Consider the following 144,179-nt stretch of genomic DNA (forward strand, 5'->3'; position numbering starts at 1 on the left):
TTTCTCTCATTGTAATACCATTTGCATTTGTCAAGAGGTTTTGGTTTACTTCTGTCAGCTCAGGATCAGGGCTCCTAGCTAATAAAGAGACTTCCAGCCTTGCATCATTATTGTTAGCTAGCTCACCCTCAAAATCCTCATCAAATACAACTGAAAGAGAGAGTGTCATATTCATATGATATTTTTATAGTAATAAAACAAAAGTTAGCCAAGAATTGGAAAATGATACATCAAATAAACATGTTTGGTACCTGAACTGTAGGGAGAGAACAATGTCATATTCATATGATAATTTTATATTAATAAAACAACAGTCATTGATTAAATGAAAAAGTCACTATCTTTTTAATTGCCGCAGAAAGTTAGTGATGCAGAATCTCTTTCATGTAGATAAAAGAGACATGTTAATAACTGCAAAAAGTCATTATTTGTCCCTAATTATCCTATACTAGTTATTATTTATCATTAGAACATGAGTTTCTATACTGACATGTTTATAACTTTGATTGTGTAGAAAGTTACTAATTATCCTATACTAGTTTATTCATTTGCAATTATGTTACTTTCAATTCTTTTACATTGAAATTTTTTCAATTCTGTTCATAATGTTCTTAATGTCAGTTCTGTTACATGATACATCTGCTACTGCTAGCTCCAGGTTTTACTTTCTCATGTTGCACATGGTTGTTGCTGGAGTGATGTACTAAATGTTTCTTTATCTTTCTTTTGTTGCTCAACAAATGACCGATTTCGAGCTTAAAATAAAATCTGACATGTAATTTTTTGTGACCTTGTTTGATCAGATTTATTTGAAGTTGTTGATCGAAGAGCGAAGCTGGCTGCCAGGGACATAGCGGAAGAACAATCTGATTCCAAGTCTCCAGGTTTAGATTTTAGTTCTTTTGACTTTTTCATTTGAGTTTATGGTAGAAGCCTCAAATATAGGTCCAAAAGCATTGTTCTAATAGACAAATACTCTAGAACTAGCATGACTACCTGTTGTGCCTTTCAAAGCATTATCATCTCTAATATCAGTTAGTTCTTTTTAGAAAATTCCCGTGGGACTACCCTGTGTGTGTTGAGAAGGTCCAGTAATGGAGGAATACTATACATTGACAATCCACGAGATAACATGAATGACTATCCCAATTTTTTTGTAGTATACAGATTCATGAATTTGTACAACCTTTATAAGCTAGAGGTATATGGAAATTCAAGGAATGGTTTTTGAAATTGTATGAATCATTAAATAATCTATTTAGTTCATGGAGAGTGATCATTTAAATTTGGATTATTTAGTTCTAGCATAGATTATCTGGAGAGATTGGATTGTTTTGTTTTAACTTCACTCCAAATTCATACATATACAAATATAATTTAATGAGTTATGACACGTTATTATAATCATTAATCATCCCCTAACCTTAACTAAACTAACCATTTGATCATATTAATCATCCAGTGACTTTCTTTAAAAATTTATTTTCTTCTTTTCTCAACAACTAAAACTACTATAAATTTAAAAATAAATACACTTTGTTTATCTATTAAAAAAAAGTAGAATGGATAAATTGTTAGAAATGAAGCTAAAGAATACATGTTGATATGAAGTGCAAAAATGTAAGCCAAAACTTAGGTGTTCCATTTCATCCATTCACAGCCTCAAGGTTCTATTTTTCTCCCCTTATCTACTACTTGAACATCACTTGGCCCCACCTAAGATTTATGATATTCTTTTTTTTATATATTTATAGTTTTATATAATAAAGTTCCACTAAGAGCAGAGGGCAGTGGCAGCTCTTAGTTTTATATATAGATTGAATTAATTTGTTTTATCCCTGGATGAGGAACTCTCTCTTTTGATGTTCTAAACTTTTTTTTACTTCGGTAAGAAGTTTGTTCTCGTGTTGTGTTGTATCTTCTTTTTGATATTGTTAGAATAAACTGTACTTGTATGTATAATTGCGCTGCTACAAATGCAATGCTTCCTGATTTTGTCATTTAGGAAAGTGTGCAAGTACTTTAAAGTCAAATATTGTTGTGTGTGTAATTTCAAGTTCAATGGTTAGATTGACCATGAGTTTGGCAAAAGTGTGGAAGTACCTTTAAAGTCAAATATTGTTGAACGTGTAATTGCTAAGTAATTGGTTAGATTGACCATGAGTTTGGAAAAATTACTAAGTGGTTAGATTGACTTATGCTAGCTAGCTTGTATCCTAAATATTTGTAAATTAATATTAATATGTGTGAAATTAGAAAGGAGAATGTAAATGTTCGGAAGTCTAGGAAGTGTCGGAAGTGTCATTGAGTCCTTCCAAATTACTAGAGTTTGTCAAGTTATTATAGTCAGACCCAAAAAGAATAAGGGATGACAGATTCCTTACAGAAGGTGAGATTTTTTCAGACAAATTGTTTTTATCAATAAGAATATTTTGAAGCTTTTGAAGAGAACCAATTTGACTAGGTATTTTTCCAATCAGATTATTTCCCCTTAAGACTAAGCTTTTGAACTCATAGCACATTTGTTTTCATAAAACAACCTGACAGGAACCCATAGCCAAGAAGAAAATATGTTAGAAGAATATAAATTATATGTATGGCTTTGTTTGATTAGTTTTTTACTCGCAGGTTTCTTTTTGTTACGTTAAATAATTCGAAGAAGACTTGTTAGATCCACATTAAATGTTTGATTATTTTATATATCTTGAGTTGGTTTTTATTGTACAATACATAATCAATATTTCTTCTATGATACAGGAAAATAAGAAGCGGTTATTTTTCCTAGTTAAATGATTGTACCCGTGGGTTCAACGCTTTTGGTTCTTGAAGTGTGGTTACTACTTGGTGCTGTTTTTGTTGTCGTTTCTTTTTTTAGGTGTTTTATTTTGATAATATGACTTTGTGTTTTAGGATTTAGATTAAATTACTCTTAGATGGAATGCATGCATTTACAAATTTGGCTATGCAAATGCCCTCTTTTTTTTAAGCACAGTAAATACTCTCTATATGTTATGATATTTGTAAACAAGAGGATTTGGTTTAATATGTTATTTGGTATTGATGGATCATAATATGTATGCAATGAGTAACTTAAAGTGTTATTTGGTATTGAATTAAATGTATATTTTTGATATTTGCACACCAATAGAATGATTTTATGTAAAAAAAAAAAAAAAAAAAAAGTGTACCATATATTAGCGCTTTCTTTGAAAGTGCTATCAAACATGGGTCATATATTAGCGCTTTGTTTTAAAGTGCTATCAAACAAGAGTCATATATTAGCGCTTTCTTTAAAAGTGCTATCAAACATGAATTATATATATTAGCGCTTTGTTTGAAAACGCTATTAAACATGTGCCCTTTAATAGCACTTAGTTTGAAAGTGCTATTAAAATCATATCAAAACACACACAAAATGCATACTTCAATAGCGCTTTAGAAAAAAACGCTATTAAAAACTGGTACTTTAATAGCGTTTTTAAAGTGCTATTAAACAAAAAACGTTAACAATAGCGGCGCGGTTAATAGCACTTTTAAGCGCTATCAAAAACAAAAAAAAATGCTATTAAATAGCTTATTTGGCGTAGTGAATTAATCATCACACTTCTTGTTATGTTTTCCATATAGCTATACAAAATATTTTACCATTTCTTTTAAGTAATTTCAATGCAAAGAATGTTTTTTGATTTAGTGCTCTTAGGATACTTGGGGGCCTTTTCAATAAACTCAACTCATTGATATAACTATTTTCTTTATATCCTAGAGGATCCTAATTTTATGTGGAAAAAGAAATCCTTTATTAGAGGATGTTCAACATATTCTAAATATTAGTTGTGTCCTAATGTTTCAATCTAGTTTCCTAATGTCTAGTGTTCATATGTTTATTATTAAATTACTATAGACTTACTTAAACATGAGACTAAGGAAAGTGAATAGTTGTTGAGAGAAGTTAGAGACAGATGAGTAATGTTTCACCCTTGCTGGTTCCTTGTGAGACAACACAACAGTGTCTCATTAATTTGGACAACAGGACATAAACAACATCACCTCCTTTCTGGTTGGGAAAACATTCAATTCAATAATTTAATGAGTTCATTCGTTTAGGCCATAAGTTGAGGATATTGTCCCTAGATTATTGGACGGTTGCAACTGCATGACTGTCTAGTTAATATATGCCACCTCTCTTTCATCCTTTCTGGTGGTTGGTTGTTAGTTGATGTGGAAAAATCACATAGGCATGGCTGGCTCTCTTCATAGTACTAGAAACTACCATGAAATAGATTAAGTGTTTCATTACGGAAAATAACTTTGATTTTTTTTGTCAATTAAAAACTTACATAGTTTCAGAATTTAAACTCTGATGATGATATTTTATTTAAATATTGATTTTTTATTAATTAAATTAGGATTTACGAACAAATAATTGTAATTTTAATAGTGAAAATAATAAAATGAGAAGTAACGTGAAAGATAAATTATTAAATAATTGTTTGATTATATAAAAATAAAATATCATTCAATGTATATTAAAAAGAATTAAATAAACAATAATGTGAGAGATAAATTGTTGAATAATTATCTGATCATATATAAATGGATGATAAAAAATTCATACAATAATTTTAAAATAAATATTAAAAAAAATAAAGGAATATAATTTGTAAATATTCAAATGTTTTTTAATTTATATATAAAAATTGTTTCTAAGTACATAGTTTTTTTCAATAATAATTAATATTATATCATTATTTGACCACTTATACTTTATACTTTTTATATATATATATATATATATATATATATATATATATATATATATATATATATATATATATATATATATATATATATATATATATATATATATATATATATAACGTTTTATTTGTTCTAAGAGAAATTTTATATTTGTTTTTGAGAAAGAAGGTAATACACTGATAGCGTAAAATGTTTTACACTGTCAACCAATCACTGTCATGTATTTAATTAAAACACAATTTTATTTTTAAAATTCTAAAATGACATGGTAGATATTATAATTTTGATTGGTTGTATGTATAATATTGATTTACACGGACAGTGCATTACTATTACACTCTTTGTTTTTTTTTTAGTAAGACTTAGAAAGATATACAAAATAAAAAGACTTACAATCTTAGAATGAAGTTTTATGTTGCGTCTAATTGGAAGGAAGGGAGTAAGCTCCAATGAGGGAGAGGTGTAAATCAAAAGGAAACGATTAAATAAAGTTTCAATCAACATATTAGTGTTACACTATTACAGTAAGGACCATATATCAATCAAATTAAATCAACACTACTATATGATAATCGAATAAAGCAAATAATAATCACCTAACAGAATTGAAAGGAATAAAAATTGGATTGAAATTATTATAACTTCAAAACGATGGAATTCTTAAACAGCAGAATTTGCCTTAGAGATTAGTTCTCCATGTGAAAATCGTACAAGCTATTCTAATTTCGTAAATTTCTAAATGACATGAAAAGTAGCGGCTAACTTAGGTTAAGCAAAACATGGAATTTGGATTCTAATCCAAATCGGGTCGGAAAACATAAAAACCAGCTCAAAACTAATTATTTTACTAAGTCTGGAAATACAATGAATTGTTCGACCCTCTTGCGGTTTCAAACAACTTTTGACTTCAACACGAAACTTGTAGTTCTTTCTCTTAACTTTCCAATGCATATCAGAACACGTCAATCTGATTCTCGTAGCTCAAATTATAATTTGCACAATAAAAATGTATTAATTAACTATTTAAGTTGAAAATAAAGTGCAAAGTTAAAGGAAAGGAAGAAATAAACTTAAATATAAAAATATATTAAAATAGTAAAAATTATAAAATAAATTATAAAATTGTCTAAATACAATTGTAGAAGAGTGGGCATCAAAATGCACTAATCACAACACAATATATTTATGGACCAAAAAGTGTTTGAATGCAGCAGTGTTTAATCACAACACAATATATTTATGGACCAAAAAGTGTTTGAATGCATCAGTGTTAAATCTCTTGAGAATTTTATTTTTCATTGTAATTCTCTCTACCTCGATTAGAGCTGTCAAATGGGTCGGCCCGGCCCAGCCCGCTTCGGCCCAGTGGGCCAACGTGTTTTAATGGGCTGGCCCGGCCCAGCCCAATTGCTAAATGGGCCACATAAAATGAGCCCGGCCCATTTTTCAAAGGCCCGTGCGGCCCGATGGGCCAGCCCGGCCCGTATTTTAATATTATAATTTTAATTTTATAAAAAGGATGTAATGAATAAATGCAATACAACATAAGTAGAAAGTCATCATAAACGTATATAAGTGATGTTTAAAATATTTATCCATAAATATATATGAATACCATAAAATCATCCATGTAAAAGTATAAAGTAACTTAATATTATCACCAATACTTATCAAATTTTCTCTACATCTCACAACCATTTCCTTGATCACATCATTTTGAAAATATATCTTGATCCTCTTTAACTTTTCTTTATGACTTGAAAACACATTTATAAAATCATATCTTATCTCAATCTTTTTTCTCCAAAATTTACCAAAATATTTTTTAATGGGCCGGCCCGAAGCCCGCTTGGCCCGGCCCGACCCAGCCCATAAAAAACATAGGCCCGGTGGGCTGGCCCAAAAAGATAGGGTCGTGTTTTTTTAAGGTATTTTGCGGCCCGGCCCGCGCTAAATTGTAGGGCTTATGGGCCGGCCCAATGGGCCGAGCCCATTTTGACAGCTCTAACCTCGATGGTTTAGTCGATACACAAGCATGCCGAAAATACCCTATTCATACCAACATAAATAAAACAGTTATGAAACTTGTTATAGAAGGAATCATTGTAGAAAATTGAGTCATTGAAACCCATATCTTTTGCAAGGTAATGTTCGTAATGGATTGCATAAAGCTCTTTCTGAATAATATCTGAAGAGCTCGATATGAAGTTCAAAAGAACATCATACCAACCATGTGAAGAGTTGCAATTGACCGCGTCATAACCTGCTCAAATAGGTGTTTTAAAAGTGGTTGCAATTACAACGACGTAACCTCCAAACTACAACGAGTGCACAAAAAGGAGGAGCTGAAATTACGATAATAGTACAATATAAGTAGTATAGGGTAGGGACCAAGTTATTGCAAGTGAGCCAACATCTAAAATCTAAATGCAAAATCATACCAATTAAGATTTATTTTATTTATTTTTTGTTTATAATTGAGTATATATGCATTTAATATATGTACTCTTTGATGTTGTTTACTACATGTATTAATATAATTTGTATAGTGTGTAATTTTTCAATAAACATTCATGGACATTTCAGCAATCATTTCCATGACAAAGTCACCCCTTAAAACGAAGCTTCACTTTGAGTTGTAAATTACTACTATTTAAATTAAATTAATATTGTCTCAATATCATCGAATTGATTGACTTAATTATCAAGTCAAAAGTAAATATTACTGATTGTATTAATTTAATAAATAATTTTATATCATAAAATATCCTGAAAACTTGTATATATATTAGGTTCATTTCTCAATATAACCATGAATAAACATGTACATATTTTTTAAGCACTACAATTATTTAATTTTACCTGTTACATAAAATGTAAGTATATGAAGGTTTTTTTCTTTTTAGTTCAATAGGCTAATTTTGTAGTGGAACAAAAATAAACGAGAGATTGAAGATGATCATCATAGCAAAAAAATTTAGTATGGTAGTTATGATATTTGGGGATGGAAGAAGTGAGAGTATCTAGAAGGTTTACATTTCAATTGTTAAGTCATTATTTGAGAGGTAGAATTATTGCAACTGTGGGTGAAAATAAGATATGGGTGTGAGAAATAGTTACACGAGACGGCTATAATTATTCTCTTCGTAGATTGTGAATGATTGATGGGATCAACATTAGAGATAAGGGAGGATGTTGTGCTATTATACGGTGTCTAGAAGTAAAGGTTTATGTAATTTCTCTAAGGTTGACATGCATTTTGGTAAAACATACTGAGCAAGAACATGTTGAAAGAAATGCAAGATGACTTAGCGATCAGACTTCAACATGTCAAACAAAATGTCACAACATGTCTGGTATGACATCCTGACTGTAGAAGCTGATATGTCAAGTGAATCAGGAGTTTTTATTGCTACAGAAATCTAATGTTTTAGCTACATAATATCGTGAATAATCAATTAGCTGATGTGTTATCCAAGATTGATCCAATCAAGAGATTTCCACACTTTCTATTATTGGAGACAATATAGGAAAGTTTGGATTGAAGAACTATTTTTTTGGAGAACAAGTAGCAGATATTTGGCAGCCTCTTTGCTGCGTTTTGAAACTCAGTCCAGTCGATGTTAAACTTATAAATAGAAGGGTTGTAACCTAGTTTTAGGTGGAACTGATATTTTGTTTTTAGGATTATAGGAATCCTTATTTGTGCTGTAAGTTTCATATGTGTGCATTCACAAACCTGTAGGTATTAAATGTTGTGTGATCTCTGAAGCTGTTAAGCAAGGAGAGTAGTTTCGTTCTCATAAGCTTTTAAGCATTGAGGATTGTGTATCTTGGAAGAGTGTCTTCTGTTTTTATTGTTTGTGTTATTTTGTCACAGGGTGTTGTGATTGAAGGGATTTGAGGAGGGCCTCATACCTAGGTGAGTTTTAGGTAGAAGTCAAAGGAAGGGTAGTGATTAAGTGAGGAGTTGTAAACGGAGGAGTTTAACTCTGAATTGATACTATCGAATATTAGTTTCGTCCCTGGCTTGGTAGCCCCTAGAGTAGGAAGGTTGTTTCTAAAATGGATAAACATATCGCTGTGTTCTTTACTTTCTGCACTATTATTGTCGTTGTTATCAACTTGTTCATAACTGTTAAGTGTTCAGATATTGTGTCGTGGCATCTCATTCGACATCAAATATCTAATACCAGAATTTCAATTGGTATTAGAGCAGGCATCCTGCTCTGCATCTGGGTGAGATCTAGGGAGGTTACTTTCTGGTACGATGGACAAGGAAGTAGGATTTTTGAACAAACCATCTGTTCTGGATGGAAGCAGTTATAACTACTGGAAACCTCGTATGGTGGCTTTCTTGAAATCCATAGATAGTCGGGCTTGAAAGGCAGTTTTGAAAGGATGGAAGCATCCTTTTGTTATAAGAGCAGACAAACAACCCACGATTGTGCTAAAGCCTGAGGAAGATTGGGACAAAGAAGAGGATAAACTGGCTCTTGGCAGTTCTAAAGCCCTGAATGTCATATTTAATTCAATTGACAATAACATCTTCAGGTTGGTGAACACATGTGAAGTAGCCAAGGATGCATGGGAAATTCTTAAAACTGCTCATGAAGGCACATCCAAAGTGAAGATGTCCAGACTTTAGCTGCTAACCACTCAATTTGAGAATCTAAGGATGAAAGATGATGAAAGTATTCATGACTTTCACATGAATGTTATTGAGATAGCTAATGCGTCTAGTGCATTAGGAGAAAAGATACCTGAAGAAAAACTAGTAAGAAAGATGCTCAGGTCTCTGCCCAAGAAATTTTACATGAAGGTGACTGTCATCGAAGAAGCTCAAGACATTAATCGGATGAGACTGGACGATCTTGTCGGATCTCTTCTGACTTTTGAGTTAAGCATCAATGATAGAGCTAAAAAGAAGAACAAAAACATAGCTTTTGTTGCCAACTCCGAAGATGGAATGAAGGAATTTGATCTTGGTTCAGATGAAGGAATATCCAATGTCATAGTACTTCTTGGAAGACAATTCAACCAGGTGATGAAGCAGATAGGGAGAAATCCAAGATCAAATGTCCAGAACAACTCATCTGACATTCAAAATTCAAATGATGCTGGAAGAAGGAAGCCTGAAGAAAAGTCATTGCAAGAAAAGGGTATACAGTGCTATGAATGTGGAGGTTTTGGACACATCAAATCTGAGTGTCCTGCATACCTTAAGAGACAGAAGAAGGGTCTATCTGTAACATGGTCTGAAGAGGACTCTGATAGTGACTTTGAAGACGAATCTACCAAACATGTAAATGCTTTAACAAGCATATGGACATCTGATGACTGTGATTCAGCATATGATGATCTAGTTGCATCATACAGAGAGTTATGTCTCACAAGTGCTGAATTATGTGACGAAAGGGAGAAACAGAAAGATCTGGTGCGCTAACTGAATGAAGAAAAGAAAGAACAGTTGAGAACTATCTCTGAACTGGAAGAAGAGATTAGCTCTCTACAATTTGAACTTTAAAAAGCTCAAAAGTTAGTCAAAGTGCATAATACTGGGTCTGCCTCTCGTGATGAAATCCCTCAAGTGGGAAGAATGACAAGGGACATGAGTACCCTAGGGCTGAATGAGAAAAAGAAGTCATCTTTAGACTCTAGTCATCCCCAGACTAGATCAAAGATGTTACATCAAATGTCTCAACATCCTGACAAGAAGAGTATGAATTTTGCCTCGACCTCCGGAACCAAGGAAGAGATGACCCCTGAAAGCTCATCCGACGACCTGACTGTGTTGAGAGAACAGTTCAACAACATAGGAAAGTCCAGGCTGAATCATGAAGGGTATGAACAAAGAAATAAAATCATATACCTCAAGAAACATGAGAAAGGCTCAGCTGTATCATGGTCAGGGGAAAAGTTCAGACAAGAGAAGATCATAACTAAAACGTGAAGATCTGGTAAAGAACCTGATGAGTATGATACAGAGTCATATGTAAGAGAACTTTAATGAAAAAAATCATGCACACAATGTATTTACAAATTCTTTTAATAAGCCAACTAACTTTAAAATGACCACTTAATCACAAAATAAGAGTTCCAATAAAAAAAATAGATAAAAGAATATCAAAACTCTCACAACTACTTCAACAGTAAGTCAGTAACCCATTTGTTTCAAACAACTTTTTTTCTCTTATGTATGAAAAGGTAGAGTAAAATTTCCAATCTATCATATGTGCACGAATTTGAGATAAATGCGATTGAAGAAGATTGAGGTCATGCAGCATGGAAGTAGGAACTTTTTTTGTTGACGAAAAATCTCACCAACTTATTTATGGTTTTTCACGTCGAGCCATCCTCAGCTTTACACGTACGTAGAAACTTTTTATTTACTTTTATTATAAATAATAAATGAAGAAATAAAAGTGAGACTGTGTAAAGGAACGCAAAAGAATTATAAAGGGACATATTCATAAGTATTAGACAAATTATTCGGTTCATTTATTATACAAACATTTTAGTTATAATTATAGGACCCATAAGCCTAATATAAACTATGGGACCATAAGCCAAAAATAAACTATAAGATACTAATAAGAAATACCATAAATATCTCATAAATTCAGTTAAGATAGTAACTTGGTGTTTTTAAGGAATAGTATCTGTTACTAAATTCTTGTGGTATTTGTTTCATTTTATAAAATTACGGTAGTTTGTCATGTTTAGACGGAATCTATCTTTTGAAGCTTCTAGAAAATAACAATAGAGTGGCATTTGAATGTGAGTATAATTGATTAAAAGTTAAGTCAAACATGCTAATTAGTATCCAATGTGTATGAATTTTACGACTATAATTCTTTTGTTTTGTAAAGATAAGTTTTCTCTGTGCGCAATTGCAAAGTTTTTCCTCAAAATAATTTAACACTACTGCATTTTCAGCGCTGAGATCAAACTCAAAACATTTGGTTAAACTATAAGAGATTTCTTACCATTTCATTAAAGTGTTTTTTAGTTGCAATTTTTTAAATGAAATAATTGTATCAATAATTTTGAGTAATTAATTATTATTTTATTAGTCTTTAAGGTTATGTTTGGATACGCTAAAACGAACCAAGCGGATTAGAGCAGAATAGAGTAGAATGGAGCGGAGCTGAGCGTAATAGAATAAATATATAATACATTGTTATTTCGCAATGGAATATAACACTTTTTCATTCCGCCTAGATCGTAGGGTATAAAAAGTGATGAAATATGATGAAATGCATTTCATCAGCTCCACTTCATCCATTTTTAATTAATCCAAACAATAGAATATAAATTTATACCATCAATTCAAACATAACGTAAATATAGAATCCTACTTGTTAACTAAATTAAAAAACAATTTAGACCTATCAAAATCAACCAACTCAAGTTAATGCAGTATAATTATATTAGATTTTGTTTTTTTATTATTTAAATTTGTTAACTTTTGAGTAATTTATATTTATTAACCTAAGTTATAAATTTTTAAAAAGAAAAACTAAAATTGAAATATGATATTGAAAGTGCTCTAAATTACTCAAGAGCATTTAATTGAGATGGTAAATATCCCTTTTAACTTAACCAGAGATTCTAGATTTGAATCCAATATTGAACATGGAACACTGTTAAATCTCTTAAATTAAAAGATAAGTCTATGTACCTACAAGCAAAAGATACTTGGTTTATTAAAAAAAAAAAATCTGCAGAAAAACTTACATTCCCACCGCAAAACAGGTTTGTCTATGCAATTTATGATCCAACAACTTATTCACCCAATTTTCAAAAGCTCAAACTTCCATAAATATACATACTCCTAACCAATATTTATTTCATCACAAGTCACACCTCTTCAACCCCCCACACACACTCCATACTCACGTACTCAAAAAAATCAACCAACACAACATGGAACTGCAATCAAACCTACTAGCATTATTATTTTCACTTCACATTTTCTGTCTCATTTTGATCAAGGCCAATGCAAAGGTTCCGGCAATTATCGTGTTCGGCGACTCCTCCGTTGACGCCGGGAACAACAACTTTATTCCGACAGTTGCACGGAGCAATTTTCAACCGTATGGACGTGACTTCCTGGGCGGTAAAGCCACCGGAAGATTCTCGAATGGGAGAATACCGACTGATTTCATATCAGAAGCTTTTGGTATAAAGGAATATGTGCCTGCATACTTGGATCCTAAGAATAATATTTCAGATTTTGCAACTGGTGTCAGTTTTGCTTCTGCTGCTACTGGTTATGATAATGCAACTTCTGCTGTACTTGTAAGTTCATATAGTCTTTCAATTTTGTTTCCTACTATAGCAAAAATCTTAGATCCCACTATAAGTTCTTGATTTCCATTTTACTAGCTAGTTCATTTCCTTTTCTGTCACTTCTCTGCTTCTCTCTCTCTCATAAGAAAATTGAAATGATTTTCTTGTTTCATAAATTTTGAAAAAAACAAATTTAAATCTAACTTATGATCTATACTAGCACATAGGACTCAAAAATTATCACAGATAAACTAAGACTAAGTAGGGTCTTATAAAATATTATCACAGCTAAATTTTGGTAAAATAGAGCCTTGATTGGTTTTGCTTAAGTAAAATTGCGACTAATCTACACAGTGCTTCAAAAAAACATGAGATGACTCTGATAATAATGCAAACTATATGATATTTAATACAGGGTGTGATACCACTATGGAAGCAATTAGAGTATTACAAACAATACCAAAAGAATCTAACTGCATATCTTGGTGAAGCCAAAGCAAAAGAGAGCATTTCTGAATCGTTACACCTTATGAGTATGGGAACAAATGATTTTCTAGAGAATTACTATACCATGCCTGGTAGGGCATCACAATACACAATTCAACAGTACCAGACTTTTCTAGCTGGAATCGCCGAGAATTTCATAAGGAGTCTCTATGGTCTTGGTGCTAGGAAGATTTCCCTAGGAGGGTTACCTCCCATGGGATGCTTGCCATTGGAGAGAACTACTAATTTTATGGGTCAGAATGGTTGTGTTGCAAACTACAATAACATAGCACTTGAATTCAATGGTAAACTCCAGAATATAACTACTAAGCTCAACCAGGAACTCCCTGGACTGAAGTTGTTGTTTTCAAATCCATATCACATTATGTTGCACATCATAAAAAAACCTGAACTCTACGGTATGCTACTGAAGCAGATAATCTACTTAACGTTTCTCTATACATATATATTACAATTATGAAACATATTATTATTAATTTAATTTGTTTTTGTTTTGATCACAGGGTTTGAATCGGCCTCAGTGGCATGTTGTGCTACTGGAATGTTCGAGATGGGTTATGCATGCAGCAGGGGAAGCATGTTCAGTTGTTCTGATGCTTCCAAATTTGTGTTTTGGGATTCTTTTCATCCCACGGAAAAAACGAATAGTATTGTTGCAAAGTATGTGGTGGAGCATGTGTTAGCTCAACTTTTAGAATAAATAGTATTGCTTGTGGAAATTTATGAATTGTAAGGTTACCACTTTTAGATGTTCACCAGTATGGTTTTCTGCATGTCGATGTGTGTGTATAAATATATATATATGTGTGGACTAATATATAGGTCTCCTTTGTGTATTCATCTTCATATATGTGTTCTATATAAATAGGTAGCATGTTCTGTTCAAGTTTATAAATCTAAAGCTATGTTTTGAGGGTGAAAATTGTATTTGCATAGACTAAAAATTGGTGGAAATGTTAAAACATAAATACTTAAATATATAAAAATACACAAAAAGAAAGAAACAGACATATTTTATAATTAAATAACTAAAGTACATGCAATAAATTTAAAGAGAAAAAAAAGACATAACAGGATTGAACTAAAAATAAGAATAACATAACAATTGTTTGTGAGTATGAATATAATAGAATGAAGAACATAATTGTACCCTTAAATGGGGTGTGAATTGACATTTATTCCAAAAAAAATACAAGGGTTCTGAAAAAATGGATTTGAGAAATTTTGCTCCAAAACCATAATAACAAATAGATAGCAGTTTGAGTCTCATTAAACACTGTTGGTGACAGCGGCTCACAACCCCATTGCTTCGCGCTTAACCCTACTACCACTACATTACTATGCTATAATGCGCTATTGACAACATAGACTAAGATTATTTCTTTTGAGTAAGAAAACTAAGTGACAATAAGTGCTTGATTGATTCTCATTAAGCAGATGAGAAATAATCCTAAAACAAAACCAAAATTTAACCAAAGTGCAAGATTTAGCCAAGCATGTATTTAGATCTCACCTAAACTTGTAAGGAGCGGTTAATTCTTAAATTCTTTAGATAAACTGTTTATAGTTTGCCAAGCTGTTGGACCTTCAGGATGCGTATTCACAAAGAGTTCTAGAAACTGTTTCTCAGAAGGTGTAATTATGGTACTCAAGTATAACTCGCGATTTATAACATTCCTCTTCTTCAACCACTTGTACATTGCAAATCTTGCAAATATTTTGTCCAAATTATGGAAAAAATACCTTGAATATCTCGCGAGAAACTCTATCGGGTAACCTAAAGTGTTTTTTAAGAAATCAATCTTCTTTTGCATTACAGTTTTCCTAATGCTCAGAATCCCAGGAACTCGCTTTACCATTCCAACTACAGTGTCATATTCCAAACCAGCTTCAACCAGACAATCAAATCTCTCTTGTAACTTATCACCTTTCCCTTCAAACATCTTCATAGCTATTTCCATCTCCTCAGAGTTATCATTATACCCCAGTTTCCGCAAGAAACTTGTTTTCCCCAAATGCAGGTCATAGTAGAACTCATTTTTATCCTTCTTCTGCTTCAGTTTTACAGCCAAACTAAAAAATTCTAACGGATCATCCTGTATCATTTCACGTAAATCACCTTTTCCAACTCCTAACTCTTTAGACATAGTTGTATGACCTTTTATTGAATGTTTGCTAAGGATGTGCATGTAGTTATACAAAACACGAGTAGTCTCTTCTTGTTCCATTCGAATATTATACATAAAAGCAATCACCGACATCAAATTTTTCATACGCCGACTTGACAATATATCAGGATGCTCTCGAAAACAAAAACAAATCTCATTCACGTCAAGACCCAACTTAACCAACCGGCCTATAACCAAATACATCCTCTTTCCTAAACCCTCCAATAACAATTTCGGATCCGCCTTAAACAAATCATACATTGGCTTCTCCGAACATCCCCCTTGACGAAAAAACTCTATACTATCAATAATCGCTTTCCATCTATATGTTCTCGAGGGCCACATACAATTCACAAACCATCCGATATCAATCCCAATTCTCTTCAACCAATCAAGAACAACAACAAATTGAGGATCAACCTCGTCGCCAACTAAAAGCAATGGACAACAAACAAACAGCTTCGCAACAGAAGATTTACTCAACCCCAAATTCTCATAACTCTCAAATTTCTTCGACAAAACGCCACTCCCATACCCAAAAACCTCTCTTGCTTCTCTATAAATCTTCCACATCCTATTCCTCGGAACCCCGTGAATAAACAAAACATGAAAATTATCAACCAAAAGACTATCATCACGAAGAAAAAACAAATCTTTAGGCAAAAGTAAGTTCAATTCCCTGGGATGAATCCCTATACTCTCTAAAAAGGGTTCAAATTCATTAATAGGGTGATACATAAGATACCTTCTGAGAGCCCGAGGAAAATCAAAAGCATAGTGTCTGTTGTATACTCTGACTCTGGAGATGAGTTGATGAATGAAATGCGGAGAATTTTTGGCGATAAATTCAGCGTCTATGAAAGTGTAACATTGAGTGTTGTAAAGGTATTCTTGTAGGGCATGCTGTGCTTCGATTTTTGTGTAGGGTTTGATGCGAATTGGAGGTGGCGAAGAAGGAGCGCGAACAATGGCGGAATTTGAACAGCGGGGTTGTGAAGGTTTGAGAGAGATTGAAGAGATAGGGTTTTGGGGTGTGGAAGGGTTGAAGAGAAGAGGGAGGTTTAGATTATGCAGAAGCGAAGGGGTTACCATTGGGAACACAAGCGTAGAAGAAAGACAAAAGATAAGGATGTTTGTTTATGTTAAAAGGAGATTCAAATGTGTGGGAAATTAAATTTTAAAGTTTAACGAACCCAAGTGTAAAATTGTTTTATATTTAGTTATTATTCAATAAAAAATTATTAAAATGTAAATTACGGATGGCAATCGGCAGACTTTGAATAAGATACTCCTGTATAGATATGGCAACAAAATTCATACATGCGGGTATCCACCCGAATTCGTTCCGAAGTTGACAGAGAAAATCTGCTTTGGTTGGGTTTGAATTCGGGTTTAGATTTTTTCCGATTACAAAATATGGTAAGGGAACACTAGTACCCATCCCAAACTCGTTTTCGAATCCGCCCCGTTTATTTCATTATATACATTATTATTTATTTTTAATAAATTATAATATTAAATATGTGGTCAATGTTTTAATAATTTGATTTATATTTATTATTTAAAATATTTGAAATGTATCTATAGAATATTTTGAGATTATTTTATTTTATCATTTATAATGTAATTTAATTTTTGAAAAAATAAATATTTCAATTAAAAAATTGATTTTATTAAATGGATGGTGGAGGGGCGAGGTACCCAAACCAACCCGAATCCGTTTGGAACGGGTTTGGGTTTTAATTTTTCATTCCTGTTTGGGTTTGGGGCGGGAAACGGCGATTGTTTAGGAACTCGGGTTTGGGGAGGTAAAAATCGTCCTCGACCCGTCCCGTTGTCAACTTTAGCACTTATACCCGTGCCCGGTGGATACGTAAATACATGTATCCTTAACTATTACCTACATTTTTAATTAGAAAGATAAATAGATCAATTATAAAATATTATAATATTATTTTAAAATTTTAAGAACACTAAAAATATTTAAAAAAATATTTTGTGGAATTATAAAATAAATAAATGCATATCTTAAATATGTAATAGTTTAGTATTGAAATTGTTTTAAAATTCATAGACATACATTTTTATAAAATAAGATATATTAAAATATATAAATATATAAAGTGTGCGAGTATGGGGATGATTAGGTACTAAGGTGCCCATACTCGTACTTATACCTTCATATTTTAGTGAATAATTACCTGAGCTCATGTCGGTTGGGGAGACAAAACAGGTCATGCACCTAGTCCCGCGTCTGCCCCACCTTATACCCGTCAAAAAAAGCGGTGCGAGCAAGTCCGCCAAGTCTAAATGGGCCTAAAAATCAAGCCCGTCCCACCTAAATGGGCCTAAAACTATAGCATTTTCATAGCACAATAATAAAAGAGTGTGCATCAAAATGCGTTGATCAGTTAACGACGATCTCCTTTGTTTCTATATAAACATCGACTTTCGAGTTGACAACGATTTTTTCCCGTTCATAGGTCCAGGCACCAACCCTTGAGTCGGTGACGACCGATCTTTTAAGTCTAAGCATCAACCCTTGAGTTGGCGAAAACCTATCTTTTAAGTCTAAGCACCGACCTTCGGGTTGGCGACAAGCTTTCTTTACCTCTAAGCATCGACCTTCGGGTTGATGACAACCTATATTTACGTCAAGCACTGACCTTCAGGTTGGCGATGACATGTATTTACGTCTAAGCACGACCTTCAGGTTGGCGGCGACCTGTCTTTACGTCTAAGCACCGACACTTGAGTTGGCGACGACCTACCTTTTAAGTCTAAGCACCGACCTTCGAGTTGATAACAACATGTCTTTACGTCTAAGCACCAACCTTTGGGTTGGAAACGACTTTTCTTTTAGATCTAAGCATCAACTTACAAGTTGACGACGATCCTTTCTTGTTTTTTAGATCTAAGCATCAACTCACGAGTTGACAACAATCTTTCCTTGTTTGATCTAAGCATCAACTCACGAGTTGACGACGATCTTACGCCCTATCCCGATCTAGAAGTTTTCTTAATTCTTCTATATTTCTTTGCATACCTTGATGGACAAAATTTTGGGTCTTTTCATATTTAATCATCTTCCACCACAATTACATGAAGACTGACGTCACTTATGCTCTTGGGTTAAAGGTGATTAAATAGGGGTTGTTGTCGTACTTAAAATTTTGCCCGCGTGTTTTTTACGATCTTATCTTTAAGAGCATTTCAAAAGAAAAAATCAAAAAAAATGTATGAGTAAGTCAACTCAACTGGTAGCTGTAGGGACATCAGGTGCAGTGTCGTAGGTTTGAACTCTATTGTATTCTTTTTTATTTATTATTTTTTTATTAAAAGGTCAAAAAAGTCAAATGTTACTTTTTGAAGTATTTAAATATTATTTTCTTTTTTTAATAGACTTTTTTTATCCATTTTTAATCATAAAATAATATAAAAATCACAAAAAAATATAAAAAAATCATAATCTTTCTTGATTTTTCATCCATATTTCTATTTGATCACACTTAAATTTTCACAGTTAAATTGTGGCTAAATAAGATATCATAAAATTTTTGTCGCTGTTAAACTTTAGTGAAATAGGGACTTGATTGGTTTTGCCATAAGAAACCCGCGACTAACTACGCAGAGTTCCCAAAATCATGAAAAAAAAACAGATAATAATGCAAAATACTCCCTTCGTCCTAAATTATAAGACATTAATGATTAATTGGGATTGTAAATAATAGAAGGTATATTAGGCAAAAAAAATCATTAATGATTATTTGGGATTGTAAAGTGACTTATAAGATATTTTTGACAAAGTGACTTGTAATTTTGGGAAGAAAAAAAGAGAGTATATGATACCAAAAGAATTAGATTACTACAAACAATACCAAAAGAATCTAACTGCAGGTGAAACCAAAGCAAAAGAGAGCATTCCTAAATCATTATACCTTATGAGCATTGGAACAAATAATTTCCTAGAGAATTACTATACCATGCCTGGAATTGCGGAGAATTTCATAAGGAGTCTCTATGGTCTTGGTGCTAGGAAGATTTCCCTAGGAGGGTTACCTCCCATGGGATGCTTGCCATTGGAGAGAACTACAAATTTTATGGGTCAGAATGGTTGTGTTGCAAACTACAATAACATAGCACTTGAATTCAATGGTAAACTCCAGAATATAACTACTAAGCTCAATCAGGAACTCCCTGGACTAAAGTTGTTGTTTTCAAATCCATATCACATTATGTTGCACATCATAAAAAAAAAACTGAACTCTACAGTATGCTACTGCATCAGATTATCTAGTTTACCACTTTTTCATACACATATATTACAGTTATGAAACATGTTATTATAAATTTGATTTGTCTTTCTTTTGATCACAGGTTTGAATCAGACTCAGTGGCATGTTGTGCCTACTGGAATGTTCGAGATGGGTTATGCATGCAGTAGGGGCGGCATGTTCAGTTGTTCTGATGCTTCCAAATTCGTGTTTTGGGACTCTTTTCATCCCACAGAGAAAACAAATATTATTGTTGCAAAGTATGTGGTGGAGCATGTGCTAGCACAGCTTTTAGAATAAATAGTATTACTTGTGGAAATTTATGTATTATAATTGTAATCTCACCAGTTTTAGATGTTCACCAATATGGTTTTCTGTGATGATATATGTGTGTAAGAATGTTAATACAGCACATCCATTATAAAATGTGTTGATGTTTAGAATAATTAGTCATTTTGTATGGACTAATATATAGGTCTCCTTTGTGTATTCATCTTCATATATATGTTCTATATAAATAGGTAGCATGTTATGTTCAAGTTTATAAATCTAAAGCTATGTTTTGGAGGGTGAAAATTGTATTTGCATAGACTAAAAATTGGTGTAAATGTTAAAACATAAACACTTTAAAATATAAAATACACAAAAAGAAAGAAACAGACATATTTAATAATTAAATTACCAAAGTACATGTAATAAAACTTAAATAGAGAGAAAAAATACATAACAGGATTGAGAAATTTTGCTCCAAAACCATAATAACAAAGAGACAGCAGGTTGGGCCTCAACAAACACTGTTGGTGACAGCGGCTCACAACCCAATTGATTTGTGCTTAACACTACTACCGCTACATTATTCGGCTATAATGCGCTATTGACAACATAGACTAAGATTATTTCTTGAGTCAGAAAACAGCGACGATAAGTGCTCGATTGATTCTCTTTTAGCTGATGAGAAAATAATCCTTAAACAAAACCAAAATGGAACCAAAGTGCAAGGTTTAGCCAAGCCTGTATTTACATCTCAACTAAACTTATAAGGTGCGGTTAATTCTTAAATTTGTCAGATAAACTGTTTATAGCTTGCCAAGTCGTTGGACCTTCAGGATGCTTATTCACAAACATTTCTAGAAACCGTTTCTCAGAAGTTGCAAATATGGTAGTGAGGGATAGCTCGGGATTTATATCAGTCCTCTTCTTCAACCACTCATACATTGCAAATCTTGCATACATTTGGTCCAAGTTATTGGTAAAATACGTTGGATATCCCACGAGAGCTTCTATTGGGAAACCTAAAGTGTTTTTTAAGAAATCAATCTTCTTTAGCATTAGAGTTTTCCTAACGTTCAGAACCCCAGGAACTCGCTTTACCATTTCGACTACAGTGTCATAATCCAAACCAGCTTCAATCAGACAATCAAATCTCTCTTGTAACTTATCACCTTTCCCTATAAACATCTTCATAGCTATTTCCATCTCCTCAGAGTTATCATTATATCCCAGTTTCTGCAAGAAACTTGTTTTCTCAAAATAACTATGCGGGTCATAGTAGAATTTATCTATATCCCTCTTTTGCTTCTGTTTTAAAGCCGAACTAAAAAATTTTAACGGATCATCCTGGATCATTTCACATAAATCACCTTCTCGAACTCCCAACTCTTTAGACATAGTTGTATAACCTTTTATCGAAAGTTTGCTAAGTTCATGCATGTAGTTATACAAAACATGAGCAATAGCATCTTGGTCCATTCGAATATTATACATAAAAGCAATCACAAACATCAAATTTTTCATACGCGGACTTGACAACACATCAGGATGCTCTCTGAAACAAGAACAAATCTCATCCACGTCAAGACCCGACTTAATCAACCGACCTACAACCAAATATGTCCTCTTTCCTAAACCATTCAACAACAATTTAGGATCCGCCGTAAACAAATCATACATTTCTTTCTCAGAATATCCCCCTTGACGAAAAAACTCTATACTATCAATAATCTCTTTCCATATATATGTTCTCGGGGGCCACATACAATTGACAAACCATCCGATATCAATCCCAATTCTCTTCAACCGATCAAGAACAACAACAAATTGACGATCAACCTCGTCGCCAACTAAAAGCAATGGACGACAAACAAACAGCTTCACAACAGAAGATTTACTCAACCCCAAATTCTCATAACTCTCAAATTTCTTCGACAAAACGCCACTCCCATACCCAAAAACCTCTCTTGCTTCTCTATAAATCTTCCCCATCCTATTCCTCGGAACCCCTTGATTAAACAAAACATGAAAATTATCAACCAAAACACTATCGTCACTAAGAAAAAACAAATCTTTAGGCAGATGTAACTTCAATTCCCTTTGCTCAATCCCTATACTCTCTAAAAACGGTTCAAATTCATTAATAGGGTGAAGCATAAGATACCTTCTTACAGCCCGAGTAAAATCATGGTCTCTGATGTTGATTCCGACTCTGAAGATAAGCGAATTGATAAAATGCGGAGAGTTTTTGGAGATAAAATCTGCATCTATGAAACTGTAACCTCGAGTGTTGACAAGGTAATCACGTAGGGCACGCCGTGCTTGGATTTTTGGGCCGCGTGAGATGCGAATCGGAGGTGGCGGAGAAGGAGCGGGAACAGTGGCGGAATGTGAACAGCGAGGTTGTGAGGGTTTGAGAGAGATTGAAGAGATAGGGTTTTGGGGTGTGGAAGGGTTGAAGAGAAGAGGGAGGTTTAGATTATGCAGAAGCGAAAGGGTTACCATTGGGAACAAAAACGTAAAATTATTACAGGTAACTTTTTTTCTATTCTAAAATGCATATTTAAAATTGGAAGGGAGTTACTTAAGTTCTAAAGTAGATGTTTGCTCAATGGATATATAGTAAAATTTTGGCAGCAAGAACTACATTTAAATTTGCAACATCAGCTTTGTCCGTAGAAATCTCATAAAAAATATTAGAAAAAATATCAACATGTATAGTAGCTTCAATTTCAACACAAACTAAAAATCGAATAAAATAAAATAACGATTCTAAAAAAAAAATTCAAAATACGAAAAATTAGAAAGAAACAAATCAAATCAAATAGAAAAAAAATTGTGATTTGGAGAGTCAAATTCTCTTAAAAGTCCTTTCAAAGGAAGTACTGTTAGTTTATTTTTTTTCAATTTTTTTTGGAAAAAAATCGGAGCAATTCGAGAAAGTCGTTTATAAAGTCACCTTAAAGGTTGAGATACTTACCACTATACCACAACCGTGAAAATCAACAAGCGCAATTAATACTATCAGAAATATGCTTCTAATTTCCGAATTAAGCAAACGAATAAAGCATACGCGAATTAAGCAAACACGACTTAATCTAACGGAAATTAACAAAAAAGCTACGCTAAAGTAACAAATTAAGCAATTGAATCATCAACTCTCCTCTATGAAATAAAAAAATTAAGCAATTGAAACTCAAAGAGAAGAATTTAAAAGAAATTAAATTGAATTGGAAAATATGAAAACCTCAAAGTTTGATGGAGACACGATTACAGCAAATTAACCTTAGGTGGTTAATTCAATCCTAATTATGAAGTTTGTCTAAATAGAATAAGGAAAATCGGACCCTAATAGCAACCGACCCATAAAACATAAAAACAAGCCTAAAACTAATTATTTTCTTTAGCCTGAAACAAAAATACATAATTCAACTCTGCTACACTCCGAATTGGTTTTTGGCTTCAACACAAAACTTGTAGCTTATCCTCTCATCTTTCTAACTCATATTATAACGCGTCAAATAGCATCTCCTAGCTCAAGTTATGACTTGCACAGCGAGAAGGTATCAAATTACTGCTTATTCATAAAATAAGTAACGAAATTAAAATAAAAGTAGAAATAAAGTAAACTTAAGAAACACAATAGTAAAAATAACATAGGAAATTATAGAATTGTCGTGGAATAATAGTAAAAGAGTGTGCATCAAAATGTGTTGATCCGTTGACGACAATCTCCTTTGTCTCTATCTAAGCATCGACTTTCGAGTTGACGACGATCTTTTTTCGTTCGTAGGTCCAGGCACTGACCCTTGAGTTGGTGATGGCCTATCTTTTAAGTCTAAGCACCGACCTTCGAGTTGGCGAAGATCTTTCTTTACGTTTAAGCACCGATCTTTGGGTTGGCAACAACCTATATTTATGTCTAAGCACCGACCTTCGGGTTAGCGATAACCTATATTTACGTCTAAGCACCAACCTTCAGGCTGGCGACGACTTGTCTTTACGTCTAAGCATCAACCCTTGAATTGGCGACGACTTATCTTTTAAGTCTAAGCACTGACCTTTGGGTTGACGACGACCTGTCTTTACCTCTAAGCACCAACATTTGAATTGGCGACGACCTGTATTTACCTCTAAGCACCAACATTTGAATTGGTGACGACCTGTCTTTTAGATCTAAGCATCAACTTACGAGTTGACGATGATCCTTTCCTGTCTTTTAGATCTAAGCATCAACTCACGAGTTGACAGCGATCCTTTCCTATTTGATATAAGCATCAATTCACGAGTTGATGACAATCTTGTGTCCTATCACGATCTAGATGTTTTCTTAATTCTTCTATATTTCTTTTCATACCTCGATGGACAAAATGTTGGGTCTTTTCAAATTTAATCATCTTCCACCACGTTTACATGAAGATTGATATCACTCATGCTCTCGGGTAAAAGGTGATTAAATAGGGGGCAATATCGTACCTTAAATTTCGCCCGCGTGTTTTTTACTATCTTATTTTTAGGAGCATTTCAAAAGAAAAAAATGTATTTGAGTAAGTCAGCTCAGCTGATAATTATGTAGGGACATCAGACACAGTGCCGTAGGTTTGAACCTTATTGTATTCCTTTATATTTGTTATTTTTTTATTAAAATGTCAAAAAAACTCAATTGTTACTTTTTGAAGTATTTTACTATTATTTTTCTTTTATTTAATAGACTTTTTTTAATTATTATTTTTTATTTTTTATCCATTTTTAATGAAAATAATAATAAAAAATCACAAAAAATCAGAATCTTTCCCGATTTGTCATCATTATTTCTAATTGGTCGCACTTTATCATACTTGCTTTTTAATTGATCGCAAAGTGTCATACTTGTTTAATTGGTCGCATTGTGTCATATTTGTTTATAATTGGTCGCAATGTGTCATATTTGTTTCTAATTGGCTGTGATTTGTCAATATAGGTTTTTACCTTTTTTTATTTGACCTAAAAATTAGTATAAATAAAGTACAATTTTTCACAATAAAAAAATCAAAATAATTTTCTTGGTTCATAAATTTTGAAAAAACAAATTTAAATCTAGCTTATAATCTATAATATGTTGCTAACATACTAACATATATAATAATGAGGACCATCTTTTAAGGCGGATAAGGTGGGCTACCAAACAATGCCTCAAAATTATCATAGTTACATTGTGGTTAAATAAAGTCTCATAAAATATTTGTTGTTGTTAAACTTTGATGAAATAGGGCCTTGATTGGTTTTGCCATAACAAACCCGCGACTAACTACGTAGGGTTTCCAAAAACGTTTCCAAAAACATGAAACGACTTTGATAATAAGACAAAGTGTTAAATAAGTTTTTGGTCCTTATAAATATCTTAAATTTTATTTTTAATCCCTATTAAAAAAATGACATATTTTAGTCCCTACAAAAATTGTATGCATGCAATTTTAGTCCCGGTTATTTTCTAAAATTTTAAAAACTTTTTAATTACCCTTTAATTTTTAAATTTTTGAATAATTTTTTTCATACATGTTTATAATATTGTAAAATATTTATTTACTAAACTTTAGAATTTTATAGAATGAGAAGAATTAAATATGAATTTTTTAAATTTCAAAAGATAATGATAAAAGTAATGAAAATTTCGACTTAGAGTTAGAAATAAAATTTTAAGTTCTTTTTTCAATGAACTTTTTAAAACGTTTTAAACATATTTGCAAAATAATCATTCAAAAATACACATTGATTTAACAGTATTGACTAAAACTACATGCATAATAATTTTGTAGAGACCAAAACCTAGCATTTTTTTTAGACAATATCTCAATCCACCGCATAATAATCTTAGGCACCTGACGAAATTTCATCTTTGTCCATGCTTTCGGAGGTGTGTCTCCGGAAGCATTTTTTTTATTTAACGTTGGATTGTTCCGTAGGTGCATCTACGGAACCGTTTAAACAATGTTAAAAAAAGTTTCGTAAATACACCTACGGAACAAATCAACGTTAAATAAAAAAAAAAGTGTGTTCGAAGATATACCTCCGAAAGCAGAGTTATTTTTGGAAACGCACATGATACGTGAGAACTACCATAGAGTTGGATGAAAGATTGTCTTTTTTTATAGGGAGAAAAACAAAATTTGATATATTATAAGGATAAAAGCATATTTAACCCTGGGGCAAACTATATGATATTTGATGGAGGGTGTGATACCAAGAGAATAGGAGACTACAAACAATACCTAGAGAATTTAACTGCATATCTTGGTGAAACCAAAGCAAAAGAGAGTATTTCTGAATCATTACACCATATGAGCATTGGAAAAATGATTTCCTAGAAAATTACTCTACCATGTAGGGCATCACAATACACAATTCAATAGTACCAAACTTTTCCCTAGGCTATGTTTGGGAGTTTGGAGAGGAGGGGAGGGGAAGGTTTCCAAAAATTAAAAATTAAAAAAATATAGAAAAATATTTGACATTTTTTGAAAAATGATTTTGTTTAGAATGATAAAAGAGTCATTATAATTACTAAATTTTTAATTTTCAGAATACTATAACAACCTAAAAGATATTTGGAAAATTTATGTAAGCCCTTCAAAACCCTCCAAAACCCTCCTTCAATACAATTTTTGAGTTCCCCCATTTTATGGGGTTTTTGGTGTTATGAATAAACTCAAACCCTCCAAAACCCCCTACCCAAAATCTTTTTATCCTTTTCACCTAATTCTTCTTATTTTTTAAAACCCTCCCCTCCCTTCCCCTCCAAACTCCCAAACATAGCCTAGGAGTCTCTATGGTCTTGGTACTAGGAAGATTTCCCTAGGAGGGTTACCTCCCATGGGATGCTTGCCATTAGAAAGAACTACAAATTTTATGGGTTAGAATGGTTGTATTGCAAGCTACAATAACATAGCACTTGAATTCAATGGTAAACTCCAGAATATAACTAATAAGCTCAATCAGGAATTCCCTGGACTGAAATTGTTGTTTTCAAATCCATATCACATTATGTTGCACATCATTAAAAAACACCCGAACTCTACTGTATGCTACTGCATCAGATAATCTAATTTACCACTTTTTTATACACATATAACAATTATGAAACATATCATTATAAATTTAAATTGTATTTCTTTTTATCACAAGGTTTGAATCAGCCTGAGTGGCATGTTGTGCTACTGGAATGTTCGAGATGGGTTATGCATGCAGCAGGTGCAGTGTTCTGATGCTTCCAAATTCGTGTTTTGGGATTCTTTTCATCCCACAGAGAAAACGAATAGTTGCAAAGTGTAAGAATATGGTTTTCTGCGTGTCAATGTGTGCGTATAAAAATATATAAGTGTAAGAATGTTAATACAGCACATCCATTATAAAATGTGCTGATATTTAGAATAATTAGTCATTTTGTATGGACTAATATATAGGTCTCCTTTGTGTATTATTCTTCATATATATGTGCTATATAAATAGGTAGCATGTTGTTTTCAAGTTTATAAATCTAAAGCTATGTTTTGGAGGGTGAAATTTGTATTTGCATAGACTAAAAATTGGTGTAATTGTTAAAACATAAATACTTTAAAATATAAAATACACAAAAAGAAGAAAGAAACAGGCATATTTAATAATTAAATTACCAAAGTACATGTAATAAAACTTAAATAGAGAGAAAAAAGACATAACAGGATTGAATTAAAAATAAGAATAACAAAACAATTGTTTGAGTATGAATATAATAGAATGAAGAACATAATTTTACCCTTAAATGGGGTGTGAATTGACATTTATCCCAAAAAAAATACAAGGGTTCTGAAAAAAGGGATTTGAGAAAATTTGCTCCAAAACCATAATAACAAAGAGACAGCAGGTTGGGCCTCAACAAACACAGTTGGTGACAGCGGCTCACAACCCCATTGCTTCGCACTTAACCCTACTACCGCTACATTATTCGGCTATAATGCGCTATTGACAACATAGACTAAGATTATTTCTTCATTCAGAAAACTAAGTGACGATAAGTGCTTGATTGAATCTCATTTAGCTGAATTGAAAATAATCCTTAAACAAAACCAAAATGAAACCAAAGTAAGTGCAAGGTTTAGCCAAGCCTGTATTTACATCTCAACTAAACTTATAAGGTGCGGTTAATTCTTAAATTTGTCAGATAAACTGTTTATAGCTTGCCAAGTCGTTGGACCTTCAGGATGCTTATTCACAAAGATTTTTAGAAACCGTTTCTCAGGAGATGCAAATATGGTAGCGAGGGATAGCTCGGGATTTATATCAGTCCTCCTCTTCAACCACTCATACATTGCAAATCTTGCATACATTTGGTCCAAGTTATTGGTAAAATACGATGGATATCGATATCCCACGAGAGATTCTATCGGGTAACCTAAAGTGTTTTTTAAGAAATCAATCTTCTTTTGCAATAGAGTTTTCTCAATGCTTAGAATACCAGGAATTCGCTTTACCATTCCAACTACAGTGTTATATTCCAAACCAGCTTCAACCAGACAATCAAATCTCTCTTGTAACTTATCACCTTTCCCTTCAAACCTCTTCATAGCTATTTCCATCTCCTCAGAGTTATCATTATATCCTAGCTTCTGCAAGAAACTTGTTTTCTCCAAATAATTATGCGGGTCATATCTGAATTTATTTATATCTTTCTTTTGCTTCGGTTTTAAAGCCAAACTAAAAAATTCTAACGGATCATCCTGGATCATTTCACATAAATCACCTTCTCGAACTCCCAACTCTTTAGACATAGTTGTATAACCTTTTATCGAAAGTTTGCTAAGTTCATGCATGTAGTTATACAAAACATGAGCAATAGCATCTTGGTCCATTCGAACATTATACATAAAAGAAATCACAAACATCAAATTTGTCATACGCGGACTTGACAACACATCAGGATGCTCTCTGAAACAAGAACAAATCTCATCCACGTCAAGACCGGACTTAATCAACTGACCTACAACCAAATATGTCCTCTTTCCTAAACCATCCAACAACAATTTAGGATCCGCCGTAAACAAATCATACATTTCTTTCTCAGAATATCCCCCTTGACGAAAAAACTCTATATTATCAATAATCGCTTTCCATCTATATGTTCTCGAGGGCAACATACAATTGACAAACCATCCGATATCAATCCCAATTCTCTTCAACCGATCAAGAACAACAACAAATTGAGGATCAACCTCGTCGCCAACTAAAAGCAATGGACGACAAACAAACAGCTTCACAACAGAAGATTTACTCAACCCCAAATTCTCATAACTCTCAAATTTCTTCGACAAAACGCCACTCCCATACCCAAAAACCTCTCTTGCATCTCTATAAATCTTCCACATCCTATTCCTCGGAACCCCGTGATTAAACAAAACATGAAAATTATCAACCAAAACACTATCATCATTAAGAAAAATCAAATCTTTAGGCAGATGTAACTTCAATTCCCTTTGCTCAATCCCTATACTCTCTAAAAACGGTTCAAATTCATTAATAGGGTAATACATAAGATACCTTCTGAGAGCCCGAGGAAAATCAAAAGCATCGTGTCTGTTGTTGACTCTGACTCTGGAGATGAGTTCATCAATGAAATGTGGAGAGTTTTTGGAGATAAAATCTGCATCTATGAAACTGTAACCTCGAGTGTTGACAAGGTAATCACGTAGGGCATGCTTTGCTTCGATTTTTGGGCCGCGTGAGATGCGAATCGGAGGTGGCGGAGAAGGAGCGGGAACAGTGGCGGAATGTGAACAGCGGGGTTGTGAAGGCTTGAGAGAGATTGAGGAGATAGGGTTTTGGAGTGTGGGAGGGTTGAAGAGAAGAGGGAGGTTTAGATTATGCAGAAGCGAAAGGGTTACCATTGGGAACTAAAAGTTAGCAGAGAAACAAGATGAGGTTGTTTGTTTTTGGGAACAGGGTTTAGTGAAGTAGAGATTCAAATGTGTGGGAAATTAAGGTTGGAGAAAAGATTTTATTATAAAAATCCCTTTATAATAAAATAAAAAATATCTTTTTTTTGGTTTACAAGTTGGAAGATAAAGAAAAACTAAAAAACATAATCTTGACACAAAACAAAAATAATACTAGATGAAGGTAATTGACAAATTTGACTATGGAAAGCATCTTGCAACGCTGACGAGTCATGAGATCCGCGACTATGTTGTTGTTTTTAGTAGTGTGTTCAACGAGGACAATCCACTCCTTAGCCAAATTTGTCTAATATGAATAATGAGATCTTGATTTCGGAAGTTAGAAATATCCACCTCTGGGGTGAGAACCTCAGTAGCCATCAAACAATCTGTTTTACACACCAAATATTTAAACCCAAGAGACCACGCATGTTCCAACCCCATGTCCAAAGTCAAAAGTTCTCAGTGAAAGCAGTTTTGGCACCAAAACTAGAAGACACTCCAGAGATCCATCGACCACTTGTATAAAGGATAATCGCACCACCCCCATCTGATTTACATTCGGGTTCCAACTACCGTCCACCATGAGAGTGACCATAGTGTGGCCTACATGTTGTGGCAAACGTCCAGACCGAATTACACCTTGCTGACGTGCTACATGACCGAATTAAATATTGTTAGAGTTTAATGAATATAAGTGTAAAATAGTTTTATATTTAGTTCAACAAAAAATATTATTTTATAATATTATTATAGTAATTATAAAATATAGAGGATATATCAAAAGAATTGTAGTCTATGTTGAAGATAATTATCTCGATTTTGAGCGTAGATATGGATTTGGATATAGGATTCGTCGTTCTTTTCTTTTGTAAGATATAAATTGCAGAAAATAAAGAGTTGAGGATAAAAGACAACACCAATAATTATAGAGGTTCGATCGAATAAGAATAAGACATACTCCTTTTCTTAAAGAATTGATATTGAGAGTATCCAATAACTTGATAGCTTTTATTAGGTTACACGCATGAACCCTCCTTGTACATCGGAAAATTGAAGTTTAAGATTGACTTCCAACCAAACAATAGACAACATAGTGAAGCGGTAAGTCTTCCTTTCAAATAGTGGATCGAAGTTGTTAGTCTCCTTTTCAGGAGAATCTTAGAGTTGCTATTCTTTAAGCTTCTAAATAAACTTTTTAAATTTTTAATACAAGCTGAGCTCACGAACTTTAAACATTGATTTTACCGCGGACTAACCAAAAACATAAAAGATTTTAATACCGAATTAATCTCGAACCATACCAAATTTTTAATATCAAACTAAATTTTAACCTAACCTTGATTTATATTCATAAAACCTGAGAATTTTATGTTTATCAACGGGAAGTAAAATATTTTTCATGTCTACCAATTATATTAAGCCACATTAGTAGGGTATTGTTACCCCACATTTTACAAGGGCACCAAAGAATTCACCATGACAAAATGTAACAAATCAGTTGCTATAGTTTTGTGGGAGTCTATATAGGTTCTCTTATTTTTCTGGTTTCGCTGCGGCAATGCAGTTCTGGAAAGCCTTTATTTTGCATAAACTAAATCTCAGTATTTGGTTGCAGGAATCTGGTTTCTTTTTTCAAGCTCGATTTTCCTTCCTATCAGCATGTGGAGTATTGCCGCTCTATTCAGGCCACATTTTGGTCGGGTGTCTACTGCTTTATCTTAGTAGTCGAGAATTTGCCTCTGCGTTTTCTGTTTTTTTACTTGACTCAGGCTCTGGTGTAACTGTTTGTCCTGTTGCCTTGCTAGGAATGGAGTTTCGAAACTTGGGATAGGTAGAGGTTTTTATGTTGTCAACTGCTAGAGAGTTGAGGTGTGTGTTAATTGTTCTGTTTTCTGTTAGAAAGTGAGTCCTCTAAGAGTTACAGAGTTTCAGTGTTGGGGAGAGATTTTCTTCCTGACGGGTGAGTCTACTGTAGTGCCGGTGTAATAAGAGGATAGGTTTGGTTATGTTTTGTTTGTCAATTGGGGATATATTGCAGCAAATGGATGTGGTGGAGTACCATAAGGAGGCTTACCATCAATTTCAATGCTGGTGGAAATGTTTCCCTACATGTAAACTTGTGTGTTACTTTTTCTGTACCTGTATAAGAACAAGACATTCACAAAAAAGGAAAAGAAAGAACAGACAAAGAAGGAGAAATAAAGAACTCAAAAATACAGAAGGCAGAAAACTCGCTGAAGCCTTAGCAATACCTTGGCATCGTATCACATATGGACTGTATGGATAAGACCTCTGTGTAAATTTTCAACAGTTATCAAAGAGTGGTTGGTGAATTAATGATTTGATAAAAATATGATAACTTCCGGGAAACTTGATTTGTAATGATTACAGGAGGCATGGATGGATGAGCATATATGCCACCATGGGGATACATTGCAACATAGGGATGTGGTGGAGTACCATAAGGAGGCATAATGTGCTGCAAATAATAATTTTATTGATAAACCAAATATAATACAGGGAAGTGTTCAAAACAGATATTTTGTAGTGTTGGCACAGTAGATATCAATATAAAGAACAAATAATGAAAAACAAAGACGACTAATATATAGCTGAGGATCCAATATATGCATTACCTGGACACCCCGCATATAAAGGTGAGCTTGGGAATTTTATGCCATGAACCAATGTGGAGGCATAGGAGAATAAGCCTATACAATAAAGGAGCTGGGGTGTGAGTCAAAATCTAATACTAAGACTATTGATGCAAAGTTTTGCTGTTAAGAGGACTTTTCAAGTATCTAATTTGTTTACAATCAAAATGAACTCAGGTTGCATATACAAACATCTTGGGTTTTAATTCTAATACTGACTAACTTTATCACTCATCTTCTTTTCTGCTACACAAATTATCAATAACCAAATTTTTTTTATCACCTGTTATCAACAATCCATTAGTTAACAGAAAATCAATATGTAACTTTGTAGTAAGAAATATATTGATTGTTGTTATGCTTATATTCCTCTGATAAACACTATAGAGAGAATAATTTTTTTTATGTATAAAAAATAACAAGAAAAAAAAATCCAAAATTATAACTTAAAATTAATATTCATCAAACTTGAGGAAATATAAATATAGTAAAATCAGAAAATATTCAGTTATAAAATAGATATTAAAAAGCTGCAGTACCAGTACGGTAGTACCCATTGAGATACTCTAAAGTTAACAATGACAAAATTTATTTAAGCTTTGGAGTTTTTTATTCGGGTCGGGTTGGGTCACAATAAGATCTAAAACTGAAAAAGTCCATCTAGTCCAAACAATAACCCCCACCACACTGCATCACTGTCGACGACACTCCAAGCGCACGTTAGCCATCTTCACCACGCGTAATGGAGTCTCTCTTCGACGCAATCAACATTCGCGATCTTCTCTCGGCGCAAGATCTCTCCGACCGAAATTCTCCCTTATCGGCGCCGGATCTCCGCCTCCTCATCGACCGTGTCGAGTCTCACTCTCTCCAGATCCGGTCACAGGTACAATCCTACCTTGCCTCTCACCACGATGACTTCGCGAGCCTCTTCTCTCTCTGCAACGACGCGGTATCGCAGACAATCCAGGTCTCCGATGACCTCGCCGGTGTGATGAGGATGGTTTCCGAGCGTCCGGCGGATGTGGAGGTAAGAGAAGTTGTAGAGGAGATGAAGACGAAGAGCGAGGAATTGAAGGTGAAGAGAGAGTTGTTAGGGTTGGTGGGGATAATTGTGAAGTTGAATCAGAGGTTGGATAGTGTGAAGGAAGCGCTGAAGAATGGGAAGTTTCAGTTTGCTGCGCAATGGTTGAAGGAGTTGAAGGTGGCGTTGAGGATTGGGGATGAAGATGATAGGGAGCCGTTGGTGTATGGGTTGTTGAGAAAGGAATGGTCTCAGTGTTTTGAAGAGGTATTGCTCTGATTTCTTTCTATTTTTCTCTCAATTTTTTCTCAATTTTATGTTTAAATGGACTTGGTTTGAAATTTCATTACAATGTATGTAGAAACTAAATGAAACTCATGGCATGATGTATCCAAATTATCCGCACTAGCTTTCCCCAAGCATTTTAGTAACACTAGTTATATGATAATCAAATGTGCAGTGAGCTCATAGCATGATGTATTTTTTCTAGACAATTAGCCCATATGTTCTTTCATTATATTTTGGCTGATATGTGTAACATATAATCAATACATATGATATGATGATTGGATGATTTGTAATTTTTATTGAGTTTGTGATTGTTTTTAGAGGAATTCGATTTCGGTTTGTAGATTCAAGAGGTCCTTGTGAAGTTTATGGATAAGGCTGTGCGATTTGATGGCGACTTGAACCAAGTAGAAGTCAAGTATCATTTAGAAGTTCATAATTTGAGTGGGATTCAGTTGCAAATGGTTTTGGAAGCAATGGAGGTAAGTTAATTTATCTCAATTTTACAACTTTGATGTTGTAAATTTAGATAATTGGGATTTCAGATGTTTCTATTTTGACTTTCACTAATAGATGACTTTTTAGGTGGTTGGTATTCTAGAGTATGGGCTTGCTAAAGTTGCTGATTTAATGATCAAATATGTCATCATTCCTTTCTTAAATCGTGGACAACCTCTTTCATTTCTAGAAGAGTCAAATCAAGATTCAGCCGTACTTAAGATAGTTCCAACACCTGATAGTAAGGTGATTGTTATGCGTTTGGGTCTTATAAGTTATTATCAATTTACATTGTCATGTTTTACTGTTTTATGACACAGACAATCCAGAGTAGGTTTTTAGTGCTGGTATGTGTTATTGATCTTATTCTTAGGGTTTTGGCTTCTCTAGAAAGTGCAAAATTATGAATATTGCTTGGAAAATTCATATTTAAATTCTTATAGTTTCATTATTACAGTATCAACGTCTTATGTATTTTATTACAGTATCAACCTTTTATTAAGGTTTATAACTTTGCACTTTACCCTCTAAAGTGAACCTTACACGTGAAAGAGCCAAACCCTATTCTTAGATACTACTGTCAGTTGTTTTTTTTATGTCACCTAGGAAGCATCATCATTTTTACTGTTTTTTATTCCTAAACATCTGATTTTGGATTTGCAGCTTGAGTATTTGGATGGGGAGCTTCTCTATTCAGGGATTGTGCTTTTTATTAAATTTATTTATAGAAGCATTTGCTTCGAGAACAGTGCTTGGATTCGATGTTTTGGACGTTTGACGTGGCCTAGGATATCAGAGCTAATAATATCAAGCTTTCTTTCAAAGGTTTGCCTTAAGCTCTATGCTATAACAAACTTGGTTACGTAAAACTGTGTCCATGCATTGGTGCTTAGAAACAAGTCTAAGAATATGTATCCACAAAAATATCATTTAACTGATATCAGTTGAATGGAATTAAAATCTGCCGTAACTAATAATATGCAAGCTTGTGTGATTTCTTTCATCTCAACTAACATAATAAGTTTTCATTGGATTATTCAATCCCTGGCAATTTGATAATCTAGGATAATTACTTGGTGTTTACTGTTTAGTTACCCTGTCTAGTAACCAGAAAGAAGCTGAGTTTTTTAAGTTTGAACGTATAGTCACTCTAGAGGTCTTTTTTCAGGTTGTTCCAACCGATGCTTCAAAACTACCTGACTTTCAGAAGATTACCAAATGTACATCTGACTTTGAAACGGCTTTAAAAGAGCTTATGTTCATTTCCTCAGATGGCAAGGATAACAGGCTGAGCAATTATGCTGAAAATGTTGAGGTTCACTTTGCATTTAAGAAAAAGACAGAAATCTTGGCTAAAGCTAGAAATCTGCTCCTTGAATGTGACTTTTCCATTCCTCAAGTGAGTTTTTGAACTGGTAAAATTCTTCTGTTGCTATTAGTATTTGTTATTGTTGATGAAGAATTTGCTGCAGGAGTATACAAGGGATGGTTCTATTTGGAAGAATGATGAAACTTCTGATCTTTCATCCAGCCACGTGGTTGATTTGCTTTTCACATCAGAGAGGTGTTTGGTATCCAAAGCAGCCAAACAATTGATGGAACTAATTCATCAGACACTGCAGGTAGGTTTACGATTCAGAATAATGAATATTTACTAAATGACTCCATACAACATATTTTATTTGAAATACAAGCTCAAAATTTTTCGGATCAAGACTATATAGGCTCAAGTGGATTTTGTTAGTGTGCATGATCAACATAATATGTTATTACTTATTACGTCACCAACTATCTGTACTACTAAGCGAATAAATGGCCACTAATTCGCTACATGTACAAGTATAATGTTTTAGTAGACATAATATACTTTTTTTTGTTAATAGTGAAACTGATCTTTATAAATGATAAATAATTTGTGCAGGATGTCTGCCTTTCATCTACAAGAGTTGCTTTGGAATTTTATAATGCTGCTAGAGATGCTATACTTCTTTATGAAGTGGTAGTCCCTGTCAAGGTTAGTCCATGTAAGGCCGTGACATACTGGAAAAGCCTTTTTATCATTTCTTCTATTTTCCTGTTACCTAAAGCCCTCTCCTCGAAACCTGCAAACAGAGCCTTAGTGAATACTGTGTTCGAATGTTTCTTCTTGTATATGTGCATGATTCAGCTTAGTAATTACTTCTGTTTTTGATTTGTGAAGCTAGAGAGGCAGCTTGGTAGCTTCAATCAAGTTGCTGTTCTGATGCATAATGACTGCCTTTATCTTTCCCAGGAGATACTTGGATTTGCATTTGAGGTATACATACTAACATACCTGAATAACTAAGCATGAATGATTTCACAATATTTGAATAATTTTTTTTTTGTGAACAAAATCATTTTTTTTCTTCTAATTGATGTCTTCGTTAGTATGGATTATTTAATGTTATATTGGCCAAATCTCAATTTTATCTTTTAGTCTATCAAATGGAAACTAGTTTTTTTTCCTTACCTCACTCATTTTGATGCTATATTACCTCAGTATCGGGCAGATTTTCCTAGTTCGATGAAGGAGCATGCTGTGTTTGCTGATTTGGCTCCAAGATTTCAGCTTTTGGCAGAAGAAATATTGCAGAGACAAGTTCAGCTTGTTATTTATAACTTGAAGGAGGTACTGCCTTTGTTAAAATGCATGCAGCATCTGTGTAGGATATCACTTAGTTTTGGTTAACACTTGCCTTTCTGATCTGCTAATTCACATATTCGGCTATGTTTATTAGGTTATAGATAGTGCTGATGGATTTCAGAATACTCATCAAATGCAACAATTTGAGTCGGCTAAATTCAGCATTGATCAGGTTATTTTTTTAATATAGTGTGTGCACATTGTCATACGCGGCCCCAGAGTTGCGTTAGCTCTTACTTCCTATGTTTCTTTTTTCTGCATGCAAGCTACAGTGTGGGGCATTTGTTACAATAGGTTACAAGTATTAAATGATACCTTTTTTATTCTAACAAATGACATAAACTGAGTTTTCTTGATCAGGTTGTTTTCATTCTGCAAAAAGTGCATATCATATGGGAACCATTTTTGCTTCCTTCAACTTACAGGAAAAGCATGTGTACAGTATTAGAATCAGTTTTCTCTAGAATTTCAAGAGATATACTTCTCCTAGATGACATAGCTGCAAATGAGACTTTACAGGTATGTCTTTACAGTGAGTTAGCTAATTAATGCTTGTAACACCATTTTATTTAAGAAGTCAGTCTAATACATTCCACTCTTTTTTCAAGCTGCAAAGATTAATCGATTTAATGCCGGAAGGCTTATCATCGTTATTTGAGTCCTTGGCCACGGGTGATCTGAATTTACGTGAGTTCTCTGCAGAGTTTCTTGAAGATCTTATTCCATCTTTACGTAAAATCCGCAAACTATCAGGCATGTTTTATCATCTTAATTATTTATGCAGATACTGTTGGTTTCATTATTATTTTCTCATATATTGATAATTAACCTGTTCATGCAGAATTATTAGACATGCCTTTAAAATCCATTACAGCATCTTGGGAGGATAAAGAATTGCTCAGTTGTGGCTTTACTATAACGGAGGTATCATTTGGTTATCAATGGCTTTATTTCATTTCCTTACGGCTTTATAACTGAGGGATTCTGATTTTAAATAAATGTTTCATCCAGCCGTATTACCACTGATTCTGATATAATGTTTTATGCATGACTAAAAGTATTGGAACCGGATTTAATGAATCCTTTTCTTCACATGCATTCTCCTCACTCATGTTTCTTACAAATAATTTTTTGACCTCATTGCAGGTGGAAGATTTCATAAAAGCTATATTTGCAGACTCGCCTTTAAGAAAAGACTGTTTACGGAGGATACAAAATACGAACTTTTAGGATACGTCTAACTTTCTACATGATAAGTAAATCTTAAAACACTCTGGAGGCTGAGATTAAAAACTCTGACGATGATCCCTCTGAGGCAATAACATGTTAGTTTTAGCTAGCTCTCGAAATATTGCAGATAGGAGAAAGTTAGTGTTCGGAACAAAACCGTGCTTATAATTTTCTGACGTGGAGGCTTCCCATGAAGATTTTGTTGTTGCATATCTATGTTTGTAAGTTAGTCAATTAATTTTGTCTGTTTTTCCTTTTTCCCTTTAGAGCAAACATGGGGATAGGATTGGTGCATACTTGAGCATAGTTTCTGCTACACCCTAATTTAAGTTGTCATCCACTAATGGCAGACATATTAGGATATAAATTCAATGGTAGATATACGCGTAATGCCTTCCACTAGAAATGCATGGTTTCAGTGAGACTGTTTTTAGATCCAGATACATAAAACAATTGTAGCTCAAATTTTGCAAGTAGCATTTTCCTATCAAGTTAAACCTGTAGCAATCATATGGTTTGTTGTGAATCACATTACTTTATTGAAACTATTACATTTCATTGCATGTGAATTGACTGTATGATAGTTTTGTGACCTTTGTATTGCTATATGTTAAAAATGAATTTATGTGCGAATTGCATGATTGTATGTGTGTAAGTTTTAGAGAATACGAAAGAGTTTGGTTGATTTTTGACAGAATTCATGGGTTTATTATTTGGTCAATAGCAGGCTTTCGTACTGCTTATTGGAGATAACTGTTAATACTCAGAAGAGTTTACCATTGGAGTTACATTTGTTAGATTTTGTACAAACTCCTATAGAGGTCTTTTCTCTTCATTAAACTGGCCTGTTCTTCTTTGTATATTCGAAGGAACATTTTATTTGTTCCCCCATCAAGGACAATATGTTCCTTTAATTAGTCAATTATTATTAGTTTATTATTAGTTTATAGGAATGATTGTCAAACTAATAACCTATTTAATATTCATATAGACTCAAATTCAAATGAGTCTCGCCATCTTTAAAACACCTTACTATGCCGTGTAGATTGCACATAAGTTTTTACCCCCATCTCTAAAAAATTAAACCCTTTTAAATATACCAATTGCTATCGAAAGTTTGTGAAGATATTGAACCCTGTGTGTGGTCCTTTGACATAAACATTCACTTTCTCTAAAGAGGTTGATCCTCCATGTGCTTATCCTTTTCAATTTGATGTTATGTGTCAGTATTGAATCGTATTAGTGTATATTGAACCTTTTTTGTGTGTTCTTTGCATGTGACTCGAATTTGGGTCAGTATGTGTTTCTGAGCTATATCTGAGAATGCACGAGCGTTTGAGTTGTATTTGGGGAAAGCACGCTACAAGTATATGTAGTTGGTGATTTTGCTTATAGACATATTTGGTTACTCTATCCATATGTTAAGGTATTCTTTTGGTCCACTGTACGTGACTCCATGTATATGTTTAGATATGAATTTGGTCAACATGTATTTGTTCATTGTATTTAACACTTTATATCATACTTTCTGCAACACATAAGTTTATTTAAGGCCCTTTTTGTCAAAGGCTCAATTAAGGTATGAAAACAATGATGTGTTTGTTAATAATGGTCAATATTCATGTTTCTACTCCTATTTTGAGGCTAATGACATAAATCAAAGAAATGAAATCCAATTTTAAACAAGATGCAGTACAAATAGAGTGGAAATATGAGAGGTGAACTTTGGATAAAGACCTCAAGCTATTCAAGAATGATAGAGATACTATTGAAATGCCCAAATATGTTGCCGACAACAAGTGTGGTGTTGAACTATATACATGGAACCTAAGATTAATGTAGGAAATTATACATGTATATATTATAGAGAATTAAAGGAAAATGGCATTGTTTATGTTGACTTGAGTGATGAATACAAAAATGACAATAATAATGACTATTCAATTAAAGATATACATTTTGATGACATTTAAGAAGAGACGATGAATGAGACTAATAAAGGGTTTGATACCAATTTCAATACTACTGCAGATGAAGTTCATGCTGAGGAATCACATGTTGATGGTGTCACACTTCATGTTAGGAATTTATTCAACGGATCCAACCTTGAATGACCAACATATTAGTTTAATACACCAGAGAAGGAAAAAGATTGATTTTAAGTAACAGAAGCATATACTAAGCAACATAAAGATAAACAATACAAAATAAAGATAGAGTTAGAGAGATCACACCATAAAATATATTGGTTCAGCCTTAAACTACACAATTTACTCCAACTCCAAAAAAAATTATTTTGTGATTTTCACTATCAACAATTTGAAATTTTACAAAGGTTCAACCCAACAATCTTTTTTACAATAAATTTTTTTACGGTTTAGCTCGCAACTACATAGTCAATGACAAATGTACAAGAGAACTAAACCCTTAAATATACAAATTCAACTCAACAAAATTACACAACTCTCAAAGTAAATATTTTACTCTCTCAGCATTAAGGCAATGTATAGTAAATAAAATTGAATACATCAAGTGATAGAAGAGGAGTATATTCAAAAAATTTATGCTTTAGAAGTGAACACATCACTCCTCTATATAAGAAAAGAATTTTTGCTAAAAAAGACAACCATCCCTGAGCATTAATTGCTCTTTAATCGACTAGATTGCGACGTTAATCGATTAGACTGTGCTAAAATAGGAAACCCTAATTCAAGTTTGTTTTGTAATCGATTAATTGACTTCCTAATCGATTAGGAAGTGAACTCCCTCCTTAATCGATTAACATAAATCTCTAACCAATTAGAGAACGAGTTTTACTTTTTTAATTGGTCAGAATTACTTCTTAATCGATATGATTGATTTTTTTAGAAGAAATATGAAATAGATGAAGAGAATTAAAAGGTTTTAGTGCATGTGCGCATATTCTTAGTACATCAATACTTACTCTTATTTATTTCAGATATTGTTAATCAGAAAGACTAAAAAGTCAGTGCAAGATTAATCAAGCTTTCACATTTTCAATTTCTTTCGATGTTGATCTTTAAACTTAATTTGATTTGTTTTGTTTTGCTTTTAACACTAGAATTTGATCATTTTTTTTTTATAATTTTTGTCTCACGATATTTATGATTAACTCTACTTTATTCTGTTGTTATCATCAAAACCTTAGAATGCTTTAACATGCGTAACACATAAAATCACACAGTAGAGAACATAAAAATAAAAGTAACTACATCAATCGTTAGTTGATCTAGTGGTGATTGGCGCTGGACTTGGTAGGGAGAACCACGTTTCGATCCTCCGCAACTGCGATCGGGAGGGGGCTAGACCCACTTGATACCAGAACTGGTATCCGAACCGGATTATACCGGGGGTGATAAACCAAAAAAAAAAAAAACTACAATGAGTTGTGTAGTAGAGTTATAAGAACCACAACATTTAAGGTGGATACATTGATTTCTAAGCACACATGTGGAAGGGTATTCTTCAACAAAAATGTCAACCAAATATACATTCTTCAACTGCATTAGGGACTTACATTAGTCAAATACAATATCAACAATTACATTTAATGATCAAATACATGTTCAACATCAAAATCAACAATACAAAGCAATTTAATTTTTTCTACAATCATCTCAACATTTAATTTCTTTTTTAATTCGTTGTTCTTCTTTGAATCTTCTAACATTTCTCTTGGAAGAACTACACCATCCAATGCATTTTTCTTACTCCCATTTTCATTATTGAAATCATCTTTTCCATTGTCACTATCTTCATGATCACTGATACCATGATCCATGTCTTCATCTCATATAAACAAGTCACTTGTACCAACATTCTTAACATCAATAATCTAAATCTAAATCAATTATTAACTAAAGAAAATTTTTCCCGTTGAAGCAAAAGGAGAAGGAAAAAGTAGAAGAGAAAGGTTGATGCAGCAGTTAGGAATCTAGAAAAAATTTGCCATTGAAAACATGCTATTTTGTGTTAGAACCTCTAATACACACCAATAATCCATATCATCATTATTTCATAAAAAATGGCGTGCTTAAGTCAGTTTCTGTTGTTATTTTTATAATGTGAAGGTTGTACTTGGTTAACTAATGTTCAATTGATCATTAATGAGACAGAAAATATCAAAACATGGTTAACATTTTCCTCACAAATGTTGTACCACTGAATGACAAATGATGTTCCTCAAAAGATCACTCATCACTAAAAAACCCAAAAACAGCTAGTCAATCATCATAAGTTACACATTTCTCTTTAAATATTCTACATATTATCATTTCCTATAGCATAAAATTGGTAATGACAAACACTAATTTCGTATCATTCCCTTTCTGATTCATTATAGTTCATCTTTGCTTGAGGCATCTTCTCCCATGAGTTCTTCAAGAGAAAACTCATCCTCTTCAATTATTTCTCCATCTTTTCCATCCCATGGTTCTGTCTTTACAATGGTAGGAGTACCTCCCAAGGGCAAGTTTCCTTTGCCACCGCGTCCAGCTTCTTTCACAAATTCTCTGCCAAAAACAAATCAACAATATTCAAGTACTTGTGCATTTTAGTTAAATTGTTACTATTTAGCATAACATTAGAAGAATATTCTTACATAATTTGGTCAAGTTCAAAAGCACTCTTGAGAGGAGCATAAACAGCTTTCTTAATGTTCAAGGCCACTAAAGCTGGATAACCATACCCACCAACACCAACATTCTGCTCAAGATCTGGCTGCTTACCAGCGGCTACCCACACGTAGCTGTTCAAGACACAAAAATTCAATAAAACTGTTAAGAATTCATCAACAAAGATTGGTTGAAGAGTTTTCTAGAGATGTATGGTCAGTGAAAGTGATATTGTAATGTAAGTTGACTTTGCAAACCGCAAAATGCAGAGCGGTGTAAAACCAGTTTGTATTCACAGTTAAACATGAAAGATTAACTCAGAGTCACAGTTATTCTAAAGTATGAACTGTAAGCAAAATTTTAGTTTTACTTGCCTGTAAGGACTCCTTTTAAACTTCTCTGCAACTGTTAATAACTGTTGAAGGTACTTGTTCCTCCCCTCAGCCTTGGAATCCAAAATGTCGGGAAGGAAGGCAACAAAACAGATAGCTGCAGAACCACATTTCTCTTCCAAAATATCCTATAGACAGATACTCATATGTTTTTATTTTATATTCTCCGTGGCAAATTAGTGACAACAAGTAAAGTTTGCAGGAAAGCAAACACTTACTGCACTATATAGCTCTGTCACTTCTGGTGGGGCAACATTTGTTTCGAGCTGCTCCAATGCGAATGATTCGATAGCTGAGGCAGTTCTTGCACCCTCATAAGGAACTGGAGTATCTTTATCTGCTCCAAATACCAATATTGTTGGGAATCCTTGAACATTGAACCTGCTCATTAGAGACTGACCAAAAACACATGTTATCAGAATAATATAAATTGAAAGGAAGATTAAAAGACAGACAGAGGTCATCTTGACCAAAGCCAATGGAATTTTGAGTATTAATCAGTGTTGGCAATCGCGGATAAAATAGCAGTTTGTTCAAATTCCGCTATGCTAGACTGTAATTGGTGCTATTTGAGAACACTTAGTACTGTTGGCAACACTAGAATTAATTTGTATTGGCTATGAGGTGTATAAGCTTACCTTATCAGCATCACAATCAACATGACCGAGTTTAACCTTCCCTTTCAAATTATTTGACGCTCTTTTCCACTCAGGAGCTAATTTTTTACAATGTCCACACCTTTGAGAAATAAAAAGGAAAAAAAATTGTAATTAGATTTAGAACTGCAAATGCAAAAGTAAAATTACATGATCAGTCAGGCAATATATAATGATATTTAAAATTGAACTCTCGAAATATAGGAAGTGCTCACCAAGGTGCGAAAAATTCTACAATCCAAAGTTCTTTGCTTTTGATAACCAATTCATCAAAGTTACTAGAGTTCAATTCTACCGAAGAAGTACTGGTTTCCTTTTTCTCATTTGATCCCCCTGTTGCTTTTCCACTTAATCGTTCCTTCAAAAGAACCTTTACCTGTACATGCAGATGAACTATAAGCATACTATGTTGAAATTATGTACACTACCAAGTGATGTGTAAAAGAATTTTCCTTTCGAGTTATTGATCAGATTCTCATTTGTTTATAGTCATTCAAATTTTCATACAATTACAACAAATTGGTTTGTTTTCCACAAAAAGAAGGCATCTATCTACTGAATCCAAAATGTAATACTCACTATACATGTTAGAAATATTTGACTGAAACTTTTGGGGAAAAAGTTAAAACACCTCAGAAGAGATTCAAACAAACCTGTTGAAGTGCAAATTCAGCGATGGGTTTGACATCTCTGGCTCCTTGGTAATCTACTGGTGGTTTTCCAGGTGCAAACACTTTAATAGTTGGAAATCCTTTAATACCATATTCCTGCAGGGAATTAGGCAGAGACACATAAAAATCTTTTTATTTTTTTTCTTTTCAAATTTTGCAATATAAAGTTATAATTTAGAAAATGAAGAAAATAGTCTTAACATGTCAATCATAACTGAAGAATTAAACTTACAAGAACTACATGAATAAATATTTCGTTATGCAAACAATAACAAATGTCTTGTAAAGAGAAAGCAAGAGAAATGATCTCAACGAACATATTCTAATTTGCCTAGGTAATATTTTTTTTGGTTGCTTTACATAGAAACGGTAACACCTGTAGTAGAAAAGATGGTTGAAAATAGGTTTAGGTGATTTGGGGTTGTAGAGAGAAAACTTGTAGATTCTGTTGTAATTTTAAGGAGAGCAGATTAAATGGAAAGTAGTCAAACAACTAGAGGTAGAGAAACTATTGAGAGAAACTATTAAGAAAGATTTTGAGATTGACGAATTGGATAGAAACATGGTCTTAGATTCATAAAATATTACGGAGAAATTTTACCCATGTAGCTTACTCCAATTAGTGGAACAAAGCTTGGTTGTTGTTGTTTACATAAAAAGGGTAGATTTTGAAAGAAAGGAAGGGAAATATTTACGTATACAATGACTAGCATGGTTGGACCATGGATATGCCTTAAAACAATCAAACAATCTTCTATTTGAAATGATCAAAATGATGGCATCCAATTAATCATATGCCATATATTTAAAACAGTTCCAGGAGAACATTTGGCTCAATGTGGATAATAAGCTTAATCAACCGCTTATCATATTAGTGCTGATAAATAAGTTGTTCCTTAAAAAGAAAAAATAAAATCGAACTGATTTCATAAGCTAAAAAGAGAGCTTATGGACATTACAGCATGTCATATGTTGTTTCATTAAGTTTCCAAAGCAGTGTCACGAATACTTATGCAAGTAAATAAACTTGAATAAATGAATCTAAACAGGCTCAATATCATGCTTTGCATCATGTTTGGTCCAAAAAAGGCATTTCAAGTGTACATATTATAGAAGCGAAGCACTATATAATAATACAATTCATATTCAAAAAGGCTAAATGCAAGAAGAAAACAACATGTGTAGCATAGTCTTCCTTTAACAGTTTTCATTAAAAATTCAAATACAAATCCGAAAAACGAAGAAAGCGAAGAATGAAAAACCTGAGCCAGAGCCTGGTGAGCATCAGCGTCAAGTGCTGCCACAGTAACCACACCCTTTAATACAGTAGCTGCCTTCTCCCATATAGGAGTCAGAGCCTTACAGTGTCCACACCAAGGAGCAAAGAATTCAACAAGAACAACTCCATTTGAATTCAAAACCTGACATTAATAAAATAGCACCCATAAAAACCTGATAGATTACAAACTAGATAACGCAAAGAAAAAGCTAACTCATAAAAATAAAAAATCTTATTTTCTTGGGGAGGGGCTGGTATTCATCATATCATAAAAAGACTGTTTGGATAACCAAGGTTGTCAAGATCTCAATCTCTATCTTAAAATCTTGTAATTTTGTGATCTCACTCACCCCCAATGATTCCGATCTTAAGTAGAATCGTGTGTTGTAGACAAATTGTGAAAAAAAAATCGTAAAACCATTGATTATGTGCGATGTTGGCCAATTCCGGCCCCGCAGTTTTATGGCCACCGCCATTACAAGCCCCGAAGGATGAGAAGATGTTGAGGCGCAACAATTACGGTTTGGTATAGACCATTCCCCTAGAATACACTTGCCTACCAAAATATCATGTAAAAAAACTTCAAATATATAGTATTATTTTTAGTTTTAGTAATATCTTCCAATTTTTGTTACGATTTTATGTTTATGTTTACGATCTTGCTACCCCCTCTCGAGCTTACAAAAATAATTGGGTAAAATCTTCTGATCTTAGTAACAATCTTATGTTTCAAGATCTTACTATCCCCTCCTGATCTTATGCAAGATCCCCGTCTTGACAACCTTGGTTGGATAACCATCTCAATTAAGTGCTTATGTATAACTTATTTCTATAACAAAAGATAAAACCAAATAATTCACATAAGTTATAAATTGTTTTGAGTTTGATTTAGATACAATGTTAGCATAATAAGATCTAGAGACGCAATGAAGACCTATGAAATACAAACACCAGAAACAAGACACCGATACTGACACGTCAACACTGGAAATAATTTGAAAAAAAAATAACTTCCACGTAATTACAAGTGTCATTATCGGATTAGGACACCAAAACTGACTCATATTTTTTCAGTACTATCGGTGCTACATTGAAGACTATACAAGTAGTTATATATGTTTAAAGTCAAACATTGTTAATGATATAATGACCACGATTTATTGACAGCATAAAACATTTCTATAAAGGCATTGAATTCAAAAGTGTCAGTAATTTTTTTCTGATGATCAAACAGATTTGATATATATCACACAAATCCGAATTGTATCTAAACAAATTCTTGGACTAAAGCCAAAACTGAACAAATCAAGCATTTCTATACACTAAGATCAATGAAAACAAAAACAAAATCATCAAACAGCAGAAGAAATTCCTACGTAAAACGATTCAAATATCCAGAATCAAATACAAAATGCCGAATTGGTTTTCAACTTAAAAGATGCAGAATTTCACGATTCGAACCTTTTTATTGAAGTTGGCAGGAGTGAGCTGAAGAACGGGGGAGGAAGAACCGTAGAGTGCGTAAGAAGGGACGAGATTGAAGATGAAAAGGAAGATAGTTAGAGCAATGAATAAGGGCTTCGCCATTTTTTTTCTTCTATCTGTCTGAATCTGCGGAAGGAAGAAGAAGAAGAAGAACACGATTTTGTATAAAGAGTTCTCTCTTTGCAACGTGTGTCATCCAATCAAATGTTTCCACGTCATCTCTCTCTCTGTGTGAAAGAGTCATTTTGGTCTATTTTTTTGTCACTCGATCTGATTTCATGTTTTTAAATATGCAATTTTCGAATTTGATTTTGTTGATTTTAGAAATTAAATTTTAAATTAAAAAATTAACGTTTTGATGTTTATTAATTAAATAATTTAAGCTCATAATTAAATTTATAACAAATTAAGGATTGTCAAGATGTCTTTAGAGTTTATTAAGAGGTAAGAGTTATCTCACATGAAGGTGAAAAACTCATTATATAGTATCAAACTCATTATATAGTATCTTTGTGTAATGAATCAGATCCCTTATTAGTATTAGAAGGCATTTATATAAGATCTTAGACTTTTAGGGAGTAGCAACTGCTTCTATGAGTGAGGGAGTGGATAGTCAACTCCTATATAAATTTATTTAAAAAATCATGAGGTGTTACAAAAGAGTTAATCGATTAACTATAGTGTGTTAATCTATTATGTAGTGCAAAAATCACTCCTCAAAGTTTAACCAAACTAGTAACCAATTAGGTATGTGCATAAAATATTTTTAGGTGATTTTATAAAATGAGAAAGGCTTAAAAATCATTTGAATATATGGATGAGAGTTTACTTAGGATCTTAGGAGTTACTCTTATACTTTTACAATACACTGTCACTCAGACACATGACAAAGTAAGCTTTCACACTTCCTCTCTTTCACAACCTTGAAGCTTCAAGTTCTCATGCTTAATTCATCATTGATTCAATATTTCATCTAGGACTTGTTTTTTTTAACTGATGCAGCTTTATATAGCTTCTTTGATAGATACTGTCAGAGGTTGCTTGATCAGAGATCCTCAAGGACTCCAACAAACTCCACTTGACATTAGGCGTTGTCATCATCAAAACCATCATGATCATTTGCAGATAGTTGTACCTACAAGAACATAGTTCCACATTCTACCAATTTTTGACGATGACAACGCATCTCTGAGGAAAGTGGATGAACAGACAAGCATAGATAAAAGATTGGACTGGTAAATTACCTCCTTACAAACATAGTGAGTATAGTCTGCTCTTCCTGAGAGCATATTTCTCCCCTATTGGCATTGTCAAAAAAAGAGGAAAACAAAAATAGATAAATAGCACAAGTACATCGACCACATTTAAAAGGAATGTGTTTCCTAATAAAGAGGTGAAAATAGGAACAAAGAGAGGTATAGTTAAGTAGGAAATAATTTTCATTGATGAGAGCCTCATCAACTTTCTTTTGAGAAACAAAAGGCAAACAGTTACATGTCTTACTAAGAAAGTGTCGAGTTGTAACTCCTTTAAAAATATCTCTAATTACATTCTCGATATGATGGACTTTAGCAACCCTTCAATCTTTAGAAAGATCTTGATGAGCTATATTTGCTTCTCCATTTTGAATATATTTAGTTTGAATTTAATTCATTTCTTGATCTTTATCTTCTAGGATAACTGCACGGTAAACAACTTCTACCTCTAACATAGAAGGGGTTAGATCATCAAAGATAACATGTATGAATACTTCTATGGCCAAGTCCTTTATATAATCAAAATTTTGATAGAAAAAAATTGTTTCCAAAATTTAAATGACCTTTCCCATAGAGGAATTACAATATTCTATATTACCTTTATCACACAATTTACTTGATACTAATTAAAATGTGTTGCAATCTTGAAATTCCAAAATAATTCAATAGTATGTCCCCTTGATCTTCGTCCTTTCTAGATTTGGGGTTTACATGTGAATCTCACCCTTGAGGCTTGGATCTGCCACTATTGGGGAACACCTCAGACGTACTTCTTTAAATGATGTTCTTGAATGAGTCATTAAATCTCTTTTTTCAAATGGTAACAATCCTCCATTTGATGACTCTTTATCTTATGATACTTAGAACATCTATTAGGATCAGGCCCCATAATAGCAGACGTGAGAGTTGACAGAGGTGGAAATCCACGAGTGTGCAAGACTTCACACCATATTTTTTCATGGCCAGAGTGCGGCGGTATGAAGTTCTCAGTGGGTCTTTCACCGCGCTTGAAAGTCGCTCGATCTCTTACAAGCGAGGTGTAGTGACTGTTATTGCTTCGATATATCAGGGATGTCGGAAGTTCGTTCCCTGATGTCTTTATCCTTTTTTATGCATTACTCTCCTCGCCTTTAACATAACATTTGGTTTATGCCATGAATTTTGCCGTTGAGGCGAATGACTTTTGGGCGAGGGACTCATTGGAGTGCTCAACCCTCAAACTGTTATAAAATTCCCCTAGAAACAACTCTTTGTTTGGGTATATTGCTTTAATTGTCTCCTCATTAAAACTATCAAGATACCCTCTCTATGACTATGAGGACCCTTAGAGAATGTTGAACACACTTGTGGTTGATACCTTTAGGTGCTTGCTCGCCGAAAACTGGTGGGTTAATTTCTTCACAAGATTCTGATAACTAGGAATTGACAATGTGGCTAGTTCATCTTCCACCTTAGTGCAACATCCTTGAAGGTTCTAGAGAGTATCTTTCACTTCAAGAAGTCATTGGGCAGCAATGGTAACCATGTAGGTGTTGAAGGAGGTGACATGCCTCCTTAAACACCCCATAATTTTTTTTATTTAATTTAATTAATTTTTTATTAAATATTAGAATTAATTGAATTATTTGAGAAATATGGATTAATGAGGCTAATGGACCAGTGTCGCAAGTAGCAATTGGGGGGTGTGTCAGTTGCAAAGCCTTTTTCTAAACTAAGGTTATATTTTTCATAAAATAGAAAAGAGGGAGATTTTGGTGAAAAGAGAACCAAAAAGGAGAAGAGAAGATTGAACGTGAAATTGGGCGAAGAGCAAGAGCATCCAAGAATTTGACATCGAGGTAAAGGGGGATTCTTCTCATTAACCTCTATTATGGGTATTATGAATGATTCGATTGAGTTCGTATGTTAGGACTCTGAATTGGGTTATATGTCGGTGTTTGGGGTTTTGGGGTTTTGTTGAATTTAGGTTCAATTTATGATGTTTGATGTTGGATATTGATGTTAGGACATGTTAGAAGTATGTGTAAATTTGCATTTTCGTGCTGTGATGAGATTTTGGACATTTTGGTATGATTGGGTTCGCACTTGGGATGAATGAAGTGCTGCAGAAAAGTGATTTTTCTGCTATATCAGTAATGTAACCGGTTACATGAGGGAGGTAACCGATTACATGGTCTCAAATAGGCGAAGAACTGCATTTCGCGATGATGTAACCTGTTACATCATTCAGGTAACCGGTTACCACTGAGCGAAATTGAAAAATAAAGGTTAGTGTCAGTGATGTAACCGGTTACATCATTTAGGTAACCGGTTACCACTGAAGCTTTTTGAAAAATATTTATTTTAAATGTCCGTAACTTTTGAACCGTTAATTCTTTTTGTACGCCGTTTTCGAGGACCTGATAGATGAATTAATTCCCTAATTTATGATGTATATTAGGGGATTATAACTTAAAAATCATTTTGTTGGTTTTTGCGAATTGGTATTTGGTAGTAGATTGAGTAATGGTATGAACATGCTATGCGGTGTTTTAGCTGGTACGATTGCTGAGATGATAATATATTGTTGTGTTAAATGTATTATGTTGTGGTGAATATCAAATGGTTGTGATATTATTATGCTTGTATGTTGTGACATGAGTGATTATGAATTGTTGGTGGATGTTAATGATGAGCATGTCGTGGTTGATGCATGCATTTCTTAATCATGTTGTGGGATGTATCCCTTATGGTGGTGGGACAGCGGTAGCTAATTCCCATCGTGTGGAATTAGTGAGAGAAGTAGCCGAATCTTTATGGTGGTGGATCGGTGAGATGGGTTATCCCATGTTTGGTACCACATGCATTTAGTTGCATTGCATTAGGTTGTTGTGTATAATTGTAACATGAATGGGAGTTGTCCAATGTTATAATTGTGTGTATTCTGATATGAACGACTATATTTGATGAATGTTGCTATATTATCTGAATATAATTGATTTGGGTGAATAATGTAGGGATGAAGTTGTATTGTTTATATTCCTATAACATTTGTTAATGCGAATGAAACTCACCCTTACTGTTGTTATTTTTTCAGAGTAAGGAGTAGCTTGTGTACTTGGTGAGGATTAACTCGTCAAGTAGTTCGTTAGAGTCAGTGCGTCTGTGTCATGCTCTAGTCGTGTAACACTGGGAACGTTATTTTAGAATTGGCTGATAAACTCCTGTTTTGTTTATGGTTTATGGTTGAATTATGAGTCTCCGACTCCAGATGTTTGATTATTCAGTTGTTAAGAATATTCCGCTGTGTTAACATGCTACCTGAATAATTTTTGGTTTATCGTTCCTTTATGGCATGACATGAATATTTGTTTATTTTATTGGAGTTGTAATACCTTTTTTCATGTTTTACTCTGATTTTTGTTAAAATTTCCGCGGGGTTTAGAAGGGTGTTACACCTCCGAGAGTCGCTCCTTTCGTCAAATTATTTCTGTGAGAGGAGTTTGAAATTTTCTAGCATGGGGTTCCCCAAATTTCTTCCGAAAGAGGCTGGGGTTCCGGGACTTCAATTTCCTCAAGAAATTCGACCTTCTGTTGTGGCCGCATAATTCTTCCATAACAACTTGTATTTCTACTATGACATGGTAACCGTTGCCAGAGCTACTACTGACAGATGTGGCACCTTGTGTCTGCACCATCTTGGGGACGGCGGTTAAAACGATTTGTGACGATAATGTAGGTATGGACCAGATTAGTTTTACAAGGGCCCCATGGTGGATTTCGATTGTATTTGCTAAAGAACGATATTTGGGAGGAATAATCTACTCACGTAGGGAGTGCATGATATTTTAAGTTTTCCTCCGAATTAGTGGATATTTTTCCCAATTATGGAATTGGGATATGTATAGAGACTCCTTGAGCCTGAAATAGACAGCTAGAAACTGGTTTCCTTATTTCCACGAACAGAAACGTGGAACAGAGAACACTCATTTTCCCTCAAATTGTGGGAGAGAAGGTTTTCCTCATTCATTGGTATTTCTAGGCCGCTACTTCCCAGACACCTCATAGACCACATAAGTTATTTGGACAAATTAAAGATTTCAAACTCAAGCTCAATCAGGAAACGAACACAACTTCGGGTGCTTCGGGAAACTCACTCTACTTTGGCGCTTGCCCGACATTACTTGGTTCGGGGCGTTCCATCATGGACCATTCCCTTTTTGAGCCCAATAGAATTATCCCAGCCCACAATTGCCTATCAATTACATGTTTAACATCATAGACAAAACTAAAATAAATAAAAAAACAACTTTATTTTTCTATAAATCTGCCGCATTCAATTTCTTTTGCATTTTGTTGGTCTTTGAATTTTCTAACACTTCGATCGTAATTGCAACAACATCCACAACATAGTTTTTACACTCATTATAGTCTTGGTTCCCATCTTGATGATTGTTCTCATCACCGTGATCATTCACACCATAGTCCACATATTCATCTCATATAAATACATATAAATAGGTCATATAATATTCTATATAATAGCATCAATAATCACCATTGATTTCATACAAGCACGACAATAACACAACCTTTTGCGAAAAATTAGTGACAAAAACGTTTATGAGAGTCATTATTTAATAAAAATATTTAAAGAATAAAAGATAAAAGTAAAGATATTTGGAGGGACTAAAAACATACTTATGTGATTAAAAAATTTATGAGGTAAGTGACATGTACACACAAAACCCCCCTTAAGTAACAAAATGGAGGACTTCAATTGTGGAATTTCTAAAAAAAGTAAAAAATAAAATAAAATCTTTTTACCTTAAATGTGAAACATGGAAAACAAAGAAAAATGTTCAAAAATATATGTTGAGTAACACTTTCTTAACAAAGGCTACCAATTTCATAAAATTTGGAGTTTATTTGTTAACTTTAAGCCATAGTACATTAACAAACTCCATGCTTCTATGATAAGAAAAGCCTCTAGCCTAAGTTTCTAACGCCTTATTTGGATACAAGGTTTTGTTTGGTCTGTGAAACAAAAAAAGGAACTACTAAACAACATTTTCTACTAGGCACATGTTTTGGCTTTTCATAGGTCACCTCTCAAATTCATAACCATCCACACATTTCATGTTAAGCTAAGGAATCATGTCACCAAAATCCAAAAATCTTACTAGTAATTTAATAGTATCCAATGATTGACCCCACATTTGCATTTTTTTAAGCTACTATGTCCAATCTATTGACAAAAGGGTGGTTCAGAAGCCATCATGTGAATAGCTTTTTTAACTTTTTTTTATCTTTCCCTTCTTGTGTTTTTATTCTCTTTTCTTTTCATATAAATAATGTATGAATTAGGGAGATTAATTCATCAAAAAATAGAAAATGGCTGAGATTTCACTCTCAATAACACTTATGATTCTCTTTTGTGGTTTAAGTACTCTTGCATCAAGAACTAAAATATTACCCCTCAGAAGAACTATTACTGCATTGGCACCAGAACTCAATGATGGTGTTTGCTCATCACTAGTGAAGACACAAGGCTATGCTTGTGAAGAACACTTGGTATGTACTGTTCAACATTGCTTTCATCTCTTTCTGTTTTTTATTAGAAATTTGCAAGTTTTTGAGCAAAAAAGTAGCTTCTAACTAGGTTCTATGTGTATGTAATTGTTTATAGGTGACAACAAAAGATGGTTATGTTCTCAACATGCAGAGAATTCTACCAAGGGGAAAACCTGGAAGTAACATACCAGTTGTGCTACAGCATGGACTATTCATGGTTGCTAACAAACTTTGTTTTTTTTAATGATTTTTGTTTTTGATGTTGGAAATTAATGTAATGTTTAATGGTTTTTGTAGGATGGTGTGACATGGTTATTGCTACCACCAAGCCAATCTCTTGCATTCCTTTTGGCAGATAATGGTTTTGACGTTTGGATTGCTAACTCGCGCGGAACTAAATATAGTCATCAACATACATCCTTTTCTAGTAACAGCTCAGTTAGTCCTCGAAATTGAAAATTTTCAATCACATTAGCACTTTTAAGTAAACCAATTTGAGTCCATTGCTTATATGAGGTGTCCATTTTTAGGATTATTGGAATTGGTCATGGGATGAATTAGTAGCATATGATCTTCCAGCGACATTTGAGTATGTGCATGATCAAACTGGACAAAAACTACACTATGTTGGTCACTCACAGGTGATTGTTTCATTGGTGAATTTTTCATGTTTTCATAGCTCCATATGTATAATTCAATGTGATATTAAAGAATGAAGATTTTTGGATTGTTTTTTGTAGGGAACTTTGGTTGCATTGGCTGCTTTTTCCAAAGATCAACAACTGGACAAGTTGAGATCAGCTGCCTTGCTTTGTCCAATTGCTTATGTTGGTCAGATGACCTCACCATTAGCTAAAAAGGCTGCTGATAATTTCATCGCAGAGGTAACCGTTGTTAATCATAGATACATTGTTTCATTTACACCAAAAATAAAGAAAATAGATATGATTGTTACTCAAAATTCAAAATACTAACATTGAAAATATGTGATTCTTTCTCAACAGACGCTATACAAGTTGGGAATTTTCGAATTTAGTCTGAAAGGGTAAGTATAATAAGACTAATCTTATGATTCTGATTATTCATGAGTTCAGAAATATCGGCTTGACTCCATATTTTCTGTAATGTTTGAATAGGGGATCTGTTGTAAAGTTTCTTAAGGACATGTGCGCGGGAACTTCTATCGACTGCACCAACTTGTTTACATCTTTCACAGGTTTTATGCATTTTCCAATTTAGAAAAAGGTCCTTTTTAACAGTTATCGCGTATATTGATATTATCATCGTGCTTTCAGGTCCAAATTGCTGCGTAAACCCTTTGATGATGAATACGTTTTTGGATCACGAGCCTCAGCCAACAGCGACAAAGAACATGATTCATCTATCTCAGAGTATGTGGTTCTATTTTCCTAAATTCTAGAAGAGTTGCTTGTTTTATAAGAAAGGAATTGAATTTGAACTCTATGAATATTATGACAGTGATCAGAGAAGGAACCGTATCAATGTTTGATTATGAGAACCAAGACGAGAATATTCGACACTATGGACAGTCCACTCCACCGATATACGACATGACAAGACTTCCGAATGAGCTTCCTCTTTTTGTTAGTTATGGAGGTGCTGATGCTCTTTCTGATGTGAAAGATGTACAACTTCTGTTAGAAAGTGTGAAAGATCATGATGCAGATAAACTTGTAGTTCAGTATAGAAATGATTATGCACATGCAGATTTTGTTATGGGACAAAATGCTAAACAAGATGTATACGAACCTCTCATTTCTTTCTTTAAGCTTCAGTGATATTTAAAGAATATATAGTAACACTACACACCTTATAGGATTTTTTGAAATTACTTTGTTTCCATGTAAAACAAATTCTTAGTACAGAAATTTCAGAAAATGTAAGCATACAGAAGATATTTTTAATAATGGAAATTCCTATACACTTTTCGGTTTTGTGGACTTCCTCAGTTAAATTCCAAAACTTCCAAAGATGTAATTGCTAGATTATAACTCATAACCATGAGATATCCTTGAGGAATTCATGTCTCATGTCATGGGACGAATCCTATGGATCACAACTGTGCATACAGCACTTAACTGAATTGAGCATTTCATGAAATAGCTTTCGGACAGAATAGATTGATGATTAAGAGTTTATTTATCTTTGTTTCAGCCAAACAGAATGACTTCAAATCAAAGCTACAATCCATTCCAGGAAGAATGAACCTGTCTGGCATCATCAAACCTTGTCTCCAAGGAAGTTACAATCATAACGAGCTCCTTTACCTAATCATGATAATTAAATTCCAGCTTATTACGAGAGAAATAATGAGATGCAACATGAGGAACATGATCATCAAGATATGCAACATGAGGATCAAGATCATCATAAACAGAATGAGGATCAAGATCATCATAAACAGAATGAGGATCAAACTCATCATGAGATAAATATAAAGATCATGAAATGCAGCACGAGGAACAATGTTAGAAAGATATGCAGTTTGAGGACCAAGTACATCAAAATTTTAAGGATCAAACTCATTAGGATTCTTCAAATAATTCCTATTTACATCAATAGGATGATATCAAATTTTCAAGTGATAATGCGATTGTTGAGCATAGATCAATAAATGACTAATCACGTAATATATCCAATCACATAATCCCCAAGACTCACATGTATCAAGAGATTTTCTTCAAATAACAATCATGAAACTAGTGTTGATTATGGAAGTCAAGGCAATCTGAAAGATATCTAAAATCTCAAGGTGGTGGTTCAAAAAGATATCAATAAAATAACTAACTTAATGGAAAATCTCAATGTGAAAGATAGAGTTAGAACTCCTTTGGGTAGTAGCTCGCATCCATTGAATCAAAGAAGTAGATATCTAAATTTTTCATTGCATGGAGAAACTAACATATTTATACTTGAAAATGGTCTTACGGGTACACACTCCTTAAATACTTAAAGTACAGAAGTGTGTTATTGTCGCGCCAAACCAGAAAATGAACTGTTAACTGAAATCCTATATCATCTTTAGGAATATGATAGAATTCAGTATGGAACTTATTGTATTTCCCTTGAATTTATTTGTTGAAACAATTACATGGGTATATATAGTATGTGCAGGCTGTACATATCAGGCTAAAAAAGCAAAATCAATCACAATCAATTAGCATCAATCATGATACTTTATTACTCCCCATCAAGTTGGAGACCGATGATTGTGAACTCCCAACTTGCCTTGCAAGTCATGAAACAGTTTCCTTCCTAAGGACTTGGTAAAGATATCGGCATTGTTGTTTTGTTGGTATGTAAGAAGTGGAAATGGTCATGGACTGTATGTGTTCGCGAATGAAATGACATTCCACTTCGATGTGTTTTGTCCTTTTGCGGTAGACCGGATTGGCAGCAAGATGCAATGCAGAAAGACGCAAAACAAATGGTGAACCGTTGGAAGTCTTGAAACTCTACTGAGGATATCCACAAAACAGAAAAGTATATAAGAATTTCCTTTATTAACAATATCTTCTGTATCCTTACATTCTCTGAGATTTCAATATACTATGAGTATCTTCAACATGGAAAAAGTAATTCCAAAAAATTCTATAAGGTGTGTAGTGTACTATATATTCCTTAAATATCACTGAAGCTTAAAGAAAGATATGAGAGGTTCATATACATCTTGTTTAGCATTTTGTCCCATAACAAAATCTGCATGCGCATAATCATTTCTATACTGAACCACAAGCTTATCTGCATCATGATCTTTCACACTTTCTAACAGAAGTTGCACGTCTTTAACATCAGAAAGCGCATCAGCACCTCCATAACTAACAAAAAGAGGAAGCTCTTTCGGAAGTCTTGTCATGTCGTATATTGGTGGAGTTGATTGTCCATAGTGTTTCATATTCTCGTCTTGGTTCTCATAATCAAACATTGATACGGTTCCTTCTCTGATCACTGTCATAATATTCATAGAGTTCAAATTCAATTCACATTGTTGTCATGTATGATATTTGAATTAGGAAAATAGGACTACTTACTCTGAGATAAATGGATCACGTTCTTCGTTGCTGATGGCTGAGGCTCGTGATCCAAAAAGGTGTTTATCAACGAAGAGTTTACGCAGCAATTCGGACCTGAAAGTATAATAATAATATCAATGTAGGTGATATGATGACAAAATAAACTTTAGCAAGAAACCTAATGAGTGTCTATTGATAAATTGGAAGATGCATAAAACCTGTGAAAGATGTAAACAAGTTGCTGCAGTCGATGGAAGTTCCCGTACACATGTCCTTAAGAAACTTTACGACAGATCCCCTATTCAAACATTAAAGAAGAGATGGATTCAAGCCGATATTTCTGAACTCACGATTAATCAGCATCATAAGACTAGTCACATATTTGTTTAATGTGTCACGGAAAATAATAAGTACTTACCCTCTCAGACTAAATTCGAAAACTCCCAACTTGTACAGTGTCTGTTGAGAAAGAACCACGTATATTCGATGTTAGTATTTTGAATTTTGAGTACCAATCATATCTATTTTCTTTGATTAACAACAGTTACCTCTGCAATGAAATTATCGGCGGCCTTTTTAGCTACTTGTGAGGTCATCTGACCAACATAAGCAATTGGACAAAGCAAGGCAGCTGATCTCAACTTGTCCAGTTGTTGATCTTTCGAAAAAGCAGCCAATGCAACCAAAGTTCCCTACATAAGATAATCCAAAAAACTTCATTCTTTAATATCACATTGAATTATACATATGGAGATGCGAAAACATGAAAGAATTAACCAATGAGTCACCTGTGAGTGACCAACATAGTGTAGCTTTTGTCGAGTTTGATCATGGACATACTGGAATGTTGCAGGAAGATCATATGCAACTAATTCATCCCATGACCAATTCCAATAATCCTAAACAACGGAAACCTCATATAAGCAATGTACTCAAATTGGCCTACTTAAAAGTGCTAAGGTGATCAGAAATTTTCAATTTCAAGGACTAACCGAGCTGTTACTAGAAAAGGATGTATGTTGATAACTATATTTGGTTCCGCGCGAGTTAGCAATCCAAACGTCAAAACCATTATCCGCCAAAAGGAATGCAAGAGATTGACTTGGTGGTAGCAATAACCATGTCACACCATCCTATAAAAAACATATAACATTACATCAATTTCCAACATCAACAACAACAAAAAATCATGATAAAAAAACTAAGATTCTTAGTAACCATGAATAGTCCATGCTGTAGCACAACTGGTATGTCATTTCCAGGTTTCCCTCTTGGTAGAATTCTCTGCATGTTGAGAACATAACCATCTTCTGTTGTCACCTATAAACAATTACATACACATAGAACCTAGTTAGAAGCTACTAAATTTCTCTAAAAGTTGGTGATTTCTAATTAAAAAAAAAAAACAGAAAGAGAAGAAAGTAATGTTGAACAGTACATACCAAGTGTTCTTCACAAGCATAGCCTTGTGTCTTCACTAGTGATGAGCAAACACCATCATTAAGTTCTGGTGCCAATGCAGTAATAGTTCTTCTGAGGGGTAATATTTTAGTTCTTGATGCAAGAGTTAAACCACAGAAGAGAATCACAAGTGTTATTGAGAATGAAATCTTAGCCATTTTCTATTTTTTGATGAATTATTCTTCCTAATTCAGACAGTATTTATATGAAGAGAAAACAGAATAATAACAAAGGAAGGAAAAAATAAAAATAAAGTTAAAAAAGTTATTCACATGAGGAGTTTTGAACCACCTTTTTGTCAATAGATTGGACATATAGTGGCTTAGAAAAATGCATTTGTGGGGTCATCATTGTCGGATACTATTAAACTAATAAGAGTTTTGGATTTTGGTGACATGATTTCTTAGCTTAACATGAAATGTGTGGATGGTTATGAATTTGAGAGGTGACCTATGACCATACAAATGTGGTGCATATAAAAAGCCAAAACATGTACCATGAAGAAAATGTTGTGTAATAGTTCCTTTTTTTATCACAAACCAAACAAGGCCTTGTATTGGAAACTTAAACTAGAGGCTTTTCTTATCATAGAAGCATGAGTTTGTACATGTACTATGGCTTAAGCTTAACAAATACTTAAACTTCAAATTTTATGCAATTGGTAGCCTCTGTTAAGAAAGTGTAACATACAAAAAATTTGACATTCTTCAATGATTTAAATAATGGTTAATTTAGTTTTAAATAATATTATTACTTTCAGTTATTATGTAACTTTTTGTGATTAGCTTTATACATCTTGCGTTAAAAATATATATTATACACCTCCTTAATCTTTTTACCTATACTATAACTTATATCAGGTGGTAAACATAACCAATGACACTTGACAATACTAGATCAAAATGCACAACATGATGTGTAGTTGGAATGAGTGAATTAAAAGGTTCTAATAAAAAGGTCAAAAGTTCATTCTCCACCCTCAACCTGATACAAATGATTTCCACTTAAAAAAAATAAAAAATGCATAACTTTAAGAACTCACAAACACCTATAAAAAAAAGTTTCAAACATTCAAATAAATGGTAAAGATTTTGTTGTAAAAACATAAAGTTCTAAACCTTCATCAATTATTTCCACTATTGGATTCATTATATCAATCTAATCCAATGATTATAGTGTAGAACAAAATTTGATAATCAACATCCTTGCTCTTTAATTGAGCATTTCACTTTATTTGAGACTAATAAAATAAGGGAAATGCTAACCAGTGCCCTCAGGGCAATGGTTAAGGCTTTTAAAATAGTAAATTTATCTTTAATTAAGCATTTCACTTTATTTGAGACCAATAAAATAAGGGAAATACTAACCAGTGCCCTCAGGGTTATGGTTAAGGCTTTTAAAATAGTAAATTTATCTCGATAATCTGCATATCTAATGCCTTAAAAATTGAAATGTTAAATTTTCTATAAAATATTTTCTTTTTTTGGAATGCTTAACCATTGCCCTGAAGGCACTGGTTAGCAAGACCCATAAACTAAATAACCGATTGCAGAGGCGTAAATTTGAACTCATGTCATAGTTATACAACTTAACCATAAAAAAGAATAACATCAAATGTATTTTGTTTTACCAAAGAAGAATCACTCCATTTCATTCACATTCACAATATAAGAGCTTATACATATAAAGTAGTGAAAACAAAATTGTTATTCCAACAATTTTAAAATTGATGAAAGTTGAATCAGCAAAACTGAAAATTGTGAGTTCTTTTTGTCAGACCCCAAAAGTAATATATGTGTATTTCCTACGTTGTAAATTTAATAATCAAAATAACGCAGCAGTATCTAGACACTTATCACATGAAGGATGAAGAATATGCAGGCCAAAAAAATGTTGGAAGGCTAATCAATGCATAAATTCTAATGGGATTTTCTAGCAATGTGCGTGGAGGATGCGTCCTTTATTATTGTTTCAGATGTTTTCACTGCAGTATCTTGCACTTTGGATCTTCTAGGGAACTGGAATTTCCACCCTTTAGCTTTTATATTCCCGAGCATTTGCCATCTTCTAGGTTTAATCTGTCCTAGCAATTTCATCTGTTCCTTTCTGAACTTCTTTGTTGTGTACCAGCTTCCACCTCTCCATCCCAAGCCATACCTGGATATCAGCAAAAAGTTAAAATTTAAGAGTAAATGGAAACTAAAACAATTGAATTAATTGATTGCAAAATACCAACACTCAATACACTAAATATGCAAATGTGATACTCATATCCGAGACTCTAACATCTAGTCGGCATGATATATAATTTGAAAATTTTCCTTCTACTCATTAAATCATTTTGTGCACATGCATTGTGAGACTGTCTCTTTTATGTGTTTATTAAACATGTTTTGGAGCCAGGATGAAAATATAATCACTTAAAATTGACCTTCAGTACATACTTATAGTTATAGGAAAACTACTTGCATTCTCGCACTAGTCATGACCCCTTAAACACATACTTTTCATTGCTCAAATATTAGCAATGCAAACTTCTTCCTTTTATAATGCCTTCCACAGCATTTCTCTAGGTACTCTATCGTATTCTTTTCTAAATCAATAAAAACCATGTGTAGGTCTTTATAATTCCTAACCCTACAATATCTCTCCATCGGTGTTTGTGGCTAGTACATAGCATCCGTAGTTGGTTTACACAACATAAAACAAATTGAATTTTATGATGTGGAGATCTTGCTTTAATATTGATACTTGTATGCAAGTTCTCCGGAAAAATGCAATCAATATTCTTTCTAGTCATACTTTCAACTACCATAATGATAAAAGTCATAAAACTAAATGATACAACATCAACAACTAAGTCTTATCCCACTAAGTGGGGTCGGCTACATGGAACAACTTTCGTCACAATGTTCTATCTAGGACCATGCTTCTATCCAAATTGTCAATCTCGAGATCTTTCTTTATAACTTCTCTTATAGTCTTTCTAGGTCTTCTTCTTCCTCTTCCTCTAATTGTTTGACTTCTCTCCATATGATATACTCTCCTTACCACAGAATCTACAGGTCTTCTCTCTATATGCTCAAACCACCTAAGTCTATTTTCCACCATCTTCTCAACTATAGGTGCTACCCCAACACCCTCTCTAATATTTTCATTTCTAATCCTATCATGTCTAGTCTTACCACACATTCAACGCAACATCTTCATCTCTTCAACACATCTAGTCATAAAACTAAATGATACCATATAAAAATCATAAATGGACACATCAAAAACTAAACAACAGATTAGCAGATTGTAATAGCCAAGAGTGACATGATGTTAAGGAAAAATTCACAAAGTCCCTAAGGAGTAGCTCAACGGAAAGACCTGGGACACCAGAGATTCAGGGTTCAATCCCTCCGACTAACAAACCCCCCTCCCCCTAACAAATTAACCGCTAACAACTTAGCTATAATAACGATCAATTTACATAGTTAAGCACAAGGATCACTAAAAGAAAACAAAACAAACCCTATAAGTAAAGCCGTTCCAGCAGTGGCTGCACAAGCAGGAATACTACAACCTCCCGGACGACCAACAATATCTTTGATTTCAGAATGTTGAAGATTCACATTGCTTTTCATCTAGCAATAAACAAAAACAAAATATAGGTAATCAAAGCAAGTAAAACCAAACACCTCTGTCGGAGTGACACACCTCTGGAAAAAGATGTGTATGTGGCAGTGTCCAAAACCGACACCGACACTTGTGATAACATTAAAAATATTTATTTTTTCAAATTATTTTCGTTGTCAGTGTCGTGATTCTGGTGTCTATTGCCAAAAACAGTATTAAAAAAAACGAATAAAAAATAAATACATATATACAGCATGTTCAATGGATTGAAGCCTTTCATCAACTCTGGTATCATGTACATGACGCAACGAATAACCTAAAATTCGAAACAAAAATAAAAAAATTAAATTAAAAATACAAATATAAGCATGTAATAATATAATCAAATTAGGTTATGAGAGAACAAACCTAGGAAAGCAGTTGCGACGGAAGCAATGGAAGTTCCGACGGTGAAAACAACTCGGTGTCTCTCAAACGTATCCTGTAACAGAAAATGATGAGAGAGAAAGTGATGAGAGAGAGAGAGGAAGAAGAAGAATGAAGGAACGAACCTTGGTGGAGAAGTAGGTTTCTTGAATTGCGGCCCATGAATTGAGAGATTTGCGTTTTAGGTTTGCAGCGGAAGCTGAATTTGAGATTGATCTCAATCTCAAATTCCTTAGGCGCTGCATAATGCATTATACTGCGTTTTTTCAAAGGAAAAATAAATAAGCTTTTCAGTTTGTTTTTGCTTTTCGCCCAATCAATCAATATTGAATTGGAGATATGGAAAATCAGAAAATAAAAATAGGACTACAATTTTACGTTTGTCACTTGAATTGGATTTTTTTAGCTTGACTTGAAATTATAATTTTTTGTTTTTAATTATTTTTAATTTCATATAACGTTTTTTATTTTAATTTTATTAAATAATTAAATTTTAGAGAAACTTTTAATCTACCTCACGGGTTCTTCCTAAAATGTCCTCGACTTTCGGAGGTGTATCTCTAGAAGCATTTTTTTTATTCAATATTGATTTGTTCGGTAAATACACTCAGAAAAACTCAAATTTTAGCAAAAAAATGTGATTTCTAATATATATCAAGAAGAAACATGCATATAATTGCGTCAGATTTCTAAGAGTATTATGAGGTGAATTGAAATATTGTCAAATTTTAAAATAACTAATAATCATTAAAAAAAGTTTAAATTATAATTCTTTTAAAATAAAATTTAATTTTATACTAAAATTTCAAAGTTGAATTTTGAAATTTTCTAAAATCACAAAAAATCTCTTTACACTAAATTTTTTAAACTTTTATTTATGATTAATTAAATAACTAACTTCTTGGAGAGATTTTTGTTTGAATATTTATTTACATATAAATATATCATTGAAAATATGTTTAATATATTAATATTAAATATAAAATAAATATTAAAGTTTCTTGTAAAAAGAATATTTATAAATATTTTCTAAACTAAAAGTGATGTTTCTTGTAAATTAGAAATATTTTGTAAATTTAAAATACTTTCTTTGATCCGGCTGAGGCAAGGTTACAATTGTCCAAAAGTGATGATGAATAGGAGGTTACAGTTGTCCAAAAGTGATGATGAATAAGATGTGGATCCAACGCAATATCGGTGATTAATTGGATAGTTACGTTATCTTTGCAATACACGACCAGATTTGGCGTTTAGTGTTAGTATAACAAGTAGATTCATGGAGAGACCGAAGGTATATCACTTGACAGCAGTTAAGAGAATCCTACGATACATCAAAGATACTCTTGGCTTCGAAATTCTTTTTCCAACAACTGACACGGGAGAACATGCAAATTGCTCGGTTACACGAATTCCAATTGGTGCGCAGATAAGGACGATCGCAAATCTACGGTTTGTTTTGTCTTTATGTTCGGAGGAGCATCAGTCTCTTGGTGTTCTAAAAAGGCACCTGTGGTAACACTCTCTCCAGGCTGTGTGGCTTGTGAATTTGCTAGAAGAGTTAGGCAGCAAGGTGGAAGAAGCTGTCACACTCTTGGTTGATAACGTTTCAGCTATTTGTCTTGCTAAGAATCCCATAGCACATGGGAGAAGCAAGCATATTGATATGAAGTTTCATTACTTGAGTTATCTGGTGTGTGCATGCCAGTTGCAATTAGGATACTATCGAAGCGAAGAATGAATTGCAGATTTGTTAATGAAAGGTGTAACAAATGTGGTTTTCAAGAACCTAGTGACAAGTTTAGGTATGAAGAACTTTGAGCATTTGAATTAAGGTGGTGTATTGAAGTCCTTGATAATTCAAATGCACTTTTGAGACTATTTCGTGGAAAGCAGCTTATTGAAAAAGCACTTCTGGAAGTCTGAAATTTCAAAGTTGCGAAGAGGAAATCGATTCCCCTATTTTTGGAAATCGATTTCTTGAGAGTTGAATTGTTTTATTTTTAGATTTTCAGTTGTGGAAATCGATTACCTAGTTTGGGAAAATCGATTTCCCGAGAGATATGTTGTTTTCCTGCGGCTTTATGGGTCTATTTTGGTTCCAACTTGTATTGTTATGTCCTATAAATATCCTTCATGTAATATTTGTCAAAAGTAATGTCATTTGTTATAATTTTCCTTAATTATTCTCTCTCACTCAATATCTCAATATTCTCCATCTTCTAAAATTCTTCATTTTTCTCCATTGATTCACCAACAAGCTTTGTGCTTGTTCCAACATAACAAACCTAGTGAAGTGTACCTAGAGTGAAAATGTTTGAATCATAGCACCAACAATTTTTCATTTATCATGACTAAATGTGATTGACCTTGAATATCATCACAGTTCTTATACTCAACCATGGTGTAGAGTGCAATCATTTCTTCATGGTTCGTATTATCAACCGAGGTGAAAGGTATTACATATTTATATATAAGCAAAATTATTCCTCGCTTCAGTACATAAGATATATCTCTCTCAAAAGAACACCCTAACATCTCTTTCACTCGTCTCTCTCAAAACAAAAACCTAACATCTCTGTCACTCGTCTCTCTCCTATGAAAATCCCAAACTTATGAATTGAACTCGTCTTCTTCGAAGGGTTACCTTTGTTGCATCAAATCTTAAGAAATGACTACCTTACAAGTTCGTCTTTATAATAGTTTATGTTTCAAAAAAATTTATGTATTATTGTTTACATTTCAGTAAGTTGTTTCATAATGTTTGAACTTTCTGCTTGTTTTGACTTGAAGGTAGGAATGATGAATGAAAAAATTAACGAGGATGAAGATAAAGTGAGCGATGCAAACTTGTGAGAAAGACCATAATGACATTCATTCAAAATTAACACAAGTTCTCAGCTCTCACTTCAGCTTCATCCTCCTTTCATTTTGGATGTAAATATGGGACAAGTACGTTTCTAAAACATTTTATGAGTTGCTATGTTGTTGTTATTAATAAAAAATTTATGTTGTATGTAGTTTATGCTATGTTTTGATAATATTGTTGTTTTTAATAAGAGTTTTTTTGTTGTATCTTGTATGTTGTTTAAAGTTCGTTGTTGATGTATGTTATTGCTAATGTTTGTTTGAAAGATAAATTTATTATATATTATGCGATTTGAGTGTGTTTTAAACACCGTCGAATATATAACTTTTTGGATTGCATTAGAAAATAATAATATGATAGATAAAGTTATATTAAAAAAGAATTACACGTTCAATTCTAGACAAGAATTCTTCAGCCCATTATCTGTATTTCGTCTTTTAATCGTTGAAACTTGGTTTAACGCTTCTAGTTCTTCAACCGTCCCTTCCTCCACTTCTAATTTTGTTTGCAAAGTAAATAATATGTTGCAAAATGAACTAGAGGTGAAGAAATGGAAGGTTGAAGAACTAGGAGCATTAAACCAAGTTCTAACCGTTAAAGGGCAAAATGCGGATAAAGAGCTGAAGAATTATTGTCTAACATTGAACGTGTAACTTGTTCTTCTAATATAACTTAAGTTGTCATATTATAATGTTCTAGATCAGATTGAAAGATAGCTTATATATTTAGTGAACTTTAGCGAAATAAGCATTCCACATTATTTATAATAAATTCAATGTACATATCACAATGGTTGTTTAGAACAATTGTTGTTAAATGTTATGCATTAAAGAATATCACAATGATTCTTTTAAGTAATCATTGTGATAGGTAGCGCGTTACATAGCTTATAATTACGGTCGTAAGACCGTGGTGTAATCGCGGTCGCACGATTGTGGTGAAAAACATCATACATACAACCACCTCTTACCTCTCAACGGTTGATCAGACGTGGTGGTCTCTTTTTCTACTGTTGTGAAATTGCTTTTACGTAGTAATGACTCAAGGTTTTTTTTTTTTTTTTGTTAATCGTGATGAAGAAATGGTAAAAGGAGGATAGCATACTCTCAATTTCTTCGCTTACACAATCCAATCAACATGATTGGAATGAGACGTCTTGGGTACGACCTTTGGCATAGTCTTGTAAACAATTATGCCAAATTATTTTGTTTCATCATTAAGTTTATTAGTGGCCTTATCTGATTACTTATCATTATGAATGATTTTGTTTCATTATCTTATCTTAATGGATGATTTAGTTCCATCATTTTCTGCATTAACTGCTTTCTCTCGCACTCAATTAAGGGTTTGTACCTCATCCCTACCCCCAAGAGAGATCCCAGTTTGAGGTCGATATAAGTAAAGCTCCCGCTCTAGATTGACTCGCCACCAAGAGGGTGTGTGCATAGTCTGGTGTTCCACTATTGTTTTTCGTATTTCCTTTAGGAGTTCGTCGTTTTTTCTCCAAAGGTTTGAAGTTCTTCACTTTTTTCGTTTTCGAAGGTTGGTTCATCGGTGGTGATGGTGTTCCAGCTTTGCTCTGTCTTTCATGAAAAATTGAATACCTCTCTGCTGCTGTTGTGTTATTGTCAGAATAAATGTTATTTGTTACGAGAACACTGTTAACAGTCAGAATTTGAACTATAGACCTTTCTGTCAAACTCATTTTTAGGTACCATGTTCTATAGACCTCTAAAAATGAGGCACCATGGTTTTTAATCCGAAAACAAGTGCATGAATTTGAATCATACACAAAATAAGTGCAACGATATCAATGTTCTATAATCCAAAAATTTATTGCTTGAGGGATAAGAATGCTTGTCTAAAAATACAGGGTATCATTACATGAGTGATGAGTTAGTCTCAAATTTTAACAAAGCGAACATCACTCTGTCCAAATGCTGTTCCACAGGCAGGACATTTGCGGTGACGGAGTTCAAGATTTCTTTGTATGCATGGATTGCAGAACAGATGGTAGCACTTCAAAATCACAACCTGCCAAATACATATCAAACTCTTAGACAATGCTGTTGCAGTAAATTTTATTTAGGCTTCCAAATACAGATACAAATATGCATATCATATGAGATAAGTTAAACTAAGCTCTTTCAAGTTTCAAACACTCTCAAGTTAGTTTAACTAACATAAAAGCAAGAAGTGCAGTTGAATAAGTTGGTCTGTTTTTACCTCCTTTGGACGATCAGAACAGACAGTACATTTGATCATGTTCTTGCAAACTCTTATTTCTTCTTCAAGTTGTTGTACCGCGGTCTCTTCAGTTTCAGCTTTCAGCTCAGCAATTTGGTTATTCAATTCCATTAGTTCCTCCTCAAGCTTCTTCCGTGAACTCCTGCATGACATAATTAGATAAGCATTTGTTGAGCCAATTGAGAGGGCATTTCATAAGAGGTAATCATTTTCCAAAGTCAACCATATCATCAATGCATAACATTAACACAGATCTTAAATGTAAAAACTTTTTATAAAATATGATTTTACACAAACTAACAGTGGCTCTACGATTATCATAAGATTTACAACAGTATAATAAACACACTAGACCTCACTAAGTGGAGGATAGTTTGAACCCTGATTTAAAGACTTCTACTAAAAAATCTGTACCGAATCTAAACGTTATTGACCGGCCAAAAGAGGAAAATACCTTTCACTATCCAATTCCTTTTCAAAAGCTTCCACATCTTTCTGAATTTGGTCGTATTCTTTCTCTGAGGATGAAGCAATAGACTTGAGCAACTTCAACTCCTTCTCAGCATCAGCCAATTCCCTCCTGGCAAACTCTAAAGCGGCTGCAATGTGTTTTTCCTCTTGAGTACATTTGGCTGCTTCTGATAGAAGACATTCTATCTGCTGGGTTCAAATAATTGTTTACAACAGTAAGCAGCAGCAAAGTTGTTTAGAGAAATATCAAAAATAAAATATATAAGTAGGGCTAAGCAGCAGGGGAAACAGAACCTGCTCTACACTACTTGCAATCTTTTTCTTTGAATTTTCTATCAAAGAATTAATCTGTTTAAGTTGATCTGCTAAAGCTTGCTTTTCAGACAGTAAAGCACTATGTAACTGTTTTGCCTTCACGCTTTCTGATACAAGCTGCATAAAGTTTGCAATATGATGAGAAAGGTCTCACAAAGACGTAGTGAAAAAGCCTACACAATAACCTAAGCATTCCAGGAGTATAAAAAGAAAAAATGGTGAAGGCCAGAGCAAGGTAGCATTTACAATAACTAAGAAAACATACCTTGATATTATAGTCGTCCCTCTCAGCCACCTGCTGCAACAGATGTTGGTGCTGTGTCTGCATATCTTCATATGCTTGACCAATAGTCTACAGGAAAGCATTTAATTTGTATTATAAGAAAATACAGTTAAAGCAAACCCATCACTAAGTGCGGTACAAAAAAATGGAGTCATAAAAGGAAACCTCAATTTCAGAGATATAGGTCTCTGCCTCGGCCTCTTTAACTTTAATAGCCTCAGCCAGCTCCGATTTTTTTCTGAATAGTTCAGATAAAACATGGTCAAGGAGACAGATTGACAAAAAGGAGGCAGTTTGTACGGTTGTTAATTCCAATTGTATGAAGAAAGTCAGTTTGAAAAAATAAAGATGATGCTAACAAAATGAATAACATTGTTTCGATAGGACAAAGCAATACTAGCAAGTGTGCTAAAATCGCTGCATCAATCAAATGTTACAAACAAATAAAAAAAAAAAACTGTTAAGATGTTCTTCTTGTCATTTAAATCATGTAGATGTTTCAAAATCAATTTTTTGATTTTCATCAAGTATATATATATATATATATATATATATATATATATATATATATATATATATATATATATATATATATATATATATATATATATATATATATATATATATATATATATATATATATATATATATATATATAATCGCTCAATTATTCTTATCTAATAACTTAGATTTTAGGAATAATTGGTTCTTGAAAGGCAAATGACCCAAATGGACTAGACAAAGTTATTCTGTGATAAAAACTCGAATGCAACTCTTACAAACATCCCAAGGGATACACTGCATAAAGTAGAGCATAATATATCGGCCAAAGGACAAACTCCTCAACTCTTTATAAACTTTTAACTCATCTATCATTCACTACTCATCACCAGAAAATTGACTCCCAAATAAAAAACCACAAAAACGAAACTAAAAGGGAAGAAATATAATAGATGTTCTCCATCAATTTGTCAATGCAGCAAATCCATATTAGTATAGTAGTATGCATAAACACAAACAAACCTTTCAGTTTCATCAAGCTGGGCCCTTAATTCCTCCTTTTCAGCTTCTGCGGCGGAAAGCCTTTGTTCACAAGCAGCTTCAGCTTCATTAGCAGCTCTTACTCTCAACTCTAGACCATGTTCATCTAAAGCATTTATCAGCATTTCGGCTTGGGAGCGAGCTTTACTTTCAGATTCTCTAACTTCTAGCAAGCTGAAATCAAGTTTTTAGCATATTCAGAATGAATCATCCAAGTAGACAGGAAAGGAAAAGATTTACATCTTGTAGCAAAGAGAAACAACCACATGCAGGTGCTTCTTTCCATAACTTTGTTTAACAAATTAATTCGGCCTATCATCCCAAACACAGCATAGAAAAACAACATAAAAAACTGCATTAAGTAGACAAAACTCTGCCACTATTGAACAAACCTAAAACAGCATACCTTTTTTGATAATCCTCTCCGCCATACATATCGAGAACAAATTCCAACTCCTGATTCTCCTGCTGTAACTTTTCAATCTGTAACAAAACAACTATATGAGTTGTTTTAACATTATTTATAGACAATCTGTATTGAAAATTTCAGAATCAATTATTATGATTTCATTGTTACTGAATACAATAGATTCAACACAGTTTATAGAGTTGTAGTTAGACTAAACTAACTTCTAACTAACTCCCTTAAATCAAGTGCACAGTTCCTGAATTCAAGGAGCTGTTATAACACAAATTAACTGTATACTGTTATAGCAGAAACTAACTGTATACTGTTATAATAGAAGCTAACTGCAAGCTGTTGTAACAGAAGCTAACTGCAAGCTGTTATAACAGAAGCTAACTGCATGCCAGCTGCCATGCCTTCACTGTAAGTATCTCTAACTAAAATGATAATGCACATAATGTTTGAGAATCATGGAAAATATAAGTGCAGATACACATGCAAAACACAAAACAAAGGAAAAGAAAAGAAAAACATTGCAGTTAAATCTGATTCAGTCACAAACATGCTCTATGATTTAGAAGTACACCCTCAATCTCATAAAAGTGTCTTATTTGAGCAATGCGCGGTTTTTAACAAAATGATTAGATGTGTTGGTTTTAATGATAAAGCTAATATCATTTGTACTAGAATATCCTTATTAATTGTAGTTAATAGAATAGTTGAATAAAGATAAAGTTGATAAATAGGGGTATAGTAGTAGAAAAGTAATAATAAATGTTGCATTGGTATTGTAAATGGATAATTATTTTGAGACAGAGAAAAAGTGCAAATGAATCGCTTTTTATGAGATAGGGGAGTAAAAGATAAGTGAATCTCAATTAAATTTAATCAAGGAAGAAGAGGGAAATTATTATTATTGTTATGCAAAAGAGGCACTAAAGGAAAAAAAAAATACCAAGGTAAAAGCCAAGGTGGACTTACCAATGCTTTTGAAGACTTTATTTCCAAAACCTGATCGGCACATTTGTTTGAAAGGCTCTGGAGTTCGCTTGCCTGTTCAAAACAAAGGAATCAATAAACCTTAATGCTTAAAACAACTAAGAACTACATGTCATCATTCTACTTCTTTTATAGATAAAAGTAACATGCAAAGAAGAGAAAAAATCACTTAAATCTAAATAAAAAAAATAGGCATGCCCTATTGCAAAAAAATCCTCCCTGTTAAAATCAGAGACAAAGTCCCACTAAACATAGCCATGATTACTAGAGCCATAACAAGTTATCTTATCAGCATAGTTATCTATTTCCTTCCCTATAAATGTAAATGTATTGGGGGAAATGCATATCTTCACAAATTAAAAAACAATTTTCCGACTTATCATGAGCCATGGGACAATGTCAAAATTTGTGAAGACATCAATGACCAACTTGGAATCATACTCCAACCAAGAGACTGTACCAGCCTCTCTGGTGATAGATCTTCATCATCAGCATAGCAGCAGAATCTTCTGCATAGTTCTACTTTCTCCACGCTTTTAAGTCAAAACCGTTCTTGTGATTTTCCAAACCCCTAGCATTTCATTGAATCATTCCATGACATTTAACAACAAAAATTATGACAACTTAAAAGACTTGCACTTTCAACCACTATACTAAGTCAAAGTATCTATGCAAAGAACATCACATAATCAAATTATTGAGAAAAATTTTATAGAGAGTAGGTGAAAACAGAAAATATAGGGAAGAATAACCTTCCCACTCAATTCTGCTCTTAGTGAATGTGCTTTCTCACGCAATGATACAGCTTCAAGAGCAGCATCCTTCCATCGCTTTAATTGTGCTTCCATCATCCCCATTTCTTTAGATAAAGCCGAGGCCATCACACGAAACTCGGCTTTGATATCTTTTCTCCCTGAAACATGTAATATTGTAAGAAACTAGGAGATTCAAACATACACAGCGCAAATCTAAACGCAGAAAAATGTGATATACAGACCAGTATCCTGTTTTGCCTCTTCCATCTTAATTTCAAGATGATTCCTTTCAATAATACATTTCTCCAACTGCAGCTCGAGCTCATCAGTCCTGGAGTCAAAATTGTCAAGTATGCGCCTTGCATTATCACAAGACTCCAATTTAAGATTCAGCTCCTTTTCCCATTTTGCGATATTAGCCTTTCCAGACTAAAATTGTATTTGAAAAGAATATGTCGGAGAAACTCACAAATAAAAATTCAATTATAAAAGAAGGAAAAAAATCACTATCAACCTGCAGAGAGTCCACCAATGATTTATATCGATCCAATTCCGCAATCCAATGTTGAAGTTGATCATTTGCTAAAGAATATACTCGGGAAGAGCGTACATATTTATCATCATTCAGTTCATTCTGGAAATAAACATACACTTAAAGTCACTTTTACATGGAAACCTAGAATGACTGCATCTCCATTACTCAAGAAATTATGTCAAAAACAACGGCAGATAACGCAAATATACAAACCTGAAGTTCTTGGAACTGCTTCGTCAAGATTTGATTTTTTTCCCGAGCATCTTGAAGCTCAGAAAGACGATCAGCATCCACTATCTATGACATCAGCCGAGCATATATCTTAAACACCGAATGGACAAATGAATGACGAAAGCAAAGAAAATCACTCAACAAAAACCTTGGCTTCCTCAATTAAATTCTTCAACTCAGGCAACCCCATGGCTCTGTCAGCAGGCTTTTCAGGAGACACGTTTCCATTCACTGCATCTGCACTGGAGGAATTCATTCCCATAGCTGCATCCTTTTGCATTTTCAGACTAACTAGTTTTCTTCTACTCTTTTCAAGTTCAGCCGCGATCTCGTCAAGCTCTCCTATAAGTATTAAAAAAAACTCTCAATACACAATTAATTTACAGAAATCAGCCAAATTTATAAGAGCCAATACGATCTTCAGAATCGGAGAAAAAAAAATCTCTGCATAAATATCAGGTCATGTCTATTCCAATGTTTTAAAAACTAGATTGGAGATTAAATCGACGAGACTTCTAGGTCATGGTTCAACCGGTTTATCACAGTTGAAGTGGGTGACAAATAAATTAATTAATTACAAAAGTAAATAAAGTACATAAATATGTAAAAGTAAATAAGATGCAGTTGAACCAATCTCGGTTCAACCAAACTGCAGTGTAACCGAATTGATTTTATCTAGTAATTGAATTGATGTTAAATTTGCAATTAGTAATTTATTTTATGAGTCAAAATTAGAATAGGCTAAATGACTTAACTTCATTGAGGTGAATAACTAATCTCGATTCCATCATTTAAAGGTAAAATTAAGTCAATTCAAAACAACCAAATTTGCATAGATTTTTATTAATTTTCTTAAACTAGAACCCAAAGGATTTTAAAATCAAATCAATTCCTGTATTATAATTTTACAAACAAAAGAAATTCAATTCCATAATTTTCCCAAAGAAAAATTATAATTATAAAAGCATGGAAGTTAAAACTATGGAGATAAACCGAATATTGATTCTGATTATTTGAAAGTACAAACTCTAATACAGTTATACAGACAAATGTAAACAACTTCGAATAAATTATAATCAGGAAAAAAGAAAGCAAAATGTATTTCAGTAATTGCACACTATTTTGGTGATGCGTACATAAGAAGAAAGGATATAATGAAATATTCTATCCTAAAATCATATCATCAGACTCGGATGGGTGTTCAACTCAGTGATGAATCCCCGGTCAAACCGGTATATATAATGAATACAATAAATCTTACAAATAACTACTTCAGAAAACTTTATTACACAATGGTTCATGAGTTTTTTAACATGTACTAACTCTTGTGGTTAAATCCTACTATTGGCATTTTACACATAATTGAATGGGAATCTCTCCAAGTCAAGCCTTTTACACAGACCCATGTGTGGAAACAGTTGGTTTTATACTATCCAGTGACATCACTCTCACTTCTTTCGTTTACCCATAGAAAATTTCTCCTCTACACAAGACTCCACCATCCCTCACTTGACACGTTGACTTCCTCCCCCCGCCCTCCACTCTCTTTTAACTTCACATTCTTTTGCAAGTTGTCATTCTTTTCTGTTCAAGAGAGTGGTTGAGGTTGGTAAAACCAACAGACTTCTCATTCCCAAGGATGTGGCTGAGAACAGTGAGATTTGAGAGCTAGATCGTGGCAAGGGTGCTGTAATTTGTAATAGTGAATCACATTCACCAATTTGTGAGTTACTTAGACCAGCTCGGGTGAATTTATCCTTTATTTTTCTATGAGTTTAGAAAGCATAGTAACCATGACCTGGCCGGTTATTATGAACGGTCAGATCAGCAGTTTTTTTCAAAAAAAAATATGGCTTAGTCAGATCGGTCACAGTTGGTTTCTTGCATGCCTGATCCGATAAGCTGGTTGAAGTAGTCATATTATGGTTAGGTTAACCAATGACCCTGCTAAATTTTAGTGTGAATGGTGACATTCAAAGACAGCTTTCCAACTCACCAAGGCTACTATGAATTTTTCGCTCTCTCTTTTGTGGCTTAGCAACGCCCCTGCCACATTTTAATGTGCAATGAACTCAAGTCTACACCCATATCTTCACAAGTTTGTCTAGGTATCTTTTATGGCATACTTAGTATAAAGCAAGACTTGGCAAAGATCACTTACAATTTCTTGAGTTGGTTCTTAGCACCCTTCAAAAGTCCCCGCTATTATGATAATAATAAATGAAGTTTTGGAAGGAGAAGAATTGACTACTAGGGACACATCATTTTCAGGGGAGAGGTATCCACGCACCCTCACAAGGTTGAATGTATTCTGAACTGGCATTTCCCAGAGGAGCCACTATCATACTGGAAGGTTTATAGAGGATTACCGGAAGATTGCCAAACCTTTGACAGATTTGCTTAACATAGGGTCATTCTCTTGAATCCCTTGTCTTAGCTCCCACCTGATTTTGGTAAGTCATTTCATTGAACTGATGCTTCAGGAAGAGAGTGGGAGTCGTGTTAAGTCAGGGGTCACAATCAGTTGCTTATTCCCAAAAAGCCCCTCATACAAATTCCTTCTCCAAATCAGTGTATGAGAAGGAGTTAATGACTTTAGTATTGGCAATTCAATATCGAAGGCCATAATTGGTAGTAAATTTTGTGAGAATAGTGTTCCCACTCAATTTTGCTCTTGCTAAATGTATTCTCTATTGCTATGATAATACTTCAAAGGCTATATCATTCCATTGCTTTAATTGTCCCTCCATTATCCACATTTCCTTAAATAAAGTCGAGGCCTTCATACAAAACTAAATTTTGATGTCTTTTCTACCTCTAACATGTAATATTGTAAGAAATTAGGAGATTTTAGTACACACAACGCCGCAAATTTAAATATATAAAATATGATATAAAGACCAATAACCTGTTTGGCCTGTTCCTTCAAAATTTTCAAGATCATTTCTTTCAATAATACACTTCTAGAATTGAAGTTTGCGTTCAATAGTTCTAGTTTCAAATCTGTCAAGGATATGCCTTGCATTATCAGGGGACTCCAATTTAAAAAAATTCAGTTCTTTCTCCCATTTTGCAATGTTAGCCTTGTCAACCTAAAATTGTATTTATAAAGAATTTGTGTAAAAGGAGAAGCAACCAAAAAAAAATCAATTATGAAAAGAAGGAAACAAAATTAACGTTAAATTGCAGAGACCTCGCCAATGATTTATATTGATTCAATTCAACAGTCCAATATTGAAATTGATAATTTGTCGAAGAGTATATACGAGAAGAGCGTGTAGATATTCATCATCATTCACTTCATACTGGATATACACATCCATAAAAAAATGTCTTTTACATTGAACCCTAGAGCGAATGCATCTCTATTACTCAAGAAATTATGACAAAACCATGGAAGATAATCCAAATTGTACAAACTTGAAGTCTTTTACATGTTTCAGGAAGAGAAGATATCAAAGTTGAGTTTCATGTGATGGCATCGGTCTTTTATCAAAAGTAATGGAGTTGATGGAAGCACATTTAAAGCGATGGAAGTATACAGCTCTTGAAATTGTATCATTGCAAGAGAAAACACATTCAATAAGAGCAAGAAAAAATGAGTGGGAAGGTTTTTCTCACAAAGTTCTCTTTCATTTTCTTTCTCGTCTACTTAGTGACAGATCTTCAATAGAAATTTATCTAGATAATTTAAGTATGTGACGTTCGTTAAATAGTTACTTTTAAATAGTATAGTGGTTGGAAGTGCAAGCCTTATCAACTATCTTAATTTTTATAGTTAAATGTCATGGAATGTTGGGAGACATCAAAGAGATAATCATTGTTAAAAATATAACTCATAATGATAGATAAGAGTATGTAAACTAGAAGCTAGTCCAAATGTCAGAAGACAAGACTACAAAGAAGAGATCTTGATCGAATGATTATTAGTACAAATTCATGAAGATTTTCATGAAGATCTATATTAGGATTATTAAGGTTGTCAGCATCGAGATCTTGCACAAGATCGCAAGGTGGTCGCAAGATCGTAAAATATAAGATTGTAACTAAGATTGAAAGATCTTAACTAATTATTTTGTAAGATTGGAAGAGGGTAGCTAGATCGTAAAACATAAAATCGTAACGAAGATTATAAGATTATACTAAACGAACATGATTACTTGAACAAACCCTAAAGCTGAGAAATCTATTCTCTAAGCCAAAAGTCTAAAACATCATCAATTCAAAGGGCATGTTGTCATTCTCATCAAACTGTAATTGTGGTCCCGCAGCATCTTCTCATCCTTACTCGTTTCTTCTCAACTAGTGTTGGCAATGGCCGAAAAACATCAAACTACGCCAAATACAGCCATGATAGCACAAAATCAAATATTTCCACTATGTGTTCACAATTTGGTTGCGATTTTGCAGCGATCTTGCTACAATATACAATTCTACGCAAGATTCGGATCATTGGGGTTGAGTGAGATCAAAAATCATAAGATTTTAAAATCTTATGATTTACAATCTCACTCACCCCTAATGATTTGGATCTTATGCAGAATCGTATATCGTAACCAATTTGTGACATGATAGTGAAATTGTTGATTTTGTGCTATTATGGCCATATTCTACTATAATCGACGGCCACAATCACTAGTTTAGAAGAAAGGAGTTAGTTGGACGAGTGTGATAAGATATAAAGGAGCAACTATTACATCTTGATGACAGTAACGGGTAACGGGTACTTTTTAAATGATGAAGTTTTAGATTTATGGTTTAGAGAATAGACATCTCAACTTTATCAATTATATGGTTTGTTTCTAGAAATAGGCTTTGTTTTAGTAGGATCTGATAATCCTTGTTACGATCTTATCTTTTACGATCTTGCTACCCCTCTTGATCTTAGAAAATTAATTATTTTGAATTTTCCAGTCTTGGTTAAGATTTTATAATTACGATCTTCCAACCCCCTCTCGATCTTATGGAAGATCTCAACCTGACCAACCTTGTCACTAATAGAAAGAGAAATGAAAGGAAAGATGAAGAGAAAGAGAGAGAAAGAGTGAGCTAGTATTTCATTTTCTCAGCACAATCCGTTAGAGTTATAGTCTGTTACAAGCATTTAGGTCTTGTTTGGCTAAGCTATATTTCCATACTTAGCTATTATTGTATTATCTACCTACTCCCCTTCAAATATTGGGTCATCTTTAGTGCAGAGGTGGCTTGTTGTCTAAAACCTTTAGCTTAACCTTGAGTTGCAGAAACTCGAAAGGAGATGGAGGTTTAGTGAGCAAATCTGCGAGCTAATTGGTAGCATGTTGAACCACCAAATTCTTCTTGATTACTTTTTCCCTAAAGAAAAAGAAGTCAAACTCCATATGCTTTGTTTTTACATGAAGTACAAGGTTGTGTGATAGGACCATGGTGCTTAGACTTAGATTGTCACAAAAGAGTATATGAGTGGTGAAGGGAACCTGGAGATTGATCAGTAAAGAGTGAATCTACAAAACTTCAAAAGCAATTGTTAAATATGCTTGGACCTCATCCCGAAAAGTTAGCTCAAGGGATGAGGTTGCCCTCACATATTTAAACAATCAACATCCCGGGAACCTAAGCAATGTGGGACTTCAAACAAACTCCAACCGCACAAATACCAACTTCAACACCCATTCTCACGCCTAGCGTGGACTTGGGTCAAATGTCCACATTGAGTTCTTAACCCCAACTCTGATACCATGTTAAGAAATGTGGTTGGGCCTAACCCTATCCTATTAAAACTCCTTGTAGAGTGAGAATTGCCCCCAATTATAAGGACATGCTCAGACCATATATTGTCCGATGTAGGACTCTTAACATTAATGTTAGCTCGGCTTCTGTACTCAACTTTAGTGTTGAATATGCCCACCAAGGTTTGCTTTTAAAACCACCAAGATTAAGGACCAAGATAGATACATGAGCCTGAGGTGGACTTTTGTCATCTGGGTCTGCACCCAAATTAGCATCCGAGAAGTCTTTAAGTGAGAGGGGAACTTTAGTAGAAACAGACTTGCAGAAGGCCATGGTGAAGTAAACCTTTAAGACAGCGAAGAATCCTCTTGACTGCAGTCCAATGACTTTTTTGGGGTTGAGACAGGAACTAGAAAGCCTTATTGATAGCATAGCTAATTTCAGGCTTTGTGATGGTAGCAAACTGTAAAGCTCCCACAATAAATGTGTAGAAAGTGGGATCATTAAAGTAATCTAAGCAATGCTTTCAAAATTCCAGGTTAGATACCAAGGAGTTAGCATGCCCTTAGCATCAATCATGTTGGCTTTGGAGAGAAGATCCAGGATGTACTTGGCCTGAGATAGGGAAAGAGAGTAATCTTGTTGCTCATTAACCTCTAAACCTGGCTTTGGAGAGAAGATCCAGGATGTACTTGGCCTGAGATAGGGAAAGCGAGTAATCTTGTTGCTCATTAACCTCTAAACCTAGAAAATGTTCTAGGTTGTTCACGTGTTTGAGTGCAAACTGAGTGTTGAACTTGGTGATGAGATCTTCAAGTGACAATCATGTCATCAACATATAGCAACAAAATAATGAAATATGTAGGAGTAATGAGAGTAAACAAAGAAGGATCACACATGTTAGGTGTGAAGCCAAAGCCTCTCAAGGCTCTGTTGAGTCTCTCAATGTAGGCTCTTGGGCATGTTTGAGTTCATAGATGGCCTTATTTAGTTTGCAAACCAACTGTTAATCAAAGTGTTCAAAACATGGGGGTTGGTGCATGTAAACTTCCTCTTCCAAAATACAGTTGAGGAAGGTTTTATTAACATCCAATTGAGTGATGTGCCACGAGGAGAAGGTGTTGGCCACTGATTGGAGTTGGGATTCCACTGATTTTAACTATTGGTAGACTGAATTTGACTATTTGTATTGATTTCATCCAACTCCTATTGCAAGAGGTTTCAAGTTCTTTGAGCATACATATTCTTGTAGTCCCTAGGTTTCAAGAGAGGATATCCCAGAAGATATTCAACCTTAGATTCTGCAAATGACCTTCCAATTGCGTTACGCAAAGGTAAACATACTTGTACTTATCCTATTTCCTCTTATGTGTATTCTTGTCTTTTGTCATCTACTTCTAAATCATTTGTTGCCGACATAGATTCTATTTTTGTTCCTAAATCTCTTTTAAATGCTATTAACCATTATGGTTGAGACAGACAATGGAGAACGAAGACAATGGAGGAGAAAATGAAGGCTCTTGAGCTGTTGAGCATAATGACATTTGGGATTTAGTTTCTCTTCCTACTGGCAAGTAAGCTATTGAATGCAAATGGGTGTATACTGTCAAGATGAATCCAGATGGCTTTGTGGCGCACTTAAAAGCACGACTAGCTGCTAAAGGATATGCTCAAACATGTGGAGTTGACTATACTGATACTTTTTCTCCTGTGGCTAAACTTACATCTATTCGTATTATGCTGCCAAGCACCACTGCCCCTTGTTTCAATTAGATGTGAAAAATGTTTTTTTGCATGGTAATTTACAAAAGGAAGTGTATATAGAGCAACCACCCGATTTTGTTGCTCATGGGGAGAAGTGTGTTGTTTAAAGAAATCATTGTATGACTTTAAGCAATCACTTAGATCTTGGTTTGGGAGATTCAGTGAAGTGGTTTTTCCATTTGGAATGAAACGATGTCAGAATGATCATACACTATTTTTTAATAAAAGCAACTGTGGAAATATCTTACTTGTGGTGTATGTTGATGATGTTGTAATTATCAGGTAAACCGACTAGGATTGCTTCTGGTTGATCAAAGTGTGACACAGGATCATCAATAGAATCAAGAACATCAACAATCTTTTGAGTTCAAGCTAGATACTCTGCAACTGTTTTCTCACCTTTGGAAATTAACATTAGCTCAGATCAAAGTCGACAAGACTTCGTATTTGTATGCGCAAAAATGTACTTGTGAATGCCATTCTAAACTTGATGATTGAACGCATCTAACGACACAAAGAAGCACAAAATCAAACAGTGTTAAGAGAAGAAGACACGTGAACAAAAACGAATCTTGTTGCTCCTACGTGAGATACGGAGGATTCTCCACGTAGTTGATGCAACCTGTTTCAAAGAGGCATCATGGAGGAATCCCGGGATTTACCACGTAGCGATGACATTTCTACATACGGTTGATACCTTCGATTTGTAGCTTTTAAGAACGGAAATTATCATTATCCAATTTTAGAAAATTTTGGTACGCAAACGTCTTGAATATGTTCTACGAACGAGAAATCGGAGACGATGATTCACTGATCATTTGGTTTGAATCTCCTTCAAAAGTCATGGTGTGGGATCGAATTCAAGTTAAATATAGAGAGAGGGAGTATTTTAGTTTTTGATATTGTGAAAACTCAAAAGGGAAATTAGTTACAATACTCAGTAGGTTGAGTATTTATAATCCAATCAGGCTGTGCTGACTCAGCGCAGTCAGTTACAGTTTGTTACAAGCCTTCAGGCCTTGTTTGGTTAAGCTATATTTGCATATACTTAGCTATTACTCTATTAGTCCCACTTCCCATTATCCAAACAAAGAGAAAAATGAGAGATAACAAAGAAAAAATGCCCTAAGTTTCATATTTTCTTGATATGAGATTTATAAGAGACAAAATACTAAACCTTATTTATACTTGAATTGGACTCTCGGTCCGGATTATATGAGGAAACAAAATAATGAAATATAAAGAATTGTGAAAATTATTCCTCAGAGATAGCCTTTAGGATTAAATGAGGAAACAAATCATGAAATATAAGGAATTATGAAAATCATTCCTTATAGTATATTGAGTTTGAGATATTTTCATATTATTCTAACAATAACCAATCATCAAAATAACAACAAATGAACAGCATGCCAAAATTATTCTTGTACAATTATAGCAGCCAGAGATACCCTAATAAAATTTATGATAGACCATTTTAATACTAGAATCATAAACCCAGTTATAACTAACAAATATCATTAAACAAAAGGAAACCTTCCTTTTATTAAGCCGTGTTGCTAACCATTTAAAAGCCACATTATATGGTAATCGAGATCATTTAAATCCATGTTTAGTTACTCTAAACTCCATAATAACCGTAGTTAAAACAATAAAGGAAAAAAAAAACATTTCAAATACCTTTAAGGTGTTTTATGTCAGATTGATCTCGTAAGCACTCGTCTATATAATTCTGAATGCCAGCAGTATATTCTTTGTGTTTTGCATGGAGAGTATTAATTACTTCACAAAAATTGTCAACCTCCTTTTTTGTCATATCGTCAATCTTAGATATTTGGAAGATAACATCTGTAAACCCAAGTATAAGTAAAAGGAAAAGATTTATTATACATATTTCCTTAAGCAATCCAACATCAATGATATATGGTAGAAAACTATCAATTCAACCCTTAATAAAAGCAATATAGTTCCATCATTGCATGGTCATATGTATCATACCTTCCGCGGATAAATCTCCGTGTAAAACCTGATCTATATCTTCAATTATTTTCATCTGATCATCAACAGTACCATTAATGAATTCCAACAACTCCCTAGTAGATGACTGACGCAGAGCAAGGGCTTTCTCGACAAAATTAGTTATCTCATCACTACTGCTTCCTTCAATAGAATCTTTCTGGATTAATTTGCATAGAAATATATCATTTGGAGGACATGGAGGAAGTGAACCTAAAAAGAAAGTAAATTCAGTATCTTGGTTTTTCTTAATACTGCATGATAGAAATTGACATGCGTGTTAACATACCTTGAGGATTATCAAGGTAATCTAAAGTTAGCAAAGAATCTTTGTCTCTCCCAGCTTGTATCCCGAGAAGAGCCATATCAGCAACCAACTAGAAAAGAAAATAAGTTAAACCAATGTGCACATTCAACGCCAATGTGAAAAAAGTGCCTAGCCTTCCACCTATGATAATGTTTACTTTTGAAAGAGGAAATAACAAAAAAGGAAGAGAGCAAAATCGACAGAACCAGAGCATGACAATAAAGAATAACCTGTTCCCAGTTTTGGTTGAATGCAATTAATAAGTCATCATAAGAATTTTGTCTTTCTTTTAATTCTTTCGTTTTTTCTTCAAGATCCTGTAAAGCCTGTTTCTGGATTTCTGTTTGTTGAACAAGCTTCTGATTTTGAAGCTGTAAGGCTTCTGCATCCGCCTGGGGGAAGCATCTCCAATTATTACGCAATCAAAACATATAAACAAATCATGGTTAAAAATAACTTGTTGCCTACCACACACAGATAGAGGGCTTGTTTAATCCAAACTGTCTTTTCTTTCACTTCTAGAACTCTTGCCTAGCACTTTTAAGCCACGTAAAAACCCTACTTGTACATTTTTTTCTATTTAAAAAAATACACCACATTTCTAAAATGAAGGATTCTCAACGACATGAAAAAATCCTCTTTCCTAAATATTAAGCACCTATGAAGCACTTACACAAACACAACACTGAAATTGACAAAATTGACAAATCCACACCGGAAATAATTTGAGAAAATTGAATAATTGAATGAAACCACACGTGTCAATGTTGGACACCAACACTTGTAGTGTTGTGTCACTATCATATACCAAATGAAAACCTACATAGTTTTTTTTTTTGACAAACGTCGTTACTACATAGTTAAGCACACAACAAATAGCTAAAAAAACTATAACATATCGTCTCTACTTACTACATAGTTAAGCACGCGACAAGTAGCTTTCACCCCCCAAAACTATGAGATATAAATCTAACATACATAACCTAATGTAAAAAGAATCACATGACATGAAATTCATTCTTACTACTCTTCAAAGCCCGAATCACTAGTTAGTGAGAAGCTCTGTAGCAACAACACCAAAAAAAGTGTGTTTGTGTCTGTGTCGATGTCTGAAACTGACACCGACACTTGTGATCATGTTTAATTTATTCATTTTTCAAATTATTATCGGTGTCCACGTGTCATTTCCGGTGTCGTATTTCCGTTGTCCATACCTAAACCCTAATTCACCCCCTTGTATTTAAAAACAAGTTTAACCCAAAATTCCACTCTATATGAACTAAAGACCCAATTCAGCAAGTTTCCACAACCCTAACCAGCTCAAAATATTCAAAACAACATAATCAACATAGCGTAACTGATCAGTAGCAGAAATAAAAGCAGAATACACAACATGATTCAACAACAATTTATTGCAAAAAAACTAGAGAGAAAAAGTGGTTACATTTTTACTGTTAGGAGAATGGTTGGAAGAGTTTCTGAACATGCGGGAAGAAACAGGGGAGAGAAGATGAGGCCTCTTCTTGTCAGGTTCGTCGTGGTCTGAATTTTCCATTTCGATTCTGCAATTTTGAACAAAACCAAACCAAACGAAGCATTAGGAATATGAGAATGGAAAATGGTTAAACTCTTTTTGAAGAAGAACTAGAAATAGAGAGGAAAAAGCATAGCACAAAAAAAACCATACTCTATTACTCAAATTTAGCGTGGTAAAGAGTCTAAATTTTTCTCACACATATACGATGTATAATGTGAGTATAAATTATTGTAAATATTTGACCAAATTATATCTTTATTATAGCTATATTAAAAAACTAAGGTTGTTTCTAGAAAAGTTATATTAAAATTTTTATAGAGATATATATTAGTATAAATTATTTATAAAAGTATAATTCATTATGAATATTTTGACCAAAAAAATATCTTTATTATAGCTATATTAAAAAACTATGGTTGTTTCTATAAAAGTTATATTAAAAAGTTTATCAAGATATATATTAGTATAAATAAATTATTTTTAAAGTATAAATTATTATGATATTTTGACCAAAAAAATATTCTTACTATAACTATATTAAAAACTAAGATTGTTTTCAGAAAAACTATACTAATATTTTATGAAGATATTTTTTTATTTCACTTTCTATAATACGTTGATACTCCCTCTATTTTTATTTTTTTTTATTATTACAAATATTGTGACCAAGAAAATTTTCTTACTATAACTATATTAAAATACTAAGATTTTTCTAGAAAAACTATATTAAAATTTTATGAAGATATTTTTTTATGTTGATGGTTTATTATTATATATGTCATTTTGAAAGAAAAAAAAATACTAAATTATAAAAAAAAATTACAATATCAATAAATTGATAATGTTATTTTTTATTGTATTTTTAAGTATTTATTTTTTTTTCTCTCATTTCACTTTATTTTTAATTTAAGTTTAATCAGACTTTTATTCACTTAAATAAATTGTTGGTTTTATATTTGTTTCATAATTAGTATTTGTTACTTTTAAGTCTTTTAAATTTTTTTTCATTAAGTTAGTTCTTTAAGTTAATTTTTGTTGACTGTGTTACTTTAGTTTTTTTTTTCAATTTAATCGATTAATATTTTTAACAAATATCATTCATTTAATCTAATAGTAAATTGCTAACACCTAATATTTATTTATTTTTACATTTTTTTTCATATTCTTCCTTTGTCATCTTCTTCATCTCATTCATCATTATATCCGTAAAAGTACATTAATAATAATTTTACTAGTGATGATCAGTAAAGTGTCTGTCGAATTCTCTCTTGTGAATTGTGTATATCTGTTCTCCTAGAGTTCTTCTCCTTATATAGTAACTCTGATCCGTCTTACGAGAAAGACCACCCAAGACAATTTAATGTGTTTGTCTCCTAATTTGTACATGTTATTATGGTAAATGAGGCTCTTTGGTAGTTATAAGAGCATATCTAGTGATGGTTCGAGGAGTGAATCGCCTAAACATTGACTTAGTGTCTTTTTCCTTAAATCCGGCTATGTAATGTATGTAATGGGTAGCAACATGAACTAGGATTTGAGATTTTAATTTCTAGGTTCTGATAGGCTTAGGTTTTGATTTAGAATCCATGAAATTGATGTTTGAATCATGTTTTATGGTGGTAATTAATACTACATGATGGGTATATGTTATAATGCCTTTAATTCATGAAATATGGATGTTTGGATGAGTTTTGAGGAAGAAAATCGTGGGAACCCGAGACTATTTCGAATCAGGATTTTTTTGATTTTTCGTGAGGGCGCTTAGTAGGATTTATCGCATTTAGCGGGGCATGGGATGAAAAGTTTTATATTTTCATGAACTGAACTGGACCTTGTATGCTATTGATTTAACATGAATTGTCATGAATTTTCAGGAATTTCTATAATAGGTTTGGATGGTTTTTGAAACGATTCTTTGTGTGAACATAACATTTTTCTATTTTTCCGTAATAATAAGCGTGCGTTCCTTAACTTTTTTTTATTTAAAAATTGAAAGTATTACAACTATGGTTGTTTCAACAAACTGTGGTTATATGTTTCATATTTCACTGTGGTTGAATCATGTAAGTGTTGTGAAATTGTTTCCCACAAAATTAAAACATAACAGGTACTTTATTTCTTTCATAACACACAAAGGTGCCCTAGTGAACGAGACGGCAACGAATATCATTTATGGAAGTGAAATTTTCACCATCTTCATTCCTTTCTGGAAGCAAAATCTTCACGGTCCTCTTCGAATATTATTTCTGCTATGCTAGCGAACGAGCCGACATCGATAGCGAAATCTTCACCATCTTCATTCATTTATGGAAGCGAAATCGTCACCATCTTCACCATCCTTTTTGAATATCATTTCTGATACGTTACCATACTCTTTTGAATGTTTAGGTTCTTCGCTAGGGTTACTTGTTTCTTTTTTTTAAACATGTAAATGATGTTTTTGTTTATGTGATATTTCATGAATCAATGGCTTATGTTTATGGTCTTCGAAATTGTCATGTGTATTGTTCATGTTTTATACAAATTTTGTGAATATGCTTTAGGTTTTGGTGTTGGATATGCATATGCATATAATCATATATTAGGATGTTGTGTGTGTAACATTAGTGTGTCATTCACATCAGTCTTTTGATACAAATTTCAGAATTCGTTATGGATCATAGTTGGACGAAAGCTGATAGATTAGATTCGGTGTATGAGAAACGAGTTCTTGAAATCCTTGAATTCTCCGAAAAAACATTCCCACAATAATGGTGTATTTTATTGTCCTTATGTTGTTTGTGCGAATATCAACAAACTGTCGAAAAAATAAATATTATATCACCTGTGTTGTGATGGAATATGTCAAAATTATATAACATGAACGTGGCATGGAGAAATGGATAATAATTGAAATGAGACGTCACAAATGGATGAAAATGATGAATATATGGATGATCGACTAGAAGATATGATTCGTGATATGGGAGAATCGTCTTATATGAAAGCCCGTATTTATGATAATTTATGTAGTGCCAAAGATGCGCCTTTATATAAGGGATGCACCAATTTTACACAATTTTTTTCGTTGTTAAAATTGTTTAATTTGAAGGCAAAATGCAGGTGGTCAGATAAAAGTTTCACAAAATTGCTTGGTTTGTTGAAACAAATGCTACCAGAAGATAACAATTTCCCGGATCGTTGTTATGAGGCCAAAAAGATATTGTGTCCAATGGGTTTGGAGTAAGTAAAAAATACATGCATACCCTAATGATTACATATTATACATGAAAGAGTATGAAATGTTGGATCAGTGTCCAGAATATGGTGAGTCACGCTACAAGTTGAAGAACAACAATGGTGATGACAGTGACAATGTTAGTAAGAAGCGTCCTCTTGCTCAAGTGTTATGGTACTTGATAATAATGTCAAGATTCAAGAGACTTTTTGCTAATGCAAATTACGCAAAGAATATAAGATGGCATGCATACGAAAGAAAATGTGATGGAAACATTCGCCATGTAGCTGATTCTTTACAATGGAAGAAAATTGATACTTTGCTTTCGGATTTTGGCCTTGAGCTAAGAAACCTCAGGCTTGGGCTTGCCACAAATGGAATGAACTCCTTTGGTAATATGAGTACTAACCATTATTCGTGACATGTTCTTCTCACGATTTACAACATATCCCCTTAATTAAGCATAAAGCACAAGTATATGGTGTTAAATATGATGATTTATGGACCAAGACAACTTGAAAACAATATAGATGTTTATCTAAGTTCATTAATTGAATATTTAAAACTTTTGTGGGATAAAGGTGTTGACGTTGATGATGCATATCCTGGTGAAAAGTTTAAGATGCGTGCAATGTTATTTTGCACAGTTAACGACTTTTCTGCATATGGAAATTTGGATGGATACAGTGTCAAAGGACATAAAGTGTGTCATATATGTGAATCTGATACCTATTTTCACCAACTAAAGTCTGGAAAAAATACTGTTTGCCTTGGGCATCATATATTTCTAAAACTCAATCATCCTTATCGTAGATTACATAAAGCTTTTAACGAAGAGCATGAGTACGAATGTGCTCTTAAACCTTTAACTAACGATAAATTTTATCAATAACAAGAACACATTAATGTTGTCTTTGGAAAGAATAAAGACGGTCTCTTTGAGAGAAATATTTGAAAAAAGAGATTGATTTTCTTTGAGCTTCCATAGTGGTCTAGTCTTGATGTGATACATGTGGAGAAAAATATGTGTGATAGTTTGATAGGAGCACTTCTAAAAATTCCAGGCAAGGATAAAGATAGTAAGAGTTCCGTTTAAATATGGCGACTATGGGTATTAGACAACAGTTGGCTATAAAAGATAGAGGAAAAAGATCTTATTTGCCTCCGGCATGTCACACTCTATCTAAAAAGGAAAATAAAAGTTTTTGCGAGTGTTTGCAAGGTATCAAAGTTTCCCAAGGCTACTCTTCAAACATCAAGAAACCTGTATCAATGTAAGATCTCAAATTAATTGGCTTAAAATCTCATGATTGTCATGTCTTGATGCAACAACTTCTACTAATGACTATTAGTGGCATTCTTCCAAAAAATGTAAGAGTAAAGTTTTTTAATTCAAAAAATTAGATGAATTAAAAGAAGAGGTTGCAATAATATTGTGTCAATTGGAGATGTATTTTCCTCCATCATTTTTTGACATTATGGTTCACTTATTTGTTTATCTAGTCAGAGAAATCAGGTTTTGTGGTCCAATTTATTTAAGGTGGATGCATCTGATAGAGGGATACATGAAGATATTTAAAAGATATATGAAGAATCATTACCGACCAAAAGTTTCGATCGTTGAAAGGTACATCATAGAAGAAGTTGTTGAGTTTTGTTCAAACCATTTGTTAGAAACAACAAATAATTATAAAAAATAATGGAAGAAATTTATTAAAAAAGTATATAAGATAATCATTTTTGTGTGTCAGATTAATATCACATTCTAATTCAAATAATACTCCCTCCGTTTTTTATTATAAGTCATTTTAGACTTTTCACACAGATTAAGAAAAATAATAATTGTTGAATGAAAATGAGAAATTATAAAGGTTTTTATAAAATTATCCTTCATTAATGGCATGTGGATGATAAATTTATATAATTGAAAAAAGAGAGAATAATAAATATTTAAGGATATAATAAGAAAAATAGTATTAGTTATACATTGAGATTGTAAAGCAACTTATATTTAAATATAATTTTTTTTTTAAAATGACTTACAACAGAGGGAATAATGATTATTTGCAACCATGAGATACAAATAATTACGAACTATATCCTATTAAAAAAATATAACTATGAGAAATAAAAGAAGAAATTCAATAAAAAAGAGAAATAAAAAAGTATATAAGATTCTCATTTTGCTTTGGGAGATTAGTAGCGTGTTCTCATACGATTAATAGTGACTATGTCACTATTATAACATAACAGATTTTATAAACTTTAACATAACAAATGTAATGAAATCTTTTCAATTAAGTTTTCTTTATTCTTAATTTTAAAGACACATTTCACCTCGGTTAAAGATAACAAATATGGTGAAATGTGTCGTGTTTGTTTTCTAAAAATAAATTATTATTTTTACTACGGTTAAGTTTTTCAACTGTGGCTCTGTTTGGTACAGGGGTGGTCCTGAGCACGGGCTCGTGGGGCGGAAGCCCAGGGCCCCATAACTTTAGGGGCACCAAAATTTTTTTTACCCCTAATATAAAAATACTTGCTAGAATTTTATATTTGAAAAATACAGACTAACACAATTATAGGGGCACTATAATGTCAATTAATAAAAGAATGTAATTTTCCATAAATAAAATATAAAGTAAAACAAAATCAATTAATTTCCCTAAAATAAAATCAATTAATATTATGATGAAAATCCCCTAAAAACAACACTATGATGAAAATCCGTCTCAACTCACGCAACTGAATCTTGAGTCTGCTGAAGAGTCTTTCCGAAATAACTATTTCTTATATATTGTAGATCAAACAATTGGTTCACTTGATAGAATATTTGAGCAGTATAGCACATATGAAAATATTTTTGAATTCTTGTTTAGTATTGAAAGGCTTAGATCATTAGCTGGTAGGGACTTGAAAGCATGTTGTAAACATCGTGAAACTTGTTTAAAACATGACGATTCTCATGATCTTGATGGTGGAATTTTGTTTGAAGAATTTAAAGTTATTAGAAAAGTTTTAACAATTGAATCAAAATCAAGTTATATGATATTGAGTTCTTTAAATACTTTTAATTGTTTTCCTAATGCACGCATAACTTATAGAATAATATTGACTATTCCTATCAGTGTTGCATCTGCTGAAAGAAGTTTTTCTGAATTAAAATTATTAAAATCTTATTTGAGATCTACTATGTCACAAGATAGATTAAATAGTCTTGCGTTGATTTCAATTGAAAATAATTTTTTGAAGAACCTTGAGTATGAGCAAATTATTAATGATTTTGCAATAAAAATACTAAGAGGACGATATTTAAATAATTTTAAAGGTTTGGTAAACTTTTTTATAGAAAAAAAGATCGGATCAAGAAGAAGAAGAATAAGTCTTTTTATAGTGATTTATGTTTTGATGTAGTATAAACATTGATTCAAAGATCCATACTTGTATTCATTTTGCACAATGTCAAATAAAAATGTGTTTTTATCCAATTATTTCTTTTATCCTTATGTATTTATGGTTAAAAACAATTTTTGGGACACCACTCTTTTAATTCGCCCAGGGCACCCAAATTCAAAGGACCGGCCCTGGTTTGGTAAAACATGTTTTCGAGTTTATAACTTATGTCTTATGTCTTATAAACTCATATGATAATTTAGACTCGTTTGGTAACAGTCTTTTCATCACGAGCTTATAGCTTATTTTACTAGCTTATAACTTATTTTCCAAACGTTATTTCAAATAGCGTTTTAACTTATGTCTTATAGCTTATTATTTTTTCTTCCTTTTTTATCCTTATTATTTTTATTAAAATCCATTTTAACCCTTATAATTTATTTTAATTTAAAACAAAATAATTTTATATTAAATATCTTTTGTGTCATTTTATATTTATAAGTTAATTGAACCGTTAATTTTACCAAACACTTCAATTAGCTTATAAGCTATCAGTCTCAACTATCCGCTATAAGCTATAAACCATCAGTCATCAGCCATGCCATCAGTCACAAGCTATAAGCTATCAGCTAGCTTATCAGTCAACCGTTATTTTTACCAAACAGAACCTGTGAAAAAATATCTTACAGAAACACGCTTTAAATTCCAACACATACAATTTAATTTTACATTTATTTTTTAATCACTTTTGTGTTGTAACAGTTTTCTCAAATTCTTAGCATCTTAAAATTTTGGCCTTAAAGATAATGTTAAACTACAAGTACACCATTTACTTGATAAAATAAACTTTTACATTAACTAGTAACAAACCCGTGCATACGCACGGGTTCTGGTTTGATACGCGCATTTATTTACATAATATATTTATTTTAAATAGAATATTTAAAATGAAAAAATATTTAGATCAATAATAAATTTTTTGTATATCAAAATATTTAGATCAATAATAATTTTTTTCCTCTTATATCATTCTTTGATCATAAATATTTGAATCATAAATATCATCTTCCTTATATATAAATATGTAGACAAGAATATATTTTTTCCCGTATTGAAATATTATTTATGTTTAGGTATCATTTACAAAAATATTTGGATAAATTGTAAATTTTTGTATATAAAAATATTTAGATCAATAATAGATTTTTTCTCCTGTACCATTTTTGAATAAATTTTTTATGGATCTAAATACCATTTTTCGTATATAAGAATATTTAGATCACTAATAATTTTTTTTCATATACAAATATTATTTTGGTTTAGGTATCATTTATAAAAATATTTGAATGAATAGTAAATTTATGTATAAAAAAATATTTAGATCAATAATAGATTTTTTCCCGTATATCATTTTTGAATAAATATTTTTTGGATCATAAATTCTATTTTTCCTATATAAAAATATTTAGATCAATAATAAATTTTTCCCGTATTTAAATATTATTTATGTTCAGTATCATTTACAAAAATATCTGAATCAATAGTAAATTTTTTTATATAAAAATATTTAAATCAATAATAGACTTTTTCCCGTATACCATTTTTGAATTAAATTTTTTGGATCATAACTACCATTTTTCATATAGAAAATTATTTAGATCAATAAAAAAATTTTCCCGTAGACAAATATTATTTATGTTTAGGTATCGTTTACTAAAATATCTGAATCAATAGTAAATTTTTGTATATAAAAATATTTAGATCATTAAAAGATTTTTTCCCATATACCATTTTTTAATTAAATTTTTTTGGATCATAAATACTATATTTCATATAGAAAAATATTTAGGTCAATTATAGATTTTTTCCCGTATACAATATTATTTATGTTTAGGTATCGTTTATAAATATATCAGGATCAATAGTAAATTTTTGTATATAAAAATATTTAGATCATTAATAGATTTTTTCATGTATACCATTTTTGAATTAAATTTTTTTGGATCATAAATCCTATTTTTCATATTGAAAAATATTTAGGTCAATTATAGATTTTTTCCCGTATACAATATTATTTATGTTTAGGTATCGTTTATAAATATATCTGGATCAATAGTAAATGTTCGTATATAAAAATATTTAGATCAATAATAAATTTTTTCCCGCATATCATTTTTGAATTAAACTTTTTGGGATCATAAACACCATTTTTCATATAGAAAAATATTTAGATCAATTATAGATTTTTCCCGTATACAAATATTATTTGTGTTTAGGTAATATTTACAAAAATATCTATATAAATAGTAAATTTTCGTATATAAAAATATTTAGATCAATAATATATTTTTTTCCCGTATACCATTTTTGAATAAAATTTTTTGGATCATAAATATTATTTTCCGTATATAAAAATATTTAGATCAATAATAAATTTTTTCCGTATACAAATATTATTTTTGTTTAGATATCATTTATAAAAATATTTGAGTGAATAGTAAATTTTGGGATAAAAAATATTTAGATCAATAATAGATTTTTTCCTGTATACCATTTTTGAATAATTTTTTTTAATTATAAATAATATTTTTCTTATATAAAAATATTTAGATCATTAATAGATTTTTCTGATACAAATATTATTTATGTTTAAGTATCATTTACAAAAATATCTGAATGAATAGTAAATTTTTGTATACAAAAATATTTAGATCAATAATAATTTTTTCCTTATATTATTTTTTATTAAAATTTTGTGGATCATAAATGCCATTTTTTTTAAAGAGTAAATGTAGTATAGAGAGATTAGGGTAGAAAACTAAAAAGGTGAAGAGAGAGAAAGAATGGTAAAATAAATTATAATATAGTTGAATAAAATATTAAGATATAATGGACAATTGTGTGGATAGACCAAAAAACCAACAATTTTAATAGGTGTACAAAAAGTAAGGATGGGTAGTTTTGTAATAACCAGAGCCACTTATTTTCTTATATTATAGATTTTTAAATTAACTTTTTAAATATACTCCAACAACAACACAAAAATCATTAATACTTCAACAACAACACAAAAAATTGATGCTTTCTAGTTTGCTTTATAGAAGAAATTATATTTTAGAAAAAGATGAATGTCCAGTAGAATTCGTGAATGAAAGATAAAGTTTGGAGACAAAATGATTTAAGTTTAAATAAAATGTGAATGAATGTGTAAATTTTTTATTGACAAATCTGTATTTATGTGCTTAGTAACATGAAATATAGAGAATTACAGACCATATCCTATAAAAGATTAATTATGAGAAATAAAGGAAGAAATTCAATAAAAAATTAAAAAATATATAAGATAATTATTTTAGTTTGTAAGATTAATAATGCATTTTCATTTGAATAATAGTGATATCCTATCAATAAAAATATATTTATGAAAAATGAGAAAGAAATTCAATAAAAATAATATAGAAATAAAAAATAATATATTATAAATTCTCATTTAAGTCATTTTCAAATAACATTTTATGTCCTTTTTTTTAATTTTAATTCAAAATTAAAGGAATTCTTGCATGGACACGACCTTAAATCTATTTTTTAGACACAACTAATTAGAAGAGAGTAATTTTTTAATTTATTTTAATTTTGTTTTTAATTGGATTCATGGGGTGGTTGAGATTATAAAAGAGAGAGAAAACTCTTAATTTATTTTTTAATTAATTAAAATTTTGTGATTGGTTGTGTGTAAAACAATTTCTTATATTCATGTCCACCTAAGAATTTTCCTCAAAATTATACCTAGTTGTTTATAGTATTTTTCACTAATTAAAGAAATTTAGTAAAATAAAAAAAATCCATCCCATTTATAATTTTTACTATTATTGTGATTATTTTAATTTAAAATTTTTAATGGGATTTAGTTTTTAAACTTTTTGAACAAATAAGTACGTAATAATAAAGTATATTCACAATAAAGTAATTTTATGAGATATATTCTAGCAACACAAATAGAATAATAAGAAATAATGAGGAAAATAGAAAAGTAGTAACAAATTTTTTCTAAGTCATTTCTTAACAACACTTTTATGTCCTTTTTAATTTTTAGTTAGAATTATATCACGTCGTTTATAGTATTTTTCTCTAGTTTATGAATTTCAGTCAAATTAAAATAAAATAAAAGATCATTTTAATCTTTACCTTTATTGTGATTCTTTTTATATAAATAATTCATTGTGATTTTTTTTTTTTTTGCTTTCTGAATAAATCTTAAAATAATCTATATTAAAAAACACTTGCTACTTATACTAATTATAAGATGGCAAAATAAAAAGTATTGCTTCAATCCCCCTAGATTCACTAGCGTCGTGTAATGTTGCTTTGTGTTGATAAGCAAATTTAGGTTCGGAATAAAATCTAATAAAAATTATGACAAGATTTATTGTCTGCTTTATTCTCCCTATCTTGACCAGGGTTTTGTCAAATATTCGTCAAAAGAGAAGAAGACTAAGTTCAATTAAATTTTAACCAATTGATAAGTAGATTATTACAATCTTACAACAATATTTTATTTTAATGTTTTTAATTATATATATATATATATATATATATATATATATATATATATATATATATATATATATATATATATATATATATATATATATATATATATATATATATATATATATATATATATATATATATACTCCAGGAGTAAGTTATTATAACTTACTCCAAATCTAGTGGTTAAAAATAATAAGTAATTAAATGTGGAGAGAGAAAACTATTACTTATTATTTTTAACCATTAGATTCAGAAGAATCAATAGTCTAGATTTGAAATAAGTTATAATAACTTACGAGTAAATATAACCCTCCTCACATATATATATATATATATATATATATATATATATATATATATATATATATATATATATATATATATATATATATATATATATATATATATATATATATATATATAAGGGTTAAATAAGTTTTTGGTCCCTATAAATATTCCAATTTTCATTTTTAGTCCCTCCCTGCCTTTAGGCAACGGTTTTTACAAGAAAACCGTTGCCAAAACCAGCTATGCCTAAAGGCAGGGAGGGACTAAAAATGAAACTGCAATATTTATAAGTACCAAAAACTTATTTAACCCTATATATAATGTAAAATTGAGTAACGTATGTAGACAAATAATCATATTTTGTCATATATTTGACATCTATGCACCAAATAACAATTATAATATTTTGTATATACACATTATAATGACATGATTATCTTTAAAAAAAAAATATTCTTTTTTAAATTAATTGGTAATATTTTAAATTTTAAAATCAACTAAAAAATCTAAAAATTTAAATAAATATTTTTATATAACTTTAAAAGAAAAATCATTTACACGGCTAAATAAATATATATTTCGGGCTGATTAATGGCCCAATAAGTATGGCTCAGAGAGCAAAATGATCTACTGCATCACAAGTAAAACAGGTGCACTATCCTAGTAAAAAAAGCAGGTGATTTCGATATAAGATCAACTAAACGATCTCCGGATTTAACGTCAATAGACCAACCAGTGATTATAACCGCCATAATATATATGAGGTACGTCACTTCTCAGGTACTTTTGAATCCAAATTTCATTCATTCATCTTACTTTCACAAAGGCTTGAGCTTTGAAGTGTTAAACTTACATGTCAATCCCTCTTCTACAACATCAAAAGCTAAAGTCCAATGTTGCAATCCACATCTATCAATCATCGATCAATTATGGTTTCTGAACGCATAAATGACGTCGTATTTGGGATTTTACATATGGTTCCCGCGTTTCCATATTTTAACATTCATCTCTCAATTCACTAAAATAAAGTTTCCTTAACCTAGAGATTCAGACTTCTTGAGTCTAAACCGTACATCTATGTTCTTGATCCACTCCGATGGAAGATCAACACGACTTCTCAAATCTCCATTCAGATCCACCCAAAATTGAGGGTCCAAAGCTACTAGCTCTTCTGCACAACGCGAGGTAGATGCAATCGCTCAAGCTGCAAGAGATCCACCACCACCTCCTTAAAACAATGGCGATGAAGTCATAAATAACATTGTCTGCAGCTCTATATCAAGATCTTGTTCAACCTATCTTGTTCATAGGTTCTGCTCTATATTCAGCAAGGTGTAACAATCATAATGATAGTGATGATAATGAGTCAAAATTAGTCAATAAAGTAATGTTATTCAAAATAAACTAGAACAGAAGGAATCGATACTGTGAAGGACTTAGGTCATTGAATCACATTCCATATGTTAAAGAGCGAAAGATGAATTATGAGATGCATGCAATTCAAAAAATATTGATTGATCTAAGTTGATTTTCAAATATAACTTAATTTTCAAATTATAATTTTCTAAATCAATTTAAATGAATGCATTTTTAGTGAAGGGTTAGTGAAACAAACAATCTACGTACGATATTATAAACTAAACATGATATTCTGTCAATCTGCTTAAGAAATTAATGTTACAAGATTCACAAAAGCAAAACATTGCTAAGTCACAAAAATCTTTTTTCTCGTGACTTAACAATGATTTGTTCTTGTTCTAAGAAACATTTATCAACAACAATAACATACAACAATATTTATCAACAAAACAACAACAACATATCTTTTATCAACAAAACAACAACAACATTATATGTGAACCATAGCCAAAATATGCGATTTCTTAAGTTAATTTTCTTCATTCACTTTTCCTACAAGTCAAAAAAAACCATGACAAATGTAAAGAAATTTGGAAACATAAATTACAATTAGATTTGGACCTGATTTCAAAACATAAACACCATGATATTGACAATATACATGGAACTTCACCCAAATGAAAAAACAAGAATATCATGTCAAATGAAAAACCCTTCTAAGAAGAACTAGTGTCATACATGGAATGAATATGAAAAATGGAAGAACTTGAGTACTTTTTAGTTTGGAAAAACTTATGAGGACGAGTTTGTTGCATATGGAAAGGGAGGGATGTTAGGGTTTTGTTTTGAGAAAAATGGAAGAAAGCTTATGAAGAAAAAGAAGAAAAAGTTCAAGCATATGAACTTGATTACCTTAAAGTTTGAAGAAACTTATGAGGACGAGTTCACTGCATATGGAAGAAAGAGATGTTAGAGTTTTGTTTTGAAAGTGGTGACTATTATATGCTGAAGCTTAATAACTTCGTTTATATATATATATATATATATATATATATATATATATATATATATATATATATATATATATATATATATAAGCGAAGAACTATTCACAACGGTTTCTAGTATTAACCATGGTGATAATTATTTTTAAATATATTTATAAGAGTATAATGAAAACCTCTTTTTGTAACCAAAAGAAGAAGAATTGAAGCAAGTAAATTTAATATACCATAACTGTTGTGTTATAAAACTGTGATTAAATGTATTTTAATAAAATATTAAAAAATTTAAATGCGCGAAAATGAGTTATTACTACGATTAACATGAAGGTCATTATAATATTGTGTTAATAAAGGTCTATTTTGCAGTAGTGATGGTAGATGGGGACATGAATACTAGATTCTATCGTGTCATAGTTGCGATCAAAAGAAGGAGCAAGTTGATCTAGTTGATCAAAACTAGTGAAAGAGTATGAACTGAAGATCTTGATGTCATTCAAAAGCTATTTAAAAATTGGTACATGGACTTGTATACCTCTGATGTGGATGTGGAAACATGGATACAAACCAAAACCAAGTTTTCTGAGTTCGAGGGAAAGCAGATGTAGCAACTAAATGCGAATCTTATAGTGGAGGAAATAAAACAAGCGGTTTTTGAGATGGAACCTTGGAAGTCTCCATGCCTAAATGGTTTCCCAACGAGATTCTATCAAAAATCCTGAAACATTGTTGGCCCTAATCCATGCACTTGTGTTCTTGACATGTAGAGTAATCCAACTAGCATTTTAGAGGCAAACTTATATGATTTATGTCTAATCCCTAAAGTTCTTAACCCGCAATTGGCTATATCTTTGTGCAACACCACCTATAAAATGTTAAGCAAGAGTAATAAGCTGAAGTTGATTTTTGATAAAGTTGTCTCCTTTCACCAAATGGGGTTTATTGCTGGCAAAAGTATCCAAGACACCATAGTTGTGGCCCAAGAGATGTTACACAGTATGAATCAACTTAAAGATAAAAAAAGGTTTCTTTGTCAAAACAGTAGACTTGGAAAAAAACATATGACATGATGGGTTATAGTTTTCTTAATAATGTCTATATTGAGATTGGGTTCCTTGACAAGCTCGGGAAAGTGATAATGGAATCATTTTCAATAGTAAACATATATGTTCTTTGAAAAGTACACAAAGAAGGATACTTGAGCACAAGGAAATGATTGAGATAATGAGATTCAATATCTCCCCTACCTCTTTGTGCTATGTATGGAGAAGTTGTCACATTTGATCATAAATGTAGTAGAAAAAGGCAATTGGGGATGCATAAAGGCAGGAAGGAATGACCCTAAGATCTCTCAATTAATGTTTGAAGACGGCCTCTTATTGTTTGGAAGAGCATCTAAAAAACAAATGGTGATGATCAAAGAGGTGTTAGATAAATTCTATAGGATATCCAACCAAAGGATTAGTTGTGAAAAATCCAGCACCTTATTCTCCGAGAATGCATATTCCATGACTAGGAAGATGGTAGTGCAAGTGGCTTGTGTCAGAGAAACTAATCACTTATGGCTCTATCTTGGAATTCCTATCACATGGAAGGTTCCAAAAGTGAGAGACTACAAACATCTTCTTGATAAAGTCAAAACTAAGCTGCCAATATGGAAAGCTAAGCATTTATCCATGGCAGGGAAGGCTACATTAGCAAATGCAATCATAGAGGATGTTCCTACTAACTCAACATTGAGCAACGTGGTTCCAAGAAGTTGTCTCAAAGAGATTTAGAAACTCAAGAGACAATTCATTTGGGGCGATACGCAGGGAATGAAGCATATGCACATGGTCAGTTGGAAAAAACTTATTAAACCTAAACAGGAGGGTGGTCTTGGATTGAGGAAGCTATCTATTATGAACAAGGCTTGCCTAGCTAAACTAGGCTGGAAGTTATACAAAGATGACAAAGAGTTATGGTGCAAAGTGTTACGCGACAATTACGGTAGTAATAACATAATAGTTGGTATTAGAAAGAAAAAAGCTCAGGACTCTAGCTTGTGGAAAAACCTTGTCAAAATTTGGACAATGTATGGGAACAAGATAATATAGATAATTGGAAATGGGGAAAGTATAAATGCGTGGAATGATTGTTGGGTGGCTCTAGGAATTACTCTAAAGGATCATATGCATAACACTATTAATAATGTTTAAAGTACAAAATTGGTTGATCTCATAGATAACAATGGTGAGTGGAATTGGAATAGAATGCAAGGTTGGTTTAATCAAGACATTACGCAGAAGATTGCTGCTATTCACCCTCATAGTAGTGATATTGTGAGTGATTTTTGCATATGGGTATATACCAAAATGGGAATTTTTTCCACCTCAAAAGCTTATGAAGAGATCATTGGTAAGGTAACTCTACAACCAACACATACTGGAAGAAAATTTGGAAAATGAAGATCCCTGAACGAGTCATATTGTTCTGTTGGTTCCTGCATCATGATGACTTGAAAACAAAACAAGCACTGGCGCTTAGGAATATTTGTAACGACAATTGTGTTGATTGTGAGGAAACAATGCTTCATGCGCCAAGGGATTGCAAAACTATTAAAAACCTTTTGCTTGTTTTAGTTTATAACACACAACGGGAGAATTTTTTTTCTTTAAATATACAGTAGTTGTTGAACCTCAACATGAATTAAAGCATCGGTTATCATGATGGTGAGGATTGGCAAGTGACGTGGGTAATAACTTGTCATAGCATATGTCAATGGATGAATCAAAGATTGTATGCAAATGACTTTATTATGCCACACGAGTGGGTTAGCGCAATTCAAAATTGGGTTCAATGATATGTGAGAAGTATAGAGTTACTGAGGAAAACCTCCTTGAAGAAAACCAAAACCAAAGTGGCAAAATACATAATATGGTATCCTGCTGAAGACCAGTGGATGACTCTGAACAATAATGGTGTTGTTAACTATAATCTTAATGAAGGTTGTGGAGGCATAGTAAGGGACACTCATAGTAGGTGGTTAGATAAATCTACCAAAGCATTGGGAAGGTATAATGTTATGAATGCAGAACTATGAGGGAGTGCTAGAAAGGATCAAGTTATTGCTTATCAGAAGGATAACGAGAGTGGAGACAGATGAATTCACAAGAAGTATATAAGACCATCATAAAGGAGAACCATCACATGGGGGCATACATGATTTTGTTGAAACAAAATCACAAGGAGTTGAACAAAACAGTGGAGTTCCGCATAGAGCTTGTGTTTCGGGAGGCCAACAAATGTGCTAACAGTTTGGCAAAAATAGGGACAAGTCATAGTCAATGTGTTAGTGGTGTAAAGGAGTGTCCTAGGGAGGTGTATAAGTTTTACCTTGATAATTTGAGGGGACCTCCTTTAGGAGGATTGTTTGTGTTTAAAACTTTGGGCTTTGGCCCTCTTCAATCACAAAAAAACACAATTGAAAAATAACAATCATTTCTACATTTAAAAGTGAGAATGACATTTATTTTAAAACAAATTTTATTTGTTAAAACGAGTCATTTTAAAGTATTAAAACTTCCATATTCATACTCATTAATTTGAGTGCTTAAATAGACCTTACATGTACAAATAACTTATTTTATAACTTTTAAAAGTTAACATGCAGTAAACAACATATTTCTTTAATTCATCACCTCAAACTTTTTTGAGTCATACAAACTAATACTCTCATGTCACTAATTAATAAAATTAAAAGTAGACATGTTTCTCTAACATGGAGTAAACAAATCTTTTTGCTAAGTCATCACCTCAAACTTTTTTGAGTCATACTAACAAGTACCTTCAAGATACTACAAACTAATACTCTCATGTCACTAATTAATAAAATTAAAAGTAGACATGTTTCCCTAACATGGAGTAAACAAATTTTTTTGCTAACTCATCACCTGAAACTTTTTCGAGTCATACTAACAAGTACCTTCAAGATACTGGTTAACAAAACTAAAAGTACACATTTTCCATTAGAAATAACTTTTTTCTTTAAACTAGTGTCTTACCCGTGCGTTCGCACGGGTACCCGTCGTTTTCGCGCATTGTGATTGAGGGAAATAAAAGATGATAGGGAAAGATCAATTTTTAGGGGAGAGGTTAATATAATAAGAAAAGATGTTTGAAAAAGAAAAATATTTTGTTAATAGTTTGGGCCCAAGAGTTGGTTAAAGTATGTAAGTTAATGTATTTTGATCAGTAACTTCATGTTCCCGTTAATATTCAATATTTGATCAGTAATTTTATATTCCCGTTAGTAGTAATTATTTTGATCACTAACTTCATGTTCCCGTTAATATTAATGGATTAAAATCAAATTACAAATTAAATATATTATTCCATATATAAAAATATTTGAATCAATCGTATAATTATCCCTATATATGAATAATTTTGTTTTAAAATATAATAAAAATGTAAAAAAAATTAAGTTCAGAAACATACGGATACCCCGTCGTTTTCGTGCATTTGATTTGAGGAAAATAAAAAGTATTAGGAAAAGACTTAATTTTAGTTAAAATGGATTAAGTTATAAAAATATTAATATTAAAAAAATTATAAAGTAATTAAGAAAATAAATTAGTCCAATTGATCCTAAACAAATGATCACCCGCGGTTTAAAAAATCTCCGTAATTGAACCCATATCTGCGTGTGCACGAACGTTTGAGCCTATTCCCGTGCCCTATAGGTACCTAAGTACTCAGACCCATACCCGTTTATCCGTATTTCTAATAAAAATTCATTATCAATTATAATTTATCAAGTGATTTGAAGTTTTTTAACAACATTAATAAAAGAATTAAAGATGTTAATGTTGAGTTAAGAAATTAAAAATTTGTTCCATTTTCAAAAAAAATTAAGAGTTACTAATCAGCTTTTCATATATTATCTTAAAAATTATTGTATCTTAAATTAAAAAATAATTTTAAAATAAAATTATTAGTAACATAAATAATTAAAAAACAATAATTATTTCCGTGTTTGGATTTATGTATTATTTTAAATATATTTAATTTTATATTTTTTAATTGTACAAAAAACATATAATAACCCGTGCGTTCGCACAAATTATGTTCTGAATATCCGTACATTTGTTCGGGTACTGATGTGGTACGCGCATTTGTTTTTAAAATGTAATAATAATGAAAAAAAAGACAAAATAAAACTTATAAAGTAATTTAGATGTGCAAAATTATTTTGTTCTTATTTTAATATTATCAATGTAGACTAACAACAAAAGAGAAAAAAAGTCCGTGAAAGTGTCCTGCAGACTAACAACAAAAGAGCAAAAAAGACCACACCAAGTATTAGATCATGAAAATATCAGGTTTAAATCACCTGAATAAAGAGTAAGCAGAAAAACATGATACATTGCCAAAGCAAAAGGGAACTATTACATAAACCATTTCATAAAGGTGCTTTTCTAATGAGTTGTTCTTTAGTTACTAATTACTAACACACCAACACACTTAGTTAATGCATAATCTATGAAGCCTTTGACCAAGCCACGTGCTTCTAGAGAACCAATGCATCCACGAAGACAAGGCTCTCCACCATTTACCACTTTCTTCCATGTAACGAACAAAGGGTTGAAACAAAGCAAAATTTGAATTTAAAGTTCTCATTAAGTAGATCAAAGCTGCAGAGCTTCATATGATTCAAAAACTATTTAAACATTCAACATCTTACATACTTTGATCATGAAGTTAATATAAAACAAATTGATGGCTGAATCTGTTAAACTTGTAACTCTAAAAAAATTATCCAATAGTGTATCACTTTCACAGTTGTTGTCAGCAGATCTGTCAAATACACTGATACACAGCAAGTATACTCTTGATTTTCAAAATATAGAATGGTTTCATAGTCAAAATATGTATATTTTATTAGACTGATAAACTAAAAAGTTAAACACCATCCTCTTTTCTTATTAATATAATGTTCTCCTGCTACCTACTTTGGTGGTTTAAAAAACGTGATTTTCATAGAATGCCTCAATTTTTTGAAAATAAAAATGTTTGTTGACTACTGATAGAAATAATTCACAAATAAAAACATCATAACAGAAGATTATAGAAAACCCATCTTGACAAAGTTAAGTTCTTGCCAGCCAACCAATCATCATAACAAACAACACATCTGGTAAAGAAAATCTTTAACTTGGGAAATGGAAAAAATAATTCCATAATCTTGTATGGTAAGTCATACTATAACTCAGATTCCTTGTATAGACACGCACAAAAGCTTCATTACCTGAAGAAATAAAAAAATTCGACACCAGCATGTAAGTAAAAAATCCCCAGGAAGAATGAGAAAGTGTGAAAATCTAAGCACAAACTTCAATAGAAGAAACAAAAGGAATGATTTTGAAATATTCAAATCTTAGCATAGCAACAGAATATACAGCTCAACGGAGCCAAACATGACTGTCTACATCTCCTTCAAACCATGTTAAGTAGTTCACACCACACAAACACTCATCTCCAATATCTCAATATATCCAGACACTCAACTCCACTATCTCAATATATTGAGACACTCATCTCTAATATCTCTAAATTCAGACTGCCAACCAACATGCATTACGTGACTCAGCACTAAATGATACATGTACATATATATTTTACAACGACAAATACAAAAAAAATATAAAGACAAGGAGAGTTTTTAGTTTTGGTTTATGTATCCTATAATTGTTCTCTCTCCATGTCCATTGTATCAAGACTTAGATATCAAGACCTAACTCTGCAAAACGGATTAGATACGTCACTCAATTATCAAAATCATGAAGCATATCCAAAGAAAATTTTACAAATAATTATCACAGATCCTCAATAGAAGATCTTGATGTCTACACTTTCAGAAAAGCAATCAACACCGGAAAACAAAAACAACAAAACCTGAAATCAAGCCACACCAAAAAAATGTGAAATTAATGGCATCTATATGATAAATTAATAGCACTAAATGATACCTGTCTTATGTCTTTGTTGCAGTGAGCAATAATAGAGAGCCAAGATATGTTTATGCCATAGCTCGAGACATCGAAGCTGGGAGACTAAGCGTCGATTGTCATGTGAAGATTGTTGCTACATCATCAACTTCTTTTTTTAAGTCCAATAGTATTGTTGAGGCGTTTTGCGATTCCTCGAACGCTTTTTCGCGTTTGGCAAGTGTGTTCTAGTTGGTGATGGACTTCATGCTGTATGTCGCTTACGGTTTGTTTAAATTCTCTAGCAGCTGTTTTTGGTTGAGATTTTGTTATCGATTTTCCACTTTGAATACCGTGTTCTGTTAGAATGCTTTTTACTTCAGAGTTTCCTGTTTTCTCAGCTGTGTCTAATGTTGTTTCGCCACTCTTGTTAATTGCCATGCCATCTGTTTCACTCTGTCCAAGTATCAACTTAATAATCTGCACAGAGAAAATTTAAAAGAGCTTAATCATTTAACTTTACCTTGAATAATGTAACAAATTGTTCCAAATAGATACATAAAGTTGAATTTTGCAAGAGGAATTTTGTAGTGCCGAGTTAGACCGATCCCGAATTTTAAGAGATAACAATCGACAAAGATGGTGATGATTTAAATGAAATTCCACTTCTTGTAATTTTGATATTATCTATATACGAAGTAATTGTTTGAGTAAATGTTAAAAGAATTATGGCAGGAACAATCAAATTTACCTGAGTTCTACCCTTCTTGGTAGCTATATGCAATGTTGTATTGCCCTTATTATCAACCATGTTTATTGTTGATGGATCTGTTTTTATCAACTCCTCTACCACCACAAGGATCTGTCCCTTCATAGCCATATGAAGCAAATTCGAAAGTACAGCATCTGCATCAGTTATCAACTCAATCCGAAATGGTGATAATAGAGCAAATATCCAAGACTGCACCATAACACAACAAAAACCCAATAGAACAAATGCCCAAAGAAACAAACTACGCCGCCAGTCCATTCTAAAAAATAATGCTCAAACCTGATCGAGAAGACGACGAAGAAACAACAGCTCAACCGGAAAAAGGATCGAGCATTCCTCAGAACCGAAGCCGAAAAGGAAGCTATCGAATTAATGACTCAATCACCAATGCAGCAGAAAATCCTACAGCGACCGAACCAAGGCGCTATAGAGAAAATATCCAAGACTGCACCATAACACAACAAAAACCCAATAGAACAAATGCCCAAAGAAACAAACTACGTCGCCGGTCCATTCTAAAAAATAATGCTCAAACCTGATTGAGAAGACGACGAAGAAACAACAGCTCAATCGGAAAAAGGATTGAGCATTCCTCAGACTCGAAGCCGAAAAGGAAGCTATCGAATTAATGATTCAATCACCAATGCAGCAGAAAATCCTACAGCGACTGAACCAAGGCGTTAGAATTGGGACATCACTTTGATGAAAGATAATTCTCCTTGGAATATACCAGTCGGAAACTGCCTTGCTGCTACAAATAAAAGGCTTCCCTAATTACTGGAGCATAGTTTTAGAGCATGCTCGAAACATGGATAGAAACATTCATCCTTGAGTTACAGATTATTTGATGCAATAGAAGTCATACGCAAAGCTACGCTATCCGGAGAGCGAAAGAGGTGCGGCCAACTGATAATCCCCTCAAGCAATCATTCTAACAGACCCTCAGCCAAATAAAACATCTTATGGACCCGATTGATGACACCTAACTTAGAATTAACCTGCTGATCTGAACTCTGCATATTGATATTTTGACCCAGACTTTGGTTTCTCACAATTAACAATCGCACATGCCAAGACATGCCTGCAAATTCAAACACCATCGAGATAAACAAAGAAAGCAAATATTACCAGATTTTTAGAATTCAAACACATTGTTTCTCATATCTGTTTCCTGTAACAATTGAGAAAGTGCAATAACTTTTTAGTGAAAAATGTAATGGAACTTGCTTTGGAGGGATGTTCCTTTTCAGAAGAGCATTTCAAACCTATTTTTCATGGTTAACAGTGTTGACTGAGCTTGAATATCCAAGAATCCTAATTTGTTGTCCTTCATAAACTGAGAGGAAAGAGAGGGAAATATTATTGTGGAAACTGTTAGCATAGGGTAATGTAAGCTTTTGTTTATAAAAATGAAAAATGTGACCCGAAGAAGTTAAACGATTCTTGAAATTATAGAGTTTCAAAACCTAACTTACCAAAACTCGATGTCCAATTAAACTATTGAAAACTGCTGATTTACCAGCACTCTACAAAATCGAAATCAAAATTGTAATCGCCAATATAATAAATTAAAAAACATTAACTATATTTTCATTAACTTTTTATGTAAATAGTGAAACTCCACAGTTGATAGCAATATTTCCCATTCCAGCCTACAAAATGTCTCTCTCTCATCTTTGTCCTAATTCTTCAGGTCAGAAATAGCAGTTTCAGCGGCAGGGTTGTGCTTAGTAAAAATCAAGGAACTGTACCTGTGGTCATGATAGCTAATTTAATAGCTGCTGGACTCCAATTCGGATGGTGGGTTTTGATAAGTTCTGCGATTCCAGCCACATGAGGGCAAGACATGAAGGTTCCTTGTAGTACATTGAATGGAAATCCTCGGCGATTCTCTGTTAGTAAGTTGGATGCACTTGCAAATAGTGCATAGGCAGCAAGTATGTTCACACCAGGTGTGGTTACATCAGGCTGAAACAAAAACAAATTTAAGAAACCACATCGAAAAAATAACAACAAATTTAAGATGTTTTATAGGTAGTTGATACCTTGAGTATTAATGGGTGAATCTTATCGGGTCCTGTAGATGAGAATGAGTCATCAAGCCAGTCATCAATTTCTTCATTCTTATTTAGATTAGTCCCTCACATTTTCCACAGAACCGAATGTCCGATTCATCTAATATTCTGCTCATATTCGACAGATGCATTGGTTGTCCTCATTTTCATCTATAGGACTTGAACATGTTATTTTCCAATGAGCTTAAAGTAAGCATATAAACTCGATCTGGTAAAACGGAGAAATTCCGAATTCATTTTTTGACGACTGTGAATCAATTTCCAAAAACTGTACTATATCATCGAGTTCTTAATATATCATCCAAAATTAATAATCATTTGTGTTGCATAATCAAAATATATATAACTCATGAAACAGTGCATGTGCGACGTTATATGGAAAAACCTGAAAATCGAAAGTATCACCATAAAAAAAATCAAAGTACAAAAACGTTATATGAGAAAATATGTGGGACGTTATGCAGCTGGGTAAAAATAATATTACATTATCCCCCACAGTCTGATTTTGAAATGTCAAGTATAGTTAGTTCTCATATAGAAAGATAAATGCAAAAGCTTACACCGTATAGCAGGCCCGCTGCATATCAAGTACTTTATCCATTCACAACTGTTCTGATTCCTTTCCAAGTGAACCGGCCAGTCCAACAACCATAGTTGCTAATGATCCACCAATACCAACCCCTCAAGACACCAAGAACTCGGTATCTTTTCCAATGTATGACTCTTCCTCCTGCAGCTTCTATTCTGGCTCTCTCATCCTCTCTATTCAGATCCATCTACATAATTTGTTTCCAAAACCATGAAATAAAAGAGTACATTTAAATTGAAATACAACAGAAATAATACATCATATATTAATTAGTAATCAAGCAAATGTGCATTATTTTATAACATACCTCTTATTCCTGTCGACAATCGCAGACTGCTAATAATCGATAACACAAAAGCCTTCTTTTAATACCAGTCAATAGCAGCAAATTCACACATAACTAAACAAAATCATGTTTTAAAAAATCAGATCTATGAATCAGTAAAACCCAGACAAAATCAAAATCATCATAAATTACAACCCATTAGGCTCATAAGCATGACCAGTCATATAAAGCAGAACCAATATCTGAACTGGGCCACCCTGGCTTGCAATCTTGTCACAAAATGCAACCACTGCTGGATCCATTTGAGACAGTATCCCATGCACCTGAAAAGTAATGAAAGAAAAGGGCAAGATAAAATACATTTTCCAGACAATAATTGACATCTAAACGAAACGATAATGTAAAACTTCGAGAAAGTTTTCAATCAAATCCAACATATTGCTATTCTGATATCACGAAATCAAAGCATAGAACATATCATAATGGTCAAAGCATAGATCATATCATAATGGTTGTAAACACATCATTATAGCCACCGTACCTTTGCCCTTCAATTTTGTTCGCAGTCGCGCAACGCAACCGGATTTCTCCATCGTCGGGAGGAAGGCCACCACATACCGTGAGAAATTCCGTCAATGTTTTCTTTTCCTTTTTACCTAAAAGTCATCGATTACGAGTCCGGCACGATAGCCTCCCCATGAAAGAGCTTTAATTCGCATCGAGATTCATCGATTGAACGCCATAGCTGTGCTATTGATTACATAGCATTAGATAGTTTAAGATTCCACGTTATAGAGAAATTAGGAACTGTTTTTGCATTTGGAAGAGAAAGGGATTTGTGAAACCGCTGTAGAAGAAGATTGGAGGGGGAAGATGGAAAGTTTCGTAACCGTGAAAGAGGATGGGTTTAAGGACAGTTATCAGAATAGTGGAAATTGAATAACAGAAGGATGTAACTGCCGTAGCACTCAGTATGAAGAAGAGTAGGGGATGACGTGGAAAATTGTGGGAGATTTTGCTGATGTGGAATGGCTGAGAATTGAGGAAATGGTAGACTTTTCTTATATGATAGATTGACTACACCATTTTTCAAGACAACATTTTGATATTGCATGAAAAACTAACAAAACTAAAAGATTTTGCATGAAAAAAATTTCATACCAAAAACAGTAATTGAAAAACTAAATCGCAAATCTAGATTCAAAACCTAATTGGTGACATATTTTTGAAATCTTATTATAAACATAAGATACATATAACAATGAATCCGAATTCAAGTTGTGATCCATCACCAAAATATACACAATTTGCAACAATTGATTTAGTTTACTTTCAAATCACGTGACTCAATTAAAATATATTAATATACAAGTAACATATATAGCATAAAATATTACCTCGAAAATGAAATATACTTTAAAAAATTAAATGTACTTGATATAAAATATGGTTCAACTAAAATGTATCAAGGTGCAAGGAGTTTGTAGCATAAAATACCACCTTGAAAATGAAATATAATAAAAAAGTTGAATGAACTTAATACAAATCAACTCGAATGTAACATGATACAAGAAGAGTGTAGCATACGATACTACCTCATAAATGAAATATAGTCAAAAAGGTAAATATATTTTATACAAAATACAAATCAACTAAAATATATTTAGATACAAGAAGCGTGTAGAGTAAAATACTACGTCAAAAATGAGAAATAACCAAAAAGTTAATTGTACTTGATACAAAATACAAGTCAACTAAAATGTATTCAAATACAAAGAATGTGTAGCATAAAATACTACATCAAAAACTAGATATAACCAAAACATTAAGTGTACTTGATATAAAATACAAATCAACTAAAATGTATCCCGATAGAAGGAGCGTGTAACGTAAAATACTAAATCGGAAATGAAATATAACCAAAAAGTTAAATATATTTAATACAAAATGCATGTCAACTAAAATGTATCCAGATATAAGGAGCGTGTAACATAAAATGCTAATTTGAAAATGAGATATATAAAAAAAAGTTAAACTTACTTTATACAAAATACATACCAACTAAAATATGTCCAGATACAAGAAAGGTGTAAAAGCAAAAAGTTAAATGTACTTGATACAAAATATATAAAATCTACAATGTACCCAAATACAAGAAACATGTAAGAATGAAAAAGTTAAATGCACTAGATACAAATTATAGATAAATTAAAATGTATTTAGATACAAGGAATGTGTTGTATGTAGGCCGTAGCATAAAATACTATGCTGAGAATGTGATATACCTAAAACGTTGAATAAACTTGATACAAAATACATATCAACTAACACGTATCTAGATACAAAGTGTGTGTAGCGTAAAATACTACATCTTGAATTAGATTTAACCAAAACGTTAAAAGGTACTTGATACAAAATAAAAATCAAGTAAAATGTAATTCGATACAAGAAACATGTAGCGTAAAATACTACATCGAGAAAGAGATGTAACTAAAAGTTAAATGTACTTAATACAAAATACATATGAACTAAAATGTATCTAGGTACAAAAAACGTGTAGCAATGGAAAAGTTTAATGTAATTGATACGAAATACATATAAACTAATGTATTCAGATACAAGAAACATATACTGTGTAGCGTAAAATACTACCTCGGGAATGAGATATCCCTTAAACATTAAATATACTTTATATAAAATATGCTTTATACAAAATACATATCAGTTAAAATATGTCCACATACAAATAACGTGTAAAAGCGAAAAAAGTTAAATGTACCTGATACAAAATATACATAAACTAAAATGTATCCAGATACAAGAAACGTGTAACAACGAAAATGTTAAATGTACTTGATTCAAAATATAGATCAATTAAAATGTATCTAGAGACAAGGAATGGGTTGCGTGTAGCATAAAATACTAAATCGAAAATGAGATATACCTAAAACGTTGAATATACTCGATACAAAAAACATATCAACTAACATATATCCAAATACAAAGTGTATGTAGCGTATAATACTACATCGGAAATTAGATATAACCCAACCCTTAAATATACTTGATACAAAATACAAATTAACTAAAATATATCCCAGTACAAGAAACGCGCTGTGTAAAATACTACATCTAGAATGAGATATAACCAAAAAATTAAATGTGCTTGGTACAAAATACATACAAATTAAAATGTGTTTAGATACAAGAAACGAGTAGCAACGAAAAAGTTAAACGTATTTGATACAAAATGTATATCAACTAAAATGTAATAGATACAAAGAACGTATAATGTTTAGCGTAAAATACTACCTCGGAAATGAAATATACCTTAAACGTGAAATATATTTTATAGAAAATATGACGAAATACATTTGACTAAGATTTTTTTATTTTATTTTTTATATTTCATTTGGGGGAAAGTATTCATCACTGTCCTTTCTTTCCTCAAATTTCGTGAAAGAATTGCAACACTCAATCACAATGCAATGTACACTAAACAAATACAAAAATCAACAAACAAACTATAAGAAATGTGAATTTAATCTCTCATATTATTGCCATGGCTTATGTACATAAGAAATAAAGAGAAAACATAAAGATAGAGAAGAGAACAAGAATTCTAAAAGGTTATGATATAATTAGGACCAATGCCATTACAATGCTATATGACAGGATCCAAATAACTTACAACAACAAAGACATAAGCCATCTAAGTTGAAATAAACCTTCACTTATCACATAACAAAGATGACCATGTCCTATTCCAATACTCTACAACATCATAATCTTAATCATACTCATACTGATAATAATACTATCCCATAACCTTTACCTTAATACTCTAACTCTAACAAAGTAAAAGTTTTTTTCTTAGACTACAATGATAAAATTCAAATATTAAAAAGACAATTAAACTCTTCAACAACAGCAAATAGACAGGTCACAGCGGCGGAATCAGCAGCGGACGGAGGGAAGTCAGAGGTGGAGGTCGGTGGCCCGGATCTCTTCATTATTCTTGTAGAACATCGGAGCAGGCAAATTGAGATCAATATTGCGAGGCTGCTTCCGAACCGCTGATGAATAAATGATAACACAGTCTTCATCGTCATCAGCATCCACCACAGAAGAAGAGGAATCACAATCACTGTGATAACCTTCACCACCACCAGCAGCAACAACCGGTCTAGGATTAACCGGAGCAAACACATGAACTCTAGAAGAAGAACCCACCATAGGCCCACTGAATGACTCCACGGTGCTACTCATCCCGCTCGAAGTAGGATAATTGAAATAAACCGTGTTGTCCAGTGGGGCGGCAAGCACGTGTTGTCTTGGCCTACGGTTAACCGGAGGTGGAGGAGGAAGAGGATGCAGAGCCGCAAGAACCTCAGGAGGGATAGGGAAATTGGTCTTCGCCTTTGCCCCACGGAAGGAGATAGCAGCTGTGTCGTAAGCCCGGGCCGCTTGAATTGCAGTATCAAAAGTGCCCAACCAGACACGGGCTTTCTTCCACGGATCTCTTATCTCCGCTGCGTATCGGCCCCATGGCCGCTTCCGAACGCCGCGGTAGCGGATTTCCGGCACCTCGGCAGGATTCGGGTTGGGAGCCGGGGTTCGATCTACGCGGCCTTTCACTCGAGCCATCGATGCTGTCACAGAAAAAACTGAAAGAAAAAAAAATAAGGTTTAGTTTTTTGTTTTTGTTTTGAGAAATGAAAATGAATAGCTCTTCAAAAACAAAAAAACAGCGCCTCTGAAACAGCGATTTTTAATCTGACAAAAAAGAAAGAGTTTTTATTTTTCTTACACTTATTTTATGAGAGAGAGAGAGAAAAAAAGTCTAGTTTTAGGGACCCATATGGTCTTGCTTGATTTGATTTCAATGTGTACGGATGACTTATATAGCCGCTGTTCTTGGGTCTTTCCATATATGAGAGAAGGGTAAAATTGGTATTCTATATTTATTTAATTATATATCTTAAATAACTTTTACCATTTTCAGCTTTTCTTACATATTAAAAATGAAAACATGATAAGATTTATGTTTTTGTTAAAAAATCCGATTTATTTTACTCATAATTAATGATTTTTCTTCAGTCAAAGGGAAAAGGCTAACTATGGACATTATATTAATATTTTTTATTTTAAAAAAGTTATTTAATTTAGAATATAAATAATATAATAAAATTATTTAAAAATTTATTTTTAAAATACATTTTGTTACCTTTTAATGAAAATACTAAAACAATTTAATTACCTTTTATTAAAAATTATAAATAAAATAACAAGATAAGATTAATACTTTTGGTAATTTAATATTATTTATTTTATTACGATAACTAATGGATTTTTTTATTCAGTCAAAGGAAAAGACATAATTATAGACATTATTTGAAAATTAATATTTTAAATTATACGAAATAAATATTACCAAAAAATATTTATTTAGTAACATATTTTGAATAACTTTTCCCATTTTCGGGATTTTTTATATTATTAAAAATAAAAAAAATGATAAAATTGATTTTTTTTTGGTGATGAAAATGATATCTTTCATTTAAATAATTATGTTTTTTGATTCGGTCAAAGTTAAATGAATTATTATAGACAATATAGGAAATTATTCTCATAAAAGTATAAAAAAAAAAAAATTACCAAAAAGTATATTTATTGAAAAAACTATTTAAGTTAAAAAATAAAAAATAATAATAATTTAATGCTTATATACCAATAATGAAAAAGTATTTCTAAATTACCTTTTAATCAAAATAATAAATAAATTATTTTTAAACTAATTTCCATGGCCGGTGGTATTTTTTCTAATAAAATTATTATTAAATAATTTAAATAAAGTAAAACATTTGAGAAAAAAGTAAATATATTTTATTACCATTTTTTGACAGATTTTTTATATTACCATAAAAATAATTGTATTGATAAGCCTTTTACAGCTATTATAAAATAAATTATTTTTTTAAAGATAAGATCAAGTATTTGTGACATATTTGCCACCTCTTGTAGTTATTATTAAAATAAAGGTATTGTTATAAAAAATATTTCATTTTAGTTATTTCTAAAGTCACATATATTTTTTATTGTGATTTTTTAAAAACCTAAAATTGTTTACATTAATAATATATTAAAAATAAACTAAAAAGGAGTTTTTTTTTAATTTATATCTTATTCATCAATTTCTCTTATTTATATAATTTCTTTTAGATTTTTCCCATATTATCAATCAGTGATAATATTTAAATAGTTTTTTTTATCTTGGTCCAATGCCCGCTTTTGATTAAAAAAGAACTTTAGACTGTTTTGAAAATATTTAATTTTAATTTTTTTTAATTGTATATATATGTTAAAGATAAAATATGAGAAGTTGCTATGAACAGTGTATCAAAATTTTATTAAAAGTGTGTATTTATTTTGAAAAAACATTAATTATTTATTTGTTAAAATTAGAATTTAATTAATCTCGATGAACCAATAATTTTAAATTTTTTCAAAAAAAATATTATGTTGTTTTTGAAATGACTAATTCATTAAAACTAAAGAAACATAATATACGATAATGAGATCTAATAATCATTTAAAGAAAATAGAGATTACTCATTACCTATGTATGTTTCTCCTAAATTCTAGGAAATTTCGAAGTTACTTATTTTGCCTTGTGAAGAAAATACAATCAGAATGTCCGCTAATTAATTAATATTGTGTTGATTATTTTAAATAATATTATGGTTTTTTATTCCTTGAAAAAATTGTCCGGAACAATCTTACAATTTGTTTAACTTCCGTACATTTGAAAATGCTTGCTTGAGTTCTCTTTGTTTTCAATTATTGTAGGTATGATGCACTATGATGTTGTCAACTAAGTTAATATATCGTATGATGGTGTGCCGAGAGATCCCCTACTCGGTGTTGTATACACTGATGTTGGAAAATAGTTTTTCATTGAACACGAGTTTACATCATGTGATCATATCCTTAAATGAATTCGGGCGGAAACTTCCAAATTATATTTTAGAATAGTAATTGGGAGGTCTCATTTTGGTTCTGATAGAAGACAAACGGAAGTTCTTTGTGAAAAGGTCATTTGAATTCACTGCATTTTACAAAACAACAACATGAAAGAAGTGTTCCAAGTGTTCAAGTTGATCAAGTTTGCTAAAGTTGAATGAAGGTGTAGAAGATACACATGCTGGACACGATGTCCCAACATGCTGCTCGACATCAAGGTCTTGCGCACCTGGACTTGGTTGTTGCATTTTAGAAGAATCTCTTATCAAAGATTGGATCAAATTTCATTGTTATTAAGTTAACAATATGTTTTTATGATTTGTTGGACAATTGCGAAGATCAAATCAAATTTAAAGAGATTTAAATTTGAATTTGTAACAAAACAATTCATATCTTTTTGTTGGAGATATTCAAGGATCAAATCAAATATCTAACACAATCTATAATATTTCTAAACGAAATCAAATATCAAATTCATGAAGAAGAGCCTAGAAAAGTTGCTATATAAGAAAGACACAACCGACTTTGGAATTCAAGCATTCAAGTATTCATTGAAGATTTTTAGAGTGCTAGGTTTTGTGTCGTGCATTTCATGTTAATGCCCCAATAGGCTAGTGTAGAATCTATATATACACCTCTATGTTTCAGTAACTTGGCATTGAAGGTTTGTCTAGTTGAGTTGTAAAATTTAACATCTTTCAACGAGTTGATTGAAGTTGATCACTAGTGTTTAGTGGTTGTAATCTCCTATCACGAATTGTGTGATAGAGAAAGAAAGTTGGTGGATTCTCATATTTAGGGGGATACTCTAAATAGAAAGTCAGTGGGTCATGTTAGGAAAAGGCATTGAACAAAACAAACTTGTTGTTGCTTGTATGTCTAAGTGTCTGTTTACCGTGATTTCTGGTAAAACAACCGCTAGTCTTCCCAATTGACTATTTTTGTAACTTACATGTTCGACTAAATTGATCCTAGGACATGTGTCTAAGTCTAATCATTCCTATAATTGGGTTCATATTCTAGTATTACTTCGTTTCTATGAAAACAATGAGAACTCTCTAAGTATTATAACTATCTAACAGTGTAGGTAAAGATGACTTCAACCATGAATTCTAAATAACTGGAATTTAAAGGTTCAAACTGAAAACTTAAAGGAAAATAGAAAAGCATATAAAATGATTCTGAAAATAAAGACTTCGACTGGAAAAGGTAAAGGATATAAAAGGATATTTGGAGTATTTCAAATTGATAAAGTAAAATAACTTTGAAAGACAATAATGGTGTTTCTTATACGTACATTCTCAGCAAAACTCTTTCTCTACACTGGTACTTTGAGTATATTTGAGTGATTTTTGTACAAAATGAACACCCCGAATCCTAATATTAAGATCCCTATTTATACTAATTCGACCCTAACGGTCTTTCTCTAACTAAATGCCACGTTGCCCTTTTGCATGCACTTCGTTTTTCTGAGACTTCCAGGCGTCCCTCTGGCTAAATAAACTACTTTGAATTTCAAAACCTTCTCACTCGAAGTTCTGAAGCGCGAGCAACGTAGCTGTCGAAACGTATCTTCCAAATTTATCTCGAAATATTCTAATTCTTTCATTCTTTTAACTTTGAAGACATTTCAACTTGGACCCTACTTCGACATAATAAAATCTTCCTCATGTAAAGTAGCTAGAAATGCCCTTACAAAGCCATTCTCCAAACTTTTTACTTCGAAGCACAATATTTAGAATATCTTGTTTATCCTGTCGAAATCTTCAGCTAACAATGTCCTAATCTACTAATAGTGAATTTCCTTTCTTTGGATTGTAGACTCAACCCTCGAGACGTAGGTGTAATTTCACCGAACTTGGTTATCAATTCTCTGTGTTATTTACTATTTTTAGCACCAACAACTTACACAACTCAATATGTTATATATGTGGTAATTTTGGTATATCTTGTCGAACCTGTTGTCAAAGTATCGTGTTCGACATCTATCCCCTTAGGAACAAAATTTCAATTGACATCAGAGTAGACACCCTAGCATGTTGGGTGAACTTTCAGGGAAGATAAATTATGCTCAAATGGAGACATTAAAAGATGGATGACCAGTTCACAAACCACTTGTGTTGGGTGTCACCAACTATGATTATTGGAAGTCAACGATGATTGTCTTTTTAAATTCCATGGGTAGCAAAGCATGGAAAGCCGTGAATAAGTTGCTTCGATGTTGAGTAGGAAGTTTCTAAACAAAGTTTATATGATGTTTTGGCTTTGGTACAGGGTGTACACTTCGATCATTGTGAATCAAGATGAAGAGTATTGAGTTAGAGAAGTGTTTGATGCAAAGAAGATGCGCAACAATGTGATGGTATGTCCTGTTTTTATTTGATTTCCTATAACAGCATAAGTCAGTTGGTATTTTAAAGAATCTGACATACGGTAAAAACCTTTGCAGCAAATTCCAGCAAATGTGATTGATAGTTGCCTTCGCCGCCGAATTTCAAACATTGTTTTACTTGACTGTGATAAGGGTGAACCATACTACTGTGAGATAAAGAAGAGGGTCAAGAAGAAGGAGAAATATCTGTGTGGGGCGTGATTTGATTACGTAAGGGAAGCTGATTTGAAGGTCGGTGACAAAATCCATTTTGTCATCCGATACCCACCGGTGGAGGAAATATTGGTATATGTTGAGCGTAAGGCTGCAACCCCATAGGGGAACCGAGGAGGATCAGCGTTGCACTGATTTTTTGAAAGATTCTGGTTGTAATATTATAATTTTATATTGTAAATAGCGAAGGAAGTTTATTAAGTTTAATTTCTAATGTTCCAGATACAATGTTAGTTGTGAAGTGAAGTATATTGGGTATTTTGTATGTGGTTGTTAAGTTTTAATGTAAGTGACTGTTATTGCTGGGAACCTTTATGGTTGACCCCAGTTTATTAAGATTGGGCCCTTTTTGTGGTTGTATTAATCATAGCACATTCTGTTGTTCATCTGCATGATTTATAGACTTTTTATATCAAAAAGTATTTGTACGTGTTCTAAAAACCCATGCAAAAACTCATGCAATGCTTAAAATTCAGGGGGTGCAAAAATGAAAAAGCGTGAATTATTGGTATGTTAACATAGTTGTTTTGCATTCATGCATTGTTACCAAGTATTTTTATTATTTATTTTATTGTTTGTGTTTATTAAACAAATTGGCATCGCGCCTCAGTGGAGGGAGATCTGGTTAAACACACTTACCATACACTATTGTGCAGGTTCGATCCTATTGAACCCCATTTTTGCATTTTCCATCTTTTTTTGTTGTTTTGCATTCAGAGACTTCTTTCCCTAATTTCCCCCTATTTTTAACATTATCATATTTTTTTCAACCTGCATTCTTATTCAAAAATATGTTTACATTTTAGCTCATAAACGTTGATTTAATTTAATATTATACTCAAGCAAAACAATAATTCATTACACTTGCTGCAATAGTACATTATGAAACTCAACATTTGATTCATTTCAACATCCTTACATTTTACACTAACCGAAAATGATCACTTTTTCAATATGGGCCTAAAGCCAGCCCTAAACAGACAACATCAAAACATAATACCAACTACTTACAAAAACATCAAAGTAAATTACCTTACATCTTCAACCAAGTTTCATTCTAAGAATAAAATTATTCGTATTACATCATAAAACAAACAAACATTCTTGTAGGAGGATCTGGCACAGTGCACTCAAGAACATCGCCAGTCCTCAGACGAGTTACTTTAACATACTCATACCAACCTAAGTAAAGATATCTCTCCCTTGGCCTCCTACCAGTCTTCATCACACATGGGTAAACATCATTTGTATGAACATCAACAAGGTCTATCTCAGTTTGTAACGACAGTAACCAATTTTCAGCAACATTAGCCGGAAAGTGCTGCAAATTTAAATTTGTTTCATAGTACAACATCAGTTTCAATACATTCATATCTAACATACCAACGGATGGCAGGGTTAAACTAACAGGTTCAGATTTCTTACGAAAACATTTTTGCCTCTTACAGCAGCAACAGTGACACGATAGTCGAATGAAATGCCATTTTCTTCGACCACGGGTTCATCGAAATTTTCATCCATCTCTTCTTCACCTTCACTGCTTTCAAGGTCACTGAGATCGACATTCTGTTCAACCTCATCGCCACTGTAATTACCCAAAAACTCGGCCCGTTGTTCATCAATCCTTCAAAAATATAAACATACAACTATTAAGTTTACAAAGCAAATCATGAAACAATAAAACTTGAAGCTGAAATATGCAAATGCAAATATGTAAGAAAATGTTAAACATAATTACGTATCACTTGAAGTCACTGAGTGAGATTCACCACTGGACATTTCTCAAGAGGAAGAACACCTAACACTTCACTTGAAAACAAGTTTTTTTCCTTATGTTATTTTTTCCTCTCTTGGTGTTACTATATATATGAGAAAGAAAGTTATAAGTTTAGTTACACCTAACCTAATCCTCATTCAATGGCATTAACCCTAAAAGAGACTAAAATATTAATGCATGCTGGAAATATAACCATTACTGCATGCATAGAATTAAGGGGAATGGCTTCAGCAGAATTAGGTGAGTGACTGTACAATTATATTAAATCATATCAGTGTCGATTTGACTCCACAGAACTTAAAAATTCTTATGTTATGACACAAAAAATGTATATAGATGGAGGTATTATAACCTTATCTGTGTCATACCACTAAAAATCACCTCCTACACATCATTTTTCATGCATGCTCAAATTACAGTATTTCAATGCTCATTTAAGTACCACCATTGTGCATCGGTTGTTGTATCCCTCTGAGACAAGAATTTGAATTTTCCGCGAGACCCATCGGATAGAATGGGAATACGGGTTGTACGTGCATTGGATGCACCACATGATGTACCACTAGCATCACGGTTTGCAGTCCATACATTGTAGGCATTGGTGGTCTGCTTGTGCTATCAACTTCCGTGCGTGCAGTCTTTGTCACATTAGCGCCGCGAGATTTCGGTGCCTCTGAACATTTATTTTGCACACTACTCTCACCATTGCGACCTCTTTTTCCTTTCTTGTTCTGTTTTAAAAAACAAATTATTTATATGATACAGATAATAACTTGTTATTGAATCAGTTACTGACAACGACTCCATATCAACATTTCATTCAGATGGCGCGTTTTCTATACCCTGCAAATTATGCAATAGAAAGAGCTATGATTATCAAAAGAGCAACAAATGGCTCAAACGAACAGAATATAATTTTTGAAATTACCGAACAATTCCTTGCATTATGAATTCTACTGTTGCATTTAGAACATCACCTAGTAGCTTTCGTGTCATTTTTTTTCTTTGGAGCACCTTTGCTCTTCACAGTATTTGGATCACCTACGACTGACTTTGATGCCACATTAGGACCGTCCGGACTGCAATATTTTTTTTGTAAATTCAGAATGTCATCCATTATTTCACCATAAACACCTTCCTTTTTTGAAGCTTCTTTACAAAAAGTAGAAAAAGTAGAACAATACGCACCAAACTGAGCCTGCTCAATTATATTAGAATCAACAGCACCATCACAATTCATGTTCAAGTAACCTAATTTTGCATCCTTCGTCCATCGCAAATAAATCAAAGCTTCGGGAATACGATCAATGTGTTCTTCTTTCATGACATAAAACATATGAGAACATGGAATCCCACGAGAATCCCATAACTTACACTCACATTGAAGTGTGCGACCATCATAATAAACATCTACTTCATAGTTGTCACGACGATATTTTGTAAGTTTATAAATCTTAAGATCGCTGCGCTCTAATTTTGCGTCAACAATCAATGATCCAGCCTTCATTATTTCATCTTTGACTTCTTTAAAAATCTCCGCGGTATAAATATGCAAGGCATGCCTCTCAGTCTCATGCAGGTGAGTAGTCATCACAGGTTCTAAAAACTTTGATTTAAAATCGACAACCAGTTCATTGTTTCTATAAGATCTCAAAGCCTGCTCAAAATTATACATAAATTCAAAAATGCAGGCTCTTTTCCTGACATAAATCTTGATTATTGCATTGACGGCCTCACATTAAGACGTAGTTCTTATACGTCCAAAAAACTCTCACGTAGATATGCGGTTGCCCATAGTGACTTGTTATCGCCCCATCTCCGTCTGTTACAACAACTTCTGGGTATTTATCGTTCATGCACTCTAAAAAACACTCCAACAACCACTGATACGTATCTGTCGTTTCATCTGACACCAATGCAGCACAAAAAATAACTATTTGAGCGTGGTGGTTGCACCCTGAAAATATCACCAATGGGTAGTTGTATTTGTTCTTCTTGAAAGTCGCGTCGAATGCAACCATATCGCCGAAACAAAAATAGTCAGATCTACTGATCCCATCAGCCCAAAAAAGAGACTTCATTCACCCATCACCGGTGACAGCATATTTAGCATATAGCATGGGATCAGTAGATGTCTTCATATGTAGATAATTTAAAGCAGCGACAACGTCCCCATCTTTAATAGTAGCACGCATTTTTTATCAAAATAATTGTACAGATCCTTCTTTGTAAACCTAACACGATCATATCCACCCTTCTGAGCAACCATGTACCCCATTATATGACAAGTTATAATTCCATGTGACTGAATACCGTTAATCTGAGCTCTATCTACTTCAAAAATGTCACAATAAATGGGGTGTAAGTGTATAAACCTAGTTGGGGTTAATTCATGGTTGTGAGCTTCTTCAAAAAATGTCACTACATATATAGTCTTGTCGGCTTTGTAATGCACATGAAGCCTAGCGGGACATTTTGTGCGGGTCGTAGGTCTGTGTTCTCTTTTCCTATCAACCCTCCTAAAGTGTTTCATCTCTCTTAGACCGTGTTTATTTCATACAAACTTCCTCATTACTGTTATTTTACCACCCTCAGTCCCTCTTGTCCTAACATCACTTTTCCTAATGGTAAACCCTTTGCATTTACCGAATTCCATAGCACGAATTTCATCAGCAGTAAGGACATTAATATTCACCTTTCTATCACCTACAGTGCATCTAATTCACCAAAATCTTCGTTGTGACTATTACCATCGCCATCACCATCACCATCATCTGAACTTTGGAACGCACTGGACACTGAATTGCTGTCATCCCGAGCATAATTCGATTCTGTAACATATTCGTCGTCGTTGGAATCATAATCGTCGTGGTTTTCCATAGTAAACCTGAATTAACATATTTGTTAACACACCAAAACCCAACATAAACCACAGTACATAATTTCCTATTTAAATCAAGCATACCATTTAAATCAAATTTAACACCAAATCTGAATTATCACAATTTTTAACACAACAAAACTCTACATCAACCTCAGTTGATTCAATCAAGGGACCTGATTCAAAGGTAACCACCAAATTTGAAAATTTGAAATCTTCAAATATTAAATCCATGTAAATAAAACAAATTCAGGCATAAACCCTAATTCCCAATTTGAAATCGAGTTTAACGCTTCCATTTATACTTTATTTGAAATCAATTAATCTTAATCATTAATTTCAAACAAATATAACAAACATTTTTAAATTTACCTTAGAAACCGCGTGCTCTATACGAACACAGTCAGATTTATGTTTGGTGAGCGATTGAATGGGACAGCCTCAGGGGAATAGGGATGAAGACGATGAATGTTGTGTTGATGTTCGTCTGCAGTGTTGGCAAAGAATATGAAGATGAAGATGAATGTTGTGTTGATTGGTAAAAAAATTGGTGGACGAACAAAAATGGAGACGAAAACAAAATTAGGGTTCTAATTAAGTGAGGAAGATTAAATCAAAGTTGTTCAAAAATGAATATGATGTGAGGAAGATTAAATTAAAGTTGTTCTCATTAATTGTATTTTAATTGATTTTCATTTTAAACATAAAAATTTTAAAAAAATATTAATATGTTAGGGACTTAATTGCAATATTCATAACTAAAAAGTTACCATAGTAAGTGACATAAATGATACAGTCCTATGTGGCATTTTAGGGCTAGGGGTTGCATTCTGATTAGTTAGAATGCAACTTCTTCAGAGAAGTCATTTTGATGACTTCACCATAGAATTTTCCATTCATTTATTGCGTGAGAGAGACAACAAGAAAAATTAGAGAGAAGAGTGAATTCCCCCATCCCCTATTCTATACAAATCAGTCCTAGTAAATTGAAGCTTGCGCAAAATCCAACGGTCGGATCGTCCTGAAATTTTGACACAACATTCATGACTTATAAGAGCATATTCTGAACGGTGGTGATCGGTCTGTCAATTCCATCTTTGAGGTCATAATTTCTTGGTGTTTTTGAGTTGTTTTGTCTCGCTTGATTCTTGTTGTATTTCAAGATTGATTGCAAATCTTAATGATGTTGATGTATACCTCGAACTAGTGTTAGAGAGAACCTTGTTTGTACCCATGATTGATTATAGTGGAAATTTTAAGTGGCATATGGGTCCTGTGATTTTTTACTACTAGTTAACAAAAGTTTTTCTACGATAAAATTGTATTGTGGTTTTTTTATTGATTGTCTCTAAATTGCATGTGATATTTGAGAGAGTTTGTGTTATTGAATTTTTCCGTTGCGTTTATGATTTTCTCCCAATATGATAGAATAATTGTTATTTACTCATATGTTAAAACTAGGGTTAAATATATTTTTGGTCCCTATAAATATCTAAATTTTGGCTTTTAGTCCCGATGTATTGTTATTTACTCCTTGTTTTTGGCTTTTAGTCCCTAAAAATATCAATAAATTTGAGTGCTCTTGTAGGAGTTTGATGCTGACTGTGAATAAAATTAAGTGCAAAAGTAATTTTATAGAGACTAAAAGTCAATAATTTTTTTATAAGGACTAAAAGTCATTTTAGGTAATTTTATAGGGACTAAAAATATATTTAACTCGTAGACATCTTGTGACACATTCCGTAACAGTAATCGAGCTTACAAGGGAGTTGTCACACTATTGTAAAACTTGCAAGACAGAACAAACTAATTAAATTGAAGAGAGGATCAATAGTATAATTCCATACACGAAAGTAATAGTTTGCCAAGGGCTGTTTGCAATAACCGCGCTTGAAAGTAGCCTTTAATTCCCAAATTCAACTGAAACTAGCAGAACTGTTAAAAATGTCGTTTTTCACGCTTTAGTTGACGTAACCGATTACGAGCCCGTGATTTAGAAACAGAAATGCTGTGTTGGAGGCATAACCGGTTAAGTTATTTGCCGTAACCGGTTACACTGAATTTGAGCAGTTTTATTTTTCTGTTTTCAGTTGTTTTGGTGATTCCAATCATTTGTAACTTTGTTGTATATAAGGGACTCACTACTCCCTATTGTTATTAATGCTAATTTTACTACTCTTTTATTTTTCTCTCAATTCTCTAAACTTAATCTTCTCCAATTGAACCTAACTCTCCATTGATACACCTTAATTAATTTTGTATGTTCTAACAAGAACATACATGTTTTGGATGATATAACTTAACACTGTAGTTTCTACACGAATTCCTTTGGAAACAAAAACTTGTTGAAGCAATAATGAGAGAGTCCTTTGGGCATTGATTTAAGGTAACGAAAACAACAGGGAACCAAAATTGTTTCATATACTAGCTCCTGCCGGCTGCCACCCAGCCACTCCGTTCTGCAAGACGAAGGCTTATTTATCCCATGTACCAGCTAGCAAAGCCATGATACCTCTCCAATATTACATTTCCAAATGAAACACAATATCTAGATGCACGCAGTAGGCCGTTATTATTGAAGAGTAATTCAATATTCAGAAGATGAGCATCAGAAGTTCTGATGTGGGCTGATATTCTGATGGTTACTCAGAAGATGTTGTGATCTTCTGATGGTTACTCAGAAGATGTTGTTGACCAGAAGATGTTATCTTCTGGGTCCCATTAGCTTAGCTGTTTAGTAGTAAAGGGTACTTTAGTATTTTGTAGTATTGTACTGTTTGTACCTTAAACTTGTTCACTAAGTTTAGTCTGTTAGGGCCTACGTGGCAAGAATTTTCTTTTGTATAAATAGCCTTGTAGTAGCTATCATTTATTAAGATCAACGCAAGTAAGAATACAACATTTATTCTCTCATCTCTTTTGCGCCGTTATTCTTTCTCTTTGTTATCATCTTTATTCATTATGCACCAACAATTGGTATCTAGAGCTTCGGTTCCAAACACAGGAAAACACGAGTGAACGTGAGTTTGTGTGATTGATTTTGTTTCTGGGAAACAAAGTTGTGTTGAATCACATTTTTCTTGGTTGTTTGTGGGTTGGGAAACACTGTGTGAGTGAGTGAAATCTGATTTTTCTGCACAAGTTTAAAAATGAGTGGAAGTAACTTGAATACCAAACTTCCAGTTCTTGATGGTAAAAACTGGAATAGATGGATGATTCAAATGCGTGTATTATTTGGTGCTCAAGATGTTCTAGATCTTGTCACTTGAGGATATGTTCCGGTTGCAGCGGATGCAACGGAAGAACAAAGAGAAGCGCAGAGAGAGACGAAGAAGAGAGATCAAAAGGCGTTGTTCTTCATCCATCACTGTGTGGATGTGAATGTGTTTGAGAAGATTGCTGATTCTATGACGTCAAAGGAGACGTGGGATATACTGGTGAGGTGTTACCGTGGTGACGTATCAGTGAAGAAGGTGAAGCTTCAATCCCTGAGAAAGCAATATGAGAATCTCAACATGAAGAACAATGAGAAAGTCTCTGAGTATATCTCTAGAGTGATTGTGATCACTAATGAGATGAAGGTTGGTGGAGAAACTCTTTCTGAACAAGTAACCATAGAGAAGATATTGAGGTCTCTTACTCCTCTATTTGATTACATTGTTGTAGCCATTGAACATTCAAAAGATCTGGACACCATGAGAATAGAAGAGATGCAAAGTAGTCTAGAGGCGCAAGAGTTGCGTCTGACTGAAAGAACTTCTGAGAGGGAAGTTGAGCAGGCTCTGAAGGCTTCTTTTGTCAAGAAGGACCAGAAGCTGAAAAAACATGGTAGGTCGGAGAAGTCAGAAGTCTTCTATTCTGATGAGGAGAAACATCAAAAGGGAAAGGAGAAGTATGACAAGAGAATGGTTTAATGTTACTGTTGTAATAGGTTTGGCCACTTTGCTAAAGATTGTAGGTCAAACAAAGAAGAAGCAAAAATAGCCCGAGGAGATTCTGATGATGAACCTGTGCTATTAATGGCCTATGAATCTAATGAGGAACCTGTGAGTTTGTCGTTTTCTGATTCTGAAGGGGAAGAAGATAACTCTGAGTATTCTGAAGGAGTATTTTTATATGATTCAGAATCAGAAGATGACTTTGAAGATTCTGGAGAAGAGTCAGAATCTGAGGTTTCTGAAGATGAGTCAGAGTTAGAAGATGACTCTGAAGCTGAAGATAAGTCAAAACTTGAAAGTTCTGAAGGCGAGTCAGACTCTGAAGGTGATTCTGAGTCTGAAGGAGAATCAGAAGATGAGTCAGAATCTGAAGAAGATTCTGCTTCTGAAGATGAGTCAGAACTTGAAAGTTCTGAAGAAGAGTTAGAGTCAGAAGATGAAGAATCTTCTGGAGACTCTGAAGATGAGTCAGATGGTGATTCTGATTCTGATCCAGATTTTGATGATGATCAAGAATCTGGTGGTGGTCATGCTTCTGGAAGGGAAAACTCTGAAGACATAGGTTCTGGAGGACAAGCTTCTAAAGATGATCATGTTTCTGGTGTTAATCATGACGTTGAAGGTGGAACTTCTGAAGGCGGAGCTTCTGAAGGTAGTCCAGCTTATGACGGTGGTCATGATTCTGAAAGAAAAGATTATGAAGTTGGAACTTCTGAAGGCAGAGCTTCTGAAGGCGATCCAACTTCTAAAGGTGGTGGTTTTGAACAAGACCCAGAAGTTAAAAAAGGTGGAACTTCTGGTGGTAGTCAAACTTCCGAAGAAAATCCAGAAGGAGATATGGTTCCAGAATCAGAAGGAGATTCTGAACTATTGGGTATTGAAGAAGCACTCGAGAAGAAAGGTTGGCTGAATGCCATAAAAGAAGAACTTGAGGCTTTAGAAGGAAACAAGACTTGGAAGTTAACTAAGCTTCCAAAGGAGAAGAATACCATCAGCGTCAGATGGGTTTTCAAGGAGAAATCTGCATTTCTAAATGGAGTATCAGAAGTTGCACACTGTAGCAACCAGAAGAAACTTGCAGATGTTCTGATGAAGGATGTCAAGACTGAACACCTTATCTGTTTGAGGGATGGAATTGGCGTTGTCAGATTTGATTGAAGAATATGAATTAAGGGATGGTATTGAAGAGTAATTCAATATTCAGAAGATGAGCATCAGAAGTTCTGATGTGGGCTGATCTTCTGATGGTTACTCAGAAGATGTTGTTGACCAGAAGATGTTATTTTCTGGGTCCCATTAGCTTAGCTGTTTAGTAGTAAAGGGTACTTTAGTATTTTGTAGTATTGTACTGTTTGTACCTTAAACTTGTTCACTAAGTTTAGTCTGTTAGGGCCTACGTGGCAAGAATTTTCTTTTATATAAATAGCCTTGTAGTAGCTATCAGTTATTAAGATCAACGCACGTAAGAATACAACATTTATTCTCTCATCTCTTTTGCGCCGTTATTCTTTTTCTTTGTTATCATCTTTATTCATTGTGCACCAACAGTTATCATCTGGCAAATTTCAACCACATTCTAGAGGCGCTTAGCAGTAGCATGTAATGTACGCCTTTAAGCATCCCAACATAAGAAAAAAAATCTGTAGCTTAATGTATAGCCAATTAATATCCACATGTTCAATTTAGACTCATCTGATTTAACAACAATTAAATAAGATTCTTAAGGATTTTATTTTAATGTTATACATAAGTATACAGTAAAACATATCTTGCTAAGTTATCAAAAAAAAAAAAAAAAGTAGAGAACCAATCACTTAGCCAACATCATAACTTACACTTTGGATCCTCTCCTTCCATCTTTTCTCTCCAAATCTCCTTCAGCTGCTTGTGGTGAATTGTTGATGAATAAGAGTGATTTTTTTCTCTCACCTTTTACTAAACCTTTACCATCGAGAAGTTTTTTCTTCTTGAGTTTTGTACTTTCTTAAGAGCAATAGAAATTGCCAAAGAAAAATCTTGGTCTAAGCTTTGAATTAATCTGATCTCTATTGGTTGTCAAAGCCTTTAGATATCTAGCAACTTGTGCCTTGAAAGCTAAGGAACATATAGGAAGGGGAATAGTTATACGGATTCTTTTCTAATGTAGGTCTCACATTGTTTCTCTTGCATTCTTTAACTCTATCCATTTGAATATTACAAATGATTATGTAACAAATAGGGTTGAATTCATAAACTGCTTATAATCAATTGCAATTTTCAACACTTGCGCCTTAGCTTTTTTCTTCTTGCAGTTCAAGATGATCCAATCCAACATTTTCCTCAAAGGTAATTTGCCAAGGGAGCCACAACGCTTTCGATGTTATTAACGTCATGTAATATATTAATAACCACATTATTTTACTGCTATTATTTTAAAATTCATACAAACTTATAAGATTACTTTTAAGTAATATTTAAACTAAAATCAAAAACTGAAAATATTTAATTTTTTAAATAATTTTCAATTCTTAAACACATTTAAAATCATACAAATTATTTTCAAACACAAGCAAATAATATTCAAACATATTTAAATATTATTATTTTTAAATACTATTCAAACACATTTAAATATTATTATTTTTAAAATATTATTCAAATACATTAAATATTTAATTTTTTAAAATAATATTCAAACACATTTTAATATTTTATTTTTAAAAAATATTATTCAAACACATTTAAATAAGATATTTAAACATTTTGAATATTATTAAAAAAAGTTGAATAATTAATTGGCTAAATTACAGTTTTGGTCCCCTGTTTTAGGTTTTTCACGATTTTGGTCCCCCTATTTTCTTTTTAAACAGTTTTGGTCCCCCATCCCAATTTTGTCCATGAATAGTGCATGAACAGTACATGTCCGTACATGAACAGTACATGAACAGTTGCATCAAAATTGGGATGGGGGACCAAAACTGTTTAAAAAGAAAATAGGGGGACCAAAATCGTGAAAAACCTAAAACAGGGGGACCAAAACTGTAATTTAACCTAATTAATTTTTGTCTCTTGAAATATTTTGAGAAGGAATGTTTAAATAAAAGTTCTTACAAATTAAAATTACAAACTATTTTAAAATATTAAAAATTATATAAAATTGAATATTTAATATTATTAAATGTGTTTTGACGTTTTTTAAATATTACTAAAAAAACAAATAATCAAATGAATTTTATTTGACCATTGAATATAAATATGACAAAAAGAACAACTTTATATGTTCATAAATGTAGAATATGAGGGTTGAATAAACAAAAATATTGTGACTCTGCTGCCAATGTCATTTTGTAAATTAAACTTATATTAATTAATTTAATTTTAATAATTATATAAATTTAGAATAATTAAAATTAATAAAAAAAACTTCGAATTACCCAAGTCACATTAAAAAAATTGAAAATTGTAAAAAAAAACCATGTGACACTGTCAAGTTAGTATATTTGTTGACTAATTTAAGGGAATATTCTATTTTGCTAAAAAAATATTATTATTTGACACAAGTCGAGTATTAAACATTATATTATTTATATTACAATGAAATATTTTAGGTTTAATACATTTTTGTCTCGTAAGTTAATTTTGTAATTTATTTTATTCTTTTGTCTTAAAAAATATTTATATTATTTCTTTAACTTTTAAAATGTATAATCTTTTATATCTAATTAACAAAGGAATAAGTCAGAATGGTCATTAAATTTATCATTAATTAGACAAAAAGAATTAATATGAAATATTTTGAAAAGTTAAAAATTAAAATAAATTTTTTATAAGTTAAAGGACCAAAATAAATTAATCGTATAACATTCGGGAAAAAAAGATATTAAATCTAAATTTTAACATAAATAAAGTTTATAGTGTCTAAAATACAAAATTAAATGAAAACAAAAATGATAAATTTATGAGAATTAAAATCAAAGCAAAAAAAAAAACTTTAAAAAACAAAAACTCTTACTTTTGGTATATACCACTTTCATATTTAAAATTTAAATATATATAGTAAAATTAAAATTTGTTGACTAATATTATTAATAACAGTTTCTTATTCTATATCTTTTATTTTAAAAAAAAAACTATTTAAATTTAAAACTTATGAGATATCAAATATTTTAATATATTATATTAAATTTAGTTGACTAATAATATTAAATTCAAATATACATAATTGTTATATGCATCTTTCGGTTACTATTAAAACAAATTTAACTTTTTTTATTTATCAAATAATTAATGTATTTAATTCATATATAATTCAGATACATTAATTATTGAATAAATTAAAAAATAAATTTTACTTATAATAATGATAAAAAAAGTATACATTTCTTATGTATTTAAATTTATCGTATAATTTATTTTTGTGCCTATAAATAAATCTTTTTGAACTTTTTTTCCTTCATATTTTCATTCTTTTTTAATATGTTCATCTTATTTTTTTCTCGTATTTTGATATCATGTTCTACTGTATTTCAATGGAACTTCAATACCATATCCAAAGAGTTCTATAAGATTTTATCTAGAGAAGAAAATTATAGCATTTGGATTGCTAACACAAAATAACTTCTATAGTACTCTTTGTTGAATGTAATTTTTAGAGCGCTTCGGATAATTAATGAAATTTTCATAACACCAAAATATTTTTTTGGGTGTTTCTACATTTTCATCAAATGGAGAGTCTCCCTCATCTTTAATAATAATTCAAATATCTTTAAGATTGTGTAGATGATGGTGGAAATTATGATTCATGCTGATGATTATGTTAGGAATAAATTTCTCAAATATTGCATTGATGGTTCAAAGGAATTGTTTGCACATTAAGTGGCTCATCAATCATATATCATGTTAAAGTTTGGGAAAAGTCCTTGACACAGTTTGGAGTAGAAGATATACATAGATAGAGAGAACAAATAATATTTTTTTTGTAACTATAGTAAGCTTTCATATAATGCTTGATAATATTCTAAGGAAGAAAGGTTATGTGTAGTAAATCTTCAAATAATCTTATAGTAAAATTTATTATCTTTTCTTTATTTATTATTTATATTTTATTTAAATTGCAAATTAAGTCTCATCAAAATAGGGAAAACTAGATAAATTAATATTTTCACAGGATTAATCTCATTATTGTTGCTTTTATATTTGCTTATACACTTGACAAAAGTTTTGTACAATTTTTTTTAATCAATATATAAACTTTGAAGTTAAAAATTCTCTTATCCACCAATATGATAAAAGTATTATGTCTTACTTTTATCATATTGTGTTTAAATACCTCTTTTGAACAGAGAAATATGATTTATTTGGATTAATTTACTAGATCTTACTAATTAATCAATCTGATGTTATAAAAATTAAAACAACCATCGACTAGATAAGATCATGGGATGAAAAAGTCGGTGGTTGAACTAGAGAATTATTGGTTGAGCTATAGATATAACTTGGATAAAATTAAATGATTCATTCACATAATTTGATTTCGATAAAAAAAAGTTTTTTAAAGATATTATATACTAAATTGAGATGATGATTTGATCTCTAAAAAAATTTAAGAACACAATGACGCGTAAAATATGTCAAAAATATTATATGTTTTTAAAAGTTTGCTCGATCTTGTGCCTTAGTATTATTAAATTTTTGTATGACCAATGATGTGTTATCATGATTGGGTAGCTATCAAGGTACTAAAGTGATGTGTGTGCGTGCTCACACTCTTAAAATGATTTTACAATCTTTATTTCTTTCAAACTTTCTTTAAACTAATCTATCGCCCATTTTCTAATCTATAAATACAGGAATGTAAAAAATCTCTCTAATCAATTAGAATATGCAGAATCTATTAAAGATTGATACCTCCACCCAATCGATTAAGAATTTTATTAATCGCTGGGCTCCAAATCAGACTAATATCTTGTCAAATTAGATAGGTCTAAGTGAGTGGCTCTACATGCTAATCGATTATATAGCCGCCTCAATCCATGGGTTCTTTCCTTTTTATCCATTTTCTACTATATAGAGGAGACATTATACTCTCTTATATACTCTTACTCTATTTTAAAGTAAGAGTTGAGCAATTTGATGTTTGATATAAGATTGTGAAGCAATTATAAATCAAGAGTCACGTTCTCTTGTGATATAGTAATTGATATAAGGTTGCAATCTAAACTTAGTAAAAGTTTTTGGTGCAACAAGGTTCTGGGTTGATCTTGTGATAAAAACTCAAGTTGATAGTGAAACTGTCAAGGGGAAACTCTTGGGGACTTAAGTAGGTTACATAGTTTAAAGTCGAACCCCTATAAGTCGTGGTGTGCTCTTTCTAACTCTTCTCATTTATTTTGGTGTAATTTATCTTCCGCTCATAAATCTCTGCTTTATCTTCTTTATTAAAGCTGACCAAACTAAAAGTAGTCTTTTTGTAAAATATTTTGAAAACCATTTAACACAATTCACCCTTTTTCCCTTGTGTTTGAAGTCACTTAGTCAATAAGTAGCATCATAGCCTAACTCCTTTTATATGACTAATAGTCTCAAATAGAATCATAGCCTAACCTTAACCATTTGGTGGTGCAAGGTATATTCTCTTAAAATCTAGAATGATTTTTTTAACTTTTAATTTTGATTTTGATGTTTGTGATTCCATTAAAAACGACCCTTTTATTCTCACTCAATTTATAAACAATAAAGTGGTGTATAAACATAGAAATTTGTGGACCATACATGAAAAAGAAATAGAGGAATGCTATATTTACATTGTAACACCAAATCCCTTTTACACCGTAATTGTATACAATATTTTGTCTTCGATTCAATTTCCAATGCAAAAAAAATAATAAAATAAAGTAAAAGTGAATTGTATGGTAGTATTTATAACCGTTGTAGTGTCAAATTGGGGTGGAAGGCTAGCATTCCTCAAAGAAATAGCACAATGCATTTTAAAAGCCAAGTGCTTTAAGTAATAAAGAGTATAATTATGTATTTAACTTTAGCAATGCTAATAAACCGTCAGACACCCTTAAAATGGTCTTGGAAAGCTCTTTTAAAATCAAAAGAGACAATATGAAAACATTAGTTAAAGAGTCTAAGATACCTACAAATCATGAAACAAACTTTTACGATTGGTTCTCTCTAAATATTAAAACTCTTGTAAATCATTTCAAAAAAATTTGTCTAACAAATTTCTTAGATTTGAAAACTGGTGATGGAAATCCAACATAACCATTGATCCACTGTTTGGAAGCATGTTGCCATTTTTAGCAAATTGTGGGAAATATTGCATGATTTAAAATACTTCAAGAAATTGAAAGAAGAAATTTTTTTCCATTAGATTAAGTTCGAAATGACATAGAGTGGAAAAAAGAACCCCTATAAAAGAAAGCGGCAATTTAGACTCATCTGATTAATTAGAACACGAGAAAAAGACAAACATATCTCTTATGACAAGACTATGAAGATGATGAGGTTTGAAAAGTAAAAAATAATTTTTCCTTCCACGAATTATATTCCATATGTAAAGATCTCAATAAGAAACTAGTAGATTAGGAAACAATTATCATTACTAATAAAATTGTATTACTTCTTTAGAAAATGAAAATGAGAAACTATTCGAAGAAATTAATAAACTTAGAAATCACATCTTAAATATTAATTCTATTTCATATAATTGCATATATACCAAAGGTGAAAGATGTGAGAACTTGGAAATCAAAATTAAATATTTGCATGTAATCTTTAGTAAATTTATAAAGGTTGAGATAATCTAGACATGATCTTATCTAATTAAAGAGACATCTGTAATAGTTGATCTAGGTTATCAACTTAAAAATAACACCAAATATTTCCAAAAAAATACATTTAAATGTAATTAATGTGGTAGAAAAGACCATATTGCAATGTATTTCTTCAATAAAATTTACGACTTAAAATGGACTTCAAATTCTTTAACTAAATCCACCAAAAACCATATGAGCTATTTACTATCCAATAACCCAAAAGGATCCAAAAAAATTGTGTACCAAAAGTTAAAAACTAAATTTATATTACATGCATTCTTTGCAGCATTAAGCTCTAAACATTGAAATAAATATAATTTCCCAAAGAATATATGAGTTTAATGATCAGTTTCTATACCCTATTCTAATACATGGAGATGGCTTAGAAATATTTTTAGAAATAAATCTCCATAAAAAGAAATTATTGATGCTCGTCTCATTAAAAAGCTAAAAGAAGTTCTAGAAAAGAGAAAATTGGGAGATTGTGGAACATGATGTTTGTAAATAAGTCATAGAATTTTTCAAGACATGATGGATGCTCCCTAACTTTAATGCTAGTACAATAATTCTAGTATCTAAGTTCAAAAATGCTCAAACTATGGAGATCTTCACCTATAGTCATATCAAATTTCAAATACAAAATAGTTTCCAAAATCCTAACATATGGCTTATCTTCCATTATGCATATCCTCATTTCTAAAAAGTAGAGATGGCTTACCAATGGTAGAAATATTAAAGAGTGTACCTGCATAGATTCCTTTAATTCAAAATTCTTCAATATAATTCCTTAACTCAATAGGAATCAAGGCTAACAGTGTAGTTTCTGAGTACATCGAAGATGATCTTTGGAACTTTCCACAATGTTGGCAAGAGTGGTTCCCTTTCATGTCAAACTTATTACCTCTTGCCCCTGATGATACTTTCATGTCAAACTCTTATTACCTCTTGCCCCTGATGCTAGTATCAATCTTAAGGACTCTCTAATTTGGACCTATAATGAGTCTGTCCACCTCACATTAAAGGATGCATACAATTTCAAAGCCCAGTCTCTTCATGAACATAGTAGGTTTTTGAATAATTTTTTCAACCTTCTTAGGCTTTAGGTTAGTATTGGACTTTTTAGGCATGTTGTATTTTGCACCCCTTTGCTCCAGAATAACTTGAAATTCAACCATTGGTTAGTAGAAAATAGATTTAATTTACTAAGCAATATATAAATCACTTACTAGATAATCAATAAGAGTTTTTCCAATTTTTCAATTTTTATTAAGTCTACTACCTCAAAGAATTAAGGGAGTGTTGAGGAAGCAACAAGCCTTCATTAATTCTTTTAGTAGGTTCCATGATTGCAGTCGTTGAATGATACCATCAACATCACCATCTTGACCACTGATGAGAGGTATCATAAACACAAAGATGTACATACTAAGGGAGTGTTGAGATGAATATCTTATAGACGTAACTCCATTAACATTCTAATAAGATGGTCCTTAAAGGTCTTTCACTCTTTAGTTAGACATTAATTCTCTTAAGTTAACTTCTTTAACTTGAATCTTTTCATTTGTACTTTTGACAATATTTTTCCCTTGATTGTCATCTTTCAATGATGTTCTCTAAGGGATACCTATAAAAGTAACAATATCTACTTCTACTTACTAGGGGTTAGTTCACCAAAGATAATATGTATGAGTTTTCGCATAGTCAGAATCCTTTCGACATGAAGTAAACAGAAGAATTTTTCATAAAAGTTATAGACCATACATATAGAAGAATCATACTCTGTTACCTTTGTTACACAATTTACTTTAATGCTAAGTAGCTTGTACAACGATGCTAATAATTAATCAGGATAACTAAGGGGTAAGATTAGGGATCTTACCAAGATTCAAAGATCCAATAATTTTGTATTGTTGTCATTAGGAAAACGAATTTTTCCTCATAGGAAAAGAGAAATAGACACTACGCCGTACAAGGGCTTTCACAGCGCTTTTTTTGGCCTTTAACAGCGCTTTAAAGCGCTGCCAAAGCCAGCGCTGGCGTAGGCTACGAAAGCGCTTTTAAAAGCGCTCTGGTAGACCCCCCCTTTAAGAGCGCTTTCCTGGAAAAAGCGCTCTGGTAGGACCCCCTATAAGAGCGCTTTCCTGGAAAAAGCGCTCTGGTAGACCCCCCTTTAAGAGCGCTTCTTAGTAAAAGCGCTGGCAAAGACCAGTAAAAAAGCAAAAAAAATTAAAAAATTACGCAGCATACAAAAGCGCTTTTGGAAAAGCGCTCTGGTAGGCCCCCCTATGAGAGCGCTTTTTCCATAAAAAGCGCTCTCATAGGGGGGCCTACCAGAGCGCTTTTCCAAAAGCGCTTTTGTATGCTGCGTAATTTTTTAATTTTTTTTGCTTTTTTACTGGTCTTTGCCAGCGCTTTTACTAAGAAGCGCTCTAGTATGTGGACCTTTAAGAGCGCTTTTTAGAAGCGCTGTAGTTGCTAAATGAGGTATTTTTATGTGCAGCCTATAATTTAATCCTCCCAGTCGACCTGTAATGTTTTCGACCTGTAATATTTTCGACCTGTAATATATTTTCGACCTGTAATATATTTTCGACTATATTATTTCAGCCATCAGTAAGACAATATATATACTAATATATACCATTATAATATCCAAAATTATATATATACATCATTACAAAATTATATATATACATCATTACAAAATCAACAATATTATAGTTCAAATCTGCATGAAAAATAGCTTAATATAAAATTGACACAATTCCTCTTTGATTTCTTCTAACTTTAGCTTCGAGTACCCAGCAGCACGGAATTCGTCAAGGTACTATAAAACAAAAACATAATATGAATAATATATTTAGGTAAATGTAATAAATTATATGAAATTATCTTAAGTTATAACTTTATACCGTGGGAGGAATCTCTAATTGATTCGCCTGAATGATTTCTTTCATAAACCTCAATACAAAGTATCCGCAGTCTGAACTGTTACGCTGTAGCGGACACTACATAGAAAAACAAATAAGATTCTATATAAGTTGTCTTGTTTTACCAAGTAGCATAAATATTATAAGCAAATTTGTGAAAAGTAATGTACCTGCACTTCGATCCAGGTGATGTTGTTTGATTTAGTCCGGGATACCTGTGCGTCCCGTTGACTACGGAATACTTGTATTGATCTAATTAACAAATATATAAAAGCATATGTTTAGATCAATCCCACAAATAAGTAAATATATAAATATACACGAATATATATTTAGAACGATCCCACTTACAAATCAACGATTTCCTTCATGGCCGGATAATTGGTCCATTCACCCTTTACCGAATTCAGATAATACACGACTTCCCTTATCGGGTTGATAGCAAGCAGCAACCAGTGTGCTCTATAAATTAAAACAATAGGTTATATGAAAATATTGCTATACACTAAAGAAACAGAGATTAGATGAATAAAGAATGAGAAACTAACCCTACTGGTCGGGTATTATACGCCCAAAGATGCAGACATTCTGTATTGCCGGTGGACATGAATCTATCGACTAAGCGCTGTCTAACAGATTCCGGATCCGAAACAATTTCCATTCCGCTGCAATGGGCGGAAGACACGAACCGGAATCTGTTAGACAATGCAGTCCCGCGCAACACTCTGTCATACAACAACCTTAAATAAAAACATAATAAACATTAGATTCTTTTCATTGAAAAGTGTAAATAAATTATATTGTGGGACTAATTAAATAATATATCGGATGAGTGAATATTACCGGATGTATGATTGCATATTACTGACGCCTAGTTGATCATGGTTAAAAATCTCTTGCAAGTCATCAATTGTAATATGTGACTTGAACTCAATACCGAAGACACTTTCATCCATATCGATTTCCCGTAAAGCACCATCCTTCATATCGGACATATCAACCATTGTTGCGAGTGTCGCCCGGTATCGAGGCACAAAAGCACCGCCTTTTCTTGCCGCTTGCTTCGGAGGACCACTGGGTGGTACGCTACGAACCTGCTGCGTCACTTGTTGTGACTCCCGAGCGGATGCCTAAAAATCATATAAGTTAGGTAAAATATAAAATCATGCATATTTTGATTCAGATTATATATTAACACTTTAAATGTACCTCTTTTAGCGATGCAACAGACTCCTCCTCCTGTAAAATCCCTTTACCCTTAATTGCGGGTTTTATAGGAGCAGTCTAAAAATAAAATGTAAAACATAATTAATAAACGGTTTAGAATTGACATTCGAAAACTAAATGATTCATAATCGTTTTCAATTTACCTCATCACTAATGGTAATGAGCTCCGAGGGCCATGCAACAAACGATCCTATTGCATCTCGCAGCAATGTCGTCTCTGAGACCATGTCAGGTACCGGTAGAATCGCATCACGATCTAATACAACATCCACCGATACTTTCAGGTGTCCATCCGGGAGCGGTCTGTGGTGAAGTAAATCTCCCGAAGTGTTGTGCACTTTTCCCTTGCCAACTAGTCGATAATTCGGTTCCGATAAGTATAGTTGGCAAGATGAAATGCCCTAAACCAAAAGTAAATATAAAGTCATTATCATTAATAAAATAGAACAGTTTGTAAGGAAAAAAACTTATAATTACCTCGGGAAATTTCTTTTGATAGTTGATACTAGCCTTATCACTAGTTTCTCTCACCGATGAAGTGTTGCACTTTTCTCTCATATACATATCTTTATCTCTTTGCAATTCAGAGACCTGTGCTTGCAATTCCTGCAACTTTTGCAACACTTCTTCATTGGTAAGATTTGATCTTCTCCTAGAACTCTTATAAAAAGAGGTTGGAGTCACACCATGACCCTTACCCCTCACCCGACCGGGATACTCGGGAGCATCTAGTACTCTACTAAGTACGCTCTCCTCACCGGTGGATGCCGATTGCGACAAGGTCTCCTGTAATTCATTTACATTTAAATAATTATTAGTGGAGATAAAAAGTCATTTATATATTAAAAAACATTTGATTTAATTAAAGACACAGTATTATACTTACACATTCAGTATAAACTCTCTGAACATCGGGATCGACAGCGTGATTCTTGCCCACACGAGCTTCCTTCCACAACACATGTACAGGAAGTGAAGCTTCCTCACTTTTAGTCTCCTCCAACTATGCATTGACACAAACGATAAAATCGTCAATTAAAACATGCACATGTAGACAATTAATTAAATCGAATTTCTATTTACTTACAATTTTATCCTCTAAGCGTGCATATCCCAAACGCCCTTTTTTGTATGGATACGCGGGTTTGGATGCTCTCTCCCTATTCGTGGCACTCTTTTTCTGAAAAGCTTCATCTCTTTGCTTTACAAACTCAGCCCAATCTGCTTCATCAATGAAGGTCGCATACTTTGTTGGCCGTCCCGGTGCATCTTCAAGAAATTTTCCATCTTTATCCTTAAGATAGGTGTTTGTCAAAAAACTTTTCCACCCTCTATATCTCTTGCCGGCCAAACTAAGTATGTAGCTTTTACGTTCATCTGGTATCTCAAAAGTCCTCTGCAAAAAAACGTACGCATAGTGTGTTAGTATAAATAATTTAAACAATTTATCGTCAAGATAATAACAACAATTAACCATATATGATATATACCTGAAGCTCTTCCCAAATCGCTTGTTTTTTCTCCTCCAATTCTAAATTTTTCGTTTTCGATTTCCAGGTAGCTATGGAGACCGGAATATGCATACGGACAAGTGTACCAATATAACTTGTCAACTTTGCAGAATTAGGACCAATTGGTTGTTTATCAGAATTCCATTCCAATCGGTATACTAATCCTTGGTCTCTATGTCGTATGATACTCCTCATAATAGTGATGCCTCGTGCAACCTCTTTTGCTTCAGTATCAGGTGGAGCATTTGTATCCGAAGCAACTCTTTCTTGTGAGTTTTCTTGTAAGTTTTCAGGTGGGTTTTCAGGTGGAGCATCTCTATCTGAAGCCATTGAACCTGTATCAAACAAACTAAAGCACATTAGTACACTATTAATAAGCTAACAATCTATACAAGTCAAATGGAAGTCAAACCATGCATGTACAAGTAAATCGGAAACGAAATCGGTACAAATCAAAATAAGCGTAAAAAAGAAAGTTATCGGAATTGAACGAAATTTACATGGCTATGGTAAAACGTCGCCACGGACTCAAAAACAAAGTCGGTTTTCCGAAATTCAGACCCTAAGCCCGACTTTTGATTACGGGCAGAAGCAAAACCGATAAAAAAATAGTCCCGAAATGTAAAGATAAGTGCATGAGCAGCTCCGGAATCGTCAAAATAGTATAGTTACATGTAAAGAAGTCAACAAGCGGATACATGGTTCAAAAGTTATGTACAAAACGAGAATATGCACCAAATTGAATAAAACAAATTAGTCGGACTATGTATACTATTACCTTTATCACTAACGTCTCTTTCTTTTCTTGGTAGGTTTGTGTACTACGCGTCTCTTAACAATGCGGACGGTTGGATTGATCCAAATACCCTCATTATGATCATTTCTAATACAAGATTCATTCTCATTTTGATCGTTTCTTGTACAAGATTCAATGCCAACACCAATATCACCTTGATCTTCAATTTTTTCATCAACTATTTTGTTAGATAAAAGCACTATAGACCATTTCGTACTTGTCGGATCATTGACATAGAACACTTGTTTAGCTTGAGAGGCTAGAATGAAAGGCTCATCTTTGTACCCTACCCTATTGAGATCCACTTGCAAAAATCCTGACTTATCCATTCGTACGCCACTATTATTTTCAACCCACTTGCAACCAAATACAGGAATCTGAAACTTCGCGTAATCAAACACCAAAATGCGCTCGATAACCCCAAAATATGACAAATTTGCAAATTTCGGATTTAAGTCATTCGCACTTGATATGTGCATAGCTTCAGCTACCAAGGTAACACCACTATTTTGCATAGTACTTTTATCATCCTGTTCTTTGGTATAAAATGTGTATCCATTAATTGCGTATGCGCTATAAGAAAGTACAATTACAGATGGACCATAGGCTAAACATCTCAACCTTTCTGTTACTGAAGCAGGATCTGAACGATACTTTGAATAAATATGATCTCTAAACCACGGTATGAAACTTCGATTGTGCTCTCGTACTATCCAGTTCTCATTTCTATTTGGATTTAAATCTCGGAGAACAACTTTGTGCATTTCAACAAACGGCTCAACCTCAATCTCATTGTGCAGAACATACAAGTGCACTTGATCCCGTTCGACCATTGATACTGTCACAACTTTATTTCCAATTAGCCTTTTTCCTTCTTTTTTTCGACAATATGAGATTTGGGGAGTCCAATTGATTGAACATTTGACAGATATTCAGTACAAAACTCAACCGCTTCTTCAGCAACGTATCGCTCGGCAATACAACCCTCCGGTCGACTTCTGTTTTTCACGTACCCTTTTAATATTTTCATATAACGTTCAGCAGGGTACATCCATCTCATATAAGCTGGTCCGCACAGTTGTGTCTCTTTCACAAGATGAACGACTAGATGAACCATTATGTCAAAAAACGAGGGAGGAAAATACATTTCAAGATCACATAAAGTAACAACTATCTCATTTTGCAATGTTGGTAAGATCGCGGGATCGACCACCTTACTGCAAATAGACCTGAAGAAGAAACACAGCTTAGTTATTGCGCTTCTTACTTTTTCTGGCAGAATAGAACGTATACCTATTGGTAAAAAATGTTCCATTATAACATGGCAATCATGCGTCTTCAAACTCTTTAACTTGAGGTCTTTCATGGACACAAGTCTTCTAATATCTGAAGAGTAGCCTTCTGGAACTTTTACTTCACTGAGGAACTTACACAATGTTTTCTTCTCCTTTCTAGATAGAGTGTAAACAGCAGGTGGCAGATATGTTCGTCTTCCTTTCGTCACGGGCCCCAATTCAGTTCTCATCCCCATGTTTACCATGTCATTCCTTATGTTAACGCCATCCTTAGACTTTCCTTGTATATTGAGTAGCGTACCTATAACGCTGTCAAATACATTTTTTTCAATATGCATAACATCCAGGAAATGTCTTACGTACAACG

General features: G+C 32.6%; 11 protein-coding genes, 2 long non-coding RNA genes and 1 pseudogene across 18 annotated transcripts in view; 6 read left to right on the forward strand and 8 right to left on the reverse strand.

Annotated features, from left to right (window-relative positions):
* The window catches only part of LOC131621083 (uncharacterized), a 5,748-nt gene extending 1,302 nt beyond the window's left edge, over window positions 1-4,446 (forward strand). Inside the window, exons 2-3 of the long non-coding RNA XR_009289438.1 lie at window positions 804-884; window positions 2,758-4,446. This is a non-coding gene — a long non-coding RNA (uncharacterized LOC131621083). The remainder of the gene's footprint in view (window positions 1-803; window positions 885-2,757) is intronic.
* An 8,160-nt stretch (window positions 4,447-12,606) lies between these two features.
* On the forward strand, window positions 12,607-14,408 carry LOC131621085 (GDSL esterase/lipase At2g04570-like). Its single transcript, XM_058892293.1, has 3 exons — window positions 12,607-13,062; window positions 13,469-13,958; window positions 14,064-14,408. Exons 1-3 carry the CDS (start codon window positions 12,688-12,690, stop codon window positions 14,258-14,260), a joined length of 1,062 nt encoding a protein of 353 aa, XP_058748276.1. The 5' UTR covers window positions 12,607-12,687; the 3' UTR covers window positions 14,261-14,408.
* A 64-nt stretch (window positions 14,409-14,472) lies between these two features.
* On the reverse strand, window positions 14,473-16,861 carry LOC131621084 (transcription termination factor MTEF18, mitochondrial-like). The gene has a single exon (XM_058892292.1). The coding sequence runs from the start codon at window positions 16,818-16,820 to the stop codon at window positions 15,093-15,095; it is 1,728 nt and encodes a 575-aa protein (XP_058748275.1). The 5' UTR covers window positions 16,821-16,861; the 3' UTR covers window positions 14,473-15,092.
* Window positions 16,862-19,570: 2,709 nt separating this feature from the next.
* Window positions 19,571-20,523, forward strand: LOC131619588 (GDSL esterase/lipase At2g04570-like). The gene is made up of 2 exons (XM_058890672.1): window positions 19,571-19,883; window positions 20,106-20,523. The coding sequence occupies exons 1-2, from the start codon at window positions 19,571-19,573 to the stop codon at window positions 20,300-20,302; spliced, it is 510 nt and encodes a 169-aa protein (XP_058746655.1). The 3' UTR covers window positions 20,303-20,523.
* A 128-nt stretch (window positions 20,524-20,651) lies between these two features.
* On the reverse strand, window positions 20,652-22,843 carry LOC131621086 (uncharacterized). Its single transcript, XM_058892294.1, has 2 exons — window positions 22,437-22,843; window positions 20,652-22,281 (listed from the first exon to the last, which is right to left on the reverse strand). Exon 2 carries the CDS (start codon window positions 22,262-22,264, stop codon window positions 21,050-21,052), a length of 1,215 nt encoding a protein of 404 aa, XP_058748277.1. The 5' UTR covers window positions 22,265-22,281; window positions 22,437-22,843; the 3' UTR covers window positions 20,652-21,049.
* A 3,623-nt stretch (window positions 22,844-26,466) lies between these two features.
* Window positions 26,467-27,580, forward strand: LOC131619589 (GDSL esterase/lipase At2g04570-like; annotated as a pseudogene).
* Window positions 27,581-27,946: 366 nt separating this feature from the next.
* Window positions 27,947-30,247, reverse strand: LOC131621087 (uncharacterized). The gene is made up of 2 exons (XM_058892295.1): window positions 29,822-30,247; window positions 27,947-29,650 (listed from the first exon to the last, which is right to left on the reverse strand). Exons 1-2 carry the CDS (start codon window positions 30,166-30,168, stop codon window positions 28,429-28,431), a joined length of 1,569 nt encoding a protein of 522 aa, XP_058748278.1. The 5' UTR covers window positions 30,169-30,247; the 3' UTR covers window positions 27,947-28,428.
* A 3,198-nt stretch (window positions 30,248-33,445) lies between these two features.
* On the forward strand, window positions 33,446-39,069 carry LOC131621088 (centromere/kinetochore protein zw10 homolog). Of its 4 annotated transcripts, none has more exons than XR_009289440.1 (14): window positions 33,446-34,164; window positions 34,530-34,667; window positions 34,771-34,929; window positions 35,347-35,508; window positions 35,852-36,082; window positions 36,156-36,305; window positions 36,605-36,697; window positions 36,884-36,979; window positions 37,205-37,333; window positions 37,443-37,520; window positions 37,709-37,867; window positions 38,051-38,101; window positions 38,190-38,272; window positions 38,495-38,560. XR_009289440.1 is itself a non-coding variant. In XM_058892296.1 (14 exons), the coding sequence occupies exons 1-14, from the start codon at window positions 33,616-33,618 to the stop codon at window positions 38,576-38,578; spliced, it is 2,256 nt and encodes a 751-aa protein (XP_058748279.1). In that variant the 5' UTR covers window positions 33,448-33,615; the 3' UTR covers window positions 38,579-39,069. The 4 variants fall into 4 exon arrangements, 2 of the variants coding, with proteins under 2 accessions (XP_058748279.1, XP_058748280.1); XM_058892296.1 differs by having other exon boundaries at window positions 33,448-34,164; window positions 37,957-38,101; window positions 38,495-39,069; XM_058892297.1 differs by having other exon boundaries at window positions 34,026-34,164; window positions 34,507-34,667; window positions 37,957-38,101; window positions 38,495-39,069.
* Window positions 39,070-42,676: 3,607 nt separating this feature from the next.
* LOC131621089 (protein disulfide isomerase-like 2-3) lies at window positions 42,677-47,885 on the reverse strand. The gene is made up of 9 exons (XM_058892298.1): window positions 47,672-47,885; window positions 46,194-46,352; window positions 44,914-45,027; window positions 44,476-44,636; window positions 44,243-44,342; window positions 43,823-43,999; window positions 43,587-43,732; window positions 43,200-43,346; window positions 42,677-43,110 (listed from the first exon to the last, which is right to left on the reverse strand). The coding sequence occupies exons 1-9, from the start codon at window positions 47,795-47,797 to the stop codon at window positions 42,936-42,938; spliced, it is 1,305 nt and encodes a 434-aa protein (XP_058748281.1). The 5' UTR covers window positions 47,798-47,885; the 3' UTR covers window positions 42,677-42,935.
* Window positions 47,886-54,228: 6,343 nt separating this feature from the next.
* Window positions 54,229-56,314, forward strand: LOC131617702 (triacylglycerol lipase 2-like). Its single transcript, XM_058888965.1, has 9 exons — window positions 54,229-54,504; window positions 54,620-54,721; window positions 54,802-54,942; window positions 55,035-55,145; window positions 55,245-55,388; window positions 55,509-55,549; window positions 55,641-55,720; window positions 55,800-55,895; window positions 55,984-56,314. The coding sequence occupies exons 1-9, from the start codon at window positions 54,325-54,327 to the stop codon at window positions 56,301-56,303; spliced, it is 1,215 nt and encodes a 404-aa protein (XP_058744948.1). The 5' UTR covers window positions 54,229-54,324; the 3' UTR covers window positions 56,304-56,314.
* A 1,695-nt stretch (window positions 56,315-58,009) lies between these two features.
* Window positions 58,010-64,397, reverse strand: LOC131621090 (triacylglycerol lipase 2-like). Its single transcript, XM_058892299.1, has 13 exons — window positions 64,172-64,397; window positions 64,029-64,101; window positions 63,872-63,936; window positions 63,516-63,628; window positions 62,039-62,156; window positions 59,757-59,858; window positions 59,531-59,671; window positions 59,327-59,437; window positions 59,087-59,230; window positions 58,957-58,997; window positions 58,757-58,836; window positions 58,557-58,652; window positions 58,010-58,473 (listed from the first exon to the last, which is right to left on the reverse strand). Exons 1-13 carry the CDS (start codon window positions 64,289-64,291, stop codon window positions 58,154-58,156), a joined length of 1,524 nt encoding a protein of 507 aa, XP_058748282.1. The 5' UTR covers window positions 64,292-64,397; the 3' UTR covers window positions 58,010-58,153.
* A 4,329-nt stretch (window positions 64,398-68,726) lies between these two features.
* LOC131621091 (E3 ubiquitin-protein ligase BRE1-like 2) lies at window positions 68,727-85,708 on the reverse strand. 3 transcript variants are annotated; one of them, XM_058892300.1, is made up of 20 exons: window positions 85,679-85,708; window positions 85,436-85,553; window positions 84,222-84,383; window positions 83,974-84,061; window positions 83,667-83,897; window positions 83,349-83,516; window positions 74,344-74,537; window positions 74,178-74,261; window positions 73,944-74,063; window positions 73,672-73,858; window positions 73,427-73,587; window positions 72,657-72,728; window positions 71,676-71,752; window positions 71,252-71,443; window positions 70,394-70,466; window positions 70,211-70,297; window positions 69,925-70,062; window positions 69,614-69,819; window positions 69,139-69,301; window positions 68,727-68,946 (listed from the first exon to the last, which is right to left on the reverse strand). In XM_058892300.1, the coding sequence occupies exons 2-20, from the start codon at window positions 85,544-85,546 to the stop codon at window positions 68,815-68,817; spliced, it is 2,646 nt and encodes an 881-aa protein (XP_058748283.1). In that variant the 5' UTR covers window positions 85,547-85,553; window positions 85,679-85,708; the 3' UTR covers window positions 68,727-68,814. The 3 variants fall into 3 exon arrangements, with proteins under 3 accessions (XP_058748283.1, XP_058748284.1, XP_058748285.1); XM_058892301.1 differs by lacking the exon at window positions 85,679-85,708 and having other exon boundaries at window positions 69,614-69,816; window positions 85,436-85,668; XM_058892302.1 differs by lacking the exons at window positions 85,436-85,553; window positions 85,679-85,708 and having other exon boundaries at window positions 83,667-83,844; window positions 84,222-84,246.
* A 20,620-nt stretch (window positions 85,709-106,328) lies between these two features.
* On the reverse strand, window positions 106,329-108,745 carry LOC131617704 (uncharacterized). The gene is made up of 6 exons (XR_009288661.1): window positions 108,553-108,745; window positions 108,343-108,413; window positions 107,613-108,158; window positions 107,357-107,522; window positions 107,057-107,211; window positions 106,329-106,785 (listed from the first exon to the last, which is right to left on the reverse strand). It is a non-coding gene; the product is annotated as an uncharacterized LOC131617704 (long non-coding RNA).
* Window positions 108,746-114,004: 5,259 nt separating this feature from the next.
* Window positions 114,005-114,674, reverse strand: LOC131617705 (ethylene-responsive transcription factor 3-like). The gene has a single exon (XM_058888966.1). The coding sequence runs from the start codon at window positions 114,672-114,674 to the stop codon at window positions 114,006-114,008; it is 669 nt and encodes a 222-aa protein (XP_058744949.1). The 3' UTR covers window position 114,005.
* Window positions 114,675-144,179: the final 29,505 nt, after the last annotated feature.

The sequence above is a fragment of the Vicia villosa genome, linkage group LG7, assembly GCF_029867415.1.
Source record: "Vicia villosa cultivar HV-30 ecotype Madison, WI linkage group LG7, Vvil1.0, whole genome shotgun sequence".
In the NCBI taxonomy this organism is placed as follows: domain Eukaryota; kingdom Viridiplantae; phylum Streptophyta; class Magnoliopsida; order Fabales; family Fabaceae; genus Vicia; species Vicia villosa.

What these genes read in the sequence shown, in the direction of transcription:
- LOC131621085 (XM_058892293.1), top strand. Translation starts at nt 12,688, where the DNA reads ATGGAACTGCAATCAAACCTACTAGCATTATTATTTTCACTTCACATT. An exon ending in ATGCAACTTCTGCTGTACTT is followed by an intron (nt 13,063 to 13,468) that starts GTAAGTTCATAT and finishes TATTTAATACAG; the next exon opens with GGTGTGATACCACTATGGAA. An exon ending in AAAAAAACCTGAACTCTACG is followed by an intron (nt 13,959 to 14,063) that starts GTATGCTACTGA and finishes TTTTGATCACAG; the next exon opens with GGTTTGAATCGGCCTCAGTG.
- LOC131621084 (XM_058892292.1), bottom strand. Translation starts at nt 16,820, where the DNA reads ATGGTAACCCCTTCGCTTCTGCATAATCTAAACCTCCCTCTTCTCTTC.
- LOC131619588 (XM_058890672.1), top strand. Translation starts at nt 19,571, where the DNA reads ATGATACCAAAAGAATTAGATTACTACAAACAATACCAAAAGAATCTA. An exon ending in CATAGCACTTGAATTCAATG is followed by an intron (nt 19,884 to 20,105) that starts GTAAACTCCAGA and finishes TTTTGATCACAG; the next exon opens with GTTTGAATCAGACTCAGTGG.
- LOC131621086 (XM_058892294.1), bottom strand. Translation starts at nt 22,264, where the DNA reads ATGGGGAAGATTTATAGAGAAGCAAGAGAGGTTTTTGGGTATGGGAGT.
- LOC131621087 (XM_058892295.1), bottom strand. Translation starts at nt 30,168, where the DNA reads ATGGTAACCCTTTCGCTTCTGCATAATCTAAACCTCCCTCTTCTCTTC. An exon ending in TTTCCTCGGGCTCTCAGAAG is followed by an intron (nt 29,651 to 29,821) that starts GTATCTTATGTA and finishes TCCGAGGAATAG; the next exon opens with GATGTGGAAGATTTATAGAG.
- LOC131621088 (XM_058892296.1), top strand. Translation starts at nt 33,616, where the DNA reads ATGGAGTCTCTCTTCGACGCAATCAACATTCGCGATCTTCTCTCGGCG. An exon ending in TAAAATCCGCAAACTATCAG is followed by an intron (nt 38,102 to 38,189) that starts GCATGTTTTATC and finishes CTGTTCATGCAG; the next exon opens with AATTATTAGACATGCCTTTA. An exon ending in GTGGCTTTACTATAACGGAG is followed by an intron (nt 38,273 to 38,494) that starts GTATCATTTGGT and finishes ACCTCATTGCAG; the next exon opens with GTGGAAGATTTCATAAAAGC.
- LOC131621089 (XM_058892298.1), bottom strand. Translation starts at nt 47,797, where the DNA reads ATGGCGAAGCCCTTATTCATTGCTCTAACTATCTTCCTTTTCATCTTC. An exon ending in GTAGAATTTTTCGCACCTTG is followed by an intron (nt 44,343 to 44,475) that starts GTGAGCACTTCC and finishes TATTTCTCAAAG; the next exon opens with GTGTGGACATTGTAAAAAAT. An exon ending in TTTAAAAGGAGTCCTTACAG is followed by an intron (nt 43,347 to 43,586) that starts GCAAGTAAAACT and finishes TGTCTTGAACAG; the next exon opens with CTACGTGTGGGTAGCCGCTG.
- LOC131617702 (XM_058888965.1), top strand. Translation starts at nt 54,325, where the DNA reads ATGGCTGAGATTTCACTCTCAATAACACTTATGATTCTCTTTTGTGGT. An exon ending in TTCGAATTTAGTCTGAAAGG is followed by an intron (nt 55,550 to 55,640) that starts GTAAGTATAATA and finishes ATGTTTGAATAG; the next exon opens with GGGATCTGTTGTAAAGTTTC. An exon ending in CTTGTTTACATCTTTCACAG is followed by an intron (nt 55,721 to 55,799) that starts GTTTTATGCATT and finishes TCGTGCTTTCAG; the next exon opens with GTCCAAATTGCTGCGTAAAC.
- LOC131621090 (XM_058892299.1), bottom strand. Translation starts at nt 64,291, where the DNA reads ATGCAGCGCCTAAGGAATTTGAGATTGAGATCAATCTCAAATTCAGCT. An exon ending in CCTTTTCTAGTAACAGCTCG is followed by an intron (nt 59,438 to 59,530) that starts GTTAGTCCTTGA and finishes TCCGTTGTTTAG; the next exon opens with GATTATTGGAATTGGTCATG. An exon ending in CTTGTTTACATCTTTCACAG is followed by an intron (nt 58,653 to 58,756) that starts GTTTTATGCATC and finishes TTATACTTTCAG; the next exon opens with GTCCGAATTGCTGCGTAAAC.
- LOC131621091 (XM_058892300.1), bottom strand. Translation starts at nt 85,546, where the DNA reads ATGGAAAATTCAGACCACGACGAACCTGACAAGAAGAGGCCTCATCTT. An exon ending in AGCAGTTCCAAGAACTTCAG is followed by an intron (nt 74,064 to 74,177) that starts GTTTGTATATTT and finishes GTTTATTTCCAG; the next exon opens with AATGAACTGAATGATGATAA. An exon ending in CCTATATCTCTGAAATTGAG is followed by an intron (nt 70,298 to 70,393) that starts GTTTCCTTTTAT and finishes GCTTTCCTGTAG; the next exon opens with ACTATTGGTCAAGCATATGA.
- LOC131617705 (XM_058888966.1), bottom strand. Translation starts at nt 114,674, where the DNA reads ATGGCTCGAGTGAAAGGCCGCGTAGATCGAACCCCGGCTCCCAACCCG.